This window comes from Phyllobates terribilis, unplaced genomic scaffold (genome assembly GCF_046119375.1).
Source record: "Phyllobates terribilis strain yellow unplaced genomic scaffold, ASM4611937v1 Scaffold_8__6_contigs__length_399053987, whole genome shotgun sequence".
In the NCBI taxonomy this organism is placed as follows: domain Eukaryota; kingdom Metazoa; phylum Chordata; class Amphibia; order Anura; family Dendrobatidae; genus Phyllobates; species Phyllobates terribilis.
Window position 1 is genome coordinate 29,757,382 of NW_027362768.1, and position 104,411 is coordinate 29,861,792.

Consider the following 104,411-nt stretch of genomic DNA (forward strand, 5'->3'; position numbering starts at 1 on the left):
CTTTTCTCCTGTGACTGTTCCATCTTAAAATATTGGTCCTAAAACACCAAAACTTGAAATACCACCCCAAACATTGACACCAGGCTCATTTAGTTGTTGCTCTAATGTTAAATGCATGTTCTCATTATACCAGTAAACACAATTATGTCTGTTAATATGGCCGGATAATTTGAAAGAAGCTTCATGACTCCACATAATGTTATCTAAAATTACTGGATTTTCTTCAATTTCGTTAAGCATAATCTCACTAAATTGCAGCCGCCTGTCTGGATCATCCTCCAATAAACCATGAATTAGATGTGGACGATCAGCTTTCCACCCAATAGATTTCAGGATTCGAATGATAGAAGCTCGTGAAATTCCCAATTTCAAAGAGGCTCTTCTGTGGACTTGTTTGGACTCTGAACAAATGTTTCAGCAACAAGTTGTTTATTATCTTCTGTACAGACTGTTTTGGGTCGACCATTCTTTGGAGCATTAAGGATTGAGCCAGTGGCATTGAATTTGTCACGAATGCGGTAAATGGTTTGTCTCTTTGAGGCTTGAGTACCAAATGTTTCAACCCAATTTGCTCTAACGGTTTCAGCATTTTGAGATTTCCAATACGCTGTTAAAATCCATTTTCTTTGATCTGTATTTAAATTATTTGCCATTATGTGTTATCTGAATTATCTGAAAAGAAAACAGATTTGGGGGAGATCTATCTGTGAAAACTAGATCTGTGAAACTGGCTCAGTTGCCCTTAGCAACCAATCAGATTCCACCTTTCATTTTCCAAAGAGTCTGTGAGGAATGAAAAGTGGAATCTGATTGGTTGCTAAGGGCAACTGAGCCAGTTTCACTTTACACCATGTGTGATAAATCTCCCCCTTCATAACCTTATTACACTTTCTGTCCACCTACTTTTGGACCACCCTGTATTATTAGTGATGAGCGAGTATGAATTGTTAACCCTTTCGGCGAGCACGCTTAGGTGCTCGCCAAGTATTTGCGGCGTGTTCGGTATCGATGAAAGTGTCGCCATGGCGGCATGTGTCACATCTGTTATACACCTGTGACACATGCAGGGGTTGCCTATTTGTTAGAGAGCACTGACCTGGACTGGGGTTGCGGAAAGCAATGTGCTCATCGCTACCTAGGAGCAACACAGTATATCAGTTTGGCAAAAAAAAAATCTTTTATTGGGATATTCTTGTTTTATGTAAATAAGTGCACAATTGAAATATTGGTAAATTCTTATACACTTCAGTACATCCATTGTTTCAGTAAAAGGAACCATTCTTTGTTGCATTCAGAAACTGAGACCCTCCTAATCTGGTGTTTATTGCACTTCTGAGAGGGAAGTCTGGAGACGTTTACAGGATAGCGCTTTGTTCTACTGTTGCTGTAAATGCCCGTACAATAAACGTTCAAAGCACCACAATAACTAACTCTTGGTAATGTAGATATAATACACTGCTCAGAAAAATAAAGGGAACACTCAAATAACACATCCTAGATATGAATGAATGAAATATTCTCATTGAATACTTTGTTCTGTACAAAGTTGAATGTGCTGACAACAAAATCACACAAAAATCATCAATGGAAATCAAATTTATTAACCAATGGAGGCCTGAATTTGGAGTCTCCCCCAAAATTAAAGTGGAAAAACAATTTTCCGAGACCCGTAGTGTTTTCATTTTTATGAATATGGGCTGTGTGATGGCTTATTTTTGCCACTGAGATGACATTTTTATTAATACTATTTTGGGGTCAGATACAATGCTTTTATTGCCTCTTATTGCATTTTACTGCAATATTGCGGTGGCCAAAAAAAAAATGTAATTCTGGCCTTTTGATTTTTTTTCCTGTTACGCCGTTTACTGATCTGATTAATTTATTTAATATTTTGATATGTTAGGCATTTCTGAACATAGCAATAATGTGTATTTTTTATTTTCTTTTAATTGTTTTATTATCAATGGGGCGTGATTTGAACAATTTGTTTTTAATTTTTTCTCATTTTTTAAAACTTTTTTTTTCCCGATTTTTCACTGTATTTAATCATCCCCTCAGGGGGACTTGAAGCTGCACTAGTCTGTTTGTGCTATACATAGCAGTGCATCAACGCTGCTATGTATAGCAGAAATCACAATCTCCTATGAACACCAGCTGTGGGTCCGGTTCACAGGAGGATTGTAATGACAGGCACAGAGGTCCTCAGCAGACCCCCAGCTATCATGGCAAACCATCGGCGCCCCCTGATCACGTCACAGGCACGCCAATAGGAGCATGAAATTATGCACTCCCTGCCTACGTGTGTTAAATCCCGCTGTCAGAGATTGACAGCGGGATTTAACAGGTTAACAGCCGCAGGCAGAGCTCCACTCCACCCCCGGCTGTTAAAGGCACATGACGGATAAATAAATCAGCTGTCATGTACGGGGAAAGATGCAGGCTTAGCTTGCACGCTAAGCCCGCATCAAAGGCATGACAAATGACAGAAAAATACATCATATGTTGTGAAGGGATTAAATAAAGGGGCCCCAAATGAGGGACATTAATAAAGAGGCCCAGGATGAAGGATATTAAATAAAGGGCCCCAGGATGGGGGACATTATTACAGCAAGGGGGACAAATACTGTTTGTGGGCCAGGATGGGGAACATAATTATTGTTTGGGGGCCAGTATGAAGGACATAATTACTGTTCGGGGGCTAGAATGAGGAACATTGGCAAGTCTTTGGTGGCAAGTAGTGACACAATTACTGTAGGGGGCAACTATGGGATATTATTACTGCTGTAATATATTTTACTTTTGAAGATACTGTTTTCCATGGGTGGAACAAGACAGAAGTCCTTTCACTTTGCAGGGCAGCACTACGTCACATTTTTTTTTTCATCTGGCGCAGTGCAGAAGTTAAGGAAAAATTGGGGTCTTTGATCTAAAAGCGATCTGTGTGTTACTTTCTGCAGAGACGAGTCCTCGCTGGAAGAGGTGATGGCGGTCTGCGCCAGATGATGAAGAAGAAAAGCGAAGTTGAATTACTTCAACTAGAGACATCACTGGTAAGTCACTGTATTACCTGTACACTTACACTATATACAGAGCTCCTGTGTATAATGTCACTAGTTGTCACGCTGTCTCTGTATACTGGAGGTAGGGGGCCTAAGCTGACCCTAAGCTGGGGCCCTGACTAATCCCTCAACCTGGAGGTACTGTTAAAGGTACAGAGGTCCAGGCCGCCAGCGTAACCCCTACCTCCTGAGGATCCCTGCACCTAAGTAATCTAGTCCTGAGAAGGACCCCGATCACAACAAAAGAGGACAAGTAATAATATGCCCACACACAGTACTTAGACGAACGAGACAGTACAAGGGAAAAACCAAAACCACCTTGCATACAAAAACTACACAACTACAACAGAGGGAACACCAACGGGAAAGGAGATAAATGATAAAGTGAGGAAGGGAAAAACCACTCCAAATACACTTATCTCAGAAACTCCAAATACCACGATCCGCTCTGTAAGTCTGTATGAAATGCTTTCACCGACACTTCCCAAACAGACCAGCAGGCATTTGAAGGAGACTCACTACAGCAGCATTGATTGCAGCTGGGCGAGGCTGGACCTCGTCTAGCACAGAGAGAGAGAGAATTAACTCCCTCACTGCTGAAAACACAAAGCACCAAAAAGTCAGCTGCGAGAAGTCAGGCTGTGTAATCGTGACGATCTTCGTGGCGACACACCCGTGACACTAGTTGTAATCTTAGTGTTATTAATATTGTGGTTTTTATTAACGATCAGTATTGTAGTATTCGGTCACTATGTGGTAATATTATTTAGTCACTATGTGGTGGTAATATGTGGTCTGGCCATGGTGTGGCAGTATTTCTCCCCCGTATGTGGCATTATTGGTCTTGATATACTGGATCATGTTGTGTATGAAGATCACTTGTTCTATCAATAAGGAGAAGATTCTTTATTTACATAAGAGATTAAATATTTGGACGTTTAACCCCTTCCTGACCTGCATGTGTCTTTGTATTCTTCTACGGAGCATTATCATTTAATTTACAAAATATATTCCAAAAATAAGCTTTTATGCCACCATCCAAAGGACCCAGATAATGAATTTTCTATGACTTCCATTTAGATGTAGAAGATGTAGAGCGGCCATTGTGAGGAACAATGCAGGACTGCTTTACCTTTTTCTGGAAGTCCTTCACCACATTGCTGTGATTTTCCATCTCTTCTTTTTGTCTTTATTTTTTTTCTTCTTCGTTTACCTTGCATTTTGTTTTGTCTTACAGCTGAATGAAGGACTCTGAGGCAAGAGTTTCATGTTATTTGGGGGCCTCAAGATTGGGACCCCATACCCTATTTGTAAATGTCTTAATAGCCCTTTAAATTAGATAATTTTCACCCATCACCAGATTTCACAATACAAAGTGCATATATTATTAAAATGATCTTTTAGACCTGATGAGAGCTGATAAAGGGGCCTGGAAGCAGCGAAACCTGTATGTTGCACTATATCAAATAAAGAAGATTCTGCTTCAATACCATTACGAATTCCATTGGTCACTTGTGCCACTATCTGTCTAGAGTTTGCTGTGCCCAACCCCATGTACGCCAGCCCATGTACCTATACCCTGTGGTATTCCCATTCCAGCTTTATTTGGGTGGAATTAACTGAGTGACAAGGACAGCGGCTGCATCATGCTTCCAACCAATGCATACCATGGAGTTGTGCCCATTGCAGCAGAACTCCATAAGATGAACGCCCCTACCCTACTTTGACTCTTGTCCTATTGCTCTTACGTACTCATGCCATGTGTGCCTTTTTACTGGTTTGTCTTTTTTGCCTTCTGAATTTAGACCTGATGAGGCTTGTGTGAGCGTTTTCTAAGTCCAGTTGTAGAGTGGTGGACTGAATGAGTCCAAGAGCATCAATGTCCACCCACCCAGCCCCACTGACAATTGAGCAGTGTAAGCTACCAACAGGGATGAGCGACACTGAGGAGATGTCAATCAGACTAGGTGGGCTGAGATCATCATCAGCTCTTAGCATACGTACTAAATAGATAGATAACTAAGTGTAATGAAAAATCTGTTGAGAGATCTGCTTCAAAACAAGATTATGTTTCGTGCCTTATAAAATATTTTCCCAATGAATGATTTTTGTACTCCATACACGTATACATAGATTCATACATTTATCTTTGTCGTGGTATACATTTTGGATAGGTAAGCTTTCCAAATCTGCACTGACTTCTTAAGGCATAAGCCATTTTATACTCATAGTTTTCATATCCAGATTTACATAGGAAATCCACAATCTCTCCGTGTAAGAAAAAATTGCTATCAAAGTTCCATTTCAAACGCACGTGGCTTCTGTCCATCTCCTCTGTGGATATAACACACGGTTCTGTAATCATAGGGGAAAAAAAAGCATATTCAAGACTTTCTAGATTTTAATGTAATACAAAGGGAAACATTAATTATGCAACACCTATAAAATTATAGAATAAAAAAAATAGATACCCTACAGTAAGTAAATAAGTTCTATTAATACATGTAAAAACATAGGGTACTTGGTTAACACTATTTTGATCCAAAGACTGTAAAAACCATCCCGCCGTGACATGGTGTAGTCAATCAGGATAACTCTAATGAATCCCCTCGCTATGTGCCAGTAGGTCTCAAAATAGAGGAAGGCTGAACAGGGCCTCGTCCTGACTATTTTTATCTTTCCACAGGCATGTGGAAAACAATATACAAGTAGTGATAATACATGTAAAAAACATAGGGTACATAGTTGACACTATTTTTGATTAAAATAGCATAAAAGCCATCCCACCACGACAAGGTGTACCCAATCAGGATGGACCCTAACTCTAGTGAATCACCTCACTGTCTTCTACCAGCCAGCCTCAAAATAGACAATGGGCCAACTGGGCCTGGCTGTGCTTTGCACCGTCCTGTGGAAAGCTAATTAGACAAGGTGCACAGCCCAAAGGCAGGTGCAAAACACAGTCACCTCCTGGTCCTGCTATGCCCCCTGTCTATTTTGAGGCCAACTGGCACATAGTGAAGTGAGTCTCTGGAGTTAGGGTCATCCTGACTGGGTACACCTTGTGGTGGGATGACTTTCACACGCGTTAAATGAAAAGTGTCAACTAAGTACCATATGTTTTTTACATGTATTACTACCATTTATTTGCTTACTGCAGGGTATCTATTTATTGTTTTTAGTATAGATTGTACATGTTAAAGGCTGCAATGTGAATATGCACTTACACATTGCTCTTATACTAACAAGAATGCTAGCCTATAAAATTCTGGCAATTGGTTAAAACATAACCACGCAATACTTACTTACCCTTTTAAATTCCCCACTGCTTCAGAGGTATTAGTACCCTGATTCCAGAGGGAGACACCCTGATTCCAGCGATGTATCACTTACTTTACTGGGTGCTTCACTTTTGAAAAACTGTTTTACCTGCCTCAGATCTACCACTGTGCATAGGCTGAAAGCTGCTAATCAGTGGTGGTGGTGGGGTTATAAAGAGCTCATGAATATGGAGGACTACATGGCCGCAGATTTACTAGTCCTCTAGTGATAATCTCCTGTTGATAAAACTGACCTTCTGAAAACTACAGCAAGCAACACAGTAAATGATATGTTCCTTAAATCAGGGTCTCTGTCTCTACATCATGCTGCTCTCAGATTAGGAAGAAAAAAAACTGGTGACATTCCTTTTAGGACCAGAAAAACCCTTTAATCTCTTGCCATATATCAAATGAGATTTAGAAGTCTTAAAGTACAGTGACTGTTTAAGTGTATAGCTCCTTAGTGACTCAACTAATTTTAGCCTTAGTCTTGAGGATCAGTCAAATGATTTCCTCTCTGTGTTCCTGCAGTTATTTTTTTTTTAATTTTCATAATTTAATGTATCTGTATGATACCTTGTCGTTTGCGGAGCAAACTAATGTAATTTTACAGTACACGTGTTATTAACCATTAATATTTTTAGTAGGGCAATAGAGAAAACAGGTTCGCCATTGCTTTTTTTTCTTAATGAATTTTTACGGTGTTCTTCATGTGATATATATAACTTGTTAATGTTCTTTTATGAGTTGCTACAATTACAGCAATACCAAGTTTCTATAGTTCTTTAAATGACTACATTTGCACAATAGAAACAGAATTGGTTTTTTTTATGCTGCATTACAAGGCCCATAACCATTGTTAGTTGTTTTGTTGCAGAACTGTGGTTTTCGTTGGAAGTAAATTTCAGGTTACATACAACAGTTAGATTTATTTTTATTCCTGTTTTGGGAAGGAAAAATGAACAGAACACAGCTATTGTTTTTTTTTACTATGCGGTATAAAGAACATCAAATTGTATAGTAATAGATGTCATAGATGGACCTACCAATTATGAGTAGTCTACATTTTTTCTTACGTTTTACGACAATAAAACATTTTTTAGGTGAAAAGATTTGATGTTAGTTTGTCTTTTTGTTAACTTAGGTTTTCTCTGAAGTGTACTTGTCCCTTTGGATAAATCAGGGTCTTGTAGAACTCATCCCCTACAACAAGTTAAAATGGCTTTTTGAGCATAAATCAGGCTAGTATTTCCAAGGCATTTGTTTTCATGTAGTATTTCCAAGTATCTGTCCTGATTACCATAAACTTTTAATTTCCATTCATTATATTTCGTTAGCATTATGCGGCACTATAGAAGCTGAGAATTTCTTTTCCTCACTTCCCACCATTGTCTTCTTCCTTATCTGCCCCAGACTTAAAACTGTCCTATTTTATGCCTATATGTAGTTTGACAGACAGAAGATAAGGATCAGAGAGTCAAAATCCTGCCCTACTCCCAACTGTTGCGGTTCCCCATGCGCTGTGCTTGGAAAAACAGTAATGACTTCTTCCACTTGCCTGAGCACCTTTCTGGATATGAAATATGGGGTTAACTTTCTCAAACATTTTGGATGCTATCTATTGTATTAATTTGAGCATTAAAGCTACCATGTCACCATCTTGTTGCTGATTTTTCATTGCATTTGTGAGTACAGAGTACAGAGCTCAATACTCAAAAGAGTATAGATGGTTGTAAAACACACCTAAAAGGAAAGAGTATATGCTATAAATACTCAATATCAAAGAGTGTATAGCACTAACCAAACATTCATGATATTGTCTTGTGTCTCATGGTATTATATCTGGGTGCACAAAATAATACTTTACCTATACAAGTTGGGGGAGATCCCCAGTGCCCATCAGAGCAGTGAATCGTACTGTGGCCATTCAAGAAGTGATGTTCTGAACAATGGTACACAATCGCCGAGCCAGATTCATACATCGGTTGTGAGAAGTTATCTGCACTGTGCTCTACTTTAGGAGGAGGACCACAAGATTTCAATGATTCTAGGCAGGGAAAAAGAGATTAGTGTAAGCCAGATCACCAGTGTAACATTGAGGGATAATGAATATGTAGTTTATGTTATACCTTTCTTTTTGCAGGAAGGATACTGAATCTGACCATTTTTGCAGAGTCCTTTAACTTCAGTGTACATCGGCAGCTCAAAACCTTCCATGCACTGAAATTCTACCATATCACCGTGTAAAAATTTTGAGTGTAGGTCTGAACTCCATTGAAGCTCCAAATTTCTCTCTTTGATGTCAGCCACAGTCAGGGTGCAGGGCTCTACAGAGTGCGAAATACATGTGTGGTATAGGAAAACATTGTATATTCATGTAACATTCCAGTCTACATGTATAGGTCATACGAGATCAAAAACATTACACTTGACTCCGATTATATAATTAGATGCATATTTTTTAACTAGATGGTGGCCCGATTTGAACGCATCGGGTATTCTAGAATAGGTATGCGGCCGACGGGGCGCAATTAGCAGAGCGGCGTTTAAATTTGGCGCCCAAATCGCTGATTGGTCGCGTTCTGCAACTGCGACCAATCAGCAAAGCGGTATTTAAATTTGGCGGCAATATCTGTGATTGGTCGCGGGCGGCGGCCGCGACCAATCTGCGAACCGTGTTAGTGAGGACTGGAGAGCGTGTTTAAATTTGGCACCAAAATCGCTGATTAGTCTCGACCAATCAGCAGAGCGGTGTTTAAATTTGGCGCCAATACTGCTGATTGGTCGCGGCCGCCGACCGCGACCAATCAGCAGAGCGGGGTTTAAATTTGGCCCCAAAGTCGCTGATTAGTCGCGTCTGACGGCCGCGACCAATCAGCAGAGCGGGGTTTAAATTTGGCCCCAAAGTCGCTGATTAGTCGCGTCTGACGGGCCCGACCGATCAGCGATTTTGGTGCAAAATTTAAACAACGCTCTGTTGATTGGTCGCGGCCGTCGGACGCGACTAATCAGCGACTTTGGGGCCAAATTTAAACCCCGCTCTGCATCGCTCTGCTAATTGGTCGCGGTCGCCGGCCTCGACCAATCAACAGAGCGTTGTTTAAATTTGGCGCCAATCTCGCTGATTAGTCGCGACCGCGACCAATCAGCAAAGAGGTGTCTAAATTTGGCGACAATACTGCTGATTGGTCGCGGCCGGCGACCAATCAGCAGAGCGATGCAGAGCGGTGTTTAAATTTGGCGCCAATACTGCTGATTGATCTCGGCCAGCGACCGCGATCAATCAGCAGAGCGTTGTTTAAATTTGGCGCCAATCTCGCTGATTGGACGCGTCTGGCGTCCGCGACCAATCAGCAGAGCGTTGTTTAAATTTGGCGCCAAGCTCGCTGATTGGTCGCGGCTGGTGTCCGCGACCAATTAGCACAGCAGTGTTTAAATGTGGCGGCAAGATCGGTGATTGGTCGCGGCCGCTATTTAAATGTGGCGCCCAAATCGGTGATTGGTCGCGGGCAGCGGCCGCGACCAATCAGCAGAGCGGTGTTTAACTTTAGCGCCAAGATCACTGATTGGTCGCGTGCGGAGAGCGCGACCAATCAGCGAATCGTATTGGTGAGGAGCGGGGAGCAGAATCGTATTAGTGAGGACCGGGGAGCGCCGCTGCCTGTGCGGCTACTTCCGCTGCGAGAACCCGGGACATGAGCGACTGCTCGCAGCAGAAGTATCCCGACCCGCAGCGCCGCTCCCCGGTACTCCCTTCACACCCTAACCGCTGATGTCCCCACAGTATTCGCATGGTGTTACAAAGGTCCGGACATTTGTGTTAAAAATCGCTGATTGGTCGCTGGCGCTGCCCGCGACCAATCACCGATTTGGGCGCCAAATTTAAATATCGGCCGCGACCAATCACCGATCTTGGCTCCACATTTAAACACCGCTGTGCTGATTGGTCGCCGACGCTGGGCGCGACCAATCACCGATTTTGGCGCCACATTTAAATAGCGTCCGCGACCAATCAGTACAGCGGTGTTTAAATGTGGAGCCAAGATCGGTGATTGGTCGCGGCTAGTGTTGAGCGATACCTTCCGATATCGGGAAATATCGGATCGGACAGATACCGAAAAAGTATCGGATATCGCCGATTCCAATACCGGAAACCAATGCAAGTCAATGGGACAGAAATATCGGAATGAAAATAAACCCTTTCTTTCCTTGTAGGTTAATTCTACATGAAGGAAAACAACTAAGAATAATGTAGAATGTATTGGGGGAGGTGGGGGAGACAATAAAGGCATAGAGGTTTAGCCCAATCAAATGGAATAGCAGGAATTAATATTTTTTTTAAGACGTTCTGAGTTACGGAAATATTGACTATGTTAAGTATTTTTATATTTTGACAGATATTTATGTTTCACTACTTCCATGCTCTTCACCTTCTTTTTTACTTCTCCCACACTTTCTCCTTCATCATCCTCAGCATCTTTTTCATCCTCTTCTTCTTCACCTTCTTCGTATTATTCTTTTTTTTTACATTCTTCATATTCTACTTCTTCATCATCTTCATATTCTTCTTCTTCATCATATTCTTATTTGTGACAGGCATTCCTGTAGTTGTTATCTATAAAAGGTTGGACATTACACCTTTCGTTCTGCCCGTCACAAAAGATTTACAACAGGATTTGTCCGCGTTCAGTTTGGCCTGCAGCAGCAGGTCTTTTCCAGGGGCACCACGAGGAGGAACGGACTCACCCCCATACACTGCTTAGTCATCTTCTGCTTATAATTTAGATATTATCTTTTGCTCTGATTTTTAGTCTTATGCTTAATGTTCTTTTTGTTCTGCAGCTTCTTGTATTTCTGCTTCTTGGTTTTCTGTCTCTTGTTCTTCTGTATCTTGGTGCTTGTCTTCTCTTCTTTGTCCTCTTGGTCAACTTCTTCAGGGTCATCTTCTTGGTCTTCTTCGGGGTGGTCTTCGGGGTCCTTGTCTTCTTCGGGTTGGTCTTCTGGGTCCTCGTCTTCAGGGTCCTCGTCTTCTTCTGGGTGGTCTTCAGGGTCCTCGTCTTCTTCGGGGTGGTCTTCAGGGTCCTCGTCTTCGGGGTGGTCTTCAGGGTCCTCGTCTTCTTCGGGGTGGTCTTCAGGGTCCTAGTCTTCTTCGGGGTGGTCTTCAGGGTCCTCGTCTTCTTCGGGGTGGTCTTCAGGGTCCTCGTCTTCAGGGTCGTTGTCTTCGGGGTCCTCGTCTTCTTAGGGTTGGTCTTCAGGGTCCTCGTCAGGGAGATCCAGAGTGATTACCAAGAACCATTTCAAAAAGCTTGAACTTGGAAATGTAGCAGAAGGTACAAGAAAGCTGAGGAACTACCGAGAACCAGCTGACGGTACTGGAACCCGGATGGGTAGTAGAAGGTACAAGAGCCAATGGAACTGCCGAAGACCAGCTGACGGTACTGGAACTCGGTTACTAAGCAGGAGGTACCTGTGCCAGAAAGCACTACCAAGGACCAGCAGACGTTGGTGGAACTTGGATACCGAGAAGGAGGCACCTAATCCAAAGGCACTGCCGAGAACCAGCTGACGGTACTGGAACCCGGATGGGTAGCAGAAGGTACCCATGTAAAAAAAAGTTCACGGCCGCGAGCCGGCTGCAGTTACCAAAACCCACAGTCCTACAGGGGGTGCTTGTCCTATTGGCACTATGGAACCAGCCTTCATTGCCTGATCCCGCAGCCCACATAGGAGTCACCTAAACTGCAGGCACCATAGAGTCGGCTAACCCAACCGCAACACGACAGGACAACGCATTGGAGGCAAAGTGACGTTGACACTACCCGGAAACAGCTGGCGTGCTGGAACCAGGCTGGGCAGGAGGGAGTACCCGTGCCAAAGTCACTGCCGAGAACCAGCTGACGGTACTGGAACCCGGATGGGTAGTAGAAGGTACAAGAGCAAATGGAACTACCGAGGACCAGCTGACGGTACTGGAACCCGGATGGGTAGCAGAAGGTACAAGAGCCAATGGAACTGCCGAAGACCAGCTGACGGTACTGGAACTCGGTTACTAAGCAGGAGGTACCTGTGCCAGAAAGCACTACCAAGGACCAGCAGACGTTGGTGGAACTTGGATACCGAGAAGGAGGCACCTAATCCAAAGGCACTGCCGAGAACCAGCTGACGGTACTGGAACCCGGATGGGTAGCAGAAGGTACCCATGTAAAAAAAAGTTCAAGGCCGCGAGCCGGCCGCAGTTACCAAAACCCACAGTCCTACAGGGGGTGCTTGTCCTATAGGCACTATGGAACCAGCCTTCATTGCCAGATCCCGCAGCCCACATAGGAGTCACCTAAACTGCAGGCACCATAGAGTCGGCTAACCCGACCGCAACACGACAGGACAACGCATTGGAGGCAAAGTGACGTTGACACTACCCGGAAACAGCTGGCATGCTGGAACCAGGCTGGGCAGGAGGGAGCACCCGTGCAAAAGACACTGCCGAGAACCAGCTGACGGTACTGGAACCCAGATGGGTAGTAGAAGGTACAAGAGCCAATGGAACTGCCGAAGACCAGCTGACGGTACTGGAACTCAGTTACTAAGCAGGAGGTACCTGTGCCAGAAAGCACTACCAAGGACCAGCAGACGTTGGTGGAACTTGGATACCGAGAAGGAGGCACCTAATCCAAAGGCACTGCCGAGAACCAGCTGACGGTACTGGAACCCGGATGGGTAGCAGAAGGTACAAAAGCCAATGGAACTGCCGAAGACCAGCTGACGGTACTGGAACTCGGTTACTAAGCAGGAGGTACCTGTGCCAGAAAGCACTACCAAGAACCAGCAGACGTTGGTGGAACTTGGATACCGAGAAGGAGGCACCTAATCCAAAGGCACTGCCGAGAACCAGCTGACGGTACTGGAACCCGGATGGGTAGTAGAAGGTACAAGAGCAAATGGAACTACCGAGAACCAGCTGGCGGTGCTGGAACCCAGGGTAAATACTAAAAACAGAGTGGAGCCAGAGGTGTATTTGGAGGAGGTTTTAAATCAGTAGTACAGTGGATGTGGACAGAGCAGGAGAATTTGCCGTCCGCACAGCAGGGGAACAACTGACGTTACTGAACCCAATAACACGGTAGCAAGTGTTGACTGTGCAGACGGCACTTCCGAGCGCCAACTGGCGGTGTTGGAGCTCAGGGATAATACTGAAAACAGAGGAGCCAGAGGTGTAATTGGAGCAACTTTAAAATCTGTAGTAGTGAGAATGTGGACAGAGCAGGAGAAATTGCCGTCCGCACAGCTGGGGAACAGCTGACGTTACCGAACCCCAATAACATGGCAGCAAGTGTTGACTGTGCAGACGGCACTTCCGAGCGCCAACTGGCGGTGTTGGAGCTCAGGGATAATACTGAAAACAGAGGAGCCAGAGGTGTATTTGGAGGAGGTTTTAAATCAGTAGTACAGTGGATGTGGACAGAGCAGGAGAAATTGCCGTCCGCACAGCAGGGGAACAGCTGACGTTACTGAACCCCAATGACACGGCAGCAAGTGTTGACTGTGCAGACGGCACTTCCGAGCGCCAACTGGCGGTGTTGGAGCTCAGGGATAATACTGAAAACAGAGGAGCCAGAGGTGTAATTGGAGCAACTTTAAAATCTGTAGTAGTGAGAATGTGGACAGAGCAGGAGAAATTGCCGTCCGCACAGCAGGGGAACAGCTGACGTTACCGAACCCCAATAACATGGCAGCAAGTGTTGACTGTGCAGACGGCACTTCCGAGCGCCAACTGGCGGTGTTGGAGCTCAGGGATAATACTGAAAACAGAGGAGCCAGAGGTGTAATTGGAGCAACTTTAAAATCTGTAGTAGTGAGAATGTGGACAGAGCAGGAGAAATTGCCGTCCGCACAGCAGGGGAACAGCTGACGTTACTGAACCCCAATGACACGGCAGCAAGTGTTGACTGTGCAGACGGCACTTCCGAGCGCCAACTGGCGGTGTTGGAGCTCAGGGATAATACTGAAAACAGAGGAGCCAGAGGTGTAATTGGAGCAACTTTAAAATCTGTAGTAGTGAGAATGTGGACAGAGCAGGAGAAATTGCCGTCCGCACAGCAGGGGAACAGCTGACGTTACTGAACCCCAATGACACGGCAGCAAGTGTTGACTGTGCAGACGGCACTTCCGAGCGCCAACTGGCGGTGTTGGAGCTCAGGGATAATACTGAAAACAGAGGAGCCAGAGGTGTAATTGGAGCAACTTTAAAATCTGTAGTAGTGAGAATGTGGACAGAGCAGGAGAAATTGCCGTCCGCACAGCAGGGGAACAGCTGACGTTACTGAACCCCAATGACACGGCAGCAAGTGTTGACTGTGCAGACGGCACTTCCGAGCGCCAACTGGCGGTGTTGGAGCTCAGGGATAATACTGAAAACAGAGGAGCCAGAGGTGTAATTGGAGCAACTTTAAAATCTGTAGTAGTGAGAATGTGGACAGAGCAGGAGAAATTGCCGTCCGCACAGCAGGGGAACAGCTGACGTTACTGAACCCCAATGACACGGCAGCAAGTGTTGACTGTGCAGACGGCACTTCCGAGCGCCAACTGGCGGTGTTGGAGCTCAGGGATTACAGTTCAGGTGGTAGAAACATGAACAGAACAGGAGACCTGGATACTTTTGCCAACAATTATTTATTCTGGAAGAGGACTGGCAAATTCATGAGAGATCCAGGCCTTGTTCATTTTGAGAAAAGTAAGTCGGTCAACGTTATCGGAGGATAGTCGCATGCGGCGGTCTGTTAGTACACCACCTGCGGCACTAAAGACGCGTTCCGATAATACACTAGCAGCAGGGCAAGCTAGCACCTCCAATGCATACTGACTTAGCTCTGGCCATGTATCTAGCTTACAGACCCAAAACTTGAAGGGAGAAGAGCCGTCTGGGAGTATACTAAGAGGGCAAGACATGTAGTCTGTCACCATCTGACGGAAACGTTGCCTCCTGCTGACTGGAGCCGTCTGTGATGGTGTAGACATTTGTGGCGGCGGGGACACAAAACTTTGCCACATTTCGGCCATACTGGTCTTGCCTTGTGCTGAGGCGCTGCTTCTGCTCCCTCTTTGTGCAGAGCTTCCTCCACTGCCTCGACGCACTGAGCTGCTTTGTAAAGCACTAGCAGCACTGCTCTCGGTTGGAATGGAGAACATGATGGAATGCACCAGTGCGTCTTGGTACTCCCGCATTTTACGCTCCGGTTCAACGGTGTTATGAGGCTTTGTAAGTTGTCCCGGTAGCGAGGATCTAGGAGGGTGGACACCCAATAATCAGCCGTGTTGAGAATGTGGGCGATGCGGCGGTCGTTTCTCAGGCACTGCAGCATGAAATCAACCATGTGCTGCAGACTGCCAACTGGCCAAGAAACGCTGTCCCCTGCTTGAGGCGTGATCTCTGCCTGCTCTGCATCACCCCACCCTCGCTCTAGATACTGACTACTAGAGCATTGTGTACCTCCCTCCTCTGGACAGATGTCTTCCTCATCCATTGACTCCTCCTCATCCTCCTCACAAAGTGTCCCCTGCTTAGGCCTTTGTGAGGAACCACGTTGCGCAGACTGTAGAGAAGCAGATGGCATTTGTGACTCCTCATCCTCCACCTCTTCCAAAACCTCGTCCCTTAGTGCTTGCAGTGTTTTTTCAAGCAGGCAGATAAGGGGGATAGTCATGCTGACTAGTGCATCATCTGCACTCGCCATCCGCGTGGAATAATCGAAGGCACGCAAAACTTGGCAAATGTCCTTCATAGAGGCCCACTCAGTGGTGGTGAAGTGTGAACGGCGCGCACTGCGACTTGTTTGCGCCTGCTGCAGCTGGTACTCCATTACTGCTGCCTGCTGCTCACACAACCTCTCCAACATATGTAACGTTGAATTCCACCTGGTGGGTAGGTCACACATGATGCGATGTTCCGGAAGACGTAATCGGCGCTGCAGAGCTGCAATGCGTGATCTTGCATTGCTGGAACGCCGCAAGTGAGCGCACTCTATGCGGACCTTGTGAAGCAGTGCATCAAGATCCGGATAGTCCCTCAAAAAACTCTGCACGACCAAGTTGAGCACATGTGCCAGACATGGGATGTGAGTGAGGTTGCCTAGGCCCAGAGCTGCCACCAGATTTCGGCCATTGCCACACACTACCATGCCTAGCTGGAGATTCGCTGGCACAAACCACACGTCGCTCTGCTGCTTGATGGCATTCCAGAGCTCCTGCGCTGTGTTGCTTCGATTCCCCAAAGAAATTAATTTTAATACGGCCTGTTGACGTTTGGCCACGCCTGTGCTCATATTGGTCACCATAACAGGTAACCGTTCACGGGTCGATGTGGAGGTAGACCGTGACGGCTCCTGCAGCGCTGATTCAGAGGAACTGGAGTATGAGGAGCAGTCAATGTGTACAGACTGGATTCCTGCAATCCTTGGAGTTGGCAGAACACGTACAGCGCCACTCTCAAGATCTGTACCCGGCTCCACAACATTTACCCAATGGGCAGTGAGGGAAAGGTATCGTCCCTGTCCATGCATCGGTGGTCAGGTGGACCTTGCTACTGACGGCGTTTTGTAGCGCATGTTTAATTTTTCCCTCCACATGATGTTGCAGGGCAGGGACGGCTTGCCTGCTGAAATAAAATCGTCTGGGCACGTTGTATTGTGGGACTGCCAATGCCATAAAGTTACGGAATGTGTCAGTCTCCACCAGCCTGAATGATTGCATTTCAAGGGCCAGTAGTTTAGCAATGCCAGCATTCAGAGCCTGTGCTCGGGGGTGGTTTGCCGAGTATGGGTGCCTTTTCTCCCATGCCTGTGCTAACGATGGCTGTAGACTGGCCTGGGAGTGTGAGGATGACTGGGAAAGTGGTGCTGTGGGTGGAATTACACTGTGTCTCTGTACAACAGTGCCAGAGATTCTTCCATGGCGATCCTGTGAGGAAGCCGAACCAGCTGTGTGTGAGCTGGAGGAAGAGGCTACAACACGAGCTGAAGAGGTGGTAGGTGGCGCTGTAGGTTGGCCTAGGTCTTCAGTGTGTTTTTGTAACTCCACCACGTGCTTGGTCCGCACATGTTTCCACATATTTGTGGTATTGAGGTTGCTGACACTTTTCCCTCTTTTCACCTTCTGATTACACAGCTTGCATTTGACAAAGCAAATGTCATCTGCAACTGTGTCAAAAAAGGACCAGGCACTGCAAGTCTTGGGAGCGCCCGCTTTGGATTTTGGAAGAGCCATGCTCCTAATGGGTGCCGAAGTGGAGGCTACAGGCAACCAAGTCTGCCCCCTCCCTCTCCCTCCTTTTTGGGCTGTTCGGGGAATCTCTTCCTCAGAGCTGCTCCCACCACCTTCCTGTCCCTCACGCCATGATGGATCAAGGACCTCATCATCTACACCACCCTCTTCAAACAACTGCTTCTCCTGGGTAGTCTCGACAGCACAGTACGCACCAGAAAGTGGCACCTGAGTCTCATCATCAGATGCGTACTGAGGTGTGCTGCTGACCATAGGCACTGGCCCACCCGCCTCTTCAGATTCAGAGACACAAAACGGTTGCGCATCACTGCATACTACCTCTTCTTCAAATTCTCGAATTCTGCTTGGCTGGCCCCCTCTTTCCAAGCCAAGAGATTCAGAGAACAGAAGTAGAGATGGCACCTGTCCAGGGCTCTCTGACTGCCTGGGCAATTTGGCAGGTGGTGAAGAGACAGATGGGTGCTCTTCAGTGCTCAGGACCTGAGAGGATCTGGAACTAATTGAAGTCGATGCGTTAGCTGCCATCCATCCGACAACGGCTTCAATTTGGTCCTCCCGCAGCAGTGGGGTACGGCTAGCTCCTACAAAGCTGCGCATAAAGGACTGTTCCCTGGTAAAACTGGGGGATGCTGAGTCACTGGTGCCCGCAGCAGGCACAGAATCCCCACGTCCTCTCCCTGCAGGCACAGAATCGTCACGTCCTCTCCCTGCAGAAACTCCACGCCCACGACCACATGCCTTACTCCCTGCCTTACTCCCTGCCTTCTTCATCTTGGTAGACTGATAAAGATAGGCAGAAAAGTACTAAGGGCTTAGTGTGCTTATTCCTGAACAGCTGCTAACAGGTATAAGAAACACTAATTTTATAAAGTGTGGACTAGACTTTAATATGAGCTAATGTGGCCTACACAACTGTAAAGTGGAGTGTTTGGTGAACTTTATTTAGGTTTTTTTTTGTCACAAAAAGACACTGGATGTGCCTAAAGATGTAATAACGATAGTATCACAAACTTTTTGTAGCTATTACAATGTAGGAAGGTAACCTACAATGCAATAGATGAGGCTGCAAAAAATAGGCTAATACTAATCTGGCTGGGGCTGCAGGGCCCAATGCTGCAGAAAGGCTCCTCTAACTACTCCTATATAGTGTGTTTGGAACCAATTTAGCTGAATACGGATGGAACCACCACACTAATAGGAGAAATCAGGAAAAATTATGAATTGGCAAAAAAGGACAATGTATGAGGCAGTGACACACACTGAGTGCACTACAACCAGACGTGGTTGAAGCACACACTACAGGGTGAGCTGCACTCATACACCAGACCTTGCAGACAGCGGTGAACAGTACAGATGCAGAGCACTGTGCACTAGCGCTGCAAGACCAAAAAAATTTCTCTATCTACTCCTATATAGTGTGTTTGGAACCAATTTAGCTGAATACGGATGGAACCACCACACTAATAGAAGATATCAGGAAAAATTATGAATTGGCAAAAAAGGACAATGTATGAGGCAGTGACACACACTGAGTGCACTATAACCAGACGTGGCTGAAGCACACACTACAGGGTGAGCTGCACTCACACACCAGACCTTGCAGAAAGCGATGAACAGCACAGAGAACTGTGCACTAGTACTGCAAGGCACAGCGATTTATAAAGTAGCTTCGGTAAAGCAGAATAGACCAAATAGGTAGCTAAAACTGTCCCTCAGAACAACAGCGTCCTATCCCTAACTGAATTCACAGCAGAGTGAGCTCAAAATGGCGGCGGCGGCTTTTATAGTGCATCATGACATCATTTCAGCAGCCAATCACAGCCATGCCATTAGTTAAGATGCCTACATGCCTAACAGGATGTGCCCACACTTCTTAGGATCCTCATTGGTTGAATAAAATGAAAATGGCTCATTGCATTATGGGAACTTCCGATTCCGGTACACGATATTGCAAAAGTATCGGAATTAAGTATCGGAATTCCGATACCGCGAATATCGGCCGATACCCGATATTTCAGTATCGGAATGCTCAACACTAGTCGCGGCCGATATTTAAATTTGGCACCCAAATCGGTGATTGGTCGCGGGCAGCGCCAGTGACCAATCAGCGATTTTTAACACAAATGTCCGGACCTTTGTAACACCATGCGGATACTGTGGGGACATCAGTGGCTAGTGTGTGAAGGGAGGACCGGTGAGCGGCGCTGCGGGTCCGGATACTTCTGCTGCGAGCGCTCGCTCATGTCCCTGGTTCTCGCAGCAGAAATATCCGCACAGGCAGCGCCGCTCCCCGGTCCTCCCTTCACACCCTAGCCGCTCATGTCCCCACAGTATCCGCATGGTGTTACAAAGGTCCAGACATTTGTGTTAAAAATCGCTGATTGGTCGCTGGCGCTGCCCGCGACCAATCACCAATTTGGGCGCCAAATTTAAATATCGGACGCGACCAATCACCGATCTTGGCTCCAGATTTAAACACCGCTGTGCTGATTGGTCGCGGCCGATATTTAAATTTGGCACCCAAATCGGTGATTGGTCGCGGGCAGCGCCATCGACCAATCAGCGATTTTTAACACAAATGTCCGGATCTTTGTAACACCATGCGGATACTGTGGGGACATCAGCGGCTAGGGTGTGAAGGGAGGACCGGGGAGCGGCGCTGCGGGTCGGGATACTTCTGCTGCGAGCAGTCGCTCATCTCCAGGCTTCTCGCAGTGGAAGTAGCCGCACAGGCAGCGGCGCTCCCCGGTCCTCACTAATACGATTCTGCTCCCCGCTCCTCACCAATACTATTCTCTGATTGGTCACGTGCGGAGAGCGCGACCAATCAGTGATCTTGGCGCCAAAGTTAAACACCGCTCTGCTGATTGGTCGCGACCGCTGCCCGCGACCAATCACCGATTTGGGCGCCAAATTTAAATATCGGCCGCGACCAATCAGTACAGCGGTGTTTAAATGTGGCGCCCAAATCGGTGATTGGTCGCGGGCAGCGTCGGCGACCAATCAGCACAGCGGTGTTTAACTTTTGCGGTAAGATCAGTGATTGGTCGGGTCCGAAGACCGCGACCAATCATCGAATCGTCTTGGTGAGGTCCGGGGAGCGCCGCTGCCTGTGCGGGTACTTCCGCTGCGAGAACCTGGGACATGAGCGGGCGCTCGCAGGAGAAGTATCCCGACCTGCAGAGCCGCTCCCCGGTCCTCTCTTCCGCATGGAGGTCAGCGACGCCGGCGGTCCATCCGCTGCTACCGGCCGGGAGATGAGCGCCTCGCGCCGCTCATCTCCCGGCTGCATCTCCGTCCCGCAGATGGGTCCGGCGGTCGGGTTCCTTCTGCTGTTGCCGGCCAGGAGATGAGCGCCTCGCGGCGCGCATCGCCGCTCAGCTCCGTCCCGCAGATGAGCCGCTAACGGCCGCCATTTTTTTTCAGAAATCCCGCGGCGCTGATTGGCTGCTGGCGGACCAATGAGCGACGTGGGATTTCCTGGACAGACAGACAGACGGGATAAGACGATTATATATATAGATTACTTTCTATGCTAAACCCATAGAAGTTTTGTATTGCATTTTGTACAGCCCGATGAAGTTGTGTCTTTTTTTACATTTCACAAGGCCCTCCAGGTTAGGCCACGGCCCCAGTATCAGTATTTGGTCAGTATTCGGTCAGTATTTTTTCTCAAGATTGGGAGCTAAAACCAGGTGAGGAACAATCAGAGAAAAGGTATAACAGAAACAAGTCACCAATTCTGCATTTATCACCCATTCCTGGTTTTGGCTCCCACTCCTGAGAAAAAATACTGACCAAATACTGATAGTGGGGCCGTGGCCTTATAGTAATAGTTAGACACATACACCAGAAGGACATTTTTTCAGTTAATATACCAAATGCTCCATCCCCTGCTCCAAAAGATAAAATTATTACCAATGTTAACCAAAAATTGGTGCCATTCCTGAGTCAGTCTGTGTGGTTCTCTACTAGTGGTCCTAATTCTACCCTTTTACAATTGGACATTATTCTTACTGGTTCTATAATTTGACTTCTTTTGAAAAATACATCCCTCCTGAACCTTAGTTAAATCCTTGACATAAGTTTCAATCATCCCCCTTCCTGCCCGCCCTCCACCTTTCGTTTTTATATTCCGCTTTTCAAGTCGTTTTTTTTAATATGCTCACATCATGGACTTTTTTTGGGATTTTCTTTTAATGTTAGCTTGTGTACATTTTCAGAATTTTACCTAAAACTTGTTATTAATTCACTATTAAATAATTAGAAAAATATAAAAAATTGAGAGTCCTCAGTGGTTGATGCCTTTTAATGTCTAACTGAAAACAGGTTAACAAATAGCAGCTTTCGAGACTACTCAGGTCTTTTCTCTTCATCAGGCTTAGTGCGCGATGAAGACACCCGAGTAGTCTCAAAAGCTGGCTATTTGTTACCAACGTAGGCATCAGCTGCTGAGGACTCTCAATTATTTATATTTTTCAATCTATTTGCTAACACGGCACAATGATATATTTTTCCTGGTCAATAATTAGTTATTTTGGAGCTATATCTACCCAGGATAAAATATAGCACCCCACAGAGGCCCTAAATAGTGCAAATAATTTGTCTCTAGTGACTCTGAACTGCCTAACATTTTCGTGCACACGGCTTTGTGGGAATTGTAGTGAATACTAGATGATAAAATACACCCTGTGATGCTCATCACGTGATTTGTTATACTAGACACAATCTATAGAACTCTTACTTTTACTATTACTATTTTACTATTATTATTATTGTTACTTACCTAAGCATTTTGGCAGCTCGGACCACGTTCCACGTATACAGAACACAGTTTTAGGCCCCTCCATCAGGTGGAAGCTGTGACATTTATAGTCCACAGAGGAACCATTTTCATAGCTGTCCAATGGAGCTTCAGTGAGATCACCTTTGTTTATTACTGGTGCGGTTTGGCAATATTCATTGTTGACTGAAATATAGTCAGAAAATGGACATTAGAACAATATACATTTTACTCGTTAGAAACATTTCCAATGCTGATACATAAAATGTTAAATGTTTTTACATATACAGCATATTTATAAGTTATGCAGATTATTTCACTAACAGCTAATTATGTTCTTTTATGTCTTTATCTTACTAGCATTTTGTCTCATATTTTCATTAGTTTCTAACCTTTTCACACACACATGGATTTCCCGATGAGGTCCTGCTGGACTGATGTTTCAAACCCAAATCCCTAAAGGGACCCTAAAAGGCTTATAAGAAAGGATGAGATGCCCTTAAAAAGATATTGACAGAATATAAAAATAATGGGGTACTCTACCATAGCTTAACAAGGGCAAGAGATTACTATTTTGCACACCATAAAGATCCCAATTGCCTGAAACTAAAAATACTAGAGGAAATCCCTGAGTTTCACCCAAATCGTTCTGAGGAATTAATTACAGGAGTTGTCCACTACTTATCCTGGATGTTTGCCCCCCGTTAAAATAAAAACACTTATACTCACCTCCCTGGTGCCGTTCCAGTGGTGTCGGCACAAGCATTCCTGGGGCTCACGTGCGGTTGTTATGACACGGTGGCTAATACCTCATCTAGCTGGTAGATGCACTCTTCAGTAGAATTAGTAAGTTTCTATACTACCCTCTGCTGTGGTATATTGTGCTCCTCTAATGTCAGTACTTTCTTGCAGGTAGAATGGTCACCACCTTCGACTTAAGATACTGGAGCTTTTACGATGGCAAGAGCTTTTTCCATGCTTCACTGTAGCCCTCAAAGTCCTGGGTAGAAGCACCTTAACACTGAATGCTCCTCACCCCTACTTACTAATTAGCTATGCCGCTAGTTGGGGACTATACTGTATCACTTCTAGGAAATTGTAAAAGAGCTATTAAATTTCACTGTCAACTTCCACTCATTACAGATACTGCAAAGTGGGCTTAACTTGCTGCACAGTCTCTACAGACAATTACACAACGGAAGTTTGTAGCATCAAATAGACTCTAATAGAGTACGGCCATCGCTAAAAAAAAGAGAACACTATCTCTTCACTGTCACTGATAATTGCCGTGTCATAAAGAAGCAGTGCTAAACAGCTACCACTAAAAAAATAGATTGGCGCTAATTAAGTTCCAATCTTATTTCAGGGCTTAAAGATTATCCCTCGTTTTAATTTTTATTTAGTGAATCAATAGTAAACTTGAAAATAAGCAACTTTGGAATATATCTCATAAGAGAAATCTGCTTCTTTCCCCTTTCATTTTCAATTCCTGGGTAAAATCTGTATTCAGTAAAGAGATTTTTCACATCACTGAGATGAGAGTTGACAGTTGGTGCTTTTAATTTACTGTAGAGAGGGAAGGAGCTAGAGGCAGACACAGACATTCTGCTGCAAGTTCCATAGAACTTTATGAGAACCAATTGTCATCTATTTCAGTAATGAAATAATCGGTCCATTGAATACAAATTTTACCCAGGAATTGGTAATTTTGTAGACTGAATAATTAGTCCAGCAAGGGGAAAAAAAAAGATTTCTCAGATAAGATATCACAAAGTTTCTTATTTTCACGTGTATTATTGATTTGTGAAAGAAAATTAAAATAACGATTTAACGTCTTTGTTCACCAGGATACTGAAGAATAATTTACATGTACATTACGGGGATGACGCCGCTATAAAAGTTATGACTGTGCCATCTGCAGTGGGTGATGGCATAAATATTCAGCTGAACTACTGCCACTGCTAGACCAAAACAAGCTCTTTAACCCCTTAGATCCAAGATGTTTGACAGAGGGAGAGTTCTTTCCCTGTTAACCCATGTCCTTCTGCCCTTGGATCATGATCACGAGATGCTGATGGTAAATGAAAACACAACAATGCAGCAGTTTCTACCATGTATGGATGTATCTTAGTGTTATGACAGTGGTATGTTAGTGTTGTTATTATTTATAAATGTGGATGCCAAAACACACAGTATGTGAAACACACATATACACAAACTGCATGTTATACACATAGCACATGCACATATACATAGAGCATATACATAGAGATACATGTATACACAGTACATACATACAGGCACGTACATACATACAGATACATGTGTACAGAGCACCCGCATACAGACATATGCATACATGGAGCACATACATACTGACACATGCATGGACGGAGCACATACATTCCGACACAAGCATTAACTGAGCACATACATACCATCACATGCATGGATGGAGCACATACATACAGAGACATAGTATAATGGACCCCACATAGCCCTTCAAACAGTATTAGTTACTGCCACACAACCCTACAAACAGTATAATGGCCTCCACACAGTATGATGGACATTACACAAACCTTCACACTGTATAATTGCTTGTATACAGTATAATGGTCCCCACATAGCCCTCCATAAAAGTATAAAGGCTCCCACATCTCCCTCCAAGTATTAAAATGGCCCCCACAAAGTCCTCCAAATATAATGGTCCCCACACAGCCCTCCATATAGTATAATGGGCCCCACATTGCCTTCCATAAAGTATAATGGGCCCCAGAGTGCCTTCCATATATTATAATGGGCCCCATAGTCCTCCATATAGTATAATGCACTCTCCATAGTCCTCCATATAGTATAATGCAGTCCCCATAGTCCTCCATATAGTATAATGTACTCCCCATAGTCCTCCATATACACTGCCCAAAAAAATAAAGGGAGCACTCAAGTAACACATCCTAGATCTGAATGAATGAAATATTCTCATTGAATACTTTGTTCTGTACAAAGTTGAATGTGCTGACAACAAAATCACAGAAAAATCATCAATGGAAATCAAATTTATTAACCAATAGAGGCCTGGATTTGGAGTCACCCCCAAAACTAAAGTGGAAAAACACACTACAGGTTCATCCAACTTTGATGTAATGTCCTTAAAGCAAGTAAACATGAGGCTCAGTATTGTGTGTGGCCTCCACGTGCCTGTATGACCTCCCTACAATACCTGGGCATGCTCCTGATGAGGTTGCGGATGGTCTCCTGTGGGATCTCCTCCCAGATCTGGACTAAAGCATCCGCCAACTCCTAGACAGTCTGTGGTGCGGCGTGACGTTGGTGGATAAAGCGAGACAGGGTGTCCCAGATGTGCTCAGGATTCAGGTCTGGGGAATGGGCGGGCCAGTCTATGGCTTCAATGCCTTTATCTTGCAGGAACTGCTGACACACTCCAGCCACATGAGGTCTGTCATTGTCCTGCATTAGGAGAAACCCAGGGCCAACTGCACCAGCATATGGTCTCACAAGGGGTCTGAGAATCTCTTCTTGGTGCCTAATGGCACATGGAGGGCTGTGCAGCCCTACAAAGAAATGCCACCCCACACCATTACTGACCCACTGCCAAACCGGTCATGCTGAAGGATGTTGCAGGCAACAGATCGCTCTCCACGGCGTCTCCAGACTCTGTCACGTCTGCCACATGTGCTCAGTGTGAACCTGCTTTCATCTGTGAAGAACACAGAGCGCCAGTGGTGACTTTGCCAATCCTAGTGTTCTGTGGTAAATGCAAAGCATCCTGCACGGTGTTGGGCTGTGAGCACAACCCCCATCTATGGATGTGGGGCCCTCATACCACCCTCATGGAGTCGGTTTCTAACCATTTGTGCAGACACATGCACATTTGTGGCCTGCTGGAGGTCATTTTGCAGGGCTCTGGCAGTGCTCCTCCTGTTCCTCCTTGCATAAAGGCGGAGGTAGCCGTCCTGCCGCTGGGTTGTTGCCCTCCTACGGCCCTCTCCACATCTCCTGGTGTACTGGTCTGTCTCTTCGTAGCGCCTCCAGCCTCTGGACACTACGCTGACACACAGCAAACCTTCTTGCCACAGCTCGCATTGATGTGCCATCCTGGATGAGCTGCACTACTTGAGCAACTTCTGTGGGTTGTAGAGTCCGTCTCATGCTGCCACAAGTGTGAAAGCACAACCAACATTCAAAAGTGACCAAAACATCAGCCAGAAAGCATTAGTACGGAGATGTGGTCTGTGGTCCCCACCTGCAGAACCACTCCTTTATTGAGTGTGTCTTGATAATTGCCAATAATTTCCATCTATTCCATTTGCACAACAGCATGTGAAATTGATTGTCAATCAGTGTTGCTTCCTAAGTTTACAGTTTGATTTCACAGAAGTTTGATTTACTTGGATTCATATTCTGTTGTTTAAGTGTTCCCTTTATTTTTTTGAGCAGTGTAGTATAATGCGCCCCCATAGTCTTTCATATAGTATAATGTGCCCCCATAGTCCTCCATATTATATAATACACCTCATAGTCCTCCATATTATATAATGCACTCCCATAGTCTTCCATATAGTATAATGCACCCCCCATAGTCCTCCATACAATGTAATGCACTCCCAATAGTCCTCCATACAGTATAATGTACCCTCATAGTCCTCCATATAATATAATGCACACCACATAGTCTTTCATATTGTATAATGACCCCATAGTCCTCCATATTGTATAATGCTCCCCCATAGTCCTTCATATATTATAATGCACACCCCATGGTCCTCTACACAGTATAATGCACTGCCCATAGTCCTTCATATAGTATAATGCACACCCCATAGTCCTCCACATAGTATTATGGCCACCACAATGTACTGACTGATTTTAAAAAATAAATACACACTCACCTCTCCCTGTTCCCTCACTGCTCCAGTACCCGAAGCGCATCTCTTCAGCTTGGCACTGCCTGCCAATTTGAAGTGATGTTATCTCGCCCACAGGCTGAGATGTCAGATGCAGAGGGAGAATGGTGGGGTATTGATCGGACGGCTTCCCTCCTCTATTATTGCTTTCAATTGTATCACCATACAGGAGGATGCCAAGAGGAGGGGTTAGAACCCCGACTCACGGGCCCCATAGCGGCCATGTGGTCTGCTGCTATTAGCAGCACGACACCGGCTAGGGGCCTATGGAGGAATGAGGGCCCTGGGCGATTGCCTATTTTCCCACCTAACGCTGGCCCTGGATACGGTGAATCACTGTGGGATTTCAATAGCAGGAAAAGCACAAGCTGGATGTAGCAAATATTGGATAATGTCCTTAGGAGTAGTAGCTTAAATGATGGGAATAATCCAATGAGAAGAACAGTCTGGAGAAGACAGGAGCTGGAGAATGAAGCTGGACAGAAGGATAGAAAAAATACTCAAGCAATGCCTCAGAGTTCCATGTGTTCTGAAGGCGGCCCAAATTGGAAACAAGCTGGTTTCTATGGGAACACCATTAGCCATATTAGTAATGGGCAAATTCAGATGCAAAATAGCGGCCTCCAATGGCAAGGAGGAAAAATGCAGCACCATTTCTCAAGTTGTACAACAGTAACCACTAGTGGTCAATCAGAAGAAGACAGCAAACTCCTGACAATTAAGTTCTGTCGAAGACGGGATTCTAAGAGGCTGCCTGTCATTATTGCTGAAGGCAAGTCTCATCATTGTCCACTGCTGGCGCGGATATCAGCAACAGCAGGGGACAATGCTGTCTGTTGTATTCTGCCTCCAACAAGATTAAAAATAAGAATAAAATAAAAAACACTTATACTCACCTGTCCAATATACTGTCCCACACTGAAATCCATCTGACGGACAATTCTGCATCAACTTCTGCGGTGGCTTGAGATGACAGCACAAACTGAGGAGCAGGGGAGAATGACTTGCTGCAGCGAGCAGGCCCCTGAACTGCACTGAGCTCATTGTGTGGTGTCCTGTCCTGTTTTTCTGCCCAAAAAATGCAGTGAAATAAATGTAGTATTTACGCTACAGGTGAACAGGAAAGGATACATATCTAGTGCAGTATACTATCTAACCAATAAAAGGATCATGTCTACTTGGACAAATACATTTTGTGGAAAAAAATATATAAGAAAAAAAAACAACAACAGTAAGACAAGGGTTATTTTGAAAAAAAAATGGCTAAAGAAAAAAAAATACAATGTTAGAATTGCTGTCTTTGTTCCTCCTGTGTAATTTTCAAAAAGTGATTTATAATTCTGAGAGCTGTAACTGTTAAATTTCTTCATCAACTAAGCGGTATATCGGGTTATTTTTTGCATGATAAGCTTGTCGTCCTTGTGGGTTGACGACAAAATCTAAAACTTATAGTTCTCAGAATATGATGACACGAAGATTAATTATTTTTTTTATTAGTTTATTGTACAGAAGAAATAAAAAGTATAAAACAAAATGTAAATAAAACTATGAAATTTGGAATTTTTGTAATCTTACTGACCCATAGAATAGCACTTTATTTTTGCAACACAATGTAGTAGGTCGACTCACTCGGCTTCTAAAAGAGGTAGACACAGGAACCATTTCTATTTAAAGTGCAGCTGGTTTATTGCAATCCTCATAAACCATGTCACCAGAAAACTTAAATACATCCTTTGTCCGGCACAAGGTAAAACAAAGTAACAAGTCCATACAATTGTGCTGGTTAGCCCACCTGGCTTAGAGTCAAGCTTCCATGTCCTTTAGCAAAGGACATTCAATCCAGGAAACCTGCAATCTCCATACAGCCAGCATGTTTGAGACAAACGGCTCTCAATTTACCCAGTGAATCCCACCCAGGGGTGGAGATACGTTCAGCTATTTATAATCAAACTGTCGTGGCCGATTAACCCCTTTTAGTCCTATATGCATTAAAGCATTACTTAAAGTTTATCTCTCAACCACTAAGTGTCTAACAAAGACATTACAATGGTCAATGGTGAGCACATTTAAAAAGAAGAAATAATGGCACAATTGTTATTCTATTTCTATTGTTTCTCCATGTAAAGATTTGATGAGTTAGTTAATAAGTGTTATGTACCTTACTGCCACTGACAAATACGTATCATCCTGCACAACAAGCATACGGCCTCAGACCATAAGAAAAACAATGTTTGGCTCTTGGAATACAACAATAAAAAAAGCATAAAAACATTTAGTTCTAAGGCTGTGTGCCCACGATGCGTTTTTTAAGCGTTTTTGCAGCGGCAAAAACGCTGCAGAAATGCTTAAAAAACGCTTGGTAGAAGGTCTGCCATGTCCCCCAATGATAATCCGCATGTGCTGTGCACATGCTGCGGAAATTTCCGCTGCGGATTATCATTGCGGAAAAAAACGCAGCACTGCCAATTATTTTGCGGAAGCGCTGCTTTTTCGCCGACATTGACTTGCATTAGAACGCATGGAATCCGCATCACTGCATCTGTACATGCGGAATCCAAGCGTTTCAATGTGCGGATGGTACCCGGGTGTGGAGGACAGGAGACTCTCCTCCGGACCTGGGAACCATAGAACCTGTAAAAAAAAAAGAATAAAATAAAAAATAAATGTTATACTTACCTTCTGACGGCCCCCGCTGCGCTCTTCCTCCCTTGCCGGCAGATCGCGGTGGACTGAAGAACCTGCGCTGACGTAATTTAGTCATGTGACGGCAGGTCCTTCAGTGTACCGCAAGCTGCCGGCAAGCCAGGACGGAGCGAAGCAAGACTTCGGGGGCCATCAGAAGGTAAGTATAGATTTATTTTTTTATTTTTTACCATTCTTTCGGTCACAGTATATAAATCCATGTTGTTTGCATGGATTTATATAGTGTGACCAAGTTGACAAGCACTTTCCAAGTGATGCGGAAATGCAAGTGAAGAACGCTTCACTTCCGCATGTCCCTGGCAGGAAAAACGCATGTACAATCCACACGTACAATCCACATGTGTTTTTTTTTGTCAGGGAGATGCAGAAACGCTCAGGAAAAATCCGCAGCATTTCTGCATCGTGGGCACATAGCCTTAAGATCCTATCAAGGTTTCTATCACATAATATTTACTGTTGTTTTACAGATTTTTTTTTTAAAAAGTCAACAAAATCAAATTATCAGTTATATGGTATAACATGCAACTAACAAAATAAAATGTAGCTATGCCTTTATGTAGAACTACTCACCAATGCATTTGGGAGGCTGTGGCCATTTACCCTTTTTGCATGTAATTTCCTCTGGACCTTGTATTTCATATCCATCAGCGCACTTGTACTGAAGCGCATCACCGCTGTGGTAACCCTCTAAACTCAGAATTGCATTCCCATTTTCTATTTCTGGGGGTTTATCACATTTTATTTTTTCTTTGAGTTCTATTAAGAAGCAAAAGAGAAAAACAAATGATAGATGCAGTGCTATATCAAACCTTTATTTAACCCCTTAGCTGCAGTCAATTTCTGTTTTTTTTCATTTTTGTTTTTTTTCCTCCCCTTCTTCTAAGAGCCATAACCTTTTTATTTTTCCATCTATACTTTTGGATGACACCATTCATTTTATCATGTGATGCACTGAAAAGTGAGAAAAAAATTCCAAGTGCATTGAAATTGCAAAAAGAGTACAATTTCAGAATAGTCAGGTCAGTACGATTATGCAGATACTAAACATGCATATATTTTTTTAATTAAGTGGTGAATTTTTTTTGTAAATTTGTAAAAAAAAAATAAAAAGAGTTGCTTGTGTGAATGTTCTCTCACCATTTTCTGTGACCCGTAATGTTTTCAGTTTTCAGGATATAAGGCTATGTGATGGATTATTTTTTTGTACCCCGATCTAAAGTTTTTAATGATAATTTTGGGGTAGATACAATGTTTTGATCGCCTCTTATTGCATTGTATTGCAATGTTGTGGCTGTCAAAAAAACATGGGGTTACTGCGTGGAAAAACGCACCCCCCTTCCAGCGCATGTTAAATGCCACTCTCAGAGATTGACAGCTGTATTTAACATTTTAACAGTCACGGACGAAGCTACACTCCACCTCCGGCTTTTAGAGTTAGATGATGGCTGAATGTTTCATCAAAGCCCACATCAAAGTCAGGGACACAACATATGACATAACTGTATGTCATACAGTTGAAAACCAGAAGTTTACATACACTATATAAAAAGGCACATATCCATGTTTTTTTTAAATATCTGACATGAAATTAGAATAAACCTTCCCATTTTAGGTCAAATAGGATTACCATAATTTTTAATATTTGCCAAATGCCAGAATAATATGAGAGAGAGAATGTTTTAAGGCATTTTTATTACTTACTGAAAAGTCAAAAGTTTACATACACTAAGATTACTATGCCTTTAAACAATTTTGGACTGCCCATATGATGATGTCACGTGTTTGGAAGCTTCGGATAGTTTTTTTTTGGCAACATCTGAGTTAATTAGAGACACACCTGTGGATATACTTTAATGCACACCTGAAACACACTGCTTTTTTGTGTAGCATCATGGGAAAGTCTAAAGAAATCAGCCAAGATATCAGAAAGAGAATTGTGGACTTGCACAAGTCTTGCTCATCCTTAGGTACTATTTCAAAATACCTGAAGGTGCCTCTTTCATCTGTAAAAAAATTATACGCAAGTACAAACAAGATGGGAATGTCTAGCCATCATACCGCTCAGGAAGGAGACGGTTTCTGTGTCCCAGAGATGAACATGCTTTGGTCCAAAATGTGCATATAAACCCAAGGACAAAAGCAAAAGACCTTGTGAAGAGGATAGCGGAAGCTGGTAAGATTGTGTCAATATCCACAGTGAAACGAGTACTGTATCAACATGGGCTGAAAGAACACTCTGGCAGGAAGACGCCATTACTCCACAAGAAACATAAAAAGCTAGATTAATGTTTGCAAATGCACACAGGAACAAAGACCTTAATTTTTGGAGACATGTCCAGTGGTCTGATAACACTAAAATTGAACTTTTTTGGGCATAATGACCATCGTTATGTTTGGAGGAAAAAGGGAGAAGCTTGGAAACCTAAGAACACCATCCCAACTGTGAAACACGGGGGTGGCAGCATCATATTGTGGGGTAGTTTTGCTGCAGGAGGGACTGGTGCACTTCACAAAATAGATGGCACCATGAGAAAAGAAGATTATGTGGCAATACTGAAGCAACATCTCAAGACATCAGCCAGGAAGTTAAAGCTTTGGCGCAAGTGGGTCTTCCAAATGGACAATGACCGGAAGCATACTGCCAAAATGGTAATAAATAGTGTTGAGCGAGTATGTTCTGTTAACCTTTTTGCCTAGTATGCTCGGGCCGAGCTCCGAGTAGTTACAGCTGCTCGGTGTTATGTTTAAATCACTCCCGTGTGCATGATTTGCGACTGTTTGACAGCTTTATTACATGTGAGGAATGCAAAAGAAACAATCATTCCTCACATGTATTAAAGCTGTCAAACAGTCGCAAATCATGCACGTGGGAGTGATTTAAACATAACACCGAGCAGCTGTAACTACTCGGTGCTCGCCCGAGCATACTTGGCGAAAGGGTTAACAGAACATACTCGCTCAACACTAGTAATAAAGTGGCTTAAGGATAACAAAGTCAATGTTTTGGAGTGGCCATCACAAAGCCCTGATCTCAATCCTACTGAAAATTTATGGGCAAAGCTGAAAAGGCAGGTGCGAGCAAGGCTACCTACAAATCTGGATCAGTTACACCAGTTTTGTCAGGAGGAATGGGCCCAAATTCTGACCAACTATCGTGAGAAGCTTGTGAAAGGATATCCCAAACTTTGACCCAAATCATTCAGTTTAAGGACAATGGTACCAAATACTAATGAAATGTATGTAAACTTTTGACTTTGCAGTAAGTAATAAAAATGCCTTAAAACATTCTCGCTCTCTCATTATTCTGGCATTTGGCAATTATTAAAAATTATGGTAATTCTAATTGACTGAAAATGGGAAAGGTTTATTCTGATTTTATGTCAGAAATTGATAAAAACATGCAAATGTGTCTTTTTATATAGTGTACGTAAACTTCTGGTTTCAACTGTATGTTGGGAACGGGTTAATCAGGTCTTCTTTTAAATCAGTTAATATGGCCCATAACATGCAAATTTTCACTTACCTTTGTATTTCAATTACCACATCATCTTTTTTTAGACCTAAACAAAAACTAAATACAAACCCCTGGGCTTTAAAAAAACAAAACATCAAATTACAATAAAAAAATAACCCCATATCTGCAATATCAGGATAGCACATACAAGGTAAGGTGGGAGGAATGTTAAGAAGGAGAAATTGTGCAGACTGCAATCTATCCATCTTGAGACTGAATAGGAGTCTCAGGAAGGTGCTTTGTAGGTGCAATGAGCAGGCTCTGAATGGCAATTACTGTTCTGCCTCTTGGGAACTGTAGAGGCTCAAATGAGGAGATAGCAGGAAGTTCAGGATGTAAGCAATAACAGACAACAAGGATGACTGCAGGGGTCAGAAGTGGAGCTGAAACAGGAAATAGAGATAGCAGGTGATTTTGGAGACTCATTATAGGGGCAGGCAGATTGTTTGCTATGTATTTTAGTAGCTTGCCATCTGGCTGACCAGGTTCATTTATATATTAACCAGCCAACCATTGATTTGTATGGCCACCATTTCCCTTGTGGTTACAGCTGATGACTAGGTGGCCAGGAATCGTGGTAGTTTCTTTTCAGAAGGCTTGGTCTTCAATCCACTCTGTTATAACAGTATGATGCATTATTGTTATTCATCATTATTTGATTGGCTAATATTTAGAGAAGTAGGTTATCAACCTTGTTTTCTACTATTTTTAAAGCAAAGAGAGAAAATCTAACATAGGATCTTCTCCATTTAAAATAGGCACTTCCTTGATGTTTTTATAGAGTTTTGTGTGTTAAATGGGTCAGTATTAAGAAAGCATGTGGCTCCCAAAGAGGAGATCTAGAGGCCAAATATTTGTCACTTCATATATTGGCCCTGGTACTTAATCAGCTCGGCCACCACTGATGAAACAATTAACGGATAACCAAATTTCACTTACCTACACAACTAGGTGGAGTAGTCCAATGTCCATTCTCACAATGGATTTGCTCAGAGCCAATTAACATAAAGTTATGATCACAATCATAATATGCCTCATCTCCAGTGCGATGTAAAGTGGGGTTACTGAGCATAATACTGTGGGCAGGTCTGGGTGGCGGAGGACATTTATTCCTTTTATCTATAATAAACAAGTTACATTTCCTTATTAATTAAGAAGCTAATTTTTTGAAGATAAGATTTTGCTTTAGTTAGTTAGACAGCATGAAAATGAGCAGGTTTGTAGTTAACTTATTTTTCATCTGCTGTAATTCTTCTGCAATGACAGCTTTTATGTTTTATAGTGTACAGCTGGTTTCCATGGAGTTTGGCCACCAGCACCTGGCCGAGACAGCGCAGCGCTACATTCCAGTAAAGGAGTTAACTCTTAACATCCCAGTCAGCTTTCTTCCGCCCATTGACGTCTATACAACAGTTATCTGCTCACCTCTCTCCCTCTCAACTTCTGAAGAGATAAATCTTGCAAAATCAACAGCCAAGCAGCTTTCATAGAGGGTCTCCTGATCACAGCTCTCTGCCCTTATTGATATGTGCAAATTTATTGATAACAGTAGAACACAGGCGTCAAACTCTGGCCCACGGGACAAATCTGGCCTGCAAAGTGAGAATATTTGTCCTGCGACACCCGGTTGATGAGCAGGCCACCAACGCCGGCATCACACTTTCAACTGTTTGGGCATCCTGGATGCTGATACAGTTGAAAGCAATGCTGGAAGAGGGAGCCGTCATCTGACATCTCAGCACAGCGAGCTCGATGACATCACTACAACATGATCGCTGTGCCAAGCAGTGCAGAGGTTCAGAGCACTGCTGAGACCAGAACAGCCAGGGAACAAGGTGAGCATTTATTTTTTTATGTGGGGCCATTATACTGTATGGAGGACTATGTGGGCCCATTATACTGTATGAAGGACTGACTATGTGGGGCTATTATACTGTGTGCAATGCAATGCAGGGTCCATTATACTGTATGGAGAACTATGTGGGGCCATTATACTGTATGGAAGGCAATAGGAGCCCATTATACTGAATGGAGGACTATGTGTGGCCATTATTTGGAATGGAAGGCAGTGAAGGGTTGAAGAGCCCATTATAATGTATGGAGGACTATGTGGGACCTTTATACTGTATGGAATGCAATGCAGGACCCATTATACTCTATGGAGGACTATGTGCGGCCATTATACTGTATGGAGGACTATGTGGTGCCATTATACTGTATGGAGGATTATGTGGAGGCCATTATACTGTATGGAGGACTATGTGGTGCCATTATACTGTATGGAGGAGTATGTGTGGCCATTATCTGGAATGGAAGGCAATGCAGGGCCCATTATACTCTATGGAGGACTATGTGGGGCCATTATACTGCATGGAAGACAATGCAGGGACCATTGTACTGTATGGAGGACTATGTGGGACCATATACAGAATGGAAGGCAATGCAGGGCACATTGTACTGTATGGAGGACTATGTGGGGCGATTATACGTTAAAGAGGACTATGTTGGGCCCATTATACTTTTTGGAGGACTATGTGGTGGCATTATATGTACTGTGTGGAGGACTATGTGGGGGTATTATACTGTGTGGAGGTATGTGTGGGGATCACAGTTGGGGACTCATACTGTGATAGGGTCACCATATTTTGGGAGGTTGAGGGGGTACCATATGGTCATCATACCTTGCGTGTAGAGCGTACTGTGGAGAAATTAACTGTAGGGATATCTTACTGTGTTTGGTGACCAATTTTGTCATCATATTTTATTTTCTGTATTATTCAAGGCTTTCATCCTTTGTTATTACATATTTAAATTATGTCATTGGGCCGTATGCTTTTACTGCTCTTCCATAACATATTATATTATTCCAGTATGCCACATTTGTTATTATGTGTTTATTTTATTCTAAGATCTATTAATTAAAATGTACTTGTTCGTGTGACAACCCCTTTATTTTGTTTCCTTATGAAAAGGTTCATTGTTATACTTGATGATCAGGAAAAACTTCCTGTAGACATTTTTTTTTAAAAATATCAAGGTTGGTATATTGAAAGGAAAAATAAGTATGCAAAACTAGGGATACGCCAAAACTCAGATAAATATTTATTAACAAACAAGCCAAATAGAAATATAAAAACATGACAAGATCAGGTATACAATATAATAACTAGGGATACCAACAAAGAACCAGCCAAGCAAATAGAAATTGGATAGCCCCACAATATGGGTTCAATGGGCTCAAATATAAATAGACTGTTTAGAATTGCCTGGCATGAAAGTTAAAATATTCATACAACAATACTGACATGTACAACATTATAAATAATAAAGGATATATTGTTGGCATAATGATATAGTTAGTCAAACAAAGAAGTAAGTTTTCAGTAACCTGAATGAAGGTAACCAAAAAGGGAAAAGGACCCTACACGTATCGCCATTATAATTGTGGCTTCTTCAGGGATAAATATCTAACTGCAAATGGCTTGCATAGGCATATAATTAGGAAAAAGTAAATCACTTTATATATATTGCAGCTGCAAAGAGTGGAGGTCGGCCAGGGCCGGCTCCAGGTTTTTGTGGGTCATGGACGAAAGAGTCTCAGCGGGCCCCTTTAACACATACCACGATTCATGATGTAAAGATAAGGTAGAGATACAGTTATATGAAAAAGTTTGGGCACCCCTATTAATCTTAAGCTTAATGTTTTATAAAAATTGGTGTTTTTGCAACAGCTATTTCAGTTTGATATATGTAATAACTGTTGGACACAGTAATGTTTCTGCCTTGAAATGAGGTTTATTGTACTAACAGAAAATGTGCAATCTGCATTCAAACAAAATTTTACATGTGCATAAGTATGGGCACCCTTATCATTTTCTTGTTTTAAATACTCCTACCTACTTTTTACTGACGTACTAAAGCACTTTTTTTGGTTTTGTAACCTCATTGACCTTTGAACTTCATAGCCAAGTGTATGCAATCATGAGAAAAGCTACTTAAAGTGGCCACTTGCAAGTTGTTCTCCTGTTTGAATCTCCTCTGAAGAGTGGCATCATGGGCTCCTCAAAACAACTGTCAAATGATCTGAAAACAAAGATTATTCAACATAGTTGTTCAGGGGAAGGATACAAAAAGCTGTCTCAGAGATTTAACCTGTCAGTTTCCACTGTGAGGAACATAGTAAGGAAATGGAAGAACACAGGGACAGTTCTTGTTAAGGCCAGAAGTGGCAGGCCAAGAAAAACATCAGAAAGGCAGAGAAGAAGAATGGTGAGATCAGTCAAGGACAATCCTCAGACCACCTCCAGAGAGCTGCAGCATCAACTTGCTGCAGATGGTGTCATTGTGCATTGGTCAACTATACAACGCACTTTGCACAAGGAGAAGCTGTATGGGAGAGTGATGCGAAAGAAGCCGTTTCTGCAAGCACGCCACATACAGAGTCGGCTGAGGTATACAAAAGCACATTTGGAGACGCCAATTTCTTTTTGGAAGAAGGTCCTGTGGACTGATGAAACCAAGATTGATTTGTTTGGTCATACAAAAAGGCGTTATGCATGGCGGCAAAAAAACACAGCATTCCAAGAAAAACACTTGCTCCCAACAGTAAAATTTGGTGGAGGTTCCATCATGCTTTGGGGCTGTGTGGCCAATGCCGGCACCGGGAATCTTGTTAAAGTTGAGGGACGCATGGATTCCACTCAGTATCAGCAGATTCTTGACAATAATGTTCAAGAATCAGTGATAAAGTTGAAGTTACGCAGGGGATGGATCTTTTAGCAAGACAATGATCCAAAACACCGCTCCAAATCTACTCAGGCATTCATGCAGAGGTACAATTACAATGTTCTGGAATGGCCATCCCAGTCCCCAGACCTGAATATCATTGAACATCTGTGGGATCATTTGAAGAGGGCTGTCCATGCTCGGCGACCATCAAACTTAACTGAACTGGAATTGTTTAGTAAAGAGGAATGGTCAAAAATACCTTCATCCAGGATCCAGGAACTCATTAAAAGCTACAGGAAGCGACTAGAGGCTGTTATTTTTGCAAAAGGAGGATCTACTAAATATTAATGTCACTTTTCTGGTGAGGTGCCCATACTTATGCACCTGTCAAATTTTGTTTGAATGCAGATTGCACATTTTCTGTTAGTACAATAAACCTCATTTCAAGGCAAAAACATTACTGTGTCCAACAGTTATTACATATATCAAACTGAAATAGCTGTTGCAAAAACACCAATTTTTATAAAACATTAAGCTTAAAATTAATAGGGGTGCCCAAACTTTTTCATATAATTGTATATAGATATAGTACAAGGCCAAAGATTTCACTTACTTCTTACATTACATGAGTGATATCTATTGTAAATTCTACAATATCTCAGAAACCGGCGAATCCTCGCAGGGTACAGTGCAGACTAGACAGTATTAGTCCTCCATACAGCATTATGCGTGCCACAAAGTACTCCATACAGGATACTAGCCCCCATATAATGCTCCATACAGGATACTGGCCCCCATATAATGCTCCATATAGGATACTAGCCTCCATATAATGCTCCATATAGGATACTGGCCCCAATATAATGTTCCATACCGGATACTGGCCCCCATAAAATGCTCCATACAGAATACTGGCCCCCATATAATGCTCCATGCAGGATGGGCCCCATATAATGATCCATGCTGATGGGCCCCATATAATGCTCCGTGCTGTATGGGCTTCATATAATGCCCCATGCTGGATGGGCCCCATACAATGCTCCATGCTGTATGGGCCCCATATAATGCTGCATTGGACCCATATAATGATCCATACAGGATACTGGCCCCCATATAATGCTCAATACAGAATACTGGTCCTCATAAAATGCTCCATACAGAATACTGGCCCCCATATAATGCTCCATACAGAATACTGGCCCCCATATAATGCTCTATACAGAATACTGGCCCCCATATATTGATCCATGCAGATGGGCCCCATATAATGCTCCATGCTGTATGGGCTTCATATAATGCTCCATGCTGGATGGGCCCCATACAATGCTCCATGCTGTATGGGCCCCATACAATGCTGCATTGGACCCATAGAATAATCCATACAGCATACTGGCCCACATATAATGCTCAATACAGAATACTGGTCCTCATAAAATGCTCCATACAGAATACTGGCCCCCATATAATGCTCAATACAGAATACTGGCCCCCATATAATGCTCTATACAGAATACTGCCCCCCATATATTGCTCCATGCAGGCTGGGCCCCATATAATACCCCATGCTGTATGATCCATGCCTCCATACATAAAAAAATAAAATAATCAAATACTGTTACAGTAAGACTAAGCTGAATCCCTATGATGTAGCGGGCGACCTGTTCCTAGCGAACAGACCCGCCTTAGTCCTCAGCTAGTCTGAACGAAGACCTATAGCATTAAGGGAGGGGTCCCTAAAAGAACTAAGGACTGGGACAAAAAACGGGACACCTCCTAAAACAGAGAAGTTGTTGCAGAACACAAAAAAACGGTTATAGAGGTCCCAAAAGGACCAAGCGAACTGACAGAGAAAGGCACCGAAGCACCAGGCTAGAGAAACAGTCAAACACTGAAGTCCAGCACAGCCAGAAGGGCGGAGCTGGAATATAAAGGCAGATGGTCACGTGACCGCAAAACACAAGATGGAAAAAACAAACAGAAGGGTTCTAACAGTACCCCCTCTTTTATGAAGATCTTTATGAGGATCCTCCGGATCCTCCAGGCCCAGGCCTATCCGGAAACCTCCTGTGGAAAGCTTTAACAAGCATAGGAGCAGAGACATCATCCGTCTTTACCCAGGAGTTGTCTTCTGGACCGAAACCCTTCCAGGAGACAAGATACTGTAATCTCCCTCTATGCCATCTAGAATTCAAGATACCAGAAATTTCATATTCGCCGTCTTCCACTACAGGAGGAACTGTGACAGTGGCATCCCTATCAGATACATCAGCCTTTTTCAACAAGGAAACATGAAACACAGGATTAATCTTCCAGGAAGTAGGGACATCCAACCTAACAGCAGACGGGTTAACAACCTGAAGCACTTTAAATGGACCCACAAACTTAGGACCCAGTTTTTTAGAGGGAATCCTCAACCGCAGGTTCTTCGAGGACAACCAAACCATGTCACCCACAGTAAACAAAACCTCCTTACGTTTCCTGTCAAAATACTTCTTGGACTTCTTGTTAGCCTCTTGATGGTTGCAACGTACATTAGTCCAAACTTTCTCCAAATCACCGGAAAAATTCTCCTCTTCCGGCACCGCCGACCCCAATTTGGAGAACGAACCAAAATACGGATGTCTCCCAGTACAACAAAAAAAAGGAGAACACCCAGCAGTGGAGGATGTATGATTGTTAAGAGCAAATTCTGCGAGAGGCAGAAACTCAGACAAAACCTCTTGATTGTCCGCCACAAAAAAACGCAAAAACTGTTCAACATCCTGGTTCTTTCTTTCAGTCTGTCCATTAGACTCAGGATGAAAATGACAAATGGACTCCCAACCTGTCACAAAAAGCATGCCAAAAGCGAGCCACAAACTGAGGTCCTCTATCAGAAACAATATCCGTGGGAACGCCATGGAGCTTGACAATCTTCTTAACAAACGCCTTAGTGAGTGTCTTGGCGCAGGGCAACTTAATGAATGGAACCAAATGAAACATCTTACTAAAACGGTCCACGACCACCCAGATGACAGTAAAACCCTCAGACACAGGAAGATCAGTAATAAAATCCATTGTGAGATGAGTCCAAGGCGCATTAGGAACCTCCAGAGGGCAAAGCAACCCCGCAGCAGGAGTATGTGAAGCCTTTGACCTAGCGCACACAGTACACTGACGCACCCACTTGATGACTTCCTTCTGCCATCCAGACCACCAAAAACTGCGACTGATAAGTCTCTTAGTCTCCGAAATTCCAGAATGACCTGCCAACCGAGACTCATGACACTGGCAAAACCCCAAAATCTCTGTATAGATTTCAAACCAATAGGCCTAGTCCATTCCTGCACAGCCTGAACCTTCACAGGGTCCATCTCAAAGCCCTCGCTGGAGACAATGTAGCCAAAAAACTAATTTTCTGCACAGCGAACTCACATTTTTCCAGCTTAGCAAAGAGTGAATTATCACTCAATAACTGCAAAACTTCACGTACACTCTGCCAATGGGACTCTAGATCTGGCGAATAAATCAAAATGGCATCCAAATACACAACCACATTCTTACCAATCAAAGGTCTCAAGATGTCATTAATAAGGTTCTGAAAAAATGCAGGTGCACTGGTAAGACCAAAAGGCATCACCAGATTCTCAAAATGACTTACCGGAGTGTTAAAAGCAGTTTTCCATTCATCAGCCTCTGTTAGAACCCTCCTGTTAGTTTTTTCTATTTTGTGGTCACGTGACCTGCTGCCTATTTATTCCAGCTCCGCCCTTCTAGCTTTGCTGGACTTCAGGGTTACTTTGACTCTTAATCTAGCGAGGTGCTTTGTACCTATCTCTATAGTTTGCTTGGTCCTTGGACATCTGAGTGTTTTTGTCTGTTTGTCTTTTTGCTCCGCTACAACTTCTGCTAGGAGGTGTCCAATTTTGTCCCAGTACTGGGTACTTTTGGGGACCCCTCCCTTATATCTATAGGTCTGCGTTCAGACTAGCTGAGGACGAAGGCGGGTCTGTTCACAGGGAACAGGTTGCCCGCTGCATCGTAGGGAATCAGCTTGGTCCTATTGTGGGGACAGTTTTCCGGTCTTTCCTTGGTTCTTGTAGCAGATCATAACAGTAAGTCCAGCCCAAAATAAAAAAAATAAAAAAATCCTAAGGAAAGAGATCCGGAGATCAGCATGGTGTCTGTTCAGGAATTGGCTCAACGCCTGCAGGGATTGTCTCTTGAGGTGGCCGAGCTCCAGCAACACGTGAGTAGCTGTCCTGGAGCGCATTTTGTTGAACCGAAGGTAGGACTGCCTAATTTTTTTTTAAGGTAAACAACAAGATTTTTTTTCCTTTAAAAATGCTTTTTTATTATATTTTCGTTTGAGACCCAGGTCCTCTGGGAATGAATCACAGCGCATTGGGTTTATCATGTCACTTTTGCGCAAGGAACCACAGGGATGGGCCTTTTCTCTCCAACCTAATGATCCGTGTTTTAGATCAGTGGAAGATTCTTTTTCTGCTATGGGGTTGTTGTATGACGATCCTGATCGAGTCTCTTCTGCTTAGACACAACTGAGACGTTTAAAGCAGGGGTCAGGTGATGTTGAAAATTATTGTACACACTTCAGAAGGTGGTCTTCTGAAGTGAGATGGAATGATTCGGCTTTAAAATGTTTGTTTCTTGCTGGTTTAAGTGAAAGGGTTAAGGATCTGCTGATTGCTTTCCCTGCACCTGGAAACTTGCAAGAAGCCATGCAATTAGCTATACGGGTGGACAGGAGACTGCGTGCCAGGGTTAATGAGGAGAAAACTCCTGCTATGGCAGCTCCTAGTCATCAGAGGGTCTGCTCGGACGACGGAGAACCGATGGAGATTGGGGCGATGCCACTCCGCTCTCAGGAAAAAGACCGCCGGTTTTCCAAGGGATTGTGTTTTTATTGTGGTAAATCTGACCATTTTGTTAATAATTGTGAGCTTCTGTTAAAGAAAAAAAAAAGGTCAGTTACGCTCGTATTGCTTGTTTAAACTCTAAGGGAGTATTTATTTCAGGGAGTACCTCATTGCAGGAGGAGTTAATTGAATTTCAGGTATTTGTGGATTGTGGTTCTACACTGAATGTGATTGATAAGGGATTTTTGGAAAAACTTAAATTGGAACCCAAACTTTTGTCATCTCCTATTTCTGTGGTTGCTGTTGATAACACTTTGAAATGTGTTACTCACAAGGTTTTTGAATTTCCTCTCACTATTAATGGTATTCACCAAGAGAATTTGGATTTAGTGGTATTAAATAATTTACCTTCTCCAGTAGTTTTAGGTTTGCCTTGGTTAAAACTGCACAATCCTTTACTGGACTGGTCTACTAATGAGATTAAATCTTGGAGTCCTAAGTGTTATGATAAATGTTGTAACGGTCGCATTGCTGCTGTGGAAAGAGGGGAATTACCAGTACCTATTCAGGATTTTTGGAAGGTTTTTTCAGAGGAGGAGTCGCAAATTCTACCTCCTCATAGGGACTATGATTGCACCATTGAGTTTGTTCCTGGAGCTACTCTTCCCAAGAGTCGCATATTTAATCTTACTATCCCTGAAAGAAAGGCTTTGGAGGAATACATACAGACAAGCTTGGCTGCTGGTCACATTAGACCTTCTAAGTCACCTGTGGCTGTCGGATTTTTTTTTGTAAAAAAAAAGGACGGCGGTTTACGTCCATGTCTGGACTTTTGCAAGATTAATAAAATTACCGTACGCAATTCCTACCCACTGCCGTTAATTCCTGACTTGTTTAACCAGTTAGTGGGGGCCAAGTGGTTCTCTAAAATTGATCTCCGGGGGGCATACAATTTGTTGCGAATGAAGGAGGGTGATGAATGGAAGACTGCTTTTAACACTCCGGTGGGTCATTTTGAGAATCTGGTGATGCCTTTTGGTCTTAGCAATGCACCAACGTTATTTCAGAACCTTATTAATGACATCCTGAAACCTTTGATTGTTAAGAATGTGGTGGTGTATTTGGATGACATTTTGATTTATTCGCTAGATCCGGAGTCTCATTGGCAGAGCGTATGTGAGGTATTGCAGTTGTTAAGTGACAATTCACTTTTTGCCTAGTTGGAGAAATGCGAGTTCGCTGTCCAGAGAATTAGTTTTTTGGGCTACATTATCTCCAGCGAGGGCTTTGAGATGGACCCGGTGAAGGTTCAGGCTGTGCAAGAATGGCCTAGGCCTATTGGTTTAAAATCGATACAGAGATTTTTGGGTTTCGCCAATTATTACAGAAAATTCATTAAGAATTTTTCTATAATTGTTAAGCCGCTGACCGATCTCACCAGGAAAGGTGCAAATACGGTCCAGTGGACTACTGAGGCCATTGAAGCTTTTGTGTATCTCAAGGAGAGGTTCAGTTCTGCCCCCATCCTTATGCAGCCTGATGAGACCAAGCCTTTTTTGGTCGAGGTTGATGCTTCTTCGGTGGGGGTCGGTGCGGTTTTGTCTCAGGAGAACAAGGATGGGGTTCATCCCTGTGCTTTTTTTTTCGAAAAATTTTCCTGAAACCGAACTTAATTATGATGTTGGTAATCGGGAATTGCTGGCTATCAAACTCGCATTTGAACATTGGCGTCATTTCTTGGAAGGTGCTAAATTTCCCATTCAGGTTTTCACTGATCATAAGAATCTGATCTATCTAGATGCTGCCAAGCGTTTGAATGCCCGTCAGGTTAGGTGGGCTCTTTTTTTTTCGCGGTTTAATTTTTCTGTTACTTACATCCCGGGTACTAAGAATGTTAAAGCTGATGCTTTATCTTGCAGCTTTTCTCCCATGGTTGGTACCGAGGAGGAGGAGAGCATTTTACAGGAAGGAGTTGTGATAGCAGCATTGGACTCCGTTTTGGAAGATGGGATTCTGAAAGCCCAGGAGGATGCCCCATCTAACACTCCCCAGGGGAGGTTGTTTGTACCTAGAACTTTTAGGAGAGAGTTGTTTGTGGAGTATCATGAGTCTCGGTTGGCAGGTTATCCAGGAATTTCTGAGGCTAAGAGACTGGTAGGTCTCAGTTTTTGGTGGCCTGGGTGGCAGAAGGAAATCATTAAATGGGTGCGTCAATGTACGGTGTGTGCCAGATCAAAGGCTTCACATGCTCCTGCTGCGGGGTTGCTTTGCCCTCTGGAGGTTCCTAGTGCACCTTGGATGCGTCTTGCAATGTATTTTATTACTGACTTTCCTGTGTCCGAGGGTTTCACTGTCATCTGGGTGGTCGTGGACCGTTTTAGCAAGATGTGTCACTTGGTTCCTTTCATTAAACTACCCTGCGCTAAGACACTCGCTAAGGCTTTTGTCAAGGAAATTGTCAGACTCCATGGCGTTCCCACTGACATTGTTTCTGATAGGGGACCTCAGTTTGTGGCTCGTTTTTGGCGTGCTTTTTGTGACAGGTTGGGAGTTCATTTGTCATTTTCATCTGGGTATCATCCTGAGTCTAATGGACAGACAGAAAGAAAGAACCAGGTTGTTGAGCAGTTTTTGCGTTGTTTTGTGGCAGACAATCAAGAGGGGTGGTCTGAGTTTCTGCCACTTGCTGAATTTGCTCTTAACAACCATACATCCTCTTCTGCTGGGTGTTCTCCGTTTTTTTGTTGTACTGGGAGACATCAGTCATTTGGTTCATTCTCCAAATTGGTGTCGGCTGTACCTGAGGAGGAGAATTTTTCCGGTGATTTGGAAAGAGTTTGGACTGATGTTCGTTGTAACCTTCAAGAGGCTAACAAAAAGTCTAAGAAGTATTTTAACAGGAAACGTCAAGAGGTTTTGTTTACGGTTGGTGACATGGTTTGGTTGTCCTCAAAGAATCTGCGGTTGAGGATTCCTTCTAAGAAATTGGGTCCGAAGTTTGTGGGACCATTTAAGGTGCTTCATGTGGTTAACCAGTCTGCTGTTAGGTTGGAGGTTCCCTCCTCCTAGAAGATTAATCCGGTGTTTCATGTTTCCTTGTTGAAAAAAGCTGATGTATCGGATAGGGATGCCACTGCCACAGTTCCTCCGGTGGTGGAAGACTGTGAATATGAAATTTCTCGTATCCTGAATTCCAGAAGGCATAGAGGGAGATTGCAGTATCTCGTCGCTTGGAAAGGTTTCGGTCCTGTGGATAACTCCTGGGTAAGGGCAGATGATGTCTCTGCTCCTAGACTTATCAGAGCGTTTCACAGGAGGTTTCCTGATAGGCCTGGGCCTGGAGGATCCGGAGGATCCTCATAGAAGAGGGGGTACTGTTAGAACCCTCCTGTTAGTTTTTTTCTATTTTGTGGTCACGTGACCTGCTGCCTATTTATTCCAGCTCCGCCCTTCTGGCTTTGCTGGACTTCAGGGTTACTTTGACTCTTAATCTAGCCAGGTGCTTTGTACCTATCTCTATAGTTTGCTTGGTCCTTGGACCTCTGAGTGTTTTTGTCTGTTTGTCTTTTTGCTCCACTACAACTTCTGCTAGGAGGTGTCCAATTTTGTCCCAGTCCTTGGTACTGTTGGGGACCCCTCCCTTATATCTATAGGTCTGCGTTCAGACTAGCTGAGGACGAAGACGGGTCTGTTCACAGGGAACAGGTTGCCCGCTGCATCGTAGGGAATCAGCTTGGTCCTATTGTGGGGATAGTTTTCCTGTCTTTCCTTGGTTCTTGTAGCAGATTGTTATAATCTGCTACAAGAACTAAGGAAAGATAGGAAAACTGTCCCTACAATAGGACTAAGCTGATTCCCTACATGCAGCGGGCAACCTGTTCCTTGTGAACAGACCCGCCTTCGTCCTCAACTAGTCTGAACGCAGACCTATAGATAAAAGGGAGGGGTCCCTAAAAGTACTAAGGACTGGGACAAAATTGGACACCTCCTAGTAGAACTTGTAGCGGAGCAAAAAGACAAACAGACAAAAATACTTAGAGGTCCAAGGACCAAGCAAACTATAGAGATAGGTACAAAGCACCTGGCTAGATTAAGAGTCAAAGTAACACTGAAGTCCAGCAAAGCCAGAAGGGGCGGAGCTGGAATAAATAGGCAGCAGATCACGTGACCACAAAATAGAAAAAAACTAACAGGAGGGTTCTAACAGTACCCCCTCTTCTATGAGGATCCTCCGGATCCTCCAGGCCCAGGCCTATCAGGAAACCTCCTGTGAAACGCTCTGATAAGTCTAGGAGCAGAGACATCATCCGCCTTTACCCAGGAGGGTTCTAACACAGATCATAACAGCCTCGTTCACTCATAACTAGTGTTGAGCGATACCTTCCGATATCAGGAAATATCGTATCGGATTGGATCGGGCCGATACCCAAAAAGTATCGGATATCGCCGATTCCGATACCGGAAACCAATGCAAGTCAATGGGACACAAATATCGGAATGAAAATAAACCCTTTCTTTCCTTGTAGGTTAATTCTACATGAAGTAAAACAACTAAGAATAATGTAGAATGACATGAAAAGCCGGCAGTTCATCAGCGGCATACACCGGTACCCGACAATTTACAACAGAAAGAATAGAGCTTCACACATAGATTAGATAGATAGAAACATGTCAGTCACATATATATGAAGTACAGTGACAGTGTTGCTTACTGTACTTGTCATTTAGTGTAAAGGATTTATTAAAAAAAATATTAGTGTTTTCGTGCACCGTCTCTTTAAAAAAGCCGGCCGGCAATTCAGCATCTGTACCCGACAATTTATAACAGACAGAATAGAGCTTCACACATAGATTAGATAGATAGAAACATGTCAGTCACATATATAAGAAGTACAGTGACAGTGTTGCTTACAGAACTTGTCATTTAGTGTAAAGGATTTATTAAAAAAAATATTAGTGTTTTCGTGCACCGTCTCTTTAAAAAAGCCGGCCGGCAATTCAGCATCTGTACCCGACAATTTATAACAGACAGAATAGAGAATCACACATAGATTAGATAGATAGAAACATGTCAGTCACATATATATGAAGTACAGTGACAGTGTTGCTTACTGTACTTGTCATTTAGTGTAAAGGATTTATTAAAAAAAATATTAGTGTTTTCGTGCACCGTCTCTTTAAAAAAGCCGGCCGGCAATTCAGCAGCGGTACCCGACAATTTATAACAGAAAGAATAGAGCTTCACACATAGATTAGATAGATAGAAACATGTCAGTCACATATATATGAAGTACAGTGACAGTGTTGCTTACTGTACTTGTCATTTAGTGTAAAGGATTTATTTAAAAAAATAATAGTGTTTTCATGCACCGTCTCTTTAAGAAAGCCGGCCGGCAATTCAGCATCTGTACCCGACAATTTAGAATAGAAGGAATAGAGAATCACACATAGATTAGATAGATAGAAACATGTCAGTCACATATATATGAAGTACAGTGACAGTGTTGATTACTGTACTTGTCATTTAGTGTTAAAATAAAGGATTTATTTAAAAAAAAATTGGCGTGGGGTTCCCCTTAATTTTAGGCTCTAGCGGAGGTTAAGCAGACAGCTGGGGCAAATGTTTGAAGCCTGGGAAGGGGGTAATACCCACGGAGCTTCCCAGGCTACTAATATCAGCCCCCAGCTGAATACCTAGCCTTTACTAGCTATTAAAATGGGGGAACCCCCCAAAAAAAATAACGTGGGGTCCCCCCTAATTTAATAGCTAGCACAGGCTAGGCAGACAGCTGGGGGCTGATATTAATAGCCCAGGAAGGGTGCCATGAATATTGGCCCCCTCCCAGGCTAGAAACACCAGCCGTCAGCCGCCCCAGAAATGGCGCATCCATAGGATGCGCCAATTCTGGCACTTAGCCTCGCTCTTCCACGCTGCCCTGGTGCGGTGGCAGGGGGTAATAGGGTTGGGGTTGATGTCAGCTTATAATGCCAGCTGACATCAAGCCCAGGTTAGTAATGGAGAGGCGTCTATAAGACACCCCCATTACTAACCCCATAGTCAAAGTTAAAAGAAAACACAAACACCCAGAGTAAAGTCCTTTAATTGAAATAAAGACACAATTCTTTATTGTTCTAAATTAAACCATACTTACCATCACGCCCATTCCAGCTGAAGCCAACGATCTCCTGCAATAAAAGAAAAATAATAAAGCAACCTCATCCTTACCTTTCGATGGTTCCCAGGACAGCTCCAGCTCTGCTACATCGAGATGACAGGCTGGACCGCAGCAGAAAGCTGCCATCCAGCCTGTCATCCCGCAGACACTGAGAAGCGCAGGCATGCTTGCGCTCCTCAGTGTCTCTCTGTGACGTCATCCAGATGAGCCGAGTTCATGTCCAATGAACTCAGCTCACCTCATGCACGTCACTGACAGCGTGGGAAAATTCTCCTGCACTCAGCGCTTCAGCGTGAGAATTCTCCCACGCTGTCAGTGACATACATGAGGTGAGGTCATGTCCAATGAACTCAGCTCACCTCATGCACGTCACTGACAGCGTGGGAAAATTCTCACGCTGAAGTGCTGAGTGCAGGAGAATTTTCCCACGCTGTCAGTGACGTACATGAGGTGAGCTGAGTTCATTGGACATGACCTCGGCTCATCTGGATGCCGTCACAGCCAGACACTGAGGAGTGGAAGTATGCCTGCGCTTCTCAGTGTCTGCGGGATGACAGGCTGGATGGCAGCGTTCTGCTGCGGTCCAGCCTGTCATCTCGATGTAGCAGAGCTGAAGCTGTCGTGGGAGCCATGGAAAGGTAAGGATGATGTTGCTTTATTATTTTACTTTTATTGCAGGAGATCGTTGGCTTCAGCTGGAATGGGCGTGGTGGTAAGTATGGTTTAATTTAGAACAATAAAGAATTGTGTGTTTATTTCAATTAAAGGACTTTTTTCTGGGTGTTGTGTTTTTTTAAATACTTTACTAGAAATTCATGGTGGTCATGTCTAATATTGGCGTGACCCCATGAATTTTGGGCTTAGGGCCAGCTGATAATGCCAAGCTGGCCTTAACCCCTTTATTACCCAGTGAGCCACCGCACCAGGGCCCTGGATGAGTTGGGTACAGCGCCAGAAGATGGCGCTTCTATGAACGCGCCATTTTCTGGGGCGGCTGCGGACTGCAATTTGCAGCGGGGGTGGCCCAGAAAGCTTGGGTCTCCCTGCGCTGCGGATTCCAGCCCCCAGCTGCCTAGTTGTATCTGGCTGGGCACAAAAATAGGGCGAAGCCCCACGCATTTTTTTTTTAAATTATTTCATGAAATTCATGGAATAATTAAGAAAAAAAAGGGCTTCCCTATATTGTTGTGTCCAACCAGGTACAAATAGGCAGCTGGTGGTTGGGGGCAGCCCGTTCCTGCCTGCTGTACCTGGCTGGACACAAATATAGGGCGAAGCACCACGTCAATTTTTTTTAAAATAAATCCTTTATTTTAACACTAAATGACATTTGAGGAGTTAATAAAGATGCAGTCCCTAAATTATTATTTATTTTTTAATTAATTTTTCCCAAAACTTTTGACGTGGGCTTCGCCATATTTTTGTATGCCAGCCAGGTACAGCATCCAGCTTCTATGAACGCGCCATTTTCCGGGGTGGCTGCGGACTGCAATTTTCAGCGGGGGGGGGGGGGGGGGGGGCAGAAAGCTTGGGCCTCCCTGCGCTGCAGATTCCATCCCCCAGCTGCCTAGTTGTACCTGGCTGGACACAAAAATAGGGAGAAGCTTCACGTATTTTTTTTTTTTTAATTATTTCATGAAATTCATGAAATAATTAAGAAAAAAAGGGCTTCCCTATATTGTTGTGTCCAACCAGGTACAAATAGGCAGCTGGTGGTTGGGGGCAGCCCGTTCCTGCCTGCTGTACCTGGCTGGACACAAATATAGTGCGAAGCCCCACGTCAATTTTTTTTAAATCATTTCAGGAAATTCATGAAATAATTTAAAAAAATTGATGTGGGGCTTCGCCCTATATTTGTGTCCAGTCAGGTACAGCAGGCAGGAACGGGCTGCCCCCAACCACCAGCTGCCTATTTGTACCTAGCCGGACACAACAATATAGGGAAGCCCTTTTTTTCTTAATTATTCCATGAATTTCATGAATTTAAAAAAAAAAAACGTGGAGCTTCGCCCTATTTTTGTGTCCAGCCAGGTACAACTAGGCAGCTGGGGGCTGGAATCTGCAGCGCAGGGAGGCCCAAGCTTTCTGGGCCCCACCCGCTGCAAATTGCAGTCCGCAGCCGCCCCGGAAAATGGCGCGTTCATAGAAGCGCCATCTTCTGGCGCTGTACCCAACTCATCCAGGGCCCTGGTGCGGTGGCTCACTGGGTAATAAAGGGGTTAAGGCCAGCTTGGCATTATCAGCTGGCCCTAAGCCCGAAATTCATGGGGTCACGCCAATATTAGACATGACCACCATGAATTTCTAGTAAAGTATTTAAAGAAAACACAAACACCCAGAAAAAAGTCCTTTAATTGAAATAAACACACAATTCTTTATTGTTCTAAATTAAACCATACTTACCATCACGCCCATTCCAGCTGAAGCCAACGATCTCCTGCAATAAAAGAAAAATAATAAAGCAACCTCATCCTTACCTTTCCATGGCTCCCACGACGGCTCCAGCTCTGCTACATCGAGATGACAGGCTGGACCGCAGCAGAACGCTGCCATCCAGCCTGTCATCCCGCAGACACTGAGAAGCGCAGGCATACTTCCACTCCTCAGTGTCTGGCTGTGACGGCATCCAGATGAGCCGACAATGAACTCGGCTCACCTCATGTACGTCACTGACAGCGTGGGAGAATTCTCCTGCATTCAGCGCTTCAGCGTGAGAATTTTCCCACGCTGTCAGTGACGTGCATGAGGTGAGGTCATGTCCAATGAACTCGGCGCACCTCATGCACGTCACTGACAGCGTGGGAGAATTCTCACGCTGAAGCGCTGAGTGCAGGAGAATTTTCCCACGCTGTCAGTGACGTGCATGAGGTGAGCTGAGTTCATTGGACATGAACTCGGCTCATCTGGATGACGTCACAGAGAGACACTGAGGAGCGCAAGCATGCCTGCGCTTCTCAGTGTCCGCGGGATGACAGGCTGGATGGCAGCGTTCTGCTGCGGTCCAGCCTGTCATCTCGATGTAGCAGAGCTGAAGCTGTCCTGGGAACCATGGAAAGGTAAGGATGAGGTTGCTTTATTATTTTACTTTTATTGCAGGAGATCGTTGGCTTCAGCTGGAATGGGCGTGGCGGTAAGTATGGTTTAATTTAGAACAATAAAGAATTGTGTCTTTATTTCAATTAAAGGACTTTTTTCTGGGTGTTTGTGTTTTTTTTAAATACTTTACTAGAAATTCATGGCGGTCATGTCTAATATTGGCGTGACCCCATGAATTTCGGGCTTAGGGCCAGCTGATAATGCCAAGCTGGCCTTAACCCCTTTATTACCCAGTGAGCCACCGCACCAGGGCCCTGGATGAGTTGGGTACAGCGCCAGAAGATGGCGCTTCTATGAACGCGCCATTTTCCGGGGCGGCTGCGGACTGCAATTTGCAGCGGGTGGGGCCCAGAAAGCTTGGGTCTCCCTGCGCTGCAGATTCCAGCCCCCAGCTGCCTAGTTGTACCTGGCTGGACACAAAAATAGGGCGAAGCGCCACACATTTTTTTTTTTAATTATTTCATGAAATTCATGGAATAATTAAGAAAAAAAGGGCTTCCCTATATTGTTGTGTCCGGCTAGGTACAAATAGGCAGCTGGTGGTTGGGGGCAGCCCGTTCCTGCCTGCTGTACCTGGCTGGACACAAATATAGGGCGAAGCCCCACATAATTTTTTTTTAATTATTTCATGAATTTCCTGAAATAATTAAAAAAAAATTGACGTGGGGCTTCACAATATATTTGTGTCCAGCCAGGTACAGCAGGCAGGAACGGGCTGCCCCCAACCACCAGCTGCCTATTTGTACCTAGCCGGACACAACAATATAGGGAAGCCCTTTTTTTCTTAATTATTCCATGAATTTCATGAAATAATTAAAAAAAAAAAAATGTGGAGCTTCTCCCTATTTTTGTGTCCAGCCAGGTACAACTAGGCAGCTGGGGGATGGAATCTACAGCGCAGGGAGGCCCAAGCTTTCTGCCCCCCCCCTTCCCGCTGAAAATTGCAGTCCGCGGCCGCCCCGGAAAATGGCGCGTTCATAGAAGCTGGATGCTGTACCTGGCTGGCATACAAAAATATGGCGAAGCCCACGTCAAAAGTTTTGGGAAAAATTTATTAAAAAATAAATAATAATTTAGGGACTGCATCTTTATTAAGTCCTCAAATGTCATTTAGTGTTAAAATAAAGGATTTATTTTAAAAAAAAATGGCGTGGGATCCCCCATAATTTTAGTCTCTAGCGGAGGTTAAGCAGACGGCTGGGGCAGATGTTTGAAGCCTGGGAAGGGGGTAAAACCCACGGAGCTTCCCAGGCTACTAATATCAGCCCCCAGCTGAATACCTAGCCTTTACTAGCTATTAAAATGGGGGATCCCCCCCCAAAAAATGACGTGGGGTCCCCCCTATTTTAATAGCTAGCAAAGGCTAGGCAGACAGCTGGGGGCTGATATTAATAGCTCAGGAAGGGTGCCATGAATATTGGCCCCCTCCCAGGCTAGAAACACCAGCCGTCAGCCGCCCCAGAAATGGCGCATCCATAGGATGCGCCAATTCTGGCACTTAGCCTCGCTCTTCCACGCTGCCCTGGTGCGGTGGCAGGGGGTAATAGTGGTGGGGTTCATGTCAGCGCCAGCTGCCATGAAGCCCAGGTTAGTAATGATGGCCGTCTATATGACACCCCCATTACTAACCTACAAAGTGTTCAAAAGAAAAAACACACTACACCCAGAAAAAAATAATTTATTTGAAATAAAACACCATTTTATTTAATTCTTAGTTTACTAAAAAAAAAATAGTTACCTGTCCACGTTCCTGCGCTGATCTCCCATGCACAGCTGTCACATCTGGAGATGGTGACAGCTGTGCATGGCTGCTGTAAGCTCACGCTGCCGGGAACACGTCCGCTCACGGCAGCGGGAGCCACTGACTGAGGTCACCGGAGTGCATTCAGGCAGCGCAGCTCCGGAGACCTCCTTTACGGCAGTGCTGTACCGTGGGAATTTCTCACGATACAGCAGTGCCGTAAAGGAGCTAACCGGAGCAGCGCTGCCTGAACTCCGGTGAACCCTTACGGCCCCGTCATTCTAGAGGCGGCAGCGGTTCAGAGCGGTCACATTCTATGTGGCTGCTCTGAACTGGAGATCTTCGTGGGACACTCGTGGACTGCTACGGAGGGGTAAGGATAAGGTTGTGGTTTATTATTTTATATTTTATTACAGGAGATCGATGGCTTCGGGGAATTAGGTGTCTAGGTGAGTATAGGTGTAGTTTTTTATTTTTTACTTTATTTTAGGTGGCGATCGGCGGGGACAGGTAATGTATGAACTAATTTCTTTTAGGTAACCACTGGCCACCAATGACATGTATTTAAAATTTATTGGGGACACAGTAGGGCAATTTAAATAGCAGGATCAGGCTGATGGGAACTACTGCTCCCATCAAGCTGATCCTGCTGGCACGAGTGGACGGGGGACAGACATAGGCCGATGGGAGTAGTAGTGTCACATCGGCCTATGTCTGCCTGCACGCACAGACACCCCGCACACACACCCGCACACACACCCGCACACACCCCGCACACACACACACCCCGCACACACACACACCCCGCACACACACTAATCATGACGGGTCTGGGAGGAGTGGCTGACCTGTGCGGCCGTGGGAAAGTTGATGTGAGTTCATGCAGTCAAGCATGAACTCACATGAACCCTCTGAAGGCACCGCGGCTACTTCAAATGAACAGCTGATCGGCATCACCTGATACCTCAGCTGTTCATTTGAAATAACCGGCGGGAAAGCGCAGCACAGAACGGGAAAGCCGGCGGTGAAGTCTTTTCACTGCCGGCTTCCCCGCCCGGGTCCTTCGCTCCTTGGTGCTGCGCTCCCCGCCCGGTCCTAATTTACGATTGGGATTGGAGGTGGCGAGGGGAGCGGAGGATCGGGGTGGGAGGCTGCGGGGAAGCAGTATGGGGCTGTGTGATTGTTTAAAAGCCGGCGGCTTTTTACCGCGCGCCGGCTTTTAAACAATCAGGAGAATTCTCCCACGCTGGGATGGCATTCTGATGACAGGCTGGATCTCAGCTGAGCGCTGCCATCCAGCTTGTCATCCTTCACAGACACTGCAGAGCGCAGGCATTATGGGAACTTCCGATTCCGGTATTCAATATTATAAAAGTATCGGAATTAAGTATCGGAATTCCTATACAGTGAATATCGGCCGATACCCGATATTTCAGTATCGGAATGCTCAACACTACTCGTAACAAATTGTATGCCCCCCGGAGATCAATTTTAGAGAACCACTTGGCCCCCACTAACTGGTTAAACAAGTCAGGAATTAACTGCAATGGGTAGGAATTGCGTACGGTAATCTTATTAATTTCACGAAAATCCAGACATGGACGTAAACCCCCATCCTTTTTTTTAGCAAAGAAAAATCCAACTGCCACAGGCGACTTAGAAGGTCTAATGTGACCAGCAGCCAGGCTAGTCTGTATGTATTCCTCCAAGGCCTTTCTTTCAGGGATAGTCAGATTAAACAAGCGACTCTTGGGAAGAGTAGCTCCCGGGACAAACTCAATGGCGCAATCATAATCCCTATGAGGAGATAAAACTTGCGACTCCTCCTCCGAAAAAACCCTCCACAAATCTTGAATAGGTACTGGTAATTCCCCTTTTTCCACAGCCGCAATGCGACCATTACAACATTTATCATAGCACTTCGGACTCCAAGACTTAATCAATTTGGCAGACCAGTCCAATAAAGGATTGTGCAGTTTTAACCAAGGCAATCCTAGAACAACTGGAGATGGTAAATTATCTAAAACAACCAAGTCCAAAATTTCTTGGTGAACTCCATTGATAGTGAGGGGAAATGCAACAACCTTGTGAGTAATACATTTCAAGAGATTGTTATCAATTGCAATCACAGAAATAGGTGATGACAAAGGTTTGGATTTCAATTTAAGGTTTTCCAAAAACCCTTTATCAATCACATTAAGTGTTGAACCACAATCCACAAATACCTGAAATTCAATCAAATCTCCCTGCAAAGTAGTACTCCCAGAAAGAAATACGCTCGTATAGCTTGTTTACGCTCTGCAAGAGTAACTGACCTTTTTTTTTCTTTACTTAAACGACATTCACAATACTTAATCAAATGGTCAGCTTTACCACAATAAAGACACAATCCCACGGTAAACCTCCGGTCTCTTTCCTGAGAGCGGAGTGACATTGGCCCAACCTCCATCGTTTCTCCGCCGTCTGAGCAGATTTTCTGGGGACTAGGAACTGACATTACAGGAGTCTTTGCCTCATTCAGCCTGCACCTCACCCTCCTGTCCACACGAACAGCTAATTGCATGGCATCCTGCAGAGTCTCAGGTGCAGGGAATGCAATTAGCAGATCCTTAACCATTTCACTCAGACCAGCAAGAAATAAACATTTCAGCGCAGGATCATTCCATTTATCTTCTGAGGCCCATCTCCTGAAGTGTGTGCAATAATTTTCAACATCACCTGACCCCTGATTCAAACACCTGAGTTCTGCCTCAGTAGATGATATTCGATCAGGATCGTCATATAACAGCCCCATAGGAGAAAAAAATTCTTCAACAGACCTTAAACACGGATCATTAGGTTGGAGAGAAAAGGCCCACCACTGTGGTTCATTGTGCAAAAGTGACATAAAAACAATGCGCTGTGATTCATTCCCAGAGGACCTTGGTCTCAAACGAAAATATAACAAACAAGCATTTTTAAAGGAAAAAAAATCTTGCTGTTTACCATAAAAAACATCAGGCAGTCCTACCTTGGGTTCGACAAAATGCGCTCCAGAACAGCTACTCACGTGTTGCTGAAGCTCGGTCACCTCCAGAGACAATCCCTGCAGGCATTCAGCCAAATCCTGGACGGAAACCATACTGATCCCCTAATTTCTTTCTGTTTAGTTTTTGGGGCTGGACTTACTGTTATGATCTGCAACATGCACTAGGGGAAGGCTGTCCCTACAGGAAGACTAAGCTGAATCCCTACGATGTAGCGGGCTGCCTGTTCCTAGCAAACAGACCCGCCTTAGTCATCGGCTAGTCTGAACGGAGACCTATAGCATTAAGGGAGGGGTCCCTAAAAGAACTAAGGACTGGGGCAAAAAATGGAACACCTCCTAAACAGAGAAGTTGTTGCAGAACACAAAAAGACAAACGGTACTAGAGGTCCCAGAAGGACTAAGCGAACTGACAGAGAAAGGCACCGAAGCACCAGGCTAGAGAAACAGTCAAACACTGAAGTCCAGCACAGCCAGAAGTGTGGAGCTGGAATATAAAGGCAGATGGTCACGTGACCGCAAAACACAAGGTGGAAAAAACAAACAGGAGAGTTCTAACAAATACTTCTCCTCGCTGCCGCTGCTCTGCTCCGGACTCCTCAGCATCGCAGTCTTCCCGCTCTCTGAGATGTGACCTCTCAGCAGAGGGCGCACTGGAAAGACATCATCGTGCCTTCTGACCTGAGGCGTCACAATCAGGGGATGTGGAAGAGACAGGACCTGTGGAGGAACAGGGATAGGCAAGTATTGTGCCGGGGCCCTGAGCAAGTGGAGGGGGAACCCAGTCGCGGGCGCTGGCACCGGACTTCTCCGCTCATGGACCCCATAGCGATCTGGGGTGCCCAACGGCGAGTGGGCCTCCCCATCTGCTCAGGGCCCCGGCACTTGCCCGGGTACGCCGGGTGATGCTTGAGGTCGGCATCCCATGTGTCTCCACAAAATAAAAGCAGACAATATTGTGCACTCGCGCACTAAGATTGATTCCTCACGTCACTGCTCACTTGAGTGCAGGTCACGTGATTGATGTAGTCATTGGTATAGAGAAGACAGGATACGCAAGTCGCGCATGCACAAGCGTGTCCCAAGAATCAAAGCAAAAGTCTCCAGTCATGTGACCGCTAATAATGCAATCCAAAAGGAATGGTACTGCACAAGCGTGTGCTGAGAATAAACATATAGATTACCCGATCATTTGACCATCGGTTACATGATCGCAGTCAATGCCAGCATAAGAAAGGAAATAATGCACGCTATTTCACACATGCTCAAACGCGCCTTGACAATGAGTGCAAAGGTCACCGGTCATATGGTCACAGTCATGTGGTCAGTCTTTTTGCATATACAGTATGAAAAAAGGAAAAAGGAAAATTAGAATGCGATCCCTGCGTATGCGCAGATACGTACCAATACTCTAAACATGGGTAGTAGATCAAGAATGACACAGCTACACAGGAGCACTGACTAAGGTACACTATCTGCTTTTCTTTTAGTGTCATTGAGGTCGTCGCCTCTTCAATTAGTGGGGTGAATGGGACTGCAGAAATCTACAGAAGGAACTAAAGCGGATTTACAGGATGGACTCAGTAGCCCCTAGGGGCTTAACCCTTTCGCAACCTTGGGTTTTGTGGTTTTTGCTTTTTCGTTTTTTGCTCCCCTTGTTCCCAGAGCCATAGCGTTTTTATTTTTTGGTCAATATGGTCGTGTGAGGGCTTATTTTTTGCGGGACAAGTTGTACTTTTCAACACCATTACTAGTTTTACCATATCGTGTACGGTAAAACGGGGAAAAAATTCCAAGTGCGGTAAAATTGCAAAAAAAGTGCAATACAACAGTTTGTTTTTTTCTTTTTACCACGTTCACTGAATGCTAAAACTGACCTGCCATTCTTATTCTCCAGGTCATTACAAGTTCGTAGATACCAAACATGTATAGGTTCTTTTATATTTAAGTGGTGAAAAAAAATTCCAAAATTTGGTAAAAAAAAAAAAAAAAAAAATAGCACCATTTTCCGAGACCTGTAGCGTCTCTATTTTTCGTGATCTGGGGCTGGATGAGAGCTTATTTTTTGCGTGCTGGGCTGACATTTTTATTGATAACATTTTGGGGTAGATCCGATGTTTTGATCTCCCGTTATTGCATTTTATTGCAATTTTGTGGTGACCAAAAAATGTAATTCTGACGTTTAGAATTTTTTTCTCGTTACACCGTTTACCAATCGGATTAATTCTTTTTTTATATTGATAGATCGGGCGATTCTGAATGCGGCGATACCAAATATGTCTATGTAGGGTTTTTTTTTGTATATATTTTATTTTGAATGGGGTGAAAGGGGGGTGATTTAAACTTTTACATTTTTTAAATTTTTTTTATATTTTTAAAAACTTTTTTTTTTACACTTACTGCATGCTTCAATAGTCTCCATAGGAGACTAGAAGCAGCAGTTGTCTGATCGTCTCTGCTACATACAGGGGACGAGCAGATCCCCTGCATGCAGCAGAAATGGTCCTGTGCTATGAGCGCCAACCACTAGGTGGCGCTCATAGCGACCAGATCATGACAACCACAGGCGTCTGCTGCAGACCTTGGGTTGTCATGCCCACCCATCGGTGACCCGCGATCATGTGACGGGGTCGCAGATGGGCGGGGCTTATGACGCGCAACCCGGAAGCGCGTGTTAAATGCCGCTGTCGGAGATTGACAGTGGCATTTAACATGTTAACAGCCGCGGGTGGATCGCGATTCCACCCGCGGCTGTTGCGGGCACATTTCAGCTGAAAGAATCAGCTGACATGTGCTCGGTTCAGTGAGGGCTCAGCGCAGCAGCCCTCACTGAACGGGGGGTACGCAAATGTGCGTACTAAGACGTCATGGGTTGGGAAGGGGTTAAATGAACAGTCACACTTCGGTTGTTATATATAATAAGTTTTCTGCACTCAAAATGACATTTTCTAATCTATTCACTATATGTTAAGAAAACCAACAGACTCGGACCTAAATCTGATACGACAGTTAGGGAGGGGGGGAGGGGCATCAAGCAGAGCCAACAAATGCCAAAAAAATTGTGGGATGTAGTCAAAGCATCCTGGGCTGGAATAACAGTTGACAGGTGCCAGAAGTTGGTTGACTCTATACAACATACCGTAGATGTGAAGAAGTTCTAAAAATCTGTGGGTATACAACTAAATATTAGGTTAGTGTTTCAAAGGAATGAGAATTCTCAATTAAAAGAGCACATATTGTGGGTTAACATAACCCATAAAGAAAGCTTAGCCTTTAAACACACTGACCCGAATGGGTACTCCTGTTTCCTTTTATTTATACTCTTAATTAATAGGAGGAATGTATCATTCAACCAAACTACCTTCTTGGTTACTGACAGATAACACAGGTGTACAAAAAAAATAAAAACATTTTTTTTTAATGGATTTATGGTATTTTGAGGGTGCTGAATTAAAAAATTCCATTACTTTTGCTGAATTGGTTCTATTTTTTTCGATAATTCATTCTTGAAAATAATGCATTCCCCCAATGCGACTTGTGTGTGATAACAAATGCAATAGCTTTTGGTCTTTTAGCCTGTCGTTTGACTCTTTAACAGTGTCTTAGGTAATGAAATATCCCATATATTTATTTTACTAGTTTTTATTTCCAGGCATTGGGAACATTGTTTTCTAATTCAAAACATGAAGAGAAATGTATATAATTTTTAACTACTTTACAGAAAATAAAAAAAAAATGAACATTGGGTTGTTCTAAAAAATAGCAGTGTCTGCATTTGTCTTTACAAACCCACAATATGTGCTCTTTTAATTGAGAATTCTCATTCCTTTGAATCACTAACCTAATATTTAGTTGTATACCCACAGATTTTTAGAACTTCTTCACATCTACGGTATGTTGTATAAAGTCAACCAACTTCTGGCACCTGTCAACTGTTATTCCAGCCCAGGATGCTTTGACTACATCCCACAATTTTTTTGGCATTTGTTGGCTCTGCTTGATGCCCCTCCCCCCCTCCCTAACTGTCGTATCAGATTTAGGTCCGAGTCTGTTGGTTTTCTTAAAATCTACTGCACCAACTGGTAAATTGTTTGACATGTGGTAATATAATTTATACCAGAAACAGTGATTAATCTGGTTAGTCATATTGGATTGCTAGTATTTTGAACACTACTGTAAAACCATTCAAACATCATTGGCAATGAAATTACTGTATACCAGTGTAATTATTTCACTTGTCATAACAAAAAGTCCACCTCAATTTCATCATATGGTGGCCCACGATACGTTTCTTCACCTTTGGTACACCTTAGCATAAAGTCGAACATCATTTACCTCTCCTCTATTATAGTGACATGCAAAGAGGGAACGCAGATATCTCATGCATGGACAACATAGACGTAAGCAATAATTCGATCAGGCAAGGGATGGGTTTGTGCATGCGTGTCAGATGTCGTCTCTATAACGTCCGCCGTCCCTGTGCCAGTGGGTCCCGCATAAACCAATTTCTGCGCGTGCGCTTTTGATGGGAACCCATACACGTCATTAATCTGAGTGCTTGATGCCGGAACGCAACAGTGACACGCTAACTTACCATCCGGTACAGGTGTATATAAGGTGAGCGCTCGTTACATACTGAGCACACTACCTATGGGACACCATTTCCCCATGTTCCTGTGATGCCTCATCTTGTGGCCCTTTTTTGAAATTGGCATGATGACAGCTATTTGTTTCAGCATGATGACAGCTAAGTATACCTTTTTTACATAAAACTATCAAGTTTATCGCGCCTGAGGAACCTTGTTAAGGGGAAACGCGTCGAGTTAACACTGGAATTAGCTGCTGCTTATGATCTGTGTTTACAGACAAGCGCTTAGGAATTCTAATTTGTTTATCTATTATATGTAATTATGTTCATTAATTACCCTGACACCATGTATTATCTATTGCTATTGAATGATCTGAACAATAATAGGTACTAGCCTCTCCTCCTGTACCACTATTGCTGGGATCTACACTTACATCTGTGGTATATATATATATCTAGCTATATATACTGCGCAAAAAATAAAGGGAATGTTAAAATACACACATCCTAGATATCACTGAATTAAATATTCCAGTTGCAAATCTTTATTCATTTCATAGTGGAATGCGTTGAGAACAATAAAACATAAAAATGATCAATGTAAATCAAAATTAATATCCCATGGAGGTCTGGATTTGGAATGATACTCAAAATTAAAATGTAAAATCAAATTACAGGCTGATCAAACGTCAGTGAAAATGCCTCAAGACATGGAAATGATTCTCAGTAGTGTGTGTGGCCTCCACTTGCCTGTATGACCTCCCTACAACGCCTTGGCATGCTCCTGATGAGGCAGCAGATGTTCTCCTGAGGGATCTTCTCCTAGACCTGGATTAAAGCATCAGTCAACTCCTGGACAGTCTGTGGTGCAACGTGGCGTTGGTGGATTGATCAAGATATGATGTCCCAGATGTGCTCGATCGGATTCAGGTCTGGGGAACGGACAGGCCAGTTCAAAGCATCAATCCCTTCATCATGCAGGAATTGCTGACACACCTCAGCCACATGAGGCCTAGCATTGTTATGCATCAGAAGGAACTCAGGGCCCACTGCACCTGCATATGGTCTCACAATCACAGTCTGAGGATCTAGTCCCGATATCTAATGGCAGTTCGGCTACCTCTGGCGAGCACATGGAGGGCTTTGTGGCCTTCCAAAGAAATGCCTCCCCACACCATTACTGACCCACTGCCAAACCGGTCATGCTGGAGGATGTTGCATTCAGCAAAATGTTCTCCACGGCATCTCCAGACTCTGTCACTTCTGTCACGTGCTCAGTGTCAACCTGCTTTCATCCGTGAAGAGCACAGGGCACCAATGTGGAATCTGCCAATCTTGGTGTTCTCTGACAAATGCCAAATGCCCTGCATGTTCACTTGTGAGCATCGGGCCTTCATACCACCCTCATGGAGTCTGTTTCTGACAGTTTGAGCAGACACATGGATGTTAGTGGCCTGCTGGAGGTCATTTTTCAGGGCTCTGGCACTGCTCCTCCTGTTCCTCCTTGCACAAAGGAGGAGGTAGTGGGTTGTTGCCCTACTACAGCTCCCTCCACATCTCCTGGTGTACTGGCATGTCTCCTGGTATCTGCTCCATGCTCTGGACACTGTGCTGACAGACACAACTACCCTTCTTGCCACAGCTCTTATTAATTACCTGAGCAACTTCTGTGGGTTGTAGACACAGCCTCATGCTACTGTACCTCTAGGGGTGAGAGCGATGACAAAATGCAAAAGTCACCAAAAACAGGCAAAAAGGATAACAGAGAAATGGTCTGTGGTCACCACCTGCAGAACCACTCCTTTATATGGGGTATCTTGCTAACTGCCTATCATTTCTATCTGTTGTGTGTTCCATTAGTGTTATGATCTGCAACATAAACGAAGGAAAGAATGGGAAAAGCTGTCCCTACAGTAAGACTAAGCTGAATCCCTACGATGTAGCGGGCAGCCTCTTCCTTGTGAACAGACCCACCTTCATCCTCGGCTAGTCTGAACGGAGACCTATAGAATAAAGGGAGGGGTCCCTAAAAGAACTAAGGACTGGGGCAAAAATGGGACACCTCCTAACAGAAGTTGTTGCAGAGCAAAAAGACAAACTGACAAAAAGTAATAGAGGTCCGAGAGGACCAAGCAAACTAGACAGAGATAGGCAGCGAAGCACCTGGCTAGAGAGACAGGCAAAAAACACTGAGGTCCAGCAAAGCCAGAAGGGGCGGAGCTGGAATATATAGGCAGCTGGTCACGTGACCGCAAAACACAAGATAGCAAAAACTAACAGGAGGGTTCTAACAGTACCCCCTCTTCTATAAGGATCCTCCGGATCCTCCAGGCCCAGGCCTATCAGGAAACCTCCTGTGGAAAGCTTTAACAAGCCTAGGAGTAGAGACATCATCCGTCATTACCCAGGAGTTGTCTTCGGGACCGAAACCCTTCCAGGAGACAAGATACTGTAATTTCCCTCTATGCCATCTTGAATTCAAAATACGAGAAATTTCATATTCACCGTCTTCCACCACAGGAGGAACTGTGACCGTGGCGTCCCTATTAGACACGTCAGCCTTTTTCAACAAGGAAACATGAAACACAGGATTAATCTTCCAGGAAGTAGGGACATCCAACCTGACAGCAGACGGGTTAACAACCTGAAGCACTTTAAATGGACCCACAAACTTAGGACCCAGTTTTTTAGAGGGAATTCTCAACCGCAAGTTCTTCGAGGACAACCAAACCATGTCACCCACAGTAAACAAAACCTCCTTACGTTTTCTGTCAAAATACTTCTTGGACTTCTTGTTAGCCTCTTGCAGGTTACAACGTACATTAGTCCAAACTCTCTCCAAATCACCGGAAAAATTCTCCTCCTCCGGCACCGCCGACCCCAATTTGGAGAACGAACCAAAAGACGGATGTCTCCCAGTGCAACAAAAAAAAGGAGAACACCCAGCAGAGGAGGATGCATGATTGTTAAGAGCAAATTCTGTGAGAGGCAGAAACTCAGACCACACCTCTTGATTGTCTGCCACAAAACAATGCAAAAACTGTTCAACATCCTGGTTCTTTCTTTCAGTCTGTCCATTAGACTCAGGATAATAACCAGACGAAAATGACAAATGAACTCCCAACCTGTCACAAAAAGCACGCCAAAAGCGAGCCACAAACTGAGGTCCTCTATCAGAAACAATATCCGTGGGAACGCCATGGAGCTTGACAATCTTCTTAACAAACGCCTTAACGAGTGTCTTGGCACAGGGCAACTTAATTAATGGAACCAAATGACACATCTTACTAAAACGGTCTACGACCACCCAGATGACAGTAAAACCCTCAGACACAGGAAGATCAGTAATAAAATCCATTGTGAGATGCTTCCAAGGCGCACTAGGAACCTCCAGAGGGCAAAGCAACCCCGCAGCAGGAGTATGTGAAGCCTTTGACCTAGCACACACAGTACACTGACGCACCCACTTGATGACTTCCTTCTGCCATCCAGGCCACCAAAAACTGCGACTGATCAGTCTCTTAGTCTCCGAAACTCCTGGATGACCTGCCAACCGAGACTCATGACACTCCACAAACAAATCTGTCCTAAAGGCTCTAGGCATGAACAACCTCCCATGGGGAGTGTTAGATGGAGCATCATCTTGAGCATTCAAAATCCCATTCTCCAAATCGGAGTCCAATGCTGCAACCACAACTCCTTTCTGCAAAATGCTCTCCTCCTTCTCGGCACCGAACGTAGGAGAGAAGCTGCGAGATAAAGCATCGGCTTTAACGTTCTTAGTACCAGGGATATAGGCAACAGAAAAATGAAACCGAGAAAAAAAAAGTGCCCACCTAGCTTGACAGGCATTCAAGCACTTGACAGCATCCAGATAGATCAAATTCTTATGATCTGTGAAAACCTGAACAGGAAATCTAGCGCCTTCCAAAAAATGATGCCAGTGTTCAAATGCAAGTTTAATAGCCAGCAGCTCCCGATTTCCAACATCATAATTCAGTTCGGTTTCCGAAAATTTTTTCGAAAAGAAGGCACAAGGTTGTACTCCACCCTTGTTCTCCTGAGACAAAACTGCTCCGACCCCCACCGATGAAGCATCGACCTCGACCAAAAAAGGTTTGGGCTCATCAGGCTGTATAAGGATAGGGGCAGAACTGAACCTCTCTTTGAGATACTCAAACGCTTCAATGGCTTCAGTAGTCCACTGGGTCGTATTCGCACCTTTCCTGGTGAGATCGGTTAGAGGTTTAACAATTACAGAAAAATTCTTAATGAATTAACTGTAATAATTGGCAAAACCCTAAAACCTCTGTATAGATTTCAAACCAATAGGCCTAGGCCATTCCTGCACAGCCTGAACCTTCACAGGGTTCATCTCAAAGCCCTCGCTGGAGACAATGTAGCCCAAAAAACTAATTTTCTGCACAGCGAACTCACATTTCTCCAGCTTAGCAAAGAGTGAATTATCACTCAATAACTGCAAAACTTCACGTACACTCTGCCAATGGGACTCCAGATCTAGCGAATAAATCAAAATGTCATCCAAATACACAACCACATTCTTACCAATCAAAGGTCTCAGGATGTCATTAATAAGGTTCTGAAAAAATGCAGGTGCATTGGTAAGACCAAAAGGCATCACCAGATTCTCAAAATGACCTACCGGAGTGTTAAAAGCAGCTTTCCATTCATCACCCTCCTTCACGCATAACAAATTGTATGCCCCTCGGAGATCAATTTTTGAGAACCACTTGGCTCCCACTAACTGGTTAAACAAGTCAGGAATTAACGGCAATTGGTGGGAATTGCGTACGGTAATCTTATTAATTTCACTAAAATCCAGACATGGACGTAAACCGCCATCCTGTTTTTTAACAAAGAAGAATCCGACTGCCACAGGCGACTTAGAAGGTCTAATGTGACCAGCAGCCAGGCTAGTCTCTATGTACTCCTCCAAGGCCTTTCTTTCAGGGATAGTCAGATTAAACAAGCGACTCTTGGGAAGAGTAGCACCTGGAACAAACTCAATGGCGCAATCATAATCCCTATGAGGAGGTAAAACTTGTGACTCCTCCTCCGAAAAAACCCTCCAAAAATCTTGAATAGGTACTGGTAATTCCCCTTTTTCCACAGCCGCAATGCAACCATTACAACATTTATCATAGCACTTCGGACTCCAAGACTTAATCAATTTGGTAGACCAGTCCAACAAAAGATTGTGCAGTTTTAACCAAGGCATTCCTAGAACAACTGGAGAGGTCAAATTATCCAAACAACCAAGTCCAAAATTTCTTGGTGAACACCATTGATAGTGAGAGGAAATGCAGCAGTCTTGTGAGTAATACATTTCAAAGGAGTGTTATCAATTGCAACCACAGAAATAGGAGATGACAAAGGTTTGGATTTCAATTTAAGTTTTTCCAAAAACCCTTTATCAATCACATTAAGTGTTGAACCACAATCCACAAATACCTGAAATTCAATCATATCTCCCTGCAGAGTAGTACACCCAGAAACGAACATTCCTGCAGAGCGTAGACAAGCTATACGGGAGTAACTGACCTTTTTTTTTTCTTTACTTAAACGACGCTCACAATACTTAATCAAATGATCAGCTTTACCACAATAAAGACACAAACCTTCGGCGAATCTCCGATCTCTTTCTTGAGAGCGGAGTGACATCGCCCCAACCTCCATTGGTTCTCCGCTGTCAGAGCAGATTTTCTGGAAACTAGGACCTGAAGTTACAGAAGTTTTTACATCATTGACCCTGGACCTTATTCTCCTGTCCACACGAACAGCTAACTGCATAGCTTCCTGCAGAGTCTCAGGTGCAGGGAATGCAATTAGCAAATCCTTAACCCTTTCACTCAGACCAGCAAGAAATAAACTTTTCAGCGCCGAATCATTCCACTTAACTTCTGAAGCCCACCTTCTAAAGTGTGTGCAATAATTTTCAACATCATCAGACCCCGTCTAAGTTCTGATTCAGCAGATGAGATTCGATCAGGATCGTCATATAATGGCCTCATAGCAGAAAAAAATTCTTCAACAGAACTTAAACACGGATCATTAGGCTGGAGAGAAAAGGCACAATCCTGTGGTTCTTTGCGCAAAAGTGACATAATAAAACCAATGCGCTGTGATTCATTCCCAGAGGATCTTGGTCTCAAACGAAAATATAACAAACAAGCATTTTTAAAGGAAAAAAAATCTTGCTGTTTACCATAAAAACCATCAGGCAGTCCTACCTTCGGTTCCACAAAATGCGCTCCAGGACAGCTACTCACATGTTGCTGAAGCTCGGCCACCTCCAGAGACAATCCCTGCAGGCGTTGAGCCAACTCCTGGACGGAGACCATACTGATCCCTGAATTTCTTTCCTTTCAGTTTTTTTTTTTTTTTTGGGCTGGACTTACTGTTATGATCTGCAACATAAACTAAGGAAAGAATGGGAAAAGCTGTCCCTACAGTAAGACTAAGCTGAATCCCTACGATGTAGCGGGCAGCCTGTTCCTTGTGAACAGACCCGCCTTCGTCCTCAGCTAGTCTGAACGGAGACCTATAGAATAAAGGGAGGGGTCCCTAAAAGAACTAAGGACTGGGGCAAAAATGGGACACCTCCTAACAGAAGTTGTTGCAGAGCAAAAAGACAAACTGACAAAAAGTACTAGAGGTCCGAGAGGACCAAGCAAACTAGACAGAGATAGGCACTGAAGCCCCTGGCTAGAGAGACAGGCAAAAAACACTGAAGTCCAGCAAAGCCAGAAGGGGCGGAGCTGGAATATATAGGCAGCTGGTCACGTGACCGCAAAACACAAGAAAGCAAAAACTAACAGGAGGGTTCTAACAATTAGCACAACAGCAGGAAAAATTGATTCACAATCAGTGTTGCTTCATAACTGGACAGGTTGATTTCACAGAAGAGTGATTGACTTGGAGTTACATTGTGTTGTTCAAGTGTTCCCTTTATTTTTTTGAGCAGTGTATATATATATATATATATATATTATATACACTGCTCAAAAAAATAAAGGGAACACTCAAATAACACATCCTATATCTGAATGAATGAAATATTCTCATTGAATTCTTTGTTCTGTACAAAGTTGAATGTGCTGACAACAAAATCACACAAAAATCAATGGAAATCAAATTTATTAACCAATGGAGGCCTGCATTTGGAGTCGCCCCCAAAATTAAAGTGGAAAAACACACTACAGGCTGATCCAACTTTGATGTAATGTCCTTAAAACAAGTCAAAATGAGGCTCAGTATTGTGTGTGGCCTCCACGTGCCAATATGACCTCCCTACAACGCCTGGGCATGCTCCTGATGAGGTTGCGGATAGTCTCCTGTGGGATCTCCTCCCAGACCTGGACTAAAGCATCCACCAAGTCCTGGACAGTCTATGGTGCAACGTGACGTTGGTGGATGGAGCGAGACATGATGTCCCAGATGTGCTCAATCGGATTCAGGTCTGGAGAACGGGCGGGCCAGTCCATAGCTTCAATGCCTTCATCTTGCAGGAACTGCTGACACACTCCAGCCACATGAGGTCTGGCATTGTCCTGCATTAGGAGGAACCTAGGGCCAACCGCACCAGCAAATGGTCTCACAAGGGGTCGGAGGATTTCACCTCGGTACCTATGGCAGTCAGCCTACCTCTGGCGAGCACATGGAGGGCTGTGCAGCCCTACAAAGAAATGCCACCCCACACCATTACTGACCCACTGCCAAACCGGTCATGCTGAAGGATGTTGCAGGCAACAGATCGCTCTCCACGGCATCTCCAGACTCTGTCACGTCTGTCACATGTGCTCAGTGTGAACCTGCTTTCATCTGTGAAGATCACAGGGCGCCAGTGGCAACTTTGCTAATCCTGGTGTTCTGTGTCAAATGCCAAGCGTCCTCCACGGTGTTGGGCTGTGAGCACAACCCCCATCTGTGGACATCGGGCCCTCATTCCACCCTCATGGAGTCGGTTTCTAACCGTTTGTGCAGACACATGCACATTTGTGGCCTGCTGGAGGTCATTTTGCAGGGCTCTGGCAGTACTCCTCCTCTTCCTCCTTGCACAAAGGCGGAGGTAGCGGTCCTGCTGCTGGGTTGTTGCCCTCCTACTGCCCCCTCCACGTCTCCTGGTGTACTGGCCTGTCTCCTGGTAGCACCTCCAGCCTCTGGACACTACGCTGACAGACACAGCAAACCTTCTTGCCACATCTCGCATTGATGTGCCATCCTGGCTGAGCTGCACTACCTGAGCAACTTCTGTGGGTTGTAGAGTCCGTCTCAAGCTACCGTGAGTGTGAAAGCACAACCAATATTCAAAAGTGACCAAAACATCAGCCATAAAGCATTGGTACTGAAATGTGGTCTGTGGTCCCCACCTGCAGAAACACTCCTTTATTGAGTGTGTCTTGATAATTGCCAATAATTTCCATCTATTGTCTATTACATTTGCACAACAGAATGCAACATTGATTGTCGATCAGTGTTGCTTCCTAAGTGGACAGTTTGATGTCACAGAAGTTTGATTTTCCTTGGAGTTATATTCTGTTGTTTAAGTGTTCCCTTTATTTTTTTGAGCAGTGTATTTTGTCGAATACTATTGACTGATCAGCTTAATTTGATATTTGTATGTATATCTGGTTATAGCACAGTGCACCTTTATATTTCTGGTTGCTGGATTTCATTTATAAAAATTTGATCCACTAAACACAATTTAGATTTTTTTAAGTGTTATAGATATCTACATGGTAGTTCAGGTTTACTAGGGCTTAGTCAGGCGCATTAGGGGCAGCTGTCAGTGAGTGGGGCGCCACTTGCGCTTAGTAGGCACCAACCTCCGCGATAAGGCAAGGTTGATTGGGTTATGACAGGGTATCCTATCCTTATTAGACCATAGCCTTACATCACATATATGGCCCTATAGGTCCTTAGGTCTGTACTTTTAGGTAGTGAATATTGGGTATATGTGCTTATAGGTACTAATATTTTAAGATTACTAATAAAGGCTATTTTTTATGGTACATTCTTTTGCGGTTAATTTACTCGAGATTACGTCTTATCTTGTCTTGGACTGTGATTTGTTTAATCAAAAGAAGACTTGCAAATGCCGGAAGGTAGGAGGTGGTTCTCAGGACTCCCATCCAGCAGCCATAGAACCCTGACGTGACCGCTGGGCCGGATCCTAAAAATCAATTTGCACCATCTCTAGTACTAAATTACTAATCAGTACAATACAGATCTGTAACGTTGCCTAACATAGAATAACACTCTGCTTCTGCTAAACATTGACACTAGTATATCGGTATCCTGTTCCCTAAAAGACAAATTACCTTCACAAATTGGAGGCTGGGGGTCCCATCCAAAGGAATAGCACTGGATTAATTCTGATCCTTTAACAGAGTAGTGTTCATTGCAGTAGAATTGTACCACATCTCCTTCTGTATATGTTGGTCTTACTGGGTAGAATCCGCCATTGTCCACAGCTTCCAACCTTCCACATGACATTTCTAAATGAAAAGTGCATTCAAGTTTGATCGTATTAATCCAATAGAATAAGCTATCCTGTGAACTGCCTAAGGCTGCGTTCACACACATAATGTAATAAGATCAGTCTGCACGATTATTACAGAAGTGCACTTACTTATCTGCAAGTTTTTACCCTATGAAATGCTGTTCTTTTCTTTTGGCTTGCTTGTCTTTCAATGCATAAGACCTCATTCAGGCGTCAGTGATTTTTCATGTGGGCAAAATACAGTCTTAGTTTCATCAGTGTGTGTGACCCATGTGTCAGATTTTACCATCAGAGTTTCATCAGTGATTTTCTCATATGGATAAATAAATATATAAATTATAAAGCTTCCCCTATCCATTACAATGTTAATCACGAACAGCACACGGATCGTACACTGATGCCATCTGTGCCCTGTCTGTGGTTTTCATGGACCCATAGATCTATATGGGTATTTGTGATCCATGATCCAATTAAAAACAGACATGTCTATGTAATTTTTATGTGGACAGACAGTCCGCAAAAATACACGGCCATGTGAACAGCCCCATAGATTATAATGGGCATGTGTTCTAGTGAAAACAATGGATAGAATGCATACGGGAAAAATGAATGGACATTTGAATGATGCCTTAGACTGCGTTCACATGTACGGGTCATGTTGCATCTTTAAACCACAAGTGGCCCTGTGCCACTGTTTGATTCTGCGTGGTGGGAACATATGTACAGTAGTGTGACTGACATCCTATCAGGACTTCTTCTCCTTTTCCCTGCCCACATCTCTTTTCCTTCTCCCTGCTCTTCCAGCACAACCCAGAATATCAGTCATACTACTGTGGACATGTTCCCACCACACAAAAGCATTGATTGACAACGGTCCCAAACTAGTCCGCTGCCCTCAAGCAGAGAGAGCAGGGACAATTAAATTTCATTTTTAAACACATACATTTAGGCTATGTTCACACATTTTGTTTTTTCAGCGTTTTTTTCTGCAGCAAAACCCGATCTCTTGGCATGAAAGAAGCTGCATCAAAAATGCAGGTTTTGGTGTATTTTTTGGTGCGTTTTTTAGGATCCTAAAGTACAGCTTTGCTTCCACCTCAAAAGCATGAACATAGCTCACCAATGCAAGACATATGTGAAACCATATTAACCAGAATTTCAAATGTAACTGTGGGGGAGGTGAATTTTTCAGGAATAGTTTACCTAAGACACTGGCAGTGCATTGAGTTTGTATGACACTATTTACCTTCACACTATAGTCTGCCATTCAGTTTCACAGGTATTGTTCAATTTACACCTCCCTGGGCCACAGGTATTTTTCAATCTCACATGTAGCTAAGCCAATGTTTACACTGTACACATCACTAATTTAATTTAAACTCTAATAATACAAATTACCATCTCAGTTACCAAGACAAGATGGTAAAATCACAAAAATAAATGTGTTTCACATACTGTTGTACTTGCTTATTTTCACTAAAAATGCAGCAAGACCTGATAGCTATGTTTACACTAGGCGTTTTGTCAGCGTTTTTTGACTACCCATTACTTCCAATGGGTGAAAAACGCTGAAAAAAATGCTGAAAAAATACTGAAGGAAGTGACATGCTCTATTTTGCAATAAAACATGCAAAGCACAAAATCCTGATTAAAAAAAGACAAGATTTATGCATGAGATTTCTGGAATCTCATAGACTTTGATGGTACTGTAAAACGCTGCTGAAAATTTGCATAAAAAATGCATCAAAAAACGCTGAAAAAACAAGATGTGTGAACATAGCCTTAGTGTTTAGAGATAATACAGACATTAGTAAAAAGGGTATTAGGAGATTGATAAAGCGGTTCCACACCACGTTACTATCACATTATTATCAAAGGCTATTTTCTCTGATTTTCCTAAATGGTTGATGCAAATGAGTCAGTATAATGTTCAAATCTTCTACCATTAGAATATACCGTATTTTTTGGACCATAAGACGCACTTTTTTCCTCCAAAATTTTATGGTCTTATGGTCCGAATGTTGGGGGGGGGGGGGGGTATATTTATGTGTGGTGTGGGGGGAGCGGTATCGGTGGAGGAGCGGGGCACAGGAGGCAGCAACCGCCCGCTGCAGCCTACACTGTCCCCGCTGCTAAAGAAAATGAATATTCACTGCTCCCCACGCCCATGGGGCACGGGGAGCACTGAATATTCATGCTCCTTAATAGCGGTATACAGTGTAGCCGCGCTGCGGCTGCTGCTGGCTGTCTCCTGTGCCCGCTGTTAAAGGCATGAATATTCAACCTCTCTCCACGCCCATGGGTATGGGGAGGGTGTGAATATTTATGCCCTTTAATGAGCGGGCACAGGAGATAGCCGGCAGCAGCGGCAGCAGCAGCAGCGCGGCTCCGCTGTGTTCCGGCTATGAATGAGAGTGAAGTCACTGCTCCCTGCGCACGCAGACCCGGCGTGCGGAGCAGTGACTTCCGGCAGCTGATCTCTCCATGTGAGCCGCGCATGGCAGTGACGTCATGCGTGGCTCACATAGAGAGATCAGTGCAGGCAGACCGGACGCAGCGCTGGAGGAGAGAGAAGAAAGGTGAGTATGAGTGTTTTTTTTTTTTTAATGTGCAGCCTGATGGGGATTAAGGGTGCCATGCATACCAGGACAGGGATTAGGGCTGCCATGCATACCAGGACAGGGATTAGGGCTGCCATGCATACCTGGACAGGAAATAGGGGTGCCTGCATACCAGGACAGGGATGAGGGGTGCCATGCGTACCAGGACAGGGATTAGGCGTGCCATGCATACCAGGACAGGGATGAGGGGTGCCATGCATACCAGGACAGGGATGAGGGGTGCCATGCATACCAGGACAGGGATGAGGGGTGCCATGCATACCAGGATGGGGATGGGGACCACATATAAAAGAAAGGGGGCGGCATATATACCAGGATGGGGGATATTGTCAGAATTGGGGGGACATTACCCCTATACCAGTGTCAGCAGAAGACCCCCTTCCCCTTAAAAGTGCATCATGACCACATTTTTTGCTTAAATTTTAATTTTTTTATTTTCCTCCTCTAAAACCTAGGTGCGTCTTATGGTCCGGTGCGTCTTATAGTCCGAAAAATACAGTAAATCACATTTTATAGAACAAACCTCCCACTGATAAGTGTTTGGTTCTAAACTAAAAAACTTAAAATGCACTGTTCCAAATTATTCTGCACAACAGAGTTTACAGTCTATAGGTTGTAAAGAAATAAAAATGGTCATTTGTTGGATTTTCAGCCTTAAGAGGTCACACTGAAATCAAAAGCTTCAATCAAAAACACCTTAACAGGCCAAGTTTCATGGTAACATAGGATCCCTTTTTTGATATCACCTTCACAATTCTTGCATACACTGAACGTGTGAGTTTTAGGATAGCTTCTGCTTGAAGTTCTTTGCAGGATGTCAGAATAGCCTCCCAGAGCTGTTTTCATGTGAACTGCCTCCCACCCTCATAGATCTTTTGCTTGAAGATACACCAAAGGTTTTCAGTAGGGTCGAGGTAAGGGGAGGATGGTGGTAACACCATGGGTGTATCTCAGTTTAGGCCCATAGCAGCCAATGACTCAGAGTTATTCTTTACAGAATTAGGTGGCGCATTGTCAGGCATGAAGATTTTGCTATGGATGGTACAGTTCTCCTTTTTGTACCCTGGAAGAAAGTGGTCAGTGAGAAACTCTATATACTTTGCTGAGGTCATTTTCACATCTTCAGGGACCCTAAAGCAGCCTATCAGCTCTCTCTCTCCATGATTCCGGCCCAAAACATGACTCCAACACCTCTTTGCTGACATCGCAGCCTTGTTGGAACATGGTGGCCATCCACCAACCATCCACTACTCCACCCGTCTGGACCATCCAGGGTTGCACAGCACTTATCAGTTAACAAGACTGTTTTAAAACTAGTCTTCATATATGTATGGCCCTACTGCAACTGGTTCTGCTTGTGAGTAGAGATGAGTGAACATGTTCAGAAAACGTTAGTTTTTTTAAAATTCAGCACAAACATTGCACATTCGGACTCATGATCAAACACTCGATCGTTTTTACTTAAAATCGACCCAATTCTGCAAAATGCTGTAAATGATCGCGTTTCCACTACTGTATATTTTAGGACTTTGGCTAGGGTAGTGGTGCTGTATGATGAGTGTTGGAAATGTGTTTCATGAGGGGAGGGGTTGGGAGAGGTCAGAGTAGTGACGGGCTGTTAATCTTATTTTATTTTTTTCTTAACTTAATGTGTGCAGATTCAGGCAAGCAATCAGGGCACAGGAACCATCCACAAGGGTTTCTGTCATTGGCTGCTGAAGTCACATGTCCCTCTCCATATAAAGAGCTGACATGTTGTTTTAGCGATATTTTGTCAGTGTAAGAGAGGATGCTCCTGACGCTGCTCCTGGATACTGAGAGATTGAGATAGTTACCTAGGCGGTTGCTTCTAAGTCAGATAGTTTAGGTAGATAGGGTCCTGTGTGGCTATGAAATCGACCTTCCAGCAGATCAATTATTTTTGCCATTAGTGTGGTCCAGACGGAGATAGCAGGGCACATTTCAGCATAGAGCTCTGTTGTGCACTGCTTATATTGTGCTCTATGCAGGAGTACACCTTTGAAACTCTAATTTTTCTGTTACTACCGTGATACATACAGAAGGCCACATCTCAGCTTGGAATTCTTTTTCGTTGAGATTCAGCTGTATCCAGGGTTCCACAGTAAAAAATCTAACCAGAATCCCACAATGTCTGTCAGCTATTTCATCTTTCTTCTCTGCTAGATTTCTAAAAGTTAACATGGATAAAACCGAATTCATCATCTTTCCACCATCTCAATCAACCCCCACAACTGACCTATCCATCAAAGTCAATGGTTGTCTACTCTCCTCAGTCCCGCAAGCTTCACTCTGATCTCTCCTTCAAACCTGAGATCCAAGCCCATTCCACTTCCTGCCACACCCTCATCATCTCACGCCTTGACTACTGCAATCTCCTGCTCTGTGGCCTCCCTTCTACCACTCTCACACCCCTTCAATCTATCCTAAACTCTGCTGCCTGACTAATCCACCTGTCCCCCCGCTATCCCCCGGTCTCTTCTCTGTCAATCCCTTCACTGGCTCCCTATTGCCCAGAGACTCCAGTTCAAAACCCTAATCATGGCATACAAAGCCATCCACATCCTGTCTCCTCCATACATCTGTGACCTAGTCTCCCAGTACTTACCTGCACGCAACCTCAGACCTCATAAGTTCTCTTTCTCTACTCCCCTCTTATCTCCTCCTCCCACAATTGCATACAAGATTTGTGCATCTCCCCTGCTCTGGAACTTTCTACCCCAACATATCAGACTCTCGCCTACCGTGGAAACCTTCAAAAGGAAGCTGAAAACCCACCTCTTCCAACAAGCGTACAACCTGCAGTAACCCTCGCTCCACCATACCTCTGCATGACCAGCTCCACCCTCACCTACTGTATCCTCACCCCTCCCTTGTAGATTGTTTGTGAGCCCTCGCGGGCAGGGTCCTTTCTCCTCCTGCACCAGTTGGTGACTCTTTTTTGTTCAAGATTATTGTACTTGTTGTTTGCTATATATACCCCTTTTCACATGTAAAGCGCCATGGAATATATGATGCTACAATAATAAATAATACAAATAATTATACTATTTGTTCTGTGGGTCAATTGATCCCACTTTTCTTGGAGTCTGCCCCTAATTTGAGCTGTTTTGGCAGCTTTTGAGCACCTTTGAAGGTTTTGTGTATGCTTTTGGTTTTGCCTCTCATTGAAAGATATGTTCGATGAACTGTTTGACGAATTGTTCGGCGAATATCGGGAAGTTTGCTGATCTGAAACGAATTGAACCTTGAAAGGTTCGCTCATCTCTACTTGTGAGCACTGTTTAGGGGTGGCCGAATAGTAGGTTTATGCACAATTGCATGCCTCTAGAGGATCCTACACCTTGAGGTTCACGGGACTTCAGCGTCAACAGCAGCTTCAAATAACTGTTTGCTGCTTTCTAATGGTATTTTAGCAGCTGCTCTCTTAATCTGATGAATTTGTCTGACAGAAACCTTCCTCATTATGCCTTTATCTGCATAAACCCTTCTGTGCTATCTCTCAGCCACAAATCTCTTCACATTGCGATGCTCAAGCTTAAGTTTCTGTGAAATATCTAATATTTTCATACCCTGTGCAAGGCATTGCACTATTTGATGTTTTTTTGGCAACTTTTCATTCCTATATTGCTTGAAACCTATGGCCTGCTTAATAATGTGGAACATCCTTAAGTAGTTTCCCTTTAATTGGGTTCACCTTGCATACCAATTATCACCGATTTTTGAGATTGATTTCAGTGATCCAAAAAGAGACAAAATAGCATAAATGAATTTATTTGAAAAACAAAAGAAATACATCTTGATGACACTTAGATCCAATTTGCATAATAATTTAGAATGCGGTGTAATACCTTCTAAGGGCTCATTCTCATCTGTGTGAAAAATGGACGAGTGCAATCCGGTAAAAAAAATCAGATTGCACTCTGACCAATGTTAATCTAGGAGTCCCTGCTCATCTGTGATTTTTTTCTCGGCTCAGATCGGACTGAGAAAGAAAATCGCACCATGCTGCCACATATATCGGATGAGACTCGCCAATGCAAGTCAATGGATGCGAGAAAAAAATTGGATGGCATTCGGACCATGTGTGTGCCGTCTGATTGCAATGCGATTTTAACATGAGCTTTTACATAGAGTCATTTTCTATGTCATTTACACATAGTTTTACAAGGAAAGATTCTTCAGCATATTAAATATATATATATACATACAGTACAGACCAAAAGTTTGGACACACCTTCTCATTTAAAGATTTTTCTGTATTTTCATGACTATGAAAATTGTACATTCACACTGAAGGCATCAAAACTATGAATTAACATATGTGAAATTATATACTTTACAAAAAAGTGTGAAACAACTGAAGATATGTCTTATATTCTAGGTTCTTCAAAGTAGCCACCTTTTGCTTTGATGACTGCTTTGCACACTCTTGGCATTCTCTTGATGAGCTTCAAGAGGTAGTCACCGGAAATGGTCTTCCAACAATTTTGAAGGAGTTCCCAGAGATGCTTAGCACTTGTTGGCCCTTTTGCCTTCACTCTGCGGTCCAGCTCACCCCAAACCATCTCGATTGGGTTCAGGTCTGGTGACTGTGGAGGCCAGGTCATCTGGCGTAGCACCCCATCACTCTCCTTCTTGGTCAAATAGCCCTTACACAGCCTGGAGGTGTGTTTGGGGTCATTGTCCTGTTGAAAAATAAATGATGGTCCAACTAAACGCAAACCGGATGGAATAGCATGCCACTGCAAGATGCTGTGGTAGCCATGCTGGTTCAGTATGCCTTCAATTTTGAATAAATCCCCAACAGTGTCACCAGCAAAGCACCCCCACACCATCACACCTCCTCCTCTATGCTTCACGGTGGGAACCAGGCATGTAGAGTCCATCCATTCACCTTTTCTGCGTCGCACAAAGACACGGTGGTTGGAACCAAAGATCTCAAATTTGGACTCATCAGACCAAAGCACAGATTTCCACTGGTCTAATGTCCATTCCTTGTGTTCTTTAGCCCAAACAAGTCTCTTCTTCTTGCTGCCTGTCCTTAGCAGTGGTTTCCTAGCAGCTATTTTACCATGAAGGCCTTCTGCACTAAGTCTCCTCTTAACAGTTGTTGAAGAGATGTGTCTGCTGCTAGAACTCTGTGTGGCATTGACCTGGTGTCTAATCTGAGCTGCTGTTAACCTGCGATTTCTGAGGCTGGTGACTCGGATAAACTTATCCTCACAAGCAGAGGTGACTCTTGGTCTTCCTTTCCTGGGGCGGTCCTTATGTGAGCCAGTTTCTTTGTAGCGCTTGATGGTTTTTGCAACTGCACTTCGGGACACTTTCAAAGTTTTCCCAATTTTTCGGACTGACCTGCCATAATACAAATTCTAACAGTCTATTCAGTAGGACTATCAGCTGTGTATCCACCAGACTTCTGCACAACACAACTGATGGTCCCAACCCCATTTATAAGGCAAGAAATCCCACTTATTAAACCTGACAGGGCACACCTGTGAGGTGAAAACCATTTCCGGTGACTACCTCTTGAAGCTCATCAAGCGAATGCCAAGAGTGTGCAAAGCAGTCATCAAAGCAAAAGGTGGCTACTTTGAAGAACCTAGAATATAAGACATATTTTCAGTTGTTTCACACTTTTTTGTTACCTATATAATTCCACATGTGTTAATTCATAGTTTTGATACCTTCAGTGTGAATGTACAATTTTTATAGTCAAGGAAATACAGAAAAATCTTTAAATGAGAAGGTGTGTCCAAACTTTTGGTCTGCACTGTGTATATTATATTATATATATATATATATATATTTATATTAGTGGGGGGAAATAAGTATTTGATCCCTTGCTGTTTTTGTAAGTTTGCCCACTGACAAAGACATGAGCAGTCTATAATTTTAACCCCTTAAGCCCCGGAGCATTTTCCGTTTTTGCATTTTCGTTTTTGCTCCCCTTGTTCCCAGACCCATAGCGTTTTTATTTTTTGGTCAATATGGCCATGTGAGGGCTTATTTTTTGCGAGACGAGTTGTACTTTTCAACGCCATTACTAGTTTTACCATATCCTGTACAGGAAAACGGGAAAAAAATTCCAAGTGCGGTAAAATTGCAAAAAAAGTGCAATACCACAGTTGTTTTTTATTTATTTTTTTACCACGTTCACTGAATGCTAAAACTGACCTGCCATTCTTATTCTACAGGTCATTACGAGTTCATAGACACCAAACATGTATAGGTTCTTTTATATTTAAGTGGTGAAAAAAAATTCCAAAATTTGGTAAAAAAAAAAAATAAAAAATAGCTCCATTTTCTAAGACCCGTAGCGTCTCCATTTTTCGTGATCTGGGGCTGGGTGAGGGCTTATTTTTTGCGCGCCGGGCTGACGTTTTTATTGATAACATTTGGGGTAGATCCGATGTTTTGATCGCCCGTTATTGCATTTTATTGCAATTTTGCGGCGACCAAAACACGTAATTCTGGCGTTTAGAATTTTTTTCTCATTACGCCGTTTACCGATCAGATTAATTCTTTTTTTATATTGATAGATCGGGCGATTCTGAATGCGGCGATACCAAATATGTGTATGTGTTTTATTTTTTTATATATATTTTATTTTGAATGGGGCGAAAGGGGGGTAATTTAAACTTTTATATTTTTTTATTTTTTTTATATTTTTAAAAACTTTTTTTTTTCACTTTTTGCATGCTTCTATAGTCTCCATAGGAGACTAGAAGCAGCAACTGTCCGATCGCCTCTGCTACATACAGGGGACGAGCAGGTCCCCTGCATGCAGCAGAAATGGTCCTGTGCTATGAGCGCCGACCACTAGGTGTCGCTCATAGTGACAAGATCATGACAACCACAGGCGTCTGCTGCAGACCCTGGGTTGTCATGCCCACCCATCGGCGACCCGCGATCACGTGACGTGGTCGCCGGTGGGCGGGGCTTATGACGCGCTACCCGGAAGCGCGCGTTAAATGCCGCTGTCGGAGATTGACAGCGGCATTTAACATGTTAACAGCCGCGGGTGGATCGCGATTCCACCCGCGGCTGTTGCGGGCACATGTCAGCTGTAAGAATCAGCTGACATGTGCTCCATTCAGTGAGGGCTCAGCGCAGCTGCCCTCACTGAACGGGCAGTACGCAAATATGTGTACTAATACGTCACCGGTAGTTAAGGGGTTAAGGGTAGGTTAATTTTAACATTGAAAGATAGAATATCCCCCCCAAAAAAATCAAGAAAAATCACATTGTATAAATTCGATAATTTTTTTTGCATATTGCAGTGAGAAATAAGTATTTGATCCCTCTGGCAAACAACACTTAATACTTGGTGGTAAAACCCTTGTTGGTAAGCACAGCAGTCAGACGTTTTTTATAGCTGATGATGAGGCTTGCGCATATGTCAGGAGGAATTTTGGTCCACTCTTCTTTGCAGATCATCTCTAAATCATTAAGATTTTGAAGCTGTCACTTGGAAACTCGGAGCTTCAACTCCTTCCAGAAGTTTTCTATGGGATTAAGGTCTGGAGACTGGCTAGGCCACTCCATGACCTTAATGTGCTTCTTTTTGAGCCACTCCTTTGTTGCCTTGGCTGTATGTTTTGGGTCATTGTCTTGCTGGAAGACCCAGCCACGACCCATCTTCAATGCTCTTACTGAGGGAAGATTGTGGGCCAAAATCTGGCAATACATGACCCCATCCATCTTCCCTTCAGTACGGTGCAGTCGTCATGTCCCCTTTGCATAAAAGCTCCCCCAAAGTATAATGTTTCCCCCCATCATGCTTGGGATGATGTTCTTAGGGTTATACTCATCCTTCTTCTTCCTCCAAACACGGCGAGTTGAGTTAATGCCAAAGGGCTCAATTTTTTTTCTCATCTGACCACAGCACCTTCTCCCAATAACTCACAGAATCATCCAGGCGTTCATTGGCAAACTTCAGACGGGCCTGCACATGTACCTTCTTGGGCAGGGGGACCTTGCAGGCACTGCAGGATTTTAAACCTTTAAGGCGTAATGTGTTTCCAATGGTTTTATTGGTGACTGTGGTACCAGCTGCCTTGAGATCATTAACAAGTTCCCCCCGTGTAGTTTTAGGCTGATCTCTCACCATCCTCATGATCAAGGATACCCCACGAGGTGAAGTTTTGCATGGACCCCCAGATCGATGTCGATTGACAGTCATTTTGTATTTCTTCCATTTTCTTACTATTGCACCAACAGTTGTCTCCTTCTCACCCAGCGTCTTACTTATGGTTTTGTAGCCCAATCCAGCTTAGTGCAGGTCTATGATCTTGTCCCTGACATCCTTAGAAAGCTCTTTGGTCTTGCCCATGTTGTAGAGGTTAGAGTCTGACTGATTAATTGAGTCTGTGGACAGGAGTCTTTCATACAGGTGACTATGTAAGACAGCTGTCTTTAATGCAGGTAACGAGTTAATTAGGAACGTCTAACTGGTCTGTAGGAGCCAGAACTCATAATGGTTTATAGGGGATCAAATAGTTATTTCTCACTGTAAAATGCAAATAAATTCATCTAATTTATACAATGTGATTTTCTTGATTTTTTGGATATTCTATCTCTCAATGTTAAAATTAACCTACCCTCAAAATTATAGACTGTCCATGTCTTTGTCAGTGGGCAAACTTACAAAAACAGCAAGGGATCAAATACTTATTTCCCCCACTGTATAGATCGATAGATAGATAGATGAAAAGGTATAGATATAAATATGTGATTAAGATATATAATCAGTGCTTTGCATGTGTAGCTTACTGTACATGTATTTTAGTGCAAAATAAATTATTTTCTTAAAAAAATGGCATTGGATCCCCCTATATTTTAAAAACCACTGGGCTTGATGTCAGTTGCCAATACCAAGCTGACAGGGCAAGTGGGAAGAGCGAAGGCTAAGTGCCAGAATTAGGGCATCTTACGGATGCGCCTTTTTTGGGGTGGCTGATAGCTGATGTTTTTAGTCTGGGATGGGGGCAATATCCATGGCCCCTTCCTAGCCTATTACTGTTAGCATGCTGCTGTCTGCCTAGCCTTTGCTGATTATTAATTATAGGGGGCCCCACGTAATTTTTTTTTTAGGATCCTCCATTTTAATAACAAGTAAAGGCTAAGTATACAGCTCTGAGCTGATATCAATAGCCTAGGAAGCTACATGGATATTACCCTCTTCCCAGGCTATAAACATCAGCTCCCAGCTGTCTGCTTTTCCTCTGCTGGTTAATAAAATTTAGGGGGATCCCACGCCATTTATTTCAGAAATGTAATTATTTATTACCAAGTTACATGTACAATAAGCTACACTCTCTCTCTCATATATGTATATTGAAGAATATTTCCTTGGAAAACTGTGTGCATGACAGAATTACTCTACGTAAAAGCTCATGTCAAAATCGCATTGCAATCAGATCACGTTTGCATGTCAATCGGATGTCATTCGGATGCTAGGTGAGAAAAATCACATTGTACCTTACATAATGATCGCATGACACTTGTCCCACTTTTCAAGAGCGATATTGGACTGTTTTTTTTATTGTGATGGGTATGAGCCCTACGGGTAAATCCTGTCGTCAGGTTCCATTTAAAAAATATTTTAGAAGATGTAACTACTACCACTAATATTGTTACAAATATCATTAATTATAATTTAATTTATATAGCTCCACCATATCCCTAAACTCTTTACATTTCATGGGCAACATGTACAGACAGATAATACACATTAATAAACTAATAATAATTCAAAGTCCTAATTTGGAAGCAAAAATACAAATTTTTGTAAAAGGTCTAGCAGAAAACCCCACCTTCTCCTACAGTCTGATACTTCTTAATCTTTGGAGATTACTGTGGGAAGAGCTTACACTACACTTACCATTATATAATGCTGAATATATGTAAATAGTGATAGTAAGACTTACTGATGCAGCTCGGGGTAGAAGACCAGCCTCTTGGCAGACACTCCAACCAGTCTGCATTGGTCCCAGCAGGAGTGTAATAACCCTCATTACACTGGTATTGTACGGTCTCTATAACACGGATCGTTCTCCTTGTGGTTGAGTAGTATCCATTTGTAAGGGGAGGAATTTCACAACTGTCTAATACATAACAATGAAAGCAGTGAAAAAAGCAGGTACATTATTATTCTGTTCATAATGCACATGTAAAGATATGTGAGGACTTCTCCAATAGTTGGCTATTCTATTGAAGACCATCCACCAGCTTTGTAGAGGCCCAATATCAATGCATGCCATTAAAGGACCCTATCAAGTTTAATATGATCTCTGATATGCAGGCGACATGTTATAGAGTAGAAGGAGCTGAGCAGATTGCTTTATAGTTTCGTGAGAAAATATTCAGATGGCTGTATGGCTCGGAAGAGGATCGCAACGCAATGCTCAGACTGCAGCCGTCACGCCCGGGTGGGGAGAGCCGACAGCCAGTCCGAACAATACATTGCGATCCTTATCCGAGTTATATGGCGGTCTGACTCTTCCCTTACTATCAGGCTGGGGTCACACCACCATATTTTTTCTTATTTGAAAGAATCAGGACGCATATGCTAATCACACTCTGATCACACTCTGATCAGAGTTTTATCAGAGTTTTATCAAAAGTGTGCTCCGATTTTCTCGGACAAGGAGAAGATGAAAAAAAATGTCTCCATCTTCTCCATTCTGTCAGTCCTTGAAAATTGGACTGCATTCGGATGTCATCAGAGTACAGTCCAATTCTTTTTTCATGTACTCTTTGACTTGCTTTGCCAAGTGTGATCCGAATATCAGATGCAAATTGAGCATGCAGCAATTTTTTTCCTCGGACAGACGTTGTCCGAGGAAAAAAAATCAGACATGTGCACGACCCCATAGAATAACACTGGTCCCGATTCCTTCCGCTGTTTTGTCAGCTCGCACATGGACTGAAAATATAGTCGTGTGCATGAGCTCATATTTCATTTATTTACACCCCGATCTTTCTATTCTTAGGAGTCCAGTGGGCACTTCTACTTCTTGACTGAAAGCCTTTCAAGTAGCAGTGTGCATATAGAGATACTGTGCTGGCAGTCACAAGGTAGGACCACCCACTGGACTCTTAAACATAGAGAGAGCAGGAATTTAACCCTTTTGCTGTCAGGGGTGGTTTGGGATGAGGTGTTTTTTTTTTTTTTACATTTTGTGCCTCTGCTACCCATGACAATTCTCACACTTTTGGCATATACAAATAAAGTCCACCAATCAGGGAAAAGGAAGCCCTACCAGGTGTGCCACGTCAATCTGATTAAGCCATGGCGAGATAGGGAGCCCGTGGAAGCTCTGTGTTTGGTGGCGAAGTCGGAAGCCGATATGGGAGAGGTCAAGGTGGCAGAGTCGCTGTCACGTGCCCAAAAACAACAGTGCCATGTGTTTCTACAGCTGAACAGGGACCTGTTCTCAGATCTCCAAGCATGTTCTCAGATCATAGAGCATGAGGTGCTTACGGAGCCTCATGTCCGAGTAAACTTGAAGCCATACCGGATTCCTGAAGCCCGCCGAGAGGTAATCACAAAAAAGGTGAAGCGCATGCTGGTTCTAGGAGTCATTGAAGAGTCCAAGAGTGGCTGGTCCAGCCCCATAGTCTTAGTGCCGAAACCAGACGGAGAATGCCGGTTCTGCAATGACTACAAAAAACTCAATGAGGTCTCGAGGTTCGACACCCACCCAGTGCCCAGGGTAGACAAACTGATTGAAAGGTTAGGATTGGCTAGGTACATTACCACCCTTGACCTCATGAATGGATATTGGCAAATACCCATGTCCCAAGATGCCAGATGGCTGTTTCCAATAAACACTGATGCCGTTTAGGTTGCAAGGAGCCCTGGCTACCTTCCAGAGAGCCATGGACCGGATCCTAGCTCCCCACAAGAAGTAAACAGCAGTCTACCTGGATGATATCATGATCTACAGCCAGGATTGGGGAAGCCATCTGAGTAAAGTCCACGTGATATTCGATGCTCTGTGGAAGGCGGAGTTCTCCATCAACTCGAAGGAATGTGCCAAGGGCATGAAGGAAACCAAATATTTGGGCTATGTGGTAGGCAGAGGCGTGATAAAGCCCTAAACAAATAAAGTTGAAGCAATCCATGGTTGGCCACAACCTCTCTCAAAAAATCAGGTCAGAGTGTTCCTGGGCATCATAGGCTATTACTGCCGGTTCATTCCTAACTTCGCCATGATAGCCGCCCCTTTGACAGACCTCCTTAAAGGCACAAAATTGGCTATGGCTAAGTGGTCTTCAGAAGCTGAGATGGCTTTCCAGGAACTAAAGCAAGCCCTGTGTAAAACAGCCAGTGTTGGTGGCACCAGATTTCTCTAAAGAGTTTGTGGTCCAAACGGATGTATCAGATACCGGGCTGGGTGCTGCCCTATCACAAGAGGTGAACGAGGAAGAGCACCCCATAATGTATTTAAGCCCGATGCTGACATCTTATGAGAAGAATTACTCCATAGTGGAGAAGGAATGTTTGGCTATCAAGTGGGCTTTGGACACTCTAAAATACTATCTCTTAAGCAGGAAGTTCAGGCTGGTATCAGACAATGCCCCACTAAGGTGGATGAACGAAAAGAAGGGGAACAATGCCCGAGTGACCAGGTGGTTCCTAGCCCTTCAAGATTTTAGCTTCCATGTAGAGCATAGGCTGGGGAAACTGCGAGGCAATGCTGACGCATTGTTGAGGGTCCACTGTTTGTTAACGGAAGGTGCCAAGCCCCCCCGGCTTTGTGCAGAGGGGAGGTATGTAATATGGCCACCGGACAGGTAGTTGAGGGGAGATATGTATCACCGAGGTTGGTAGCTTCGGTGATGTACAGTAAACCCGGGAAAAGCATGCTCCAGCACACGTAGTGCTGAGAGGGTTAATTGGGTGTATCAGGGCCGGTTTTTATGAGCAGTCATAAGAGTTGGGAGGGATTGGCTGCTCACATATCCCCACCCCAGGGCATGTAAATAAAATGGAGACCGAGTGTCTCATTCAGTGTCTGTGGCTGGAGGTGTGGAGACCTCCAGGGTGCTTTGTGCTAAAGGACACAGACCTTGAGTGGGCCATATTGTATGGACTGTTTATTTTCTGTTTTTGTTACTTTGTGCCAGACAAGGCAGTCTTTTGTTTACTTCTAAAAGTGTGGTTTATGAAGGTACAATAAATCTGCCTTGGACATTTTAAAGAAACGTTTCCTGTGCCTACCTCTAAGGCGGCTGAGTGAGTACCAAAACCTTACAGTATATAACAAAGTTTATTAGTGTGTAGCATGCAGTTCGTGTATAACATACAGATTACACTGGTCTGCAAAAAATAAAATTTCAAGAGCTGTTTTGGTTATTCCATATAATCTTTATGTTTTTTGGTGTGCTGAATCCGAAAATGACCTCCGCTTTGTCGTAGGACATCACGTTTCATGACAATTTAGGTAACTATGTTAAATAAGGCCGTACCGCAAAATAAATCAAAATAGACTTCTAAAATTAATTTTTTATTACAAATTTTCATGAAAATCATTTTTAAACTGAAATTAGCTCACTAACATCGATTTTTTTTTCCTTGTAAGGCTCCTCTTGGTACATTTACGTTTGTGAGTAGCATCTGGAATGTCTCTCTGAAGCATCCAACAGTAGTCTGCCATCATTGTAATGCTCCATTTTCCTTGGTATCTTCTTTCCATCTCTTTAATGTCCTGGTGGAATTGTTCACCTTTCTCTTCACTCACAGCTCCCAAATTTTCAAGAAAGTAGTCAAGGTGGGAATGGAGGAAATGCACTTTCAAACTCATCAGGCAACCTAAAGATTGAAATGCTTTCAGCATTCATCTGACGATTTTTTTATAATCAGGATCTTTTTTATTGCCTAAAAATTTCTCTATGACCTCTTTAAATGCAATCCACCCTTCTTTTTGAGGATCCGTCATGGTATTGACAAACTCTTTATCAGCTATAAGCCTTCTAAAGTCTGGTCCGACGAACACACCTTCCTTCAATTTTGCCTCCGAGAAACGTGGAAACTTGGTGACCAAGTATTTGAAGAATTCCCTATCTCTTGGAAGCGATTTTACGAATAGCTTCATCAAGCCCAATTTTATGTGGAGAGGTGGTAGAAGAACTTTATAAGGAGGTACCCCAGTTTCTCGGAGGACGTTTTTTTCACCGACTATGAGCATCCTTGGCTGCCAACTCTTCTTGGTCCAGTGATTTTGTCGGTTTCGACTGTCCCACACAGAAAACAAGGGTATTTGGTATACCCAGCTTGTTGCCCGAGCAACATGCACAAGACCTTCAAATCCCCACACACTTGCCAACCGTGGTCTTCATGTTTAAGCTTACGAATAACCAAGTTCTCGTAGGTTTCCTTCAAGTATACGGAATGACCTACAGGGATGGAAGCGTAAAAACCGCCTTTGTGGAGTAAAACTGCTTTGAGACTTCTTTTTGAAGAATCTAAATAAAGATGTCATTGCGCTGAATCATATTGGATTGTGAATTGACCCATCAAACCTTCGACATCAATGCAATAAAGCAACTCGTCTTCCTGGGCAAAGTAAGGCACTAACTCATTTTCACGATGTCTGAACCATGAAAAAGACACTCCTGGTAACAATAAATTCCTGATTTTGAGCCTTGATCCGAATAACTCAGCGGCATCTTTGGGAAAATTCAAGTCTCTTACTGAATCCTTCAGCTCCTCCTGGGAAAAAAAATTTAGTCTTGTATCATCTTCAAAGTCAGAACTTGATTTGTCATCTGGTTCAGGTAGGATTCCACCTTCATCGGAGCTAGGTATCTTTTCCAAGGTAGCAGGGGCATTGGGTACTGGTATATCTGTGCAATGAGGGATGGGATGGATTGCTGAGTGTTGCATGAACAAAAGTAAGTCGTCACTATGGTTCTTTTGCTCACCATAGGAATAGGATACCATAGGAATCCCATAACAGAAAGATTTTTTCTTACTCTTGAACCAATTTCAGAGGTCCTCAACACACCGTTTGTACACTTTATGAGGCGCCCAAACTTTATCTTGATCTTCAAGTTTTAGTTTGAAGTATGCGAAGTATACTTTTTTCACAAAGTCTGTAATATTCAGCTGCTGATTCAACACTATATTCACCACAATGGAAACAGAAATGGTCAGGCGAATTAATACACTGCCGCAAAGCCATAACGCTAATTTAGGGAAAAACGGTTGATGAATGAAATTCCAATGCAAGTTTCTTGAAAGCATAAGGACCATTCATTATCTCACTAACCACCTGACTGCCACCAGCCAATCACGCAGTTCCTATGAATGATAATGGGGAAAGAAAATAAGCTGCCTGCCGATTATTCACACCAGAGTTTGCAGGAGAACCTATAGGTTTGTGGCAAATCCTGACGTTTAGGATTTTTTCAATATTTTTTTTGTTATCAAAACACCAAACTATATGGAAATTATATGAAAATAATCAAACAGCTTTTTAGTTGCTTCCTAGTGTTATGTTTGTGTAACATGTTGTTTGTATGTAATATACAGTTTGTATGTGTGACATGTAGTTTGTGTGTAACATACAGTGTGTGTGACATTTAAACATACTGGCACTGCAGACAAGCGTTCATAAGTGTAAACTTGTTGGCAATCACATCACACAACTATGAGAAAAACATTTAATCATCAAGTAACTGGATAGTTTAAGCTGGAACAAAAATCATGGTTGTCAGCAGAACATCGCCCTGTGTAAACTGCAGATGTGCTGCCGATAACATGATGCTGTATTGGCATAGAATCTATTAGTGATCATTCTGTCCCCATCGTTCTTTGTCATCCTGTGTAAAGAGGCTGGGAAACAAGCACCAAATAACTTGAATACAGTCGATGGCGCACATTTAACAGTGAAATCTGCTTGTGTAAATGAACCCTAAATGGAGCAAGATGTTAGCATTTGAGGCCCCAGTTTTAACAGCAGTGTTAGGCCAAATTCAGATGACTGCAGTCAGTACTTGGACTATTATACACAGACGTCTCAATGAGATGATCGCTGTAGATTGGATTCCATCCTGGTAGATCAGGACAATTTGAGAAAAGCTTTCCTGGTTTCACAGGACAGGATCCCATTTATGACACTACTCGTGTAAATGGGCTGTAACATTTACAGACCTGGATCACCTTTTTATGCACAGATTGATGTAAAGTTCTAGAGAAAAATATAAATTCATACCAGTTTTCTGGTGACATCCTGGGGGAGGTAGCCATAGTCCAGATGTACAATTTATTGTTTCAATTTTATGTCCGCTTGTGGTTGTGAAGCCTTCATGACAGCTGTATTGAATAGTGTCAAAAGCTTTATACATCTCCTTTGCATTGTGCAAAATTCCACTTGGAAGTGATGGTCTCAAACATTTTTCTGGCAAAGAAACCGGAAAAGTATACTATTTAGTCAGTTTTACTATATAGTGAACATGGTAAATAAAAAACTAAAAAAAAATTGTGAAATTGCACTTTTTCTGTCCTTTATAACAGTGCATTTCAAGAACGGACAGTTCTCCTTTTTGCTCTGTCCTTTACATGGTGCTGAAGGTGGATCCTGTCTACCCTTCATCCTCATCACTGTGCAGGAATAGACTGTGATGGGGCTACAGCAGGGAATCAGAAATGTAGCCTCTAGATTCTTAGGATTCGTATGTTCCCAGAGGATGGACCCCCATGATTATAAAGTGATCCAAACAATATGTTATCACTTGATGAGATGTAAATGCCATTTTTAATGTTTTGCGTTTGTAAACAGTGTTCATTGTCTATTCTGACGTGTGTGTCACAATAAAGCCTCAGTTTCCGGTGATTATTTGACATTTATTAAAGAAGCACTTCTCCCATCAATGTTTTTATCCTCTTAATATATTGCAATCATCATATTATATAGCACTGTGCACTTACAATTGCTCATTTTGCCTCTCTACCCAGATAATTCTTCTCTTTTCTCTGCTCCAGGAAGTCTCTTTTCCCTGCAGAAATGATTGTCCTCTTCAACTCCTGACCCCTCCTCCCCCGTCAGGGGCCTTGCAGTGACTCATGACTCAGAAGGTAAAATTGAATCCCTGTTTCTACATAGAGCTTAGAAGGATTCAGCTAGTCAGATATTAATCACATGATGCCATAGTCCTAATGGAAAACGGAACAATTAGCTGGGTAGAAAGGCAAAATGAGCAATTGATGTAAGTGCACACTGCTATATATGATGATTGCAATATATTAAGAGGATAACAATTTTGATGGGGGCGCTTCTTTAATATATTTGTTTTTTTAAGAGTAGATGTCATTGCAGACTTACTGAGACATTTTGCTGGAGGTTCCCATCCTTCTGATGTGCAAATGATTTCATCTTCTTGCCTTCCAGACTGAAATGCATACCCAGCTGAACAAGATACAGAAAGTTTCTTCCCCTCTTTCATTGGGAAGTAAAACTTTTTGAATATGTAAAAGTACTGAGCAATCTTGCCATTTTGTATCTCAGGAAAATCACAGTTGTTTTCTGTAAAAAAAAAAAATGAAAACTGAACAATGCAGACAAATATCTAAGAACATCTACAGATTAGAAATATTAGAAAATTGCATGTGAAGAACGTATTCTACTGGTAATGGGGCACTTCTATGAGTAACAGGGGACTGAATATTGTATTGTGTTTTCATAAAATATGTGAATCTTTTTATTTTACAACAATGTTCATTGTACAATGTATTCACTGTGGAAATTACAAAGCATTAAAGGGGTTTTCCCAACAACAAAGTAGATTTTAATCAATCGATCTTTGAATAATAATAAGTTCCACAATTGGATGTTAAAAAAATGTTCCTGTTCTGACATAATCTTATAAATGTGACCCTGCTGTGACCTGTATATTTTGATAGATTGAGCTTCTATTAACTCGGCAAGGCCAAATATCCTTACTTTTTAATTTTTTTTAATTTTAACTGGGCAAAAGGAAAGGGATTCCAATTTTTATCCTTTTTTATTTTTATTTTTTTTTACAACGGTTTTTAATTTTTTTAGTCTTCTAGGGAACTTGAACCTGCTTGAACGCCTGTTGTACAGTAGCACAATATTGCAGTATATACAGTAGTTCTAATAATGGGCTACTAAGAAGCCCAGCCACAGGCTAGTCTTCACAGGAGTACCGTCAAGGTAGACACTTCAGCAGTGCCCACCTGCCATAGCAAGACAACCACACTTGGCAATAACATTATGAGGACAATTGAATGTGGCGAGCGGGCAAGACGTATGACAAGATAGCATGCATTAACTAGACAGTGGCATTTGGTGGGTTAGCAGTAGTGTTGAGCCACCCCCGTAGTGTTCGAGTTCGGTTCGGTTCGTCGAACACTCGTGTGTTCGCCGAACTGTTCGTCGAACTGTTCGTCGAACACCTTCGAACACCGTTAAAACCAATGGCAGGCAAACAAAAACACATAGAAACACATAGAAAACACCTTCAAAGGTGTCCAAAAGCTGACAAACTGCTCAGAAGACACAACTAACACATGGAAAAGTGACAAGTACATATAGTCATGCGAAAAGAAAAGAGGTGGAGGAGTAAAGGAGGGGGAGACACAGATATAGGCATTTCATGCCCTTCTAAAATCCAAAAAGTGAGAAGCCGACACGTTCAGTCCGCTCCTGCCCGTGCCACCTCCGCGTCGCCGGGTTTGTGCCAGAGCCGCAGTGAACCCTGACGGCCAGCCCCCCTCTCCCAATACTGGTGCCTGTCCGCTGGTGGGTCGAGCGAGCCCCCCTGTGGTGGAGGCAGCTCTAAGCTTTTTAATTTAAATTGTCTCTCTAATTTGAATGAATACACTTTAAATCCATTTACAAGGATCTATTGGAGGGCAAGTCTCATGCCAGCAGCCGCGTAATTCCAGCTCCAGTAGCGTCCACTAAAGCTGCTGCAGTTAAAAAGCTTTTATAAGGATCGAGCTCGGCTGTCCACCGCAAGGCATCCTACTGCCAGTCCCAGCCCCTATGCCTTGGGGTGCCTCCTGATGCTCTTCACTGAGTATCCCGTGGTCCCGAAGCATTTCCTTTGAAAAAATTAAGTGTCCAAACTACAGGTGGTGTAGCTTGCTTAACAGCCGGGATAATCCGCTGACTAGCAGACACTGCTACTAGGCACAAAGTATTTCCTGGGCTAGATGCATTTAAAAATTTGTAATTAGATACTCTCGTTGGATGCTGAGAAAGCATTCCATAGAGTCTCCTGGCACGCCATATATGATTCTCTTAAAAAGCTTGGGGTAGGGGTCTAGGGGACCCTTTTATAGCCAAAATCACGGCCCTGTATCGCAATACATCACCTAGGCTGAAGATAAATGGAACTGTAGCACCCTGAGGGCTCGGTTGCTACAGAGGTATTGCACCTCACCCAGAGGTGTGATATCTCACTCTCAGGTAAGGATGTAGTGTGGATCAGGACCTGACACCTGCATGCATTACACCACATTGCCGTGGGGCAGGGCGACCAATATGCCCCTGAGATCGGCACGACAGTCCCTGTCCCTGGCTGGAGTGGGGGGAGGGAACACTGAGGAAGGGGAACCCTGTAGTGCAGGAGCAGGGAGGAAGCAGTTCCTGGGTGCATTGAGAAGGGAGTATAAAAGGTGGGCACCATCTTAGTTCAGTGCAGAGAAGTCTGAGCAGAAGTGGCAGGGAGCAGGGGCTCTGCATGAGCTCTGCTCCGGAGGCGGGCCTAGTAACAGAGGCCCAGGCCTGGAAGAGGGAGAAGGAAGGAAGAGGAGCGGAGAATGCTCCAGGAACGAGGAACGAAGGGATCCCAGGGGTGCGGACGGGCGAGTCGCCACCGCACGCCCGAATCCACCTGCGTGGAGGGGTCAGGCCAAAGGTGGAGACCGGTCCCCGAAACTAGTGGAGGCAGGAAACGACCCTCAGCTAGAAACAGGAGGCTGTGACATTTTATGTGGCGCAGCCCCTCGCTACACCCGCTAGGAAGGCACCACATAGGGTCAGGGAAACTGGCGCCAAGTTTACCAAGAGGAGGCCCGAGGCAGCCGGACAGAAGGGTTGGTAAGAAAGGCCAGACAAAGGACACACAAAGGGGGTCCTGTGAAGCGCTCCAAAGTTATCTGGGAGTTGTCTGAGCCCCTCACCTGGTGAGCACAGTACGACGTGGGCAGCCGTTACCTGCAGACGTGGTCTGGATAATAAGAACTGTGAGTAAAGGCCCTGGACTGCATCACTGACTCCGTGTCGTTACTGCTGCTGCCCTGCACCATCACCCCCATCCTCCGCATACACTGCCCTGAGGCTATACTCCTCCCGTGGGGAGTTATGCTACGCTCTGCTGCACCCACAACACCAACCTCAGCGGTCTGCCCTGGAGCGGCGGTTCACTCTGACCGCAATCCACGGGTGGCGTAGTCGGACATTTAAACATCAAAACCACATAAATAGTTCCGCCACTGGTTTGACCGCCCTGAGCCACGGAACCGGGTCGCCGCCACGGAGACTACAACCACCAGCATCCACCAAAAAGGGTCCGGCTCCGGGTGTCCCAAGGCCCAGGGGGCGCGTCAGAACATTTTCATCACCTTTCACAATCACCAATGGGACAAGGCAGGGATGTTCTCTGTCCCCTCTCTTATACATCCTAGTGACGGAGCACCTGCTCTCATCAATTCGCCATAACCGCAATATTAGGTGGATTGAGGTGGGAGGCACCGAGTACAAGTGCTCTCTATTTGCTGATGATGTCCTAGTATATATCACTCAATCACATATATCCATCCATGCTGTTATGGCTGAAATAGATCACTTTGTTACATGGTCAAATTTTAAAATCAATGCAGCGAAGTCTGAGGCCCTCGATGTCTCCCTCCCCAAATCCATATAGGATTCCATCCAGTCCAACTTTCCCTTTGCCTGGCCCTCACAGGGTATCAAATACTTAGGAATTCCTATTCATAGAGACCTCTCCCATCTATGTTATCTTAATTTTGGGCCCTTTATTGAACAACTCCATACAGACCACGGTTGGCAAGTTAGAACTGTAAGATTCACTACGTGAACCACTGGTGGTTTGTGGAAAAGCACATGTATACTGTGTTCCAAATTATTATGCAAAAAGTGTTTAGGAGTGATAAGGGAAGAATTTGTTTGTTTGTCAGTTAAACTCATTGATGGTGATGTGTGTCAGGGCTCTTTATATCACTGTAAGCAATTGCAGACACCTGTGCTAATTAGTTTGGCAGGTGTGTCCAATGAAAGGCAAGACTACTTAAGAAGGCTGTCTCACATTATTAAGCAGCCTACATTTTCTGCCAAAATGGGAAAGAAAAAGGATGTGTCGGCTGCTGAGAAGCAACAAATTGTGGAGTGTTTAGGTCAAGGCATGACTACAATCAACATTGTGCGATGAACAGGATGAAGTGTCTTGGCAATCAAGAAGTATGTAGCTGATTCACAGTACACACGTGTGCGTGCTGATAAGGGCAAATTGAGGACTCTTTCCTACAGGCAATTACGTCAGGTTGAAAGAGCAGCGGCAAAAAAGCCTTGTCATAGCAGCAGACAAGTTTTTGAAGCTGCTGGTGCCTCCAACGTCCCCCGAACAACAAGATGCAGGGTCCTTCAGAGGTTTGCAGCTGTGCATACGCCATCCTGTCGACCTCCTCTATCCACTTCACACAAGCAGAAACGGCTCCAGTGGGCCAAACATTACATGAAGACTGATTTCAAAACTGTTTTGTTCACGGATGAGTGCCGTGCAGCGCTCGATGGTCCAGATGGATGGAGTGGAGGATGGCTGGTTGATGGACACCCCACGCAAACACGGCTACAGCGCCAACAAGGAGGAGGTGGAGTAATGTTTTGGGCTGGAATCATGGGGAGAGAGATTGTCGGCCCCTTTAGGATCCCTGAAGGCGCTAAAGATGAACTCCATAATGTATGTTGATTTTCTCAAACAGCACTTCCTGCCATGGTTCAAGAAGAAGAACCGTGTATTTCGCAGCAAGATCATTTTTTTGCATGATAATGCACCATCTCATGCTGCACATAAAACATCTGCATCTCTGGCTGATATGGGCATAAAAGGGGACAAACTTATGGTGTGACCCCCATGCTCCCCTGACCTCTACCCCATTCAGAACCTTTGGAGCATCATTAAAAGGAGTGTCTATGATGGCGGGAGGCAGTTCACATCTAAGCAACAGCTCTGGGAGGGTATTCTGTCCTCATGCAAAACAATTGAAGCAGAAACCATCCAAAACCTGACAAATTCAATGGACGAGAGAGTTCAGAAGCTCCTTTCGAACAAGGGGTCCTATGTGAAAATGTAACATCACCTAGAATAAAGTTTTGAGTTGAAAACTGTTTGATTTCAGTTTCTAACAACCTGCTAATGCTTATAATTTCAAAAATGACCATTTTTTTGGTCTTTATTAAAATGAAAAGGTTGATCGAAAAGTTTGGGGGATCTAAGAGTGTGGCAACCCAGTAGTCATGATTGCTTCGAATTCTGACAATATGAGAGTCATGCTGCAGGTAGTGCAGCAAGAAGGCACTTATGTGTCTTGCGCATCTCGGAGCCCCAAAATTATTTTCCGGGCTAGATGCAGCTAAAAATTATTATTAATTTTAAATCTGGTGAAGCTTTAGTATAGATGGCCTAATAGGATCAGTGCTGCACACTGCTACAAAGCCCAAATTATTTTCCAGTCAAGATACAGATAAACATGATTAGTAATTTGAAAGCTTAAAACGGTTGGTAGGGTGATTTTAACCAATCATCAAGCTTTTACTCTCCCCAGGATGACACAGGGGTAGAAAAGTCGTTTCGGATCCATGATTTGTTCATCTTTATGAACGTGAGTCTGTCTACATTATCAGTGGAGAGCCGCGTGCGCTTATCTGTCAGCACACCACCAGCAGCGCTGAACACACGTTCAGACAGAACGCTGGCTGCGGGGCATGACAAGATCTCCAAGGCGTAAGTGGCTAGCTCCGGCCATTTATCCAGATTGGAAGCCCAAAAAGAGCAAGGGTCCAGTGACACAGTCGTGGCTTCAATGTTTACTTGGAGATACTCCTGTACCATCGTCTCTAGGCGTTGACTATGTGTCAGACTTCTTGTCTCCTGTGGCCTTGCAAAGGATGGGCTAAAAAAGTGGTGAAATGATTCCGCAAAATTGATGTTACCAGCAGATACTGTGGTTCTGTTACGGTTTGAGTGCTGAACACTTGACGGTCCCACGGTTGGCAAGTTGGAACTGTGAGATTCACTACGTGCACCACTGGTATTTTGTGGAAAAGCACATGTAAGATTCTGCAACAGTCTCTGCTGATACTCCTGCATGCGTGCATCCCTTTCTATGGCAGGAATAATTTCTGCAAATTTACTTTTGTACCGGGGATCTAACAGTGTGGCAACCCAGTAGTCAGGATTATTTCTAATTCTCACAATTCGAGGGTCATGTTGCAGGTAGTGCAGCAAGAAAGCACTCGTGTGTTGCGCATCCAGGAGCACCAAGTCCCTGTTGTGTTGGTGGCGAGGTAACAATCATGCTTCCTTCCTCTGTCCTCTCCCCCCAACCTCGCACAACAGAAATGTGATCAAGGTCTCCCTCATCTGATGAGTCTTCCATCAGTTCGTCCTCCACTTCTTCCTGGTCTCCTGCACCTTCCTCACTAGTTTGGCTGCTACCATGCGCCCTGGTAAAATCATCTCCCCCACCCTCACATGCCTGCCGCCTTGGTGCTGCCGACCGTCTGGACCTTGCAGATGTTAGCCCTTCCGCATACAACTCCTCCTCCTCTACTTCCTCCACCTCCTCTTGTGCCACCACCTGACTCCGAATTCTGTTTAACATGTGCTCCAGCATGTAAATCACCGGAATAGTCATGCTGATAATGGCATCGTCAGCACTAAACATCTTCGTCGCCATTTCAAAACTGTGCAGAAGGGTGCATAGGTCCCTGATCTGAGACCACTCCTCCAGCGTGATTTGCCCCACCTCTGGATCTCGTTGGCCCAGGCTATACATCAGAACGTATTGCACCAGGGCTTGTCGGTGCTGCCACAGTCGCTGCAACATGTGCAGAGTTGAATTGCACCGGGTAGGCACATCGCATTTTAGCCGGTGAAGTGGCAGGCCCAACGACTTCTGTAGAGATGTAAGTCGCTGAGCTGCGGGATGCGAACGGCGGAAGTGAGCACACAGCGACCGTGCCCTCTGCAGAAGGCCATCTAGTCCGTGATAGTGGGCTAAAAATTGCTGGACAACCAGGTTCAACACGTGAGCCATACAAGGCACGTGTGTGACATTGCCCCGGCGAAGGGCCGCACCCAGGTTTGCAGCATTGTCGCACACGGCCTTCCCTGGTTTCAGGTCCAGTGGAGACAACCATTCATGAAATTGGTTCTCCAGAGCTGACCACAACTCCTCAGCTGTGTGACTCACATTTCCCAGACATTTCAATGTAAAAACCGCCTGATGACGTTGAGCCCTACTGCCAGCATAGTAAGGAGGTGTGCAGGATCCCTTCTGCGCAGTTAGAAAGCTTGTGGCATGACCAGACAGGCTTTGGGTGCAGGTGGAAGACCGAGAGGAGGTTGAGGAGGCAGAAGCAGTGGAGGAGCTTTGACATAAAGAGGATTGACGCACAACTCGTGGGGACGGCAAGACTTGGACAGCAGCCCCTTGTCCTGCTGTCACCATAGTTACCCAGTGCCCAGTCAGCGACATGTAACGCCCCTGTCCATGCCTACTCGTCCAAGTGTCTGTGGTGAAATGCACCCTGTCACACACAGAGTTTCTCAAAGAAGCGGTGATGTTGTGTGCGACATGCTGGTGGAGCGCAGGCACACCTTCTTTGAGAAGTAGTGCCGACTGGGCATCTGGTACTGGGGCACTGCGACGGACATAAGGTCTCGAAAATCCTCTGTGTCCACCAGGCGGAAAGGCAGCATTTCTGTAGCCAAGAGCTTGCAGATGGTGAAATTCAACCTATTAGCTTTCTCATGGCTAGGAGGAAATGGTCTTTTACTTGTCCACATCTGAGGGACCGAGGGCTGGCTATTGTGCTTAGACGGGGTTGATAAGGGTGTCCCCGGCAAACTGCCGGTCTGTGAGGAAGATGCAGGCGGACATGTTAGGTTGCCTTGATCCAAAGGTGGTGCTATCGATGTCGGACAGCGCTCAACACCAGCTGGTGTTACCACCTCCAAAGAAAATGATGACCTGCCAATCACGCTGGCTGTTGCGGGTAAAGAGGTGGCAGGTCTGCGCCCCAAAACAGGTGTGACTGCTGTCCCCCCAGTCACAGAGGATGAAGAGGCCGCGGATGCACAAGATATGGCAGACGGTGGTTGGCCCGGCCGGCTAGGCCGCATTGTAGCACACCGAGCTTCCCACTGCAACTTATGCTTCATGTCCATGTGCCGGTTCATGCATGAAGTACTCAAACTATGTATTTTTTGGCCTCTACTTAGCTTTTGCTGACAAATGTTACAGATAACACGAGTTGGGTCATCTTTATCGATCTGAAAAAATGCACAGGCTATGCAAGGCTTAGCACCCATGCGACCTGAAGAGCCACCACGACTTGTGGTGAGAGGCAGAGTTGTGTTTGAGGATGCAGTTGTTGACGTGCTTCCAGTACTACGTCTCTGTCCAGGAAGGCGCAACCTGACCTCGTCGTCACTAGCATCTTCCTCCACCTCCTCTGCTGACCTCATCTCTTGGCTGACTGTGGGTTGACAGTAAGTGGGATCTCCAACCTCATCATCATCACCCTGTGCGTTATCACACCCGTCGTCCTCAGAGCCAACCTGTTCCTGCCCTGACAAAAAACTAAAGTTGTCGCTCCAATCAGGTATTTGAGTCTTATCATCGTCTTCCTCATTGTCTCCACCAACAGGAGTTACAGTTTGGGAATGAGGGTCTACATTATGGTCAGAACCTTCTGCGTCTGGTCCTGGATCCGACTCATAAAGATTCTGGGCATCAGTGCAGATCATTTCCTCGTCTGGATTCACAGAAGCGCTGGAGTCGACCTCTGATTCCCAGGCTATAGTATGAGTAAACAGCTCTGCAGACTCAACCATCTGTTCTACCTCATACTCAGACGGGCAGCTGGAGATTTGGGAGCTGTGAGGAAGCAAGTGCGATTGGGGTGACACCTTTGAGGACTGGAGTATTTGTGATGTTGAAGTTGATGTGGAGGAGAGCCCACTTAAAGGAGCACTTGATATCCGTTGAAGCACCTGCTGTTTTTGTGCCTCATCTGGAATTTGTAGCGATTGGCGTGGCCGTAAGAAAGGGATCTTATCACATTGTCCGCTAAAAGAAGTAGACATTTTAGTTTGGCTGGAAGATGGTCTTTCTTCTGCAGATGTTACTGTTGCTTTAACACCTACCCCACGGACACAACCTTTTTTCCCCTTCCCAACACGCCTATTCCCCTTTCCACCAGCAGCAGGCCTTTTTCCACTCATTTTGGTGGTTAACTAATTCACAACTCTGGAGTTGTTTGCACAAAAAAACAATGGATGGGAACCGAGCAGAGCTGAGTGGCCAAACTGTGGTATTAGGCCAAAACTATTGGCTGGGTTAGATGCAGAAAAAAATTATATTCAATTTGCAACCTGATGGAGGTCAGTATAGATGGACTAATAGAGAAAGTCCCACACACTGCTAGAAGGCCAAATATTTTTTCAGAGGTAGATGCAGAAAATTTTTTTATTCAGTTTGCAACCTGATGGAGGTCTGTATAGATGGATTAATAGAACAAGTCCCACACACAGCTACAAGCCCAATATTTTTTCAGAGGTAGATGCAGAAAAAAAATATATTCAGTTTGCAACCTGATGGAGGTCAGTATAGGTGGACTAATAGAACAAGTCCCACACACTGCTAGAAGGCCAAATATTTTTTCAGAGCTAGATGCAGAAAAAAATTATTTTTAATTTGCAACCTGATGGAGGTCAGTATAGATGGACTAATAGAGAAAGTCCCACACACTGCTAGAAGGCCAAATATTTTTTCAGAGCTAGATGCAGATAAAAATTATTTTTAATTTGCAACCTGATGGAGGTCAGTATAGATGGACTAATAGAGAAAGTCCCACACACTGCTAGAAGGCCAAATATTTTTTCAGAGCTAGATGCAGATAAAAATTATATTCAATTTGCAACCTGATGGAGGTCAGTATAGATGGACTAATAGAACAAGTCCCACACACAGCTAGAAGCCCAATATTTTTTCAGAGGTAGATGTAGAAAAAAATATATTCAGTTTGCAACCTGATGGAGGTCAGTATAGATGGACTAATACAACAAGTCCCACACACAGCTAGAAGCCCAATATTTTTTCAGAGGTAGATGCAGAAAAAAATATATTCAGTTTGCAACCTGATGGAGGTCCGTATAGATGGACTAATACAACAAGTCCCACACACAGCTAGAAGCCCAATATTTTTTCAGAGGTAGATGCAGAAAAAAATTATATTCAATTTGCAACCTGATGGAGGTCAGTATAGATGGACTAATAGAATGATGCTATGCCCAAAAGATTTTACTTCACTAGGTGCAGTAAAAAAATTGGTATTCTATACACAGGTGGTATATCTTGCAACACAGATAGGCTACTCCACTGACTAACACACTCTGCAATAGGCCAAAAAGGATTAGCTTTGCTAGATTCAGCCAAATGCTGTGAAAAAAACTTGCACAGCACTGGCACAGACCTGCCTGGCAAAAACTGATAGGAACTGATGTAACCTAGTCCTGAAAAGGACTGCAATTACAATTAGTCTTTACTCCCACAACCTATCTATTTAAGAGCACAGACCTGCCTGATAAAAGTCGTAGGAAATGCTGTAACCTAGTCCTTAAAAGGACTGCAATCACAACTATTCCCTACTCCCAAGCTATCTGTAGATTTGTGCGAAAATTGGCTTGAAATTAACAAGGTATAGCGCACACAGCAACAGCGGTGCCGTCTAACACGCAGCTGCAGCAGTGAGAAAATGGTGGCGACGGGGAAAATGGCTTGGTCTTATAGGGCAAGGACATGTGACATACACTGCCAATGACACATGCCCTTGCTTGTGTGAAAAAAAGCACTTCGCTCCGTGTGTGCGCTGCTGATAGGCTGACAGATTGCACCTCCCCACTGTAAGTGCGGGAAAGAGAAAAAAAAATGGAGATCTTCATTGTTCCTGCAGAGATCCATCCCCTGCCCCTCCCCCCACCCCGCTGTACACTCAAACTGCGTATTAACATTAATTTTCATCATTACTGAGAAAAAATCCAGTTATGATTTTGGTGCACGAACAGTTATCGAACATAACCTCGAACAGCCGAATTTTTCTCTAATTGTTCGTGTTCGCCGAACGGCTCGAACACCGCCCAAAACAGCTCGAATTTGAGATTGGCGAACAGTTCGAGTAGAACAACGCTCATCTCTAGTTAGCAGCAGCGTTCCAAGCTCTCTCTGGCCACCGCTGTAACACAGCCAGCGTCTCCCCTGTGTGGAGGAGGCTCAGATTCTTAGCCCGCTGCATTCAAAAAGTAAAGTGTAATATTTTTGACTCATTTGTTTGATTTATTTCTCTTTATCTACTTTTTGAACTTGTGTAAAAATCCGATGTAGTTATAAGTCAAATTTATCCATAAATATGGAAAATTCACAAACATTCAAGCACCAGTGTACAAGTAACTTGGGTCAAACTAATTTCAGAACTTTACAAATAACCCACAAATACGTATATATCCTAAATCTGTTTTTTAAACATAAATAAGGGAAAATAGGGGAGGTATTAACATGAATTAGGATATATGTCACAATCACAACCTTACCTTCTGCTGAACATGACGCAGAGAACACTGAACATAACAGCAACACATTCTGTAACTTCATGTTTCCCTCATTAACGTTTCCGTCCTAGAGTTTGTGAAACCTCCAGATTTTAGTCAACTTTTCTAAAATGTCTGTTAATTATTTACAATGCTTGTAATGATTACACCTTCTAGTTAAGGCTTTGCCTATACAGTGTAGGTAAAAAGAAAATACAGCAAAAAAGAAATAGAATTTAGATTTTTAGTATTATGGTGACCATAATAACATGTTTAATATTAATCTGGTAGAATGTATCATTATTTTTACAAGTGACATTGAATAATGTTAGATAATATATATTCTGGCTTATATTCAGTGTAAGGGCTCATGCAAACATCCGACCAAATCAGTCCGAAGAAGTGGTCAGACGCGGTCACGCTCGGGTCGGGAGAGCCATGACCAGCCCGTGCATTGTGCTCCGAGATAGGACCGATTTGCTCGGACAACTGCATGATCCCCTACAGTCCATAAAATTCAGATACGTTAGTGGCCACCTCTATGCTCCACCTAACCCTTTCATGCTGTGGTCAATTTTCATTTTGGTTTTTCTTCAATGTCTCATAACTTTTTTATTTTTCTATCAACATAGCCGTATGAGGGCTTCATTGTTCAGAATAAATTGTAGTTTTGAATGATACCATTTTATTCAATTTAAAATACAAAAGTACTTTGTATTACTTAGGTTCTGTTTTTAAAGGTGTTTATTGTGCAGTAAAATTATTCATTATCTAGGTGGCTTAACTATAATCCTAATAAAACTTCAATAGTGCAACTTTGTGATAGAAGATGGAGGCCATAATGGAGATAAGGGTTGCGGTCAACACCAACTAACGAAGGCTCGTGTCAAAACATGCTTTTGGGCTTCCACCATTACAGAGGGAGGAGACAACTATGGGTAACTGCTTTATTCTTTTGTGTGTTGGGACTCACTGAGTCTTATTTCATTACTTGAAATGTTTGTCCAAATGTATTGAGCTACCATTATTTAGGATTCTTTGATTTCTTTTATTAGTTCTTTTGGACTTTTTGAGTGAAATATTTAGAATTGTTTAATATATTTATTATCACTTAGGGATTCAGGATATCCCCTGTACTCCTTTTGAACTTACTAGTTTTACTTCACGAGTCTGCAATATTGGTATTTCATTAAAGGGTTTTCACATGAACAAAGTAAATTTTAAACAACATATTAATCAATAGATCCTTAAATAATAATAATTTCCACAATTGGATGTGCTTAAATAAAATGTTCCTGTGCTGAGATAATCTTATAAATGTGCCCCTGCTGTGTACTGTGTAATGGCTGTGTCTGACCGTACAGGAACATGGTCTGATCACACCACAGCTCCTGGCCGGGGAGGATGCAAGAGAGTATACAGACATTAACAAACTGTGCTGGACTATAACAATGGCTAGGTGCAGCTGGTTTACTTCTCTAGTCAGCCAAAAGGTACTTACAAGTCCTGTGGGATCCACACCTGGTTCATTTTAATGAATGGGAGCTTGCCCACGTTGGCTGTGGACAGGCAGATGCGCTTGT

General features: G+C 43.9%; 1 protein-coding gene across 1 annotated transcript; it reads right to left on the bottom strand.

The window, feature by feature from the left end:
* Positions 1 to 1,158: 1,158 nt before the first annotated feature.
* LOC141156677 (coagulation factor XIII B chain-like) lies at positions 1,159 to 102,958 on the bottom strand. The gene is made up of 11 exons (XM_073642916.1): positions 102,832 to 102,958; positions 91,293 to 91,493; positions 90,183 to 90,368; positions 83,889 to 84,065; positions 71,133 to 71,309; positions 34,521 to 34,700; positions 30,638 to 30,823; positions 22,440 to 22,622; positions 8,509 to 8,706; positions 8,247 to 8,426; positions 1,159 to 5,414 (listed from the first exon to the last, which is right to left on the bottom strand). The coding sequence occupies exons 1-11, from the start codon at positions 102,890 to 102,892 to the stop codon at positions 5,203 to 5,205; spliced, it is 1,941 nt and encodes a 646-aa protein (XP_073499017.1). The 5' UTR covers positions 102,893 to 102,958; the 3' UTR covers positions 1,159 to 5,202.
* Between the last annotated feature and the right edge of the window lie 1,453 nt (positions 102,959 to 104,411).

Coding starts and splice junctions, on each gene's coding strand:
- LOC141156677 (XM_073642916.1), bottom strand. CDS start 102,892: ATGAAGTTACAGAATGTGTTGCTGTTATGTTCAGTGTTCTCTGCGTCA. Junction 30,824..34,520: donor TACTCCACCTAGTTGTGTAG/GTAAGTGAAATT, acceptor GCTTCTTAATAG/AACTCAAAGAAAAAATAAAA. Junction 22,623..30,637: donor ACAGCCTCCCAAATGCATTG/GTGAGTAGTTCT, acceptor ACTATATTTCAG/TCAACAATGAATATTGCCAA.